The sequence below is a fragment of the Strix uralensis genome, chromosome 5, assembly GCF_047716275.1.
Source record: "Strix uralensis isolate ZFMK-TIS-50842 chromosome 5, bStrUra1, whole genome shotgun sequence".
Lineage (NCBI taxonomy): Eukaryota > Metazoa > Chordata > Aves > Strigiformes > Strigidae > Strix > Strix uralensis.
In genome coordinates, this window is record NC_133976.1 from 75,944,554 (window position 1) to 76,088,732 (window position 144,179).

The following is a 144,179-nucleotide window of genomic DNA, read 5'->3' on the forward strand; positions in this document are numbered from 1 at the left end:
AAAGGAAGCCAAAACAGATTGTAGCCTATATTTTTGTTAAGTGCTTCATGTTTTTAACAACTAACTTGAAATGCCAAAGACTGTATTCTCAGTGCTAACTCCTCTACACAACAGCCACACACACATTAAACATTCAGCAGTTCAGCCAGAGCAGCCTTGTGTTTGGAGCACAAGTGCTGTATACCTATGTTTGAAGGAACTGTTTTGAAAAGTGGTGTTTAAGTGATTCATTAAAGCAATAATCCTGACACCTGAGCTTATTCTTTAGTCCCTGAGGTCCAGTTGAGAACATAACATCCCTATTCAGGAAAGCAAAGATCTGTTAACCTTGAAACCAACAGTTTTGTGCTGAACATTGAGCACTCACTCAGGTGTTTTTATGAGCTGATATTCTGATTACACCAGTGGGAATCATCACAGAGCATCCCCAGGTGTTAAAAAAATTATCAATAAACACAGACCCTAGGTTTGTCTTCCATATGGAAATAGGAATGAAAAAACCTCTCCCTCATGGTTTACGAAAGTAGCCTTTTTACTTGGTGTCCTGGTTTAACCAGGATAGGGTTAAGTTTCCCCAGCAGTGGGGGGGAGCTCTAGCCGGGTTATTCAGATACCATGCGGACGTCACATCCTGGCAGGTCACATTTTCCTGGCGCGGAGCGCGGTGCACTCGTGGTTTTGTACATCGTGCTTCAAACTGCTGTATTTGGTAGCTATTTTGCTCTGTTCACTGCTATCACTATTACTGTTATTGTTGTTGTTGGTTGTGTTGCTATTGCACTGTTGTATTAAACCTTTCCTTATTTCAGTCTTGGGGCTTTGTATTTCACTCCCTTTGTGGGGGAGGGGCAGCGGCCGCGTGGTCTCAGACCCCGGCAGGGGCTAAACCATCACACTTGGGTCATTTGCTGTGCACAAATTCAGGTTTAATAGTAGCTATAATATTTCAAAAGATAATGCAGTGGGCTTGGCAGTTCAGGTAGTCAGGTATGGTTGTTCCCTGAAGAGACAAATCAGGAGCAGAATATTAGCAGTCTCAGTATTTTATGAAGTTTGCACCAGGGAGTGACTTTTTCTAAAGGGTCTAAAAGACTTTGACGTGAATATTCCAATTCATAATGAAATGCGACTAGATTTACTTCAACTTGTTTGTCATTAATGTTAAAAAAGGTCTATGTATCTACTCTGGAGGAAAGAACATACTTTCTTCTTTGCAGACAGCTTATATAAAGTTCCACTGCATCATCTGTTGGCTCTACAAGTGATGCAAGAAGGAATTGCTCTTAGCAAAGGCTATTCAATTGTTGAAACATGTGAGGTACAGTGAGGAAGAGTACAAATTATAGTTATATGGTATTGGTGGTAGAAAAGATGGTTTTATGAAAAGACACTGGTTTGATCTAGCAGAAATTCACACTGATAGCTTGGAAGGTGAAAGAACATATGAAAAGAAGATTTTTAGCTATTTCTCATTCTAAAGGTATCAGGACCAATCCTGCAATCAGGAATCAGACACCAGTGGATCCAGATCTCTGTTTCTGTGTAAGATTACCACATGTTGTGATCTATAGTCTTGCTGGATCACCAAACAGTAATAAAAGTGTGCCTGCAAGACACATTTCTAAAATGCTACAGAGCTCATTTGGTTTGCTGGCTGAGCTTGACCACACATGATTCATTGTTCTTAATAATCATTGCAGAAATGTAGAACTTCATCTGAGACCTTTCTCTTTCTAATTTAAAGGCTTATTAGAAAGGCTGCTTATACTTGATTTAATACCAGCTTGAGCTACAAAACTATTGTCATGTCTCCTCAAGAGAGTCTGTTTCTTTCCATGCAAAGCAATTCAGCCAATGAGCTACTGCACAGGAATGTGAAAACAGGTAATTTTATGATGTACAATATTTAAATACTGCCAGAGTGTCCATACATTCTATGTCTGCTGAGTCAAACTGAAAATTTTGTTGTTGTTTTTATTAATATTATCATTCTTAAATATATCTTATTGCAGGAATTAGCCTAAAATAATAGAAGGAAGCAAAGAATAGTTTCTTACTGTCATGTTTCACAGGTATATTTCACCCTTTCTAGGTAGAAATAACATCGTTTTCAACAAAGGACATAAGTAAATTCTCCAGGATTCTTAGGAATATACTTAAGTTCTTTCTGTGATGATAATAAAGATAAGGAAGGAAAAAACCAGCAGGATTTTTAAATTTTACAGAAAAATATTATTGACTATAGTTCAAAACCGTACAGGGAAAAAATATTTAAGAGTAGAAAAGTGAGTTATGGGATATGTGACAGTAACTGTTACTAATCTTATCTTGATTGCAAACTGAAATTTGAGAAGCTGTAGGTATACAGCTGGTATAAGTCAGTACAACCTCACTGCAACTGCTAGAAGTAAGAAGGAGAGGAAGTCTAAGCAACTCCATTTGATGGACTTCTTTCAAAGAATAGCAGATAAGAGAGTAATGATATAATAAAGGAGGTCAGACTTAGAATTTAGCACTTGACCATTAGTAATAAAAGGGTTTACAAATCAGTTCTAGAAAAAGGACTCCGGTATCAGTTCAGGAAGAGTGCAGTGAATTGAAAAGGGGCTTTGTACTGGACTAGAATCAATAGAAAAAGTGAAGGAAGTTGAACACATTTATCAAGTTTGGTGGCTGAACAACAGAATAGTGAATGAAGATCAGTGTTGATAAACATAAAACAGTAGATGCTGAAGAAGAAAATAGTGTATACTGATGTATTTTGCTGAAGTTTTTCAGTTAAACATACTAGTCACATAGGTATAATTCCAGACAGATTAGCAAAGATGTGTTCAGAGTTTGGCTAAGTAAAGAAGGCAAAAGGATCTTAATCAGTGAGGTTTACACTGATTTATTAAATAATATTAGGCAATCATATTAGAACATTATACAGACCATCTATCTAAGCAGTGTGGTTTCATCTAGAATAGTACCTGCTATAAAATCACCCTGTCTCAGGAAAGATACTGTAGAGGGGGATCAGAAAGGGAAAAAGAATTGCCATGAAGCATGAAAAAACAGATCCTTGGCTGAACAGAGGGTGAAGAAAAAAAAAATGGAATCCTTACCCTTAGAAAGCAGGGACATAGGAAAGAATATGGAAAAAGTAAAGATCCAATTAATCATTTCAATATAGGAATTTGCTTTTCCAACATGGGAAATTGCTGTTCTTGACACTTCAGGTAAAAAAACCACCATGGTGGGGGCCATCAGTTGAGGTAAAAGGAAACAACTTTAAAACTCATAAAAGAAAATACATTTTTCACAAACTTAAATAAACTGTAGAACACAGAATTACCCTGTACTTCTCAAAGTCAAGGGTGACCTTGAGCATAGACAAGGTTCAAAGAATGGGGCATTTCTATACATAGCAGCAATATCCTAAGTTATAGTAGCTGATGCTAAGACAAACAGTAGAAGAGACAACAGAAAACATGCAGGACAGTTTATGCAGCTGTAATTCTCTGGAATTAGGAGGAGACTTCTTGAAGGAGCAGGTTATCTCATGTTTAGGGGAGAAACTGTTTTGCTCTTTCTATGGAAATACCTGATTCTGGCCATTGTTGGAGAAAGGCTGATAAATTTGCCAGTCTACAGATTGGGAATTCTTTACTTTCCTTTTGTTGTGAGTCTAAGACACACAAAAAACTTCAAAAGAAATTCCAGCTGTGAAGGAGAGAAAGTGAAATATGTAGAGACAACGAATATGGAACTCAGTATAAAGAGTGAGGTAAACAAATAAAAGATGTATTTCTAAGGGCATATCTACAGAGGACGGTGAAGTGTAATGCAAAAACTACCAAGCTGGCACACCACTCCGTACATTACAATGACTTGGGAGATACCAGCTCAGGTACTGAAAACAGAGCAGTCACCACAACATGGAGCTTCATCTGAGCCAGTAAGCCCTGCTCCATAGACAAGCTAATTAGAAAATATTGTGCCTAATTGCAGAAGCGCCTCTGTCTCTGTTGGCTCAGGACTCCTGGCACTGTGCAGTGCAAAACCTCAGTGAGTGTGTCACTTACGTCACTACCAGTGGGTGAAAGGAAAAGGACAAAACAGTGTGATAATGTTCCTGACAATTGGGTGATGTTTGCCTGTCGTGGTTTGAGCCCAGAGAGCAGCTGGGCACTATGCAGCTGCTGGATCACTGCTTCCCCCTCAGGAATGGGAAGGGAAAAAAACCAAAGATCTCAGGAGTTGAGATAAGGACAGGGAGTGATGACTTATCCATTATGGTCATGGGCAAAAGACAGACTCATTAGGAGAAGAAAAGGAACATCAGTTTAATTGTCACCACCAACAACTCTTAATTTAATAATCAGAGCAGGCCAGTGAGAAGTATAACCACATCTTAAAAACACATTCCCCGATCCCTCCCTTCTTCCTAGGCTCAGCTTTGCTCCCAGTTTCTCTACCTACTCCCCACCCAGCAGTGCAGGGGGGCAGGGGATGGAGGTTGCAGTCAGTTCATCACCTGTTGTCTCTGCCCCTCCTTCCTCCTCAGGGGGAGGACTCCTCACACTCTTCCCCTTTCCAGCGTGGGGTCTCTGTCACAGGAGACAATCCTCCATGAACTTTCTCTGACAGGAGTCCTTCCCATGGGCTGCAGTTCCTCCCAAACTGCACCAGCATGGTTCCCTCCCACACGCTGCAATCCTTCCAGCAACATACTACACCAGTGGGGGCTTCCCACAGAGTCCCGCCTTCTTCAGGAACAGCCACCTGCTCCAGCCTGGGGTCCTCCACAGGCTGCAGGTGGGCATCTGCTCGACCATGGACTGTGGGGGGGCTCTCTGCTCTGGTCCACCTCCCCCCTCCTCCTCTTTTCTCCACTGACTTCAGTGTTTGCATAGTTGTCTCCTTCACAACTCGTCCTCACAACTCTAACTCCTCCTCCCAGGGTCTCCTTCTTAAATATGCTATCACAGAGGCACAGCCACCATCACTAATTGGCTTGGTGTTGGCCAGAAGTGGGTCCGACTTGGAGCTGGATGAGCTTCAAGAAGCTTCTCATGGGGTGAAGCTTCTCTGTAACCCCTCCTTCATTCCCACCCCCCCACCCCCCGCCACACACACAAACCCAACAGACTGCCCCAGCACATATGACAAATGGAACTACTTCCACTCCCATTCAAAACAGCAACTCACTGGGCACTAAGGTGAAGGTGTTATCCAGCTTAGTTAATGGAAGTTTATTGTTAATGTTTCATTTTAAATGAACTTCTTGTTGTTGTTACTATTATTGTTTGAATTCTCATCCCAGTTGAGTGTATGTGTGACCACCATGAAGTTAAACCATTTAAACAAGCAATGTTCTTCTGTAAACAACACTGCTCCATTAAGTGACAATAGGCACAAAATACAACACTTGCAGAAGCAGAAATCCAGAGAAAAGAAGTATCCCATAGAAGAATGCTTCATGGGATCCTAGGAGGTGTGGGTTCCAACGCTCTCTCCCCCAAAGAAACTGCATTCATTTTCCTGTTTGTATTTTCTACAGTTCTCTAGATGGATCTGATCTATCTGCAGAAATAGCTTGCTAAAAAAAGTGTTAAGGAACTCCTATTTTAACAATTCTCTTTCTAGATTTATGGGCTTTGGATGGACTTCAAACAACCATTCACTCCATATGTGCGTTTGGGTGAGTAGTGTCGGTACAAGAAAGACTGTACAAGCCCTGTGGCAGAATCAGAAGTACAAAGGGGAAGTGCCTACAGAGTTACGCTGCAGGAGAGCTTGGTTCCTGGGCTTAAAGTGCTTAAAGAGCAGACAGAGACCTTGACTTCATGCCCGGTGAATTCTTGAGTCTGTTTGTAAAGTAATATTTGGGGGAAAATATTTCCCACAGAACTGTGACCCTCTAAATCTCTTCACCAAACCAACAGTCCTCGGCACTCCTCTGAAGTCACTGGAGTTTTGCACATAAAGATGCCAAGGGTCTAGCTGCCCTGTAAAAAATTTGCATTTGAAATACCTCTTGGTCTTTCCCCAGTTAATTAAAATAAAAAGAAGTGCATGGCTTGCCTGACACCTGCCTTCCTATGTCCACGCACCATCCCTGTGTGTAATGTGAGTGAAGTGGGCAGGTTTCCAGTGACTGAGGCTCTCTGCAGAAAAATTCCACTGACACTTTTGCAATAACACAACTATTTACTTAGAGCCTGTACTGGAAGGAGCTATTCATAGTCTCGAGTGTTTCAGGTTACTGTGTTCTTCAGTGTATGTTAGAGCTTCTCCGACACTTTTAAAGGATATGATGAAATCTTCCTCATTTCTAGCCACTGACTCCAGCTGATGGGTACATGCAATGCACAGAAGCAGCCTTCTCTGGCTTGCTGCAGGGAGTCATCTTCCAAGGAGTGCAGCACTAGAAACAACAGATGTGACCTCAAAGGACATCACACCAGATGTGCAGCTGATTCTTGGCTTGCATTTGCCTAAACAGCTGTAAATACACACACAAGTAACAGCCGTATGTGCAAAGGTGTGCATACGCACGCATGGACACATGGACACGCTGACACGTGAACACACAGACACACAGACATGCAGACACACTAACACACTGACACACAGACACACGGACACATGGACACACTGACATGCTGACATGAGGACACGTGGACACATGGACACACAGACGCGCTGACACATGGACACGCAGACATGCAGGCGCAAGGACATGCGGACACACTGACATGCTGACACGTGGACACACGGACACGCAGACATGCGGACACACGGACACACTGACACACTGACACGCTGACACACGGACACGCAGACATGCTGACACGTGGACACGCGGACACATGGACACGCGGACAGGCGGACACACGGACACGTGGACACATGGACACACAGACGCACTGACACATGGACACGCGGACATGCAGACACAAGGACATGCGGACACACTGACACACTGACACATGGACACGCGGACACATGGACACGCGGACACATGGACACGCTGACACGCAGACATGCGGACATGCTGACACGTGGACACGCGGACACACGGACACACGAACACGCTGACACACGGACACGCTGACACACGGACACGCGGACACACGGAACACGCTGACACGCGGATATGCTGACACACGGACACGCGGACACGCTGACACGCGGACACACGGACACGCCGACCCACCCCGGCGGCGGGCCGGCCGCTCTCCAGGGTGCTGCAGGTGGCAGCTCCGCGTTCCTCCCGCGGCTCCCGCTGCTCTGCCCGTTGCAGGATTTTCCTATTTTCTCCCGATCAGAGACGCTTCAGGCTGTAAACTCCAGAGTTTCAGGTCAAGGAGGGTCTGTGCTTCTATGGTCAACGTCAAGTAAAACTTTTATGTGGTAAATAACCCACTCCACACACAGGCACACAATTTAGAAAGGTTTTCATTTAACTCTTGGCCTTTTAAGAGCCTTGTGCCACAGCTATAAAACATACCCTGTTATAAACACAATCGTACGACTGCTTGCCCCCTTGTTAATGTTTTAAGTCCCATATCACATAAATTGAGGCCGTATACTTCGTCTTGTTTGCTTTCTCCTGAAAGTCACTTTTCTGTCTGTACTCAGAAATACGTCTGACAGCCTTGAACACACACTATTCCTTCATTTTCAGTAGCTGTCTTTCCAAGCCTGGACAAAGGTGACACCGGTTCTCAGCAAATATATTTTTCAGATTGTTCTGAAATTGTTTTCAGATCTGCCCACCTATATACTTACTCACTCACCTGGGACACTGCAACATTTGCAAAGAGCAATTACTCATACAAAAAAAAAAAAAAAAAGAAAAAGTGCAGATCTGCAATTTATAGGGCTTTACTGATAGGCAAACTACTTGCATGCTTACATTAAAAAGTGCCTCCTCAGCTTTGCTGTGCCTAGCGGGATGCTCTTCCAGATACTGTGTTTATCCTTAATAAAACAGTAGGTTTGATTTTCCAGTTCGCCACCTAGCTGCTCTGCAAGATAGGGGATCAGTTTGGCTTTGAAATTAGACTCTGAGCACCGTCTAAACCTGCTGGGAATTTCCATTTCATCAGTGCAGTCTGTTTTGAATAATTCCTAGTATGTCGGCCTTTGAGAAACAAAGGAGCCAGGAAAACACTGTCGTTGTGCAGGGGAAATGTGAAAGAAAAGCTTGGTGATTTTCTGTTAGTAAGGCAATCTTTGATGTTGCTGGCGGTGAAAGCAACACACTTCCTTGCTAGCTGTGATGGAGGACTTAAAAGTTTCAACTGGGAAGAAGAAACCGAGATGCTCTTAGCTCCCTAGCACTAGCGAGATCCAAGCTGCGATGTGTCAATATTTCAGTGCCTTCCCCTGGCAGATCTAACTGTGCTTTATAATGCTCCTATGGGCGCACTGCTCTGGACACAGCTAAGTGATTACATGCCCTTTTCTGTTAAAGGTTTGACCATCAGCTTATTTAACTCATTTAATTTCCGCTAGTAAGTGCCTATTAGAGATGTATTTGCATGGGGTCTGGCTCGTCGTTGCCTCGGTTTGGATTTCTTCCTTCCTTTCTTCTTGCTCCCTGCGGTCCGCACCGTCAGGATGATTTGCTGTTCCGTTGTCCCATTCTCGCCAGCATTTTCCCGTCATCTGTCAAACGCCTGCCTCCCCCGTGCGCAGAACCATTAAAATCAGCTGTCCGTTGCAATGCTGGAGGTAAACGAGCGTGGAAGCCCCGGAGAGGGCTAAATAGCACCAGAGCAGCATGTCAGGGGGTGGCGAGCACACAGCCCGCAGGCGGGGTGCTGCGGGCGGGGGTCGGAACCCCGGGGCCTGTGCTGGTACCTGCTGGGAGCGGGGTGTCCAGCTCGACTCCCCCTCCCGCTTTGCACCTTGGTTAATGGCCTTGCGCTGCTTGGGTCGAGCGCCCGTTTGCAGGCGTCTCTTCTTCCACAGAGAGATTAGGGGCTTCTCCCTGCTCTTCTCAGTCCCGTTGGCCTAAAACTGGTGACAAAGACTCCAAGGGAAGAGGTGCTCCGAATAAACGTTGGTCTCGGAGTTACTTCTTTCCCCCGGGAGGGGTCCGGACCTCAGAAAGGAAATCATGAGTTCCGGTCTACAGAGCTCTCCATCTCCTGGGCTTGCTCTCAGTCCCTCGAGAAAGCCGTCTGCTGGCCGGCAAGCCGGTCGCCTAAGCCATGGCAAACGAGTTCAGAGGTAGCCGAGCCATCGGGACCCCCTCCGCCGGGCATCCTCACGTCTAAGGGCGCACCCTCCCTTCTTCCTCTCCGCTGGGAAATGTGGCAAGTCGAAAACAACAAGCGAGAGGAGCGGGGCTGCTCTCCTTAGCCATCCTTACCCGTCTGGGGATAGAAAGGGGGTAGCGGGAGGGAAGATCTCGTCTGTCCTGGCTCCGGGTAGACATGAGTGCCTCTGGGAGTGCGAAGAAAGCCAGAAGTTTCGCCCGAGGTCTTCCCTTTGATTTATCATACCCCCCCCCTCTAATCCCAACCATGTTGCCAAGAGGGTGAAGCAAGCATGAAGGGGCGCTGATGGGGGGGGGGGGGGGAGGGGGTTGGTGTGCGGGGGATGGGGTGTAGGTGCCGTAGGACCGCGGGGACCACCCGACCAGGACACTTTGTCCCCGGTCCCTCGCCCCTGAGGGGACCTTGAGTCTCTGCAGATACTTCTGTGGCCCCCGGGTGCTGAATGGGAGAGGGACCGCACCCCCCTGAGTAGAACATGAAAGATCACCTTGGAAGTGGTCGCCGGGGACACCTCTCCTCCCTCTCCACCCCTCGCCACCCAAACTATAAAACACTCGGGACAGGGCGCTCGTCCTGCCGGAGCGCACCCCAACGAGGCAGCTCCACGCCCTGGGGAAGGAACCATTCGGGAGACGTGTAGGTAAAGGCAGGGACACGGCCCGCAGCAAAGTCTCGCTAGAGATCACTCGGCATCACTGGATACGGATGTGACTTCTTTTGGAAATCTCTTCACTGAAAGTTGCTGTCTTTGCCTCCCCTCCCCGGGATCGTCTCTCGGTCCCTCCGCGGGAGGGGAAGATCACGGTTAACAAATACTACAAATACTCGCTTCCTCATGCGCTTTTTTTTTTTTTTTTTTTTTTTTTTTTTTCCTGAGAACGAAGGGCTGAGCGCTTTGTTCTGTGGTTTTACGATGGCTTTCTCTCTACAGCTGTTTAGCACACTGTAAATGACTCGGCTCCCCCGCCCTCCCTCCTCTCTCATGAGCAGGGGGCCGGATGAAGGGGACGCATTTTAAATGTTTTAAGCTCAGGAGAGGCATTTTTTTTTCCCTCAGAATGTGTGTCTAGCACGTAGTGCCCTAAAAGAGAGGAGCCGGTAATAACAGGTGCTCTGTCAAACTTAAAAGGCGCTGCTTACCACGGAGTCACCGGGTGCCATCAAGATGTATCTGCTGAGATTGATTAAGAGCAGGGCTCCGCGGGCTCAGGAAGGCAGAGCTGCTCACACGCGTTTCGGGGGTGGGGGGGGGAAGATATCTCCGCTCTCCCCGGGTGGGCTGCAGACAAGGCGAGGTGGAGGTGGGGGTCACACGGCACGGTTTTCAGCATCGACCTTTATTTCCATGGGAGATCACGGGTGGAGGGGGCGGGGAGAGGGGGAATGCGTAAGAGAGGAGAGGAGATGCTCGCCGGCTCTGGTGAGGTTTACACGGCGGAGGATGCCCCTCCAGCGGCCCGAGCTCTGCTCGGCGCTGAGCAGCGTGGCATTGGGGAGCCCCCTGCAGCTGGTTAGAGCCGCGCCGAGCCCCAACCCCAGCCCGGAGGTACCTCCTCCCCTTCCCTCCAGCCGTGGGAAGCAGCGAGCCGCTGGGAGCGGGCCCTGCCCCGACACCCCTGCCCCGCGCCTGCGACGGAGGGAGGAAAGAAGGGACAGTCCCGAAGACTGGCCAGGGTCTCCCGGGACAGGGCCTCCACCCCCTCCCTGCTCCTCGCTTTGGGGAGGGCTGACAGTGCTCGCCGTGATTGAACGCAAATTAAATCTTCGGAGATCAGCGCGCACAATCAAACACCCGCGACGTCGCTGGAAGGGAAAAAGAATAACAATAATAAAGGGAAAAGGAGGCGGGCATTACCCCTTTTGAGGCTGCTGATCATCTTGATTAATGAATGTCAAAACATGTTAAGCGCCGACGTCTCGGAGCCAGCCCGTGGGAAGTGCGGGGGGTGGCCGGGGCTGGGACTGGGGCTCCGTCTCGCAAATGACGGGGTACCCAGGCTATGGGGGTGGCTGTCCCCCGCCCCGGCGTGGCTGCGCAGCGCGTCCCCCCACAGGGCCACAGCCACCTCATGACTTGCTTCCAACACCCCGCTGCCAAATTGCATCTGGGCCGCCCGGACAGCTGTCCCCTAACTCTGCTGTGACGTCCAGGCACAATTTCCTGTGAGGGCTAGACGTCAGGTCCCAGCCGCCTTGATGCTCCTGAAGAGCTACAAGTGATCCAACCCTTAAACCCTGTGAAAGTGCTTTCAGGTAGAGAAACACAGACTTGTATAACACTGAAACATGAGTACCTCCAAAATTCAGAGCTCCCCGCCTCCAAATTATCCCTGCTACCCAAGGCACGGGAAATACCCACCCTAGGGCCGAGCAGAGTATTTCCAGTGTCTTGCTACCTTGAAGGCACCTCATCCTCTTGGGGGTAAATCCACCTCCAAGATCCTTCCAGGAGCAATAGCTAAATGTATGCGAGTAGTGTAAGCAGCTCCTCTGCCTGGGGCAAGCCCAGGCTAAGAAATACTTTCTGCAAAGTGAAGGGGCTTTTGGAGTGGAGAGGAGGGGAGTGGTTGGGCTGTGGCTCCGTCGGCCCTTCAAGAAGAGACATGGGGCAGGGGAGGTAGGGCAGGCAGCAGCCAGAAGTCGGGGTCACATTCATAAAGTGCACCTCTCTCTCCTCTCCACTTATCACTTCTCCTCTATTATTCTTCGGTCAATAGATGAGATGTGTTCCCCTCTCCTGCTTCCCACCCTGACAGCCCCTATCCCAAGGGGAAAGCATGACTCCAGATCACAAATCAATTCCGGTCCAGGAGAGAGACAAACAAAGACAAAGCAAACTTAAAGATGCTTATATCTAGATTTCCATCAAACTGGCAAGTTCCTTTAACCAAAGTGAATGATTCTGAGCCTAGTGACCATTAATTAAAGGGCAATGCTTTACACCCAAGGAGAATTAACTCTTGTTCACAAAATGTATGTGTTTCCCCTAATTCGTTTGTCACTGTTCTGGGGAAGCAGCTTTCCATTAATATTTCAGCACAGTAATCAGTTAAAAAAGCTACTCTGGATTTAGTGTAACAACATTTTTTCATAGTGCACGGAGACTCTGATGACTGCAATAATCTAAAAGCAAGATCTCTTTCTCCCTTCTGTACATCTCTTTAGACTTACAGCTATCATGGAACTGCGGAAAAAAAAAAAAAAAAAAAAAAAGTAAGCAGAAATAAAGAGAAGAACGTTGAGGGGAAAGATGGGGAAGAGGTAACTGAAAAAAAAAATCGTTTCTGATGTACAAATTATAGATAAAGACTTCTGATGAGGAAGAGGGGAGTGTCTGATGAGGAAGAGGGGAGAGTGTGTTGAGAGATAACAAGAACCAGTAATTTCTATTCAGCAAAGCCACCAAATCAGAGAGCAGTGCTGATCTTATTGGAGGAGAGCCTTCAACAGCAACTAATCCTGTCATATTGAAAGAAAATTGTAAATGTTCTCTGCAGAAATTGCCTGCCCATTGCAGCTAATCGAGCCCACTTGGCGCTCACACACCCCCACGCACCACACCCCCCCACACACCCCCGCAGGCGGGCAGCAAAGCGGACCCACAGCCGCAGCACCCCGGCAAGGACACTCACCCGAGATGCTCACCTAGGCGCCCCGCTTCCCTCCCTCACCATCACCCCCACGAGAGTGGCAGCTTGCCCTCATTTCCTCAGAAGCGCCGGGGGTAGTATGAATTATTACCAGCTCACTTGCCAGTCCCAGCTTCTGCTATTTTTAATTTCTCCAGTTTTGCCTAAACCCGTCAAGCCAGGTTTGATAGCACTATTGCTCTAAACATTTTATTTATTTTTTCTTAAGACCAACTTGGCTGACCTGAGGCAGAGGCTCCCAAGGGCCAGAGCTACGAGGGTGTGCGTGTATATGTGTGTGCCTGTGCGTGTGGGAGGGAGAGAGCGAGCGGGGGAGAGACAAAAACTCCATCAGCCCGGACAATGCCACCTCTCCTTTAAAGCTTCCAAACTGTAATTCTTTCCCCCCATTACCACGGTACCAAGTAATCTGTCTTTCCCCCACCCCAACCCCCCTCCCTCCTCTTGGAAGATATGGAAGAGAAAGATAAAGCGGCTGCCGCTGGGTTCTGACTGCGCGCCGCCCGCATGCCGCTGCCGCCAGCGCCGGGGCGACTCCGCAGCCGCCGCTCGCAACGGGATGGGATGCAACTTCTGGTAACTGGATCACAGGTAGGAAAGCTTTTTACTGACGTTTACTCTCTCTCTCTCTCTCTTTTTTTTAATATCCTTTTTCCTTCGTTCTATTTTTTTGTCTTCCTTCCCCCCCCCCCTTTTTCTTTCTCGTCCTCTACCCTCCGCCCCTTCTTCGCCGCACCTAGGATTTCATCCGCTGCTGTCATAGGAAAGCTCCCGCCAAGAAAATAATGTCCAAGAAACGAGCTTATGTTTTGCTTCCTGGTAGCAGGAGCAGAACAAAACATAGGGAAACTTTTGCTGAAAGGGTCCATAGCGGTGCGGGTCACTGGGGGAAAGACAACGAGAGGAGAGAAAGCAAAGCGATTGCCCCCATCACAGAGCCTTCCCCTGTTGAGTTACAGTTGCGATATTAATCCCAGAATCGAGTCTAGCATGGTATAGCGGGGAAGGAGAGACGCAGTAGCCTGGTTTAGAGAAATCCTCGCATTTTCCAAGCCCTGTCCACGGGTTTTTTATATAAATGCTGCATTCCGACACAGGGACATCTCCCGGACTACCTTCCCAAATCCCACTGTGACATGTTTGTTGACGACTCCTGTAAAATGTCACCGGGAGCCGAGAGCGGTGCCGTCCCCGGGTAGCGGAGCCTGCCCGCGGGGCGCGTTGGCTGGCGGGCGGGAGGGCAGAGACGGGGCGGGGGGTATCCCTGCCCTGCCGGGACCATGCAGGGATGCGAGGTTTAAGGGGAGGAGGCTTCCGCTGTGTCAGTGCGATCCCTCGCCCCCCAGCATCCCTCCTGGGGAGCGTGCGCCTGCCCGGGGTCAGTGCCCGTCCCCGCTGCCTCAGGTCTCAGGTCCTGCCTCGGGGAGGGGGAGCGCGGCCGCGGGGCGCCGCCGGAGGCGGGAAGGGATGGGGCTTCCCCGGCTCATTTCCGACCCTGCTTCCCTGGCTCCGTGCCCCTGGGGTCCTGTCCCCGGTGCGGTCAGGGGACCGAGTGCTGTGGGGGAGGATGCTCCAGGGCTGGGTCCGGCTCGCCCCGCTCCCCCGGCCCGACTGAGCCCAGGCAGGGCTGAGCCGGTCCCGGCCGTGCCTCCTGGATCCTTTTCCTTTCGCTCCTGCCGCCGGCACAGGGTGCTTGTGGCCAGAAGGAGCGAGCTGATGCCTGGAGGGGAAGCTCAGATCAAGCTGTGGAAGAAAAACTGCCTCTCAGAAACATCTCTGGGGCACCGAGGTCCTGGTGCCCCCCCCTCCCCCGCCCCGAGTCCAGCCATTTCGGAGGCTCTGGAGGGGCAAAGTGCTTTCCGGGACGCTGCTTCTGGGGCAAAAGTCGAGCCCGGCCACCCCTCCTGCTAGGGCCACTCTTCGCTTCGCGCCGTCTCAGCGGTCTGTACCCCCCGCCGTCCTCGCCGGGGACCCCGCGGCTGCCCAAGCGCCGGGCTGATGGCCCGCCGGGGGAGCAGACAGGCTGGAAGCGGCAAAGCCGGCTTCTCCCCTCCGCTCGTCCCTCCGCAAGGCAGCCGGGCCGGAGGGCCCTGCCCCAGCCGGCGAGGGGCTCCCGGAGGGCGGCTTTGCCTCCACAGCGCGGCCCGCCGCCAGCTCCGAGGGGAGGCTGCCAGGGCTTGTAACTCATTCCCACGGGCCTAGGGGTGAGCCTTTACCTCTTCGCTGGGCAAAGGACAAGGGACGCTTCCCCCCTCCCCCTTAGGACCGTTTTTTCCTAATATTTTCACATGCTAAAGTCCCTTTAGGGCAAGGAAATGTAGGGTTTTGGGTAGGTTTTTTATTTTGTGGGGGTGGTTTTTTTTTTTTGCGACTGGAAAAGGACACTGGGGAGGGGGTGATTCTTGTTACAAATCTAGCCAGAATAATGTATCTCCCCATTTTATGTTTCAACCAGTGTGTTTGCACACATTGCCTTGTCCCTATCCCTTAAGGAGGATCTTCCCTTTGCAGAAAGGAAGACAGCAAGGGGGGGAAAAGAAAAAAAAGAAGGGCTAACCTCTGCTTGACAGCCTGCTCTTGCAGTTTCAGGGGAAAAAAAAAATCCTAACAAAAATAAGAGTGACAATGAGGAAGGTAAATATGGGAGATCAGAAGCATACATGCTGTCTGCTTTTATGGTATTGCATCGCCTGCAATCGCGGCCCCTGTCTAAATACACACCAGCCTTGATCATATGGTTTATGACACCAGCCGCTCTCGGTGACTCATCTATAAACCGCGTTAAGCTACACAAGTATACTCCCTCTCTCCTTTAGGCTCTTTTTGATTATAACTTTGGTCTAACTTCCCCTCTGCAGCACCCCTGGACTGCAAAAGCAGCCGTTTGCTTTTGCATCAGGAGAGCAAGAAGTGCAGAGGGCTTGCTGACTTGGCGAGCATGTGCCCCACTGAGCTGCCCTCTCTGCTCCTGTCCGCAGCACTCCATGATTTCTGCATTGCAGTCCACTTGGAAAAGGAGTTCAGTACATGGGGAGGGGGGTCCAGGATGTGCCCACATTGCTTTGGGCGGAGGGCAAAATAATAAAAAAGAGAGGTCATGTTCTTCTCCTATCCAAAACCAAGATTTTCAGTAATATCCTCCACCCAAAAGGTTGTAACTGTGCCTCTGGGCAGAGCTTGGGGAGATCTGGACCATGCGTGATCAGGAGTGTCCTGAGGAGGTGGAAGGGGCAGCAGCTGTGCAGTGCTGTGCCACCGCCCAGGAGGGAGACCAAGACACAGAAAGGGGGAAAGCGAACAAAAGCATATTTTTTTGCCTGTGTGTTCAGTCCCCTGCCCCACTGTCATTTTGGTTGTCACCTCTAGGTTGACTCCCTGTGAGCATTTCATGGCTCTCAGTCACTCTAAGTGCTTGGACATTTTAGTCCATTGGGTGTCTGATTCAATAGTCTTTTGAGGATATCTATATGAAATTCCCCACTGTTGTTGCTACAGTCCCAGGCGGTTACTCTGCCTCACTTCACTCCTTGTAACCCACTCACCCGCTCATCCAGACTTTCTCTTCTCCATTAATATCATGACCTACATGCAAAAGACTTATTTTCTGGTCCCGTTTCCATAGCAATGCAGCATGGGGAGCACAGACAAACCAGTAATAATGAAGCAGATTCCCTTTCTGTGAAATCAAGACCTCTTTGAAAGTTGAGTTCAATTTTAAGGGAAAGTAGGGATCCGCGGAGAGTTGGGTTTCCAGCCCAAAGCCCAGATCCCCGCGCCCTCTAGTGCCAGAGGCAGGCGAGGGAGAGCGTCCCCGGACACAGGGGATGTGAGACTTGATAGCGAATTACAGGCAAGGGAGAGAAACAACTGGTATGAGATAAGGACATTCCTCCCAGTGTCTGTTTCCAACCAGCTCTTCCCTCTTCTAAATCCCAATTTGCAAAAAAAGGCAGGTGAGGTTCAGCTGATGGGGTTCGGTCACCCAGAGGTTAACACTGCAGATCCTATGGGGTGGGTTAAACCATGGAGGAATAGGTAGGAAGAAATTAGAGCTGGGAAGCCCAGTCTGTGTCTTGCCATTTATTCACAAATTTTGGATGTCTCTGGCTTTGAGCTTCTTGGCTTGCAGCAACTTGCAGCTAATTCTCAGAGATTTGAAGGCACAGAAGAGGATTACTCACTTGTGAAAATGCTGCCCTGACCTTCTACGGGCTCTTTGGGTGGGTGGACAACAGTAATCAGGCTAAGGAAAGCCGAAGGGGCTTAGATCCAGCTCGTATGAATGACAGGGATAACTTTTTCACAAATGCTTGTAGCCTTAAATCTTAAAAAGCTTAAATTGTATGGTAGCATCTCAAGTCCTGTTAAATCTGAGCCTGGATTCCTGTCTCTAAGAACCAGGCTGCACAAAGGGCCAAGCAATGAGAACTGCTGTAACTAGATGAGACCATTAGCACACTCCCCACACACCACCCTACCCATCTTTTTTCAGTTCCTATATTTTGGCAAAGACAGCTTTCAATTTTGCCAGGGTCTCCACAGCTTTTCCTGGGTCGGTTCTGCCCAAAAGACGCAGAGTTACCTACTTGCTTGTTCTCATCCCACCAGCTGAGCACCAACTGCCTGTGCCTAGCAGATTGCATTCCCTAGCCCTCCATACCAAGCTGAGTAGAGATTTCTTGCTGACTTATCCCACTGCCCTCCTACATCTCCCTGATACAAGTGGGCAGAATTAAAAGATGAGGCCACACCTGGAGTTGTTTTAAATGGCTGCATTCCTTTCCCATGGGCCCTGAGCTTGTTTCTATGTAAAAATGCTTTAGGCTGTGGAGCTGCCTGTTATTTTGGACCATCTCTGCTACCTTTAAAGCTGTATCCTTACCTGTATCTAACACTGCCTATTCCCTGTAGAGAGAGATACATATCAGCAGGTGTTCCAAAGAGACATCTCTCATATTACATGATTTTAAGTCCCAAGAGGATGGGACAGGGGAAAAGTGAGTGTTATCTCATTTCCATCAAGCACTTCCTAAAGAATGGTTACCATTGAGACTAAGATACGCAATGGGATTTCAGTAGTCCATATGTTTCATGTATTCGTTTTTAAGAATATGGTAAGGATAAAATGAAACAGACTATCATTTAGGGCCAGATGCTTTGCTGAAAGCCTTCTGCATGTTTTCTTTTTGACGAGATGATCCCCTGATTCCTGTTTTTCCAGTATCTCTTTCGACTTCATAGGCTAGGTTCTGATCTTAATTATATTCTTTCAAACCAGGGGTGATTCCACTGACTTTAATTACTTCTAGTTTATTCTAGTGCAATTGAGCTCAGAATTTGACTTTCACAGAAACATAGTAACTGTTGTAATTAGAATATGCCAGTGTTTTGACAACTGTTCATGGAACATCTCTGTTTTGTCAGCCTCTGCCAAAAGGGAAATGCAATGTGATAATGGGCATTGGGAATAGTATGGGGCACCTCTGACAGTGATGACAATAAAGATCTCTATGAGTAGCTGCAACACAAATAGGTGAGAAATTCTGTAAACCAACATCTCCCAGGGTTTTCCTCAAGCTTTTAGAAAAGCTCTGTGGGCAGGTGTGGTTTTTTTAGATTTTTGTACTCTTTGAAAAAGAGGTGGAACAAGACAAAAAATATCTTCATAGATCTTTCTTCTGAATCATTGTGAAAATTAGTGTTGGAAACCAAGGAGATGAAAAAACCCTAGTTATTCAAAAGAATTCTCTTGCTTAGTAATTTCTCTGAGACAGGATTTTCAGGTAGTCCAAGTATGTAAAGCTCTTTTGATTTTGGTGGAGACAGGATGATCTGCAAACTCTGAGGATCAGACCCTTCATTTTTATAATCCATTCCAGCATGTGAGAAATAAAAATTAGCAAAATCTGCCCATGGGAAACAATATGTTTCTGGTACAGCCCATAGCATTTTCATAGATTCCTGAGAAATTATCTCTTGGCTTTGTAATGAATTACTGATGTCTATTTTAAACTCGTCTATCTCACATTTCGTCAATTAGAAGGCAGAGTGGTCATATATTGAAAATGATTCACAAATTTGTTCATGAATAATGGCAACAAGCTCATTCCACTATGATTTCTGAGTTCCTTTAGTGCAAGCTGGTGACCAATGTGTTATTTTATTCATTAAAACATTCATACATCTGAAAAGTTTCATGAACGTTAGCGTGAATAATTAACAGAAATTGTGTTATTTGTTATCATTACTCATTATTTTCCTATTCAAAAAGGCATCAGTCATCCAGATAAAGAACATTAGAACATAATAATTGCAACATTGGATCAGGCAGGTGTTTTGTCTTGTCCACTTACCACATGCTTCAGAGGCAGGTGGAGGGAATGCTGCCCTAGATACATGCACTACCCTCAAGTAAAATGTTTTAATACGCACCAGCTTGTGTTTGCTTGCTGCACAGAGACCATTTCCAAGTGAAATTAGATACCTGCCTTCCTCACCCAATGGAAACCTCTAGCATTTCTAGGCAAACTTCAGATATACTCGCTGGCCAGATAAGCAGCTATTCTGTTTTTGCCTCCCAATAAATTCACTACCTTAGTGATAGCATGTAGCAGTGAGTTCAGCAGGTTAATTACATATTTTCTTGGGAAAACCACACTCTAAGCAACCTTTGATCTATTTAAATTGGTTGTCTCTCAATGTTATTGCTACGTCTCTGATATATGACATGAAAAGGCCAAAAGGAGCATCCAGTTCATTGTATAGGTGACATTCATTTATTCAACCATGAACCCTCTTGTTCTTTTCTTCTCTCAGTTAGACAGTCCCCAGGGTTCCCAGTCACTTTGCATGTCTTAAAAACTACTAATTCTTCTATCTCCTTTTTTGGTGATGGATTGACCGATGTGGACAGTGTTCTCCAGATGAGGACTATTGGCTTATACAATAAAACTGTTTATGTTTTAACACATTTTACTCCTATGCACTAAGGAAATTTTGTTTTGTTTTTTGGGGGGTTGTGGGGTTTTTTTTGACCGCTGCTGTAACTGAGCAGAATTTACAACTGAGTTGTCCACAGTGATGCCAAATATCCTTCCTTGAGTGGTCACAGCTGGTTTAGAATCCAGGAAGATTTCTAGGTATTTCACTCCATCTGTGATTGTCCTGAATCGGCCGACACTTATTTTCATTTGTGATCCAAGTGCTAGGTTCACCCAACTTAATTAGCATACTCTGAAATACTTTGATCCTTATTCCCTTTGTCTAACAGAAATAATTTCAGTAAAGAAGTTCTATGTAGTATAGAATCTTGGACAACACAACTGTTACTCTTTTACAGTGAAAAATGATCATTCACATGTAGTTCTTGCTTTCTCTCTCAAACATTTTCCAACTTGTAACAATAAGCTACTTATTCTACAATGACAAATTCTTCCAAGGAAATTTGTCAAAGAATTTAAGAAGATAAATAAATACCTATATATGTACACTTATCACACTGTTTTCCTTGGTCTATTAGCTTGATGATTCAAAGAATATGTAGAAGACACAACATTTCTTTGAAATAAACTTTTTTTTTCTCTCCTGTATGTAATTCTAATTTTTGTTATTTTCAATCAATTTACCTGTAAGTGAAATAAGACTTTACAGTATATAATACCTAGGATCAATCCAGTGCATGTCCTAAAGATAGGTATGCTAGCTGCTATCCTCCAGTCCTTCTGTAGCATATCTGACTTCAGCGACAGCTTGCGTATTTTTGCTATCAGCACAACCACTTCATTTTCAAATGCTTTCCAAACCCTTGCATATATAAACATGAGGTCCTTGTGACATGCTGCTATTTAGTTTATCAGTTTGTTCCAGTGTTTCCCCTTTCAGCATTTCACATTCTGACAGCTCATGTCTTTTCTTGTCTTGAAAAAAAATAGGTCTAGCATGGACATTGGCACAGAATCATTTGTGGGGAAGATTTCCCCAAATGAATCATTCAGAACATCTGCAAAGTCCTTCTGCTCATTAAATATTCCCGTTACCCCCTGGATGTGTAGCAGATCCCATTGGTTCCCTCCTAAACTGGGTGAATTTAGACCTTTGAGAAATGTCCTGCCGTTCCCCCCTCTGCCTCCCCCTGCCAAGCTCTTGTCAGTTAACACATCCCTGGCCCTCTTCATTTACGGCTGACATTTTGTTTGTGTTTTATTATAATTTCAATCTCTTAGCCAGGGGCTTCACCAGAGCTGAAGTGTCATTGCCTGAAAGCTGGTTGCTGGGCTCAAACAACCTCTTGGACCTTAACATTTCACAATACCTTTTTTTTTCCTATCTTGCCTTTCAGTTTGCTTTCTGCTTGACTTCACTGAATCAGAAACTGTCTGTTAATATACCTGTTGTTTTGAATCTATGGATTTTACTTTGATTTTCTTTCATTCTTCCCTTTTCTTTTTTTCCCCCTATTTTCTTTCTACCTCCAGTACTTTTTAAGCACTCCACTAATTACTATGAGTTTTAATCTTACGCTCTTAATGTAGTAATAAGTTCATTACTATAAAGCGGCTTGACTGTATCATTTGTTAACTACTTAGACTAAGTTAAGGATACATACTGTTCTCCAGTTATTCTAGAAATTACCTAGAAATTGGGGGTTTTGTACCAGTTGACCTACCAATGTACAGGTTGGTGAAGTCACCAATGATTACCATTTTATTAGACTTAGATCCCTCTTTGATCTCTCTCCATATAATCCATTGAATATCCCAGACATTTCCTGAACTAAGTGTGTTAATGCTTTGTGCAAGCCTCAGGATTTAATTAAAGAAGGATATTTTTATGCTTTGCACACTGAACAGAGACAAAGAAGAACACAGATAAGCTCCTGACCATGCCACCAACCTTCTGCCTGATCTTTGACACATTTCTATGGTCTGACACAAAGCCTGCTGTGGTCGGAGACATACTGTTACCTTTGGGTAGGCTTTGGCTCAGCATCCTGAGGTGGGGAAAGTAACTCTTCCTGCTAATGACAATGTTGTGAGGATTCACTCACCACAGTTTGTCAGGTATTGAGGTTCAGCTGTGGTGCTGCCACCTGAAAACAGGAGCAGACTGACTCCATCCACAGGGACTTTCTTTGTACTGGGGTGTAGTAAAATTGAGCCTTTAGGAGCTGATTATCAGGAAAGTTTCTGTTCAGAACAGAGGATAAGCTAAAATGTTCAGCATCCCTCGAACAAAAAAGTACTGAAGATCCTAACTGCTCCAGATCTTGGTGAGGAGTAAAAGAAAAAAATGGCTAACAAGGCCAGTTTTACATGGAAGAAAGTAGATCTCATAATCTGGTCTTATTTGAAAAAATGAAAGAAGAGAAAAATAAACTGAAGGCAATGTTTAACAACTGGATCTAGGTCTGGGGCTTTACTCCATTCTGTGTGTTTTCAGCTTAGTCCATGTTAAGTAGGGTAAAATTGCCAAAGTAGGGTTTATAATACCATGACCTTACTCAGATCATATATTGCATCAGAGTTGTTCAAAAAAATGATAAGGTCCTCTTGCTCCCCTCTGTCCCAACACTATTTTCTCATGTGAAACAGAGTTAGTGAACTCTGAGAGCAGGGTACACGGGTGGAGCAATGTCCATGTGTGGACAGAGAGGGTACACTTTTCTCCTCCATTACCTAGGGTCCTTGAGGACTTGCATTATCATTACTGTGGTAGATTAAGTGTAGTGCTTCGCACTTCAACTGATGCTAAGGCCAGATGATATATTAAAAAAGGTTGTCTCTGAGACTCACTTTCCTATGTGTCCAGCAGCATTCTGCCATGGTGGGAAATTCAGTTTACTCCATTTTATACGTCATATTGCATGCCAAGAAATGAATATATATATATATGTGGAGAATGAAGACAGATGAGGGCTAGTGGTTGGAACCTTGGGGAGGGGCTTGGTAGGGAACAAGCATATGGACAATTTGCTCCTAACTGAACTTTAGAACGGTTGCTCAACATGGACGTTGGAGGAAGACTGTTTTTTAGGGGAAGGGGACTGGCAGGGAGATGTCTTCTCTGCTGTTGCTTTTCCATGCTTAGGCTAAGCTGCAAACTGATCTCCTGATCCGTTACTGGCATCTTTCACCCACACTAATTTCACTTTTCTAGCAGTGTATTCTCAGCTGATGAAAGCTATCAGAACATGAGTGACATGAAAGGAGAGGCTATCACCAAACAAGGTGCTATATTTAACCTGGCAATGTCATGCCTTCTCAGGTTTGACCTTGAGCCCTATCAGTGAGGATATAAACAGGGCATCTTGGTTGTAAAGTTTCTTACTTTAGCTGAACATAGAAGACTCTTGAAAAAGAAAAGCAGAGAAGGAGGAAGGTAATACATTACAAGTTACCCTTGTGCTTTTGACATGTGTGATAGCCAGCACACTTCGCTGCCACTGAAGGAAAGAATACATGAAGAGCTCACTGTTAAATTCTCATTAAAAATGTCTGTTTGATGTCTGCAAGTCATTTTCACAATCTTATCCACTGGGAGTAAATGTAGGGATCTTTACTGAAAGGTTTTGACATCAGAAGCAGTTCCCTGTGAGGAATATCCCACTGTTATTAATCATTTTGCAATATGATTCAGTAAAAGGAAAAAAAATAACAGAAGTATACAATTGGAAAGAAACAAGGAGGGAAAAAGAAAGAAGATGAAGAAAACCATTTGGTCTGTTTTGTCTAAAGAAAGCTTGTAGCTATCTCTTTTCCTTTTTTTTTTTTTTTTTTTTTTTTGCTAAGAGTGAGACGGTGTATCTCCTGCTTTGAAGCACATGGGAATGCAAAATATCTCATTTAAAAAACCCCAGATAACTCAAGTATTGCCATTCTTTCGAATGACAAATATGACAATTAATATTCCACATTATTATTTTTAATGCATCTTAAAAATCAAAGAGGGGTGAGGAAATGACACATAACTAAAAAGATGAGGAGCAATTTTCTTGTTAGTTCTTTCAGAAAATAGTGACAAGGGCTGAATTCCTAGTTTCATCACAGATTGCGGATACGGCCTCAGACAAGCTCAGCAGTTAGAAGCTGTACCTCAGCTTCTAACATGGAAATTGTATAAAATAGCATTTGCATTCTCACATGCTTTGTCTGCCCTTCCTCTTTAGATTTTAAAGTGTTTGGCAGCACTTCTATAACAGCCTGCACAGAGGAACCTTACCTAAATTTGGGCATCCATAGAAAGAAATGAACGATAGAGTTATCTTTCAAATATGCAGTTGCTTTTTACTCCATGTGAAAATTAGCTTATGACATCAACCTGATCTTTCTCTTCTTTAGAGAGTAAGAGCCTTTCTATTCACCCCTCGGTGTTGCTCGTACAGGCAGCTATACATGGGATACCTCAGCAGCATCTCTCTGGAGCAGTCCGTGATAGAACTCCTTAAACCCTGAGAACAGTTCTGCCCATGCTAGTGCTGCAATGATACAGAGGAACTGGGAAAGGTACACAGGAAGGTGACAAAGATGGTGAGAATTACCTGCCTTTCAGAGACAGTTCAATAGACTAGGACACCTTATCCCAGAAATGATATGACTTATGAGGAATACACATAGGTCTAAGCAGCCTTGAAGAGATGGAGAAGGCGGACAGGGGCTATTTCATTTTTTTCCACAACATCAGACCCAGAGCTCTCTGGTGGATATTAACAGTCACAAATTTAAAAAATCACTGCGTGGTTGAGCTATGGCACCTAGTGGCCTATGATGTTTTGCTGATTCCAAAGGTATAAATGAGTAAAAATGATCAAACTAGACAGAATACTGCAAGAAAAACACTACCAAAAGCTTTGTGATGCAAATAAAGTCACAGGGAGCTCCCTACACCACTAATTGCTTCAACCTCAGTATGCTGGGGTGGTATCACTGTATGCCCATTCCCTTTTCTTGCTTATTGCTACCAGCTGCTTTTGTGAGAGGACAGTGGGCGAGCTGGCTTAGGGAGAGTTGCTCTTGTACTCAGAGCCTCACTTGGAGTCATCAGCGTAGCCGTCTTCTTTGGACAATGCTCAGCCTGTTTTACTTTTGCTGCTCACCAGAAATTTGTTGTCCTTCTTGGTTAGGTGCTTATCAAAACAATCACAAGACACTCTGGAAAGCTGTTAATTAACCCCTGACTCCCCAGAAAGACCTCCTACAAAGAAATTCAAAGATTCTTTGTTTTATTTGTTCATTGTAACAGCTGGAGAATTTTAATATACACATGGTTTCCAGTCAGATCTCGATGCCAGACACAGAGTGTGCTTTCCTGCCCCATTGTAACTCTGATATAACAGCCTGAGATAACCTCCTTGCAGATGCACTTCTCTTTCAGCTTAATGCTTTTGTGTTCTCTTTATAGGTGTTCCCTTTACAGGGCAACAGTGAGTTGAGAAAGGGAAAATGTGGTCACAGCTCTGCCTTTAGTCTCTCTTCTCATTCAGTCTTCTACTTCCAACAAGTAAACTGGAACAAACAGCCTATACACCCCAAAAGTGAGGAAGGCTGTGACAGGCATTGAGAGAGACCTTTGTATCCCTGTAAATGTAACAGCAGAAAGCCTCCCTCAGCAGTTGCATATATACAATTTCTTACCTCATTAGAGCAGACCTGCCCCTCCCAAGTGCCAAAAGAGAGATGATTCCTTCTTATTGCTTTTCACTTGAAAGCTCCAAAATCACAGCCTTCTCAAAGCTCTATATCATTTCATGTGCTGTATCAGGATTTAGACAATAGCTTTATAACTAGTGAGTCCTAGGAAAGAAAAAAAAAAAAAACGAACTTTACAGAATAGAAAGCTAAAGCTGAACTTATGATGAAAGAGATACTCCATGAAGATGATGTCTGTTTTGTCGATGTCTTTTATGTCTGTAAGTGGTGGGACATGTGTTCACTGGAAAGCTTTCTAGGTCAGTTTTCCTGTTATGACCATGGTCCCGTGGGAATCACACCATCATTCTTTCACCTATGCAGGATTGCTCTGTACTGCAACAACATATCAATTTAAAGGCATGAACTTAAAGGTGAATTGCAAAGCTTTGAAATGAGCAGAAGCCAAGCTTTCTGTTTATTAAGAAACCCACACAACAGTAGTGTTAAAATTACATTTTCAAGCTCATGATAGCTGAAGCCCCCACATTTTTCTGCTGAATAACTGTAAAAATGATTTCTGGATGCTTTGCTTGCTTAAAAATCAAGCTGTTAGTGTGTGTTCTGACTATGGCTTTAGAAATCCAAGTTTAGGTACAATATTTTTAACTCTAAGCCAAAATCTTTAAAAGCAAAGCAAAATAAATCTCAAGGAAAATGTGGGCTTCATTCTAGATGGAACCTAATTTCTTTCTTTGCTACCCACAAGGCTGTAAAAAGCTGCAGCTCTGCTTGGGCTACCCTTCAAAGCTATTTTATATACATACAGATGACTGCAAAATACTGAAGACTAAGGACAGCCAAGCCCATACCACACAAATTAGCAGTGCATTTTTTTCTGGTTTGTGGATTTTAGAAACCAGTGGGCAACTTTGCAAGTAGATCCTATAACATTATGGCAGACCCCAGTGAGTTGGAGTTTTTCTCTTGACAAATATTTCAATGACATTCTCCAAGTTATTCTGAAAAGATAAGGGAAGGAAGCTAGATTTGGAGACACATATCCTTGCTTTGTCAGCAAAAAGGGAAGACACTGTACCCAGCTGTTTAGCACTGTCTTTCACCTGTAAGTTATCAGTTCTCCTGATCTATCTCCAGATCTGATTTTTTTTTTACTTTTCCCAACCTATTTCAGTCTTTTGGTGATTTCCTCAATATATTTGATGACACATATGTAAACCAAATAAACAACATAAACCAATACATGATATGTTATGTATGTTATTGTAATAGAAATTCCCTCCCACTATGGCTGGTCTGTACAAGCAATGTTGAGACAGGTTCACATGCATGAAGATTTATTAGTGGAGTCCATAGCTGATGGTCTACGTTGACTTTAACTGAAAAATTGGGGAAAAAATAAGCCGGGAAAAAAATAAGCCAGGGGAAATAAAACAAAGACAAGAGACAGAAGGGAAAAGGAAAGCTCTGCTCGTGACACTCAGCTGGGTAGAGAGGCAACCATGGTTTCCAGAGCTCTCCTGGTCATCCTGTGCTGTGCAGCATCTGGTTCCCCCACTAATACTCTTTCCACAGTAACTGTACAGTTTACACCAGGATGTGCTCAAACCCTCAGCTAGCTGTCACTGCTTACCATTAGTGTTGATTGGCGCACACATTGATCGGGGCAGGGGCTGCATAGCCAGTTGCTTGTGTGCACATGAAATTTATTACATGCCTTGCATAAACTTTCATTATAGCTATAATCAGAATTTAGCTAAAGTGGGGAAAAAAGGCTGATTCTTGTACTAGTGGCAATCACTGCCCATGAGAACCCAGCACAGAAAGACTAGTGGGGTGTGCGGGTGCAAGGCTATAAGGCTAGTAGCATGAGAATAACAGTGCGGGAACAGTGAGGGGAACACACTTCCCCAGGGTTCAGAAAACATTGTCCCAGCAGCCTAGATGGGAGGTTAGACAGCTGTGAGGGAAAGGCAGGATGCAAAGTTGCAGAGAGAAGGCCCTTAGCCACACAAACCAGCAACAACAGTATTTTCCTACTATGGGAAACCGTGACAAGGTGACATAGTGGCAACCTAGAAGCCAAATGTGGCTCTGTTCAGGGAGAGGTATTGGCTCTGGCTGCTTTGGACAAAAGGTGCAGTTCCTGAAGACTCACTCCCGCTGGAGGTTGTCTGAATTGCCTTTTCTTGTGTGATCTGGGGCACAGGCTGGCTGGCCACTTCCTCTCTCAGAGGGAATCTTCCTGCTGGTGACTTGAATGAGAACAAATCCCTTCCCCTCGCTCCCTTTCCCCCCCTCTGACTGTTTAAGTAAGAGTTGAACCATCAAGTTTCCCCACGGCAGGTCAGCAGAAAGACCAGCGGAGGATGTGTTGATTATGTGCTGAGGATGATAGCACAAGAAATACCTACAGCACAACAGCAAAGGAGAAATGCATCCTCTACATTTCATTTTCTGGTACACTTTAGGTGCTATGTTGAGTTGAACTCAACTGGGAGGAGCAGAGACTTCTGATTGAAAGTCTTAGCAGGTGAAAAACTCTCAGTTTAACTTGTATTCCAGGTAGGGTGGATGGAGCAAAGAAGGAGGTCTTCAGCCCTTTACTTCAAGGCATGAGGAGGCTGTGATTGAGCTTGTTTCCTAACCCTCTGCCAGTGTTGTTAATGCAACACAGCAGTAAGAACAAGGATTAAAACCCAGAGTGTTCTCCTATTCATTTTTGTTTGGGGTTTTCTGGGTGTGGGGGTTTTTTTGTTATTGATTTATTTCACAAGAAGAGCTCCATACCAAGTTTTCATTTGTTGCACATTATTGCTTCATAAATGAAGGAAGAAAACTGAAAACACAAGCCAGGAAGGGAGAAATTTTTTGCAGCTAAGCACATAAAGAAGAGATAATAACTAAATAAAGAAGAATCATTTACTTATTTTGAAGGTCTATTAAGACCTCTTTGATAGGGTTCACACTAATTTATTTCTTTTTCTTGCACTGGCAAGCACCCCATCTCTTCAGCCTACTGTGCTCTGCCATGAAGCCAGTTCCTGCACTGCAGCATTAAGAAGTAATTATTACCCTTTACTGTGTAATGATTAGTTATTGCACAGGCCACATAGAAGACTTCTGCAGTCGTCATGCCAACTCTCTCCTCTATCCTGATTTAACCCACTCTACTCTGCTGCAACAATCGGCCACGGGTGTGTGTGTGTAGGGGCACTCAGGCTGTGAACATCCCATTCTGATTTCACTGCATCCTGGACCCTAAAAGAGCACATGGTCTCAGCTAGTGTGTACAGGCACAGGGATTTTAAAGACTGTTATCTCTTGGTCAGTCTGAGCTTCCCTGCCATGATCTGAAAGGATTAATTTGTACCCTGAGTACCAGACCTCTTGCTGCTCTACAGTGAACCCCTATGGGTGCTTAAAGTGCAGGCTCAGAAGAAGCCTAATCCAGTCCTTGTCAGCTGGCAGCACGTTTCCTCTGATACCAGGGCTTGGCAAGCTGGGGCTTGATGGGTGTTTAGAAGAGATGCATGAAAGGAGGGGGAGAGGTGCTAAAATGAGGCAACATTTCACAAAGAACCCAGATGCACTTATTTTCTCCTGTAGTAGTCAAGGTGTCTTTCCAGTTACCTTTCAGTGCTGCTGTTGCTGCTAGGATCTTAACCTGGCTGTTGATCCTTTTTGGGGGAGAATTGCAAAGCTAGAAAGTGGGAACATCACTGCCTTTGCTTTAAAGTGACGGGTACATCCCAGTGGGGAGAAGGGCTGCATGTTGTCTGCTCTCCCACTGTTCCTTGAACTCTGATGTGAATTGCACAGCAAGGAAAATGAGAGCTGGTCTTTGCTTAGATAAGCATTCTCTCTCCAAGTAAATTTACAAAATAATGACATAGCTGTTTGCATTCCTATAGGAAATAATGTACATGTCATCCCAGCTTTAGGTTCAGTCCTGCAGTCCTGCATACTGAAGGGTGCAGGACCAGACCCTTCATAGCTAGCTCAGCTCATGAATAGCTGGGTTTTGATACAATACGTATATTTAATACATTTTTTTTTCTTTTGCTGCTTGCTGCAATTAGTACCTACAGCCCCTCAAGGGGAAAAGAAAAAAAAATCTGCAAAAATACTTCATGTTCTCCACAGAGCAGATCATGTCATGCAGTTGCTCTTACTGTTATTTATACACAGATGATTATGTTAACTGCCACACAGTGAGGAATGAAGAGCTTAACTGGAGAAATAATTTGAAAATCAAAAGAATTCTTTTCTTGGTGTTTCTTCAAAGAATAGATTTTGCCAATGTTGCTCCACATTTACTTTTTTTTTTTTTTAAAAAATAATCAATTCTGTAATTAAATATCTAACTGAAGGGAGCAATATTTTCCTGAAAACAAGTAAAATATTTATTATTTTATGGAAAGCAGCACTCTGGTAACCAGAGCTGATGGGATACAGTGAGGAAAGGATGGGGAGAGGAGAGAGGAAATTTCCTCTCTTCTGTCTACATCCAGTAGACTGAACACAGAGGACTCTTCCATTCAGTTCCTTTCTTTCTTATTATTCTCTTTTCCATACACCTCTCCCTTCCACCACGCAATTCTCATCATTCTTCAAAAAGAGATAATCTGTTGTTTAAGTCTTTGAGTTATATGATCACCTAAAAAGCCTCAGTCACACGTAGAAGTACTGTTTTGCTTGGTGTCACACATCCATTGTAGAAGTATCGTAGTTTGTAATCCGTCTCTTTTGTGCGAGTTGTCTGCATATTATCTCCGGCCTCTCAGTCTAAGGAAGAGAGGACAGGGCACAAAAAGTTGTCAAGTTATAGGTAAAGAATATATAAAGAGTATATGTGGGACAAAACCTCACAGTTGTCTTACATTCCAGCCAGCTGTCCTGCTCACTCAGCCTTGCTCATGTGGTTGTTATAAGCTTGTGCCATTCTCCAGGGTAATGGTGAAGAAATTTGTTTGCAAGCAAGTAATCTGATCAGGCTGGTGTGCTGGAGCATAATGCCACACAAACGGTTATTATGGGGACATAATTAGTAGGCTTCTATGCAGGGAAATGGCTGTGAATGATCGATTGCCATTAACCTGAAAGATGTGAGAAAAAATTTCAGCTTTCCAATAACCTCAAAGACAGTTGTGTGAAGATGGGCTTTTCTGAAAACAGACATTCCCTCAGTCCTGAGTGACTGGACGCTGGTCTCATCAGACAGCTGATGCTTTCTTTTGCTTTCAGATCACTGAAGATAAAATGACCTATGCTGAACAATCTGTTAATTGTCATTAATTTGTCCACTGGATATTTTCCCCCTATATTTTGAATTGTTCATCTGCAAGTGTGCTGGCTAAGCTTAGCAGTCTGATTAATAGTTTCAATGATCGTGTCAAGGCCAAGAGATTCTTCTAAGTTTTTCATGTTCAGCATTGAGAATTTGGTATTTTTTGCATGTGACTGTTCGCTTAACTCATATGACATAGCTACCTACTTCTTATTTAATGTCCTGACACTTATAAGCAGAAACTGAATGTGCTCTAGATAGTGGGGCAGACAGATAAGCTGGCCAACAGTTTTTCCCTTTTGCTTTAAGAAGGGCTCAGGAGCAGCATAGCTGTGGGGACATATACCAAACCAGAAAGATGTTGAAGAAAAGACAAAACCAGAGGGATGGGCTGTTCAGCAGGGGCTGTATTTATTGTCCTTTTCCCTGCATCAGACAATTATTGTGAATCTCTGGTGGCTGACTCCATATTTCAACTTGTTCTTGATGAGAGCTTGCAGAAGGATCTTTTGGTTCAATACCTCTGAACATAATGCTAGTTTAAGGCTAGAGGAGGCATTATTTTGCATTGTCCACTTGTCTTTTTAAGGGGAAAGGTAAGTGCCTTTAAAGAGGCATGAAGGCCAAGTGCAGGTCCATGCTGTGGCTATCTTTGGGACAATGGTGGGCAGCACTAGAAACTACCTTTGGGGATGTTTTCATTGATTACACCAAGAATGCCACCACACAGAATAGAAACTGTGCTCCTCCACCCTGGTAGCAGCACGGGGTTCAGTCCACTCCAAAAGTACAATCCTGGCTGCCTGCACATGTCCCAAGGGAAAATGTGTGATCCCAAGACAGGTCTGGCTTCCCTGGGAAGTTAATTTTTGTCTCATGGTTTCCTTCACTTCAGCATCTTGCTGCTCCATCATCCCCTTTCTTGAATGCTTTGGACCTGCAAAGCAGACAAAGGGATTCCAGTCTTATGACATTTCTGCTGGTTTAGTACTGCCTTTTTTATACCACCTGCTGTCTCTTCTGATAAGTGTAGGACAGATGCTACTGCTCTTTTATTCACTTTGAGTAGTACATCACCTTTGAAGAAATGCCCCAGAAATGTTTGCTGTATCAACTGCTATATACTGTGAGTAATGGTCCCCAGGTCATAACGGAATGAAATGGTGTCCAGTCTGAGCAAAGACTGCAAAATCTTTCATGATCTCTCTCACCCACATTTCTTAACATCTCTTCTCCCACACATACAACCTGTTCACACTTGCTGAAAATACAGGACAACTCATTTGAAAATGTTTTCAAGGGATATTTTACTCAGTGACTTGCATGCTGTTAGGTGTCAGACTATGGGTAGAACCTGAACCAAGGAATGTAATGCATTTTTTAAGAAGCATTGGTCAGTCACATGGAAATAAGCATCACCTCCAGGTATACTAATTGTTATGCCTTTTATGATCAAAATTACTAGTGGTATCAGTTCTTATGTGCCTAGTTTTACATTGATTACCAAGCCAGAGTTCAAAGAGGTATCCTTCCACTTAAGAAAATAGTGGTGATTGCTGAACAAAGTGCATGATTTTCCCTTGAAGCATGAAATATAATTACTACATGTCAGCATGTATAATTACTGTACTCTTGGGTACGGGCTTTGGTGATCTCTGCTTACATGGAGATTCTTATGCTTCAGAAATGTCTCAGACTCATAGAAGAATGACCAAAAAGAGTGTGGGATACACACAGAGAACGAGGGACCTCTGAATAGACAGAGAAGTGTCTCAGCTAGCATGGTTAAAGCAATTCTATTTGAGATGTCACTTCTAAAGAGTCTGCCCTTCCTATGGTACACTTTGTTAGAAAAGCAGAGTTTAAAAAAATCCATTTCTCTGCATCAGAGTAAACAAAGGCAGAAGGAAGAATAAACGGCTTCTGTGTAGTCTCATGTTGATGCCAAGGGGACCAGAACCCAGATGTCCCAACTCTGAATTCAACACCATGCTCTTATTATTGGACCATCATTTTACATGGAGCTTTTTTCGTATTTGTTCACGTCAGTCAGGACTGAAGGAAAAATGTTATGTATAATTACAGAACAAGACAGACTAAAACGTCACCCATCAGAATCACTTAATCTCTGGTATTATTCTCTGTTCTTACTCACCCTCCTGTCAGTGCTGCCTCTCCCTCCACCTCGAATCCTTAACTCCTCCTTCTTCTGACAGGATGTACAATAGCCAGAACAGTATAAATCAAAGCCTAGAATCAGGAAAATTAGAATAGATTGGAAGTGCCAGTTCCTCAAGAAGGAAAAGAAAGAAACAAGACCGCGGGAGATCAGAAGAGTGATTGCAGCTTGATTACGAGGTCCGTTGTACCGTTGGAACAGGTTATTGCCTGTCACAAGCTGTTTTTATTTTCCAGCTCCTGACTGATGCCGAGCTTGATCTGAAATAAATACCATCTATCCACTTTATAAATCTCCTCACTGTACTCACATATAATGTTTATGGGTCTTCATATTTTTCAAGTAAAATATAATTTTATTCTTGTGGTATCTTTATTGTAAAGCAGTAGGAGAGAGATGGGGGCTACATTGGAGCTCTTAATGTCCATGCTGAGGTTGGACTGAGAGGAAATGAACTCAGCCACATCAAAAGGCAGGATAAACTGTGGTGAGACCTCCATGCAGTGCACTCTCAATGTAAACTGCTTCCTTAATCTGCGTCAAGTTCAGACATTAACAACAAATCATATGAGGGGCCAAAATACTCCAGTACTGAATTTTTAAAGATATCTTTCATGAATTTGCTTATCAGTTAAAAAACCCCACAAATTTCTCCCCAGCAATTCCATAATACAAAGTTTTTGATAAGAGAAGGGTTTCAACAGCGTGTCATTGGGAGTTTCAGATTTCAAGAGAGCAGTAAAAAAATACCTGGAGCAGAAAGATGTAAAGATGGTTGCTGCCTGAATGCTGGCTCTTTCTCTCCTAAGAACCTTCATTGAGAGTAGATCTTCATATTGACTTATGTTCTAGGCAAAGAAAAGGAAAAAAAAAATCTTTAGGATAAAGATTTTTTAAATTTTAAAACCTATGTGTAAAACAATAACTGATCTTTATATTAGCAACAGCTATAATTTTTAGACCTGCTATTTACACAGCCAGCACAGTATACCTGGGCATGTTATTTAGAAGTTGCATTTGCTGGTAACTGTAGCAACATTTACAATATAGCTCAGGAATTACTGGGAAGGCTTATTCTCCCTATGCTATGTAAATAGCAAAGTGCTTCGGGTTATACTTTTTGAGTAGCTGCAGTCTTTAAAGCAGCCTCAGTGTCCTTAGCCTGAGGTAGAGTGGGTGTTTTTCTCTTGTTGACAGAGTTTTGAAACTGTCACTCTCACAAGCAGTTCCTCGGCTGTAGGTAGGAGATTTGTGTGAGTAACGGTGGTTTGTTTAAGTGAGGACTGCAGAATTGGACTCCTTAACTGGGAATGAGGAGCTCTCTTTGCATGAACAGCTACTGTCTCCAAACAGTGAGGGAGTGATCCAGCTCAGATTTCCTGCCTGTGTGTTGTAACTCCTCAGAGGAGGGCTGCTAATGACATGACACAGGGATTATTATTTTTAGAAAATGCAGAATGTAAAGTGTACATGTACAAGCATGAGAAAATCTACTAGTATTCAGTTTTGGCTCACTGTAAAAGCTAGTAATGAACAAACTGTTTAGGTTAGTTATGCATCAGTGTCACTGCACTTCGCTGCTGAAGTTTTGTCCCCCAGTCCCATTAATCATAATGTTTTTTAGTACATAGTTAGTCTTGGAAGACAAAATGTTCACGCCATGTTTTACAATAGGTAGTTTGTGACCAAAATGATCTTATTTTGGTACTTTAATGAAGTGACACAGTGTTGCTTTAGATTAACATGTCATTGACTCAGTAATTGTCCTGAATGGACCAGTCTAAACTGAAAGATTATGGCTGCAACGGGAGTCAAAAAAATTTGTCAGGTCTGTTTCATGTACCTATTTCTCACCTGAGATGTGTTTTCACTGTCTACATGGAATTGAAGAGGAAGATTTCAGCTATGCTTACCTCTACTGAATGTCCAGATTTAGGACTAAGTGTTACCATTTTAGGTAACTTTTTGTCCCTTTCTCTTTATACTCTAATTAATTTTTAAGACTCTGACCCAACACCACAGTTGCAAGGAGCTTCCCATTTCAGACACTTTTTTTCAGTCTACCTCTTTCATTTTCAGTCATTATAATGTTTCTTTATGCATTAAACTCCTTATTAGTATACATATTATAGAATTACTACTGTTTCTACTGGACGTATTCTAGAGCAGAGGGGCTTTATCTTTTTTCAGATATAGTAATTTCTTATGTATAAGCACTAGAAAACACCTAATAAGAGAGGAAGATAAAAAATAAACAGCTCAAACTGCCAATCATTGCCATTTATTTGTATTTTTAAAAATGAATGCAAAAAAAATACAGAAACTCAAGAAAGTTATTACTCTAATATACTTATTAAAGAATTATCAGTAAAATATTTGAATTTCTAGTAGCTAAAAATTCTAGTAGAAAATATCTGCCTCAATTTAAAAAAAAATTCTTCATTAGAAGTTCAAAACAGTGCATTTTTCAATTTTTGAAGAGCTTATTGAACTATTTGGTTTTAATTTCTTTTGTTTTTAAACAAAATTTTTTAAATTGCTGAACTTTTTTGCTTAATATTGTTTTGAGAGATGACAGTGCCAACTCAGCAGTGTGCAAGGTATATGTGGAGAAACCCAATACAGTGCCAGAGCGAATTAGTGGAGGCAAAGAAGACGAGGATAAGAACATCTATGCTTTATGAGATAATGGTAATTTTATGAAAATATATTTGTTGCTACTGTGATTTAGCCCATGAAATTATAAGACTGTGACCCAAAAGCTTGTTATTTTTTTTGAGTAAAATAGTGTCACGGTTAACCCCAGTGGGAAACTAAGCACCACACAGCCACTCGCTCACTTCCCCCCAGCAGGATGGGGGAGAGAATCAGAAAAAGTGAGAAAACTCATGGGTTGAGATAAAGACAGTTTAATAGGTAAAGCAAAAGCTGCACGCACAAGCAAAGCCAAACAAGGAATTCATTCACCACTTCCCATCGGCAGGCAGGTGTTCAGCCATCTCCAGGAAAGCAGGGCTCCATCGCTCAGACGGTTACCTGGGAAGACAGATGCCGTCACTCTGAATGTCCCCCTCTTCCTTCTTCTTCCCCCAGCTTTATAGGCTGCGCATGACGTCATATGGTCTGGAATATCTCTGTCGTCAGTTGGGGTAGCTGTCCCAGCTGTGTTCCCTCCCAACTCCTTGTGCACCCCCAGCCTGCTTGCTGGTGGGGTGGTGTGAGAAACAGACAAGGCCTTGAGCTGTGTAAGTGCTGTTCAACAGTAACGAAAACATCTCTGCATTTTTTACACTGTATTCAGCATAAATCCAAAATATAGCCCCATACTAGCTACTGTAAAGAAAATTAACTCTGTCCCAGCCAAAACCAGCACAAGTACCTATTTTATTTGACTGGATCCATTTATATTTGAAATATCTTGCAATTTCCTATACAATAGGTAATTTTTTCTATTTTTCTTTATGAATAGGCTACTATGAAAATTTCTTGCAACAGACTCCATTAATTTTCTACAAATACACTTTCTGAACCTGAAAACACTTTTGCATGTTTAACTGAACAGAAATATTGGTTTTGTGCCTTCTGTAAGACTGTCTATGTGTTTGGGTAAAGTGGGTATGTACGAGTTTGTTGTAAATAACCATTGCTCTAACTTTTCCTGTTGAAAGTCTTGTAGGGTGCCTTTCTATAAATACCATAAGTACTTGTGTAGGATGAAGTATTGTCACAGTTTGTGGCTGCCTAACTATATCAGGGCTTTGACTACCAGGCAATTGCATCGCAGGTTAATTTTCTTCAAATTGTCACCTGGTTCAGTTTCTTTCACCAGATGGACACTTGTAGTAGGAGGCAGTGTTTTGGGGTTGTTATTTTCTTTCAATAGGTTTTCCCTTTCCACACGAGCACTAGCATGTATAGACACCTGCTTATATGCTACTAAATTTAAACAACATGCTCAAGCAACATTCTGCAATGGGGTTCCTGCAGGTGATGTATTTTGGACAGAGATATCACTGAATACAGGAGAAAACAGAGCAGTCTGACAAACCATCACTTGCACTAAAGCTGGTAGGAGCATGTGGGTAGGCAGCCGTTTGGCAGACTGTGGGATACGCCCACTTTGGTGCAGGCATGAACGTACAAGAAGCACTTGAGGTGTGGAGGGATCTGAGAGTGCTGCAAAGTGGGATTTTGACCAAGTTAGGGGAGAAATGGGACTAAATAAAAAGGAATTGAGGGCTTACACCAATACGAGCAGGAACACATGCCATTGCAAAAGATAGAGAGGACAGACCATAGAGCTGGAGAGAATAATGCTGAGACAACACTTTTTTGCCTAGACAAAAGCCAAAGGCATCCCCATGGAGTGGGGAGGATAAAATCCTATTAATGACATTGCTGTTTTACAGTTTCTACTATCTCACTGGCTCTGGAATAGCAGGTGGGAGCAAGATGGAAGGGAGAGAGCCTGAAACAATCAACTCTGCTTCTTCAGGAAATAACTCAGTCTCAAAATCTATTTTCTGTTTGGAGCTGAAAGAAAATCATTGTAGGATCTGGAGGAGGTCACCCATACATATATATAAAAAATTATACCTCTGCAGAAGTTATCTAGCTTATATTATTTTTTAAATATGATTCCAAACCTGTTAATTATGCCTCTTCATTCTGAGCTAAAATGAGTAACTGACACCTTTCTTATTTTTATTGTATGCAAAAATGTATGTGAAAAGAAATAAAAACATCAAAATGCTTCCCAATATCTGTCCATAGAGAATGTAATTTAAAGGTGAAGGAATGGGTTAAGAAGACACAGTTTGAGATAGCTACTATATCACTCCAACAAAACACAGGCAAACCACTTGAGTGGGAAATGAATGATGTTAGCAAAACATGCTCATTTTTTTAGATAACTAGATTAGGGATGGAATCATCCCAGTGCTTGGGGGCCAAACTCTGATTTACCTCTTAAACTCTGTTTAGCTGTCAGTCGTTCCTTCTTCAGCTGTCTTCCTCCCTACCCCATTTTTCTTTAAACTAGCCTACATTTTGGGGTTCACAAGGAGGTCATATAAGTTACCTAATTTACTAGCATTTGTCTTTTTTTTTCCTCTTTTTAATTTTTTTTGGTTACATTTCTGTTTTATGTTTCTTTTCCATTCTGCTTTTTCATTTCTCAGGAGGTTTCTTTTACACTCACACACAGGGATTTTTCCACCTTTTCCCTGCCTCTGCTTTCTCTTCTCCACTTTCCTACCTCACATCTTATTCCCTATAGATGTACGTTCACCTGTAGTGATTTTGCATAGTGAATGAGATGGCACAATTCTTTCCTCCAATCCTTTGTAAGCAATCAGTGTCACAGAGGGAATCCTAAACCCAACTGAAGTAGCTAGGATTTGGTTCACAAATTTGGAACTTGGTTTTTATTTTACTTTTAATGTACACTCTTGAAAGTACAATACAAACTCAATTTTCTTTTTTTGGCTCTCCTTTTTTCTACCTATATTGAGGGTTTCAGTATTCCAGCTCCTGTCACACAGGGTGACTGAAACAGACCTATCACAGGATAATTTATATCTTGGTTTCCAGTAAAGCTGCACCAGCTCGGTACCTTACACCATGCCCTTCCATCATACCCACAGGTAGATGCTGGCAAAGAGAGTCCAGCCTCAAACCCGTTCACATTACTAATCTCTGCAGCGCTTGGAGCAGGCTCCCTCCAGCATTTGTACAGCAGAAGTCATGCTGCTGTGGCAGTTTCTGTCAGAGTACTTGCATTTGTATTTCTTTTAGAAATATCTGGATACAAGAAGAGGGTAAAAGCAATCTGTCTCCGTCACACTGTCAGCTACCAGTAACAGCAATAATTTCAGTGGCATCTGATGCCAGGTGAACAACCTTTTCCTGCCTTCTCCCACCACCCTTACACATGCAGAGAACAACCTACAAGTAGTGGCCACAACTGCAATAATATAATGAACATTAAATTAGACAGAATAGCAATTGCAAACCAAAGGGACTTCAAAGTTCTCCTACATTAAGCACTTCATAATGAGCCCTGAAGAGCAGCCAGTGCTTGGAATAGAAGTGGGAGCATACGTGTGTCAGCTCCATTCGTGCCATATTACCTTAGCAGAGCTTTTGAGTCCAGGGTATTTCCAAGCTCTCTGGGCTGCCCAGATGTATTATACCCACCTAATGCTGCCTCTGCGAGTGTCTCTATGTTAGCCTGATTAGATCAATGCTCTGACTGTTCAGAATGTGCTGCAGCAGAGCTGGCAGAGGGTGATTTCTCCTCAGCCACAGTCCCCTGGGGTCAAGAGAAGCATCCTTCAGATGTAGATGGGAAAGAAATTCTTCTCAAAGCTCAGGCTGCTCTGGAAATAAAAGAGAACACAGTTTTAGTCTTTATGTTTTTATCCTTTGTAATCTTCATGTTCTCTACAGCAAAAGATATTTTTTCTGTGTGTTTATAAGTAGATTTAAAAGCAAAACAAACAAAAAAACCACACAAGGAAACCCTAGCTCCTTGTTCTTTCTTTCTCCTTTTCTCTTCTCATTTTTCTTCTGCGTATGTGGATGGATTTTCTTCAAGTTTTACTGAAGATGCTCCTGGAAGGCTTAGGAGAAGTAAAAAGATTAATCTTAAAGCCCTGCTTGCTGTTCACTTAGTGGTGTTCTTCAGAAGGAGAATTTTCCTTGTTAATGTTAATGTTTGAATAAAAATCTTTTTGTCATCCATGATTGCTTGCAGCTAGCATCCTTTTATCCATGAATAGTGGGAACAAGTCTTCCAGTTTACCCTGAAACTATTTAGGAAGTAGTTTGGTCTTTTGATTGCAGAAGGAAAACAGTTCACAAGATAACTGGGGTCCGTGGACAATATATATACCTACATAGATTTACAGAAAGCCCTCTACTGAGGAGAATAGCTTTGTGGTATGTTGCAAAATTACCTGACAGCTGGTAAATAGTGCTTCTGTGTGATATGTTATCCTGCTGTTTAATAAAACAAAAAGTCTAGAAAATTACTTAAAGTCTGGGAGAGCAAAAAGCCCCACTAGAGCAAAAATAATTGAAATACCTTTAAAGAGTCTCTTGCTCCAGAATATTACCATGAGGTAGCTTGCTGTCGATTACCTGCTTTCTGATAAGATGCAAAATATTTCATGGTACTGCTTAACTGCGATGCAGTTTTGGGAATTAACATGACAGTGGCAGAAGCAATGAACATCTGCTTTGGCTTTTATGTTGGTGCACACTGAGATGAGTTGCATTCTGAATTTCTCGGTGATATCCTGTACTCTACCAAGCTGTTCTACCCAGTTACCTCTGATATGAACAGCAGTCTGTTCCAAAAATATGATATTTTTCTTGGGAGCTTCAGTAGTCAGAGAGGAAATCAGGTTTCCCTCCATTTAACTGGGAAAAATCAGTTCTTCTAAAACTATGTTTCAACTGTTAGGAAGAAGAATCATCATTTTCTGAAAGCAAAAAGTAATAAATAGCTCATCTTCCAGGTTTTTGTTCCATTGTTGGTGTTTTTTTTTCTTTTTGTCCTGCAACACATCACAGCCCTTTAATGTAATTTTGTTTTCTCCATTTTATTCAGTTTATCCTTTAACTATGACATTTCTCTGCCTGCCTGTCTTTTAGCTTTTAGACAAAATGATTACAAAAGGAAAGGAAAACCAAAAGAAAACATACCAAACCAAAGTTGGTTTTCCAATTAAGTCTCCAAACAAGACCATCTTTAAATGAGAACATCCTGCTGGAGATATATCTGTTTTGAAAGAGCCACTTTCCCTTTAGATAAATGTCTAATTTTCTGTTTAGTTTGGTCCGTAACATTAATGAGAAAAAAGATCATCATGTTCTACATATCCATTTTTAATTTAACGTATTCTGTAGTAAGCAGCATATGATTTTTACTGGGTAGGACGGCTGCCCCTTGGATTGTTCTTTCTGCTTTAATAAGTGTTCTTTGCCACCTGTCATGAATGATGCATAGCAGACTTATAGAAATTAGGAGCTTTCAGACACTGGTAAAGCAGCACGCCTCCCTGAAAATTAACCTAATTTCCTGAGCTTGGCATTACAGCAGAATCACAAGGCTGTGACACAAGAGAGGGATAGGTGCTGTCTTACCTTCCTCTCACTCTAACTAATTTATTTCTGGCATGACTGTTTGCCCAGTTAAACAAGCAAGCAAACAAACAAACAAAAGCAAAAGTAGCATAATAAACAAAATTCCAAAGCCATTAATCAAAATCCTACTGTTAAAGCCACTTGCTCTTCAGGCAAGATCATGTCTTTCTATACAAGATGGTGTTGAATACTTAATAGATCAGAACCTTTGTGAAAAACCTGGTTGTTCTGAGACCACCGTTATGTGCCTGTGAAAAATTGTCCTCTACATGTGAGGATTGATGTCCCATCTAAAACACAGTTATGAAACACACTATTTCTATAACTGTATTATGAAAAAGGACTACTTCTGCCAGGCCAAAGTTTTTGATAGTGTAATGTATAGAGTGCAGTTTTTTAAAATACGATGTGGCTATCTCAATTTTGAAGTTCAGACTTTTAGTGCACAAAATGGCTTGTGCTGTGCTTGAGATTTTTTGGTACATAGTTCATTCATTCTCTGGCATTAAGCGAATGACTAGCACAGTGCAGAGTGAGCTGGCAAGGAGTTAAAAATCTTAATGTGAAAGATAATCTCTCTTGAAAATGCCAGAGACACCAGGGTGTTCCTTGTCCCACTTGATTAAGATTAAATATCCCGTGTCTCTCACAGCAGAAGCTAAACTCATCAAAGAGACAAGTTTTTGTAGCTGACCCCCAGCAGATTATTTGTTTCCAATATGCAATGATACAGCTGGTAGGAATTTTTTTCAAAGAGTTTTCTGATTTAAGTCCCTAAAGGAAATGACCACCCATGGGCCAGAGTAGGATTGTCTCTGTGCAAACAGGTAGCAGATAAATTCCTCTAGGGGCTGAAGCCTCTGATTTTCCTGTGGATAACTATCAGGCTGCTAATGTTTTAGAATACTGCCCTATGTAAAACTCTTCAGGATCCAATTCTCTTCTCTCCTTTTATGGATACATCTGATGACCAGTTGTTTCACAATGATGATGTTTTTAATTACACAGCCCAGTGTGGATTAAATTATTTGAGACCTCTCTTTTCTCTTGGTTTCTGCCACAGTGTTGCCAGATAGCAGCTTGATTTTATAGACAATTAAAACAATTGTAGTAAACCATTCATCATTTCCATGTTGGTTATAACTTTTTGATGGAAGAGGGCATGTGACAGTATTTGGGGACAGGCAGTTTGCATGGTCAGTTGCTAAGATATCGGATAATGTCAAAATCATGAGTGAAATGATGGATTGTGCTGTCCCTTAAAAAGATTTTAGCTGCATGTTGGTCTTTGTTTGTCTTCAGAAAAATGCTGGCCCTTAGAAGAATAATTTCATTTTTGACACACTGCAAAAACTATATGACTCAGCAGAGTGAAATGCCCTCTAGATACAATATCCATCAGCAACTATTCATTAGTTCAGTAGTACACAGTACACAGTTCACATCAAATAAATTCTGCCTGACTTTGCCTATTAGGTAGAAATCTCAGGTCACAAGCAGCTGTCATGGGTGAGATCTTGTTTCCACAGAGGTCAAAGTTGATCTTCTTTTGCTTCTGGTCATCACAAAACTTCAGCTTATGCCTTTGTGAACAGGAAGTATTAGACAACATTTTACTCCAAATTAAAATGAACCAGCAGAAACACACTCCCAGAGCTCTTCTAAGAGATAAGGGACTTTTTTAATCTTGTGAGAGGGCTGTATCTTTATAAAACAAGTATCTGTCCTGATCAAGTTCTCCATAGAAATTAGTGGAAATTTTTTACTGGAGTTCACTCAGCCAAGGTTCCACCCTGGTAAAAATTTTAAACAAATGCTAATCAATTTCTGTGACATGTCCCTTTGACTAGTAACATTAGATAGTCAGGAAAAGCCTTGACTTGTCAGATCTTTCATTTTATATGTGTAACTTCTACCCAGGAACTTTCACCTCTGTGGTGATTATAAAAATGACTATCTAACCAGAGCTTTCATCTTGTCTGTGTTGCATTCCCTCATGTTACTAGCAGTAACTACAAGAAAGCCTTCATTAGCATTTTAGGGAGGCCTATGAGACTGATTTTATGAGATTTTGGGAATCTCTTACTTTCATAGCCTTCAGCTGGAGCTGTTAGAGCTCAACACTTCCAAAAATCATGTTAGATTCTCCATTATGTTTAGTCAGATGCTACTGGAAACGGTTTACATTTTCATGTTATCTGTCACCTTAAGGGAGTAATAAAATATCTACCAATTGATTGGACTTCAGTACACAAAACTCCCAACTGCATCATATTCAGTACACCTCTGGGTTGAAACATCAGCTGGTTCAGAGTATTTAGCAGAATTACACGTTATCAAAGCATAGGAAATAGAGTATGGTATCCCACTGCAATGCTAGGTAGAATTTTAAATATTGGAATTTAATTACCCAAGTCATATTAGAGTAGCAGTTCTCGATCTCCTTTAATCCAGCTCATAATCATTTGAGAGAAGAGACTTCCGAGTCAAACACAATTGCTGGTAATTAACTGCTGGTGATACCAGTGGTCTCTGGAGGCAGTTTTATCCAGCCCTTGTAATATTAAAAGAGAAAGACCCAAAACCAGAACCATTTAAAGGAACAAGTGAAGAATAAAAGAAAATCTACTTTGAGGAATGTCTTTCACATAACTTCAAATCAATCACTGAAAGACTTTGCAATAACATACAGCTGAGGCCTAGTATTTTGCAGACAATAATATTTTGTAACATCATAATGGTAAATCTGAACTCTGTACTCCAGACCAAAAGCCACTAACAGAATTCATGGGTTTTGGAAGGAATAGACTATCTTAAAACTCTTCTTCGCCTTCTGAGGAGAAAGGAAATCACAGCGATTAGGTTATCTTTTGAGATCTGCAAAGGAGCTTTGTCCCCTTCTCCATAGCAGCAAATTCTGGGTAATAGTGGAGATGGACAGTGAACATTTGGCCAGCAGTTACTATGTATAATTAGGTATACTAAAGAAATCTTGGAGCAGATCCCCAGCCAGGATGTTTGACACAAACAGAAACAAATCTAAATATTTTCTGTATCCCATTCCCATGAAAGAACATTGCAAGCTCTTTATTGGCACATCTATCAGTCTGCTCTGTTGTTGACAGTCAGGAAGTTCTTAAGAAACTTGCTCTGGTGGTGCACTGAAATTTACTGTTATAGTGATAATATCATAAGGGAGAGTAACTGAATGCAATATCAATTACCTTTTCACAGTACTACAGTATCTTGCTGCCAGTCATCACTGTAGCATTTTTGAAGCATAGGTTTACAGTCCTACAAGAGCAGTGAAAGAGGCAGGAGAGGTAAGTGAAAATGAGCATTGGAAGGTAGGACTACAAATTTAATCTTACTCTGTTTTTCACCTGCCCTAGTATCTGATGGCAGCTCCATATCCCCATTCTTTAAAATTTTCTCATGCCAATTGTTTTAGTAAAACTTTGTTCAGATTCATACCTGTTGGAAATGAAACAGAGAACAATAAATCTACAGTGCCATTACACAATAAAGTGATCAAAGGGCTGCTGATGCCTTGTAGGAAACTTTCAGGAATTCAGTGGATCTGTCAGATAATGTGTCTTTTATTTATTTTTTTCCTTACAGTTAGATTTTGACACACTTTTTCATTCTGAGAAGAGATATTCTTCCCATCAGACTCACATGTTTCTGTGGGTTTACTCAGCAGCAGTCCATATATTCCAATTGGGCTACTTGAAGAATAATGTCTTAGTAAGCAAGAATCCCATACATTTCCATACAGCAACTCAGGAAGTAATGTACTACTCGCTATATAAACTGAGTATAAGTCATCAACATAATTTGAATTACTGTGCATATGTTTGCTTGAAATGACTGTTGGCAAGTGCATGAAAGCAAGGAATAAGAGATCATTTGTTCTTTCTGCTTATATTCATTATTTGCCCCTGCCGTGACATCATTAGCATCTCTGCTGCAACTAAAGTTAATGGCACAAACAGTCTTGTAATTTCAAATGAAGAGGAAGTGGCAAGAGCAGATACACACCCCTAAAAACCCTCCATTTTAGCTCATATCTTTTGACTCTGGGACAATATTCATTGAAATATATTGCAGAAGAAAATAAACACCAAACACATCTGTTGTAGAAACCAGAAATTTCTTCAAATCAAAAGACACCCATGTGAGACATCTTTATAGGGATGCACTGCAAGATGTAGCAATAATTTCTTTGCTTTAAGTAGTACTTTCTTGATACAGTGTACTTTTCCAAACTGAATTGTCACTGACATTTCTTTATATATTTTTAGAAATACGTATCATATGTATCAATACTAAATGTTAGATTCTGTTTTCTTGTAATGATAACGTAACATCCTTTTCTACAGTTCTACAAAAAGAGAGGATTAGAAAGTAATTTTTACTATGCTTTTGAACAGTAGCCTAAATGGGTGCAAGGTTTCCTCTTAAGATTTTCCTGAGCTATCCAGGCTTTTACAGAGTGAGCTGACTGTGTGTGCTTCTGTCCTGTGACAGGTTGGTGGGGCATGCATGAAGAATCTAGTCTCTACATCTCCTCTACCCACCAGAAAATGTTGTCATGTGTTGCTATTATATAGCAATAGTGAATAATTACTGCTTTCTTCTCCCCCCAAATTAAAAAAAGATTATTCAGGTCACAGAAAATTGAATGACCAGCCTACCTGCCAATCTACAGGTATCGGGGCTTTCTAGTGCCTGATTTTCTATGTGTAGTCAACTTGTTTGTGTACATCTGCACAATTTATCCTAAGCCTACTCCTCAAGGTTTGCCTCTCTACTAATGTATCCATAACCTCAGAAGATATCTGTGAGTCATGAAGTCTCCAGCAATTATCACTGGGGATGTTTTTTTTCCTTTTTCTGCATTATCTTTCACTCATTAAAAAAAAAAAAAAAAAAAAAAAAAAAAGATAAAAAAGATAAGCACAGCTTAAACGGATTGCCTTTGCACAGGCACTGAAAAATTAAGAAACGTAGGCTGCAAATCAGTAGGAGAGATGAGTTCCAAAATAGATGCCTATTTGTTCAAAATGTTCTGCTATCACTCCCCGGTGGAGTAAGCTAAGGACTCTTGCCAAGAGTGTATCACCACACAATCTAATCAACACATTGGTCAGCTGTTTGCATAAAATAGTAATGTGGCATTTAGTCTTTCTGTGGACCTCAGCATACCCAACTGTAAAATGCATAGCATGTTGTAAAATTCATATAATACCTTGCAGGGGTTTTGTAAAGCTAAGCTAATTAATGTCAAACAGCTGAAATTTGCTCTTTAAGTGAAATTAATTTATCTTAACCTTCACAGGAAGAAGATTTCTTAATACTTTTCATAAAGCTCCTATAGCTGTCATGCTGACCATTTATTATTTATACATCAAAACCAAACCATAGGAGACAAAAGGGTAAGTCAGAAAGCTTGAAAATAATAGCCATAGGTTGTAAGAGAGGTCTCATTAGGGACACAAAAGTGAAGTGCAGAGTCAGTGGAATCAAAGAGCAGTTTATGACATTGTATTTGCATATTTGGCAATGGTAGGAAATCATATTGGAAAATCATCATCACTCTGCTGTAACATCTAATCTTCCTTGGACATAAGCATGTGATTGTTAATGTTGGGTTGATGGTTGGACTGGATGATCTTCAAGGTCTTTTCCAACCTATACAATTCTGTGATTCTGTGATTTGGGGTTGGAAGGACTCTTGTTTAGCAGGTGGAAAGACTATCCAGCATCTGGCAATCTTTCAGAAATACTTAGAAACCTCCTTCTTTTATAAAACTTTATTGGCCAGTCAAGAATACCTTTCATAACAATTTTTCACTTCCTTCACCATCCCTGCAAAACAGAGCAGTCACCCAGCAGACTTATTCAGAGATGGCTAGGATGTGAAAGGTATCAGAGATTTTGTAATTTCTGCTGGGGGTCTCTGCCTTGATACTCTAACTGATACAGAAGCTACTGAGTATGGAGGGTGTAGAATGGTTGCCACTTATCAAATGCTGAAATGAAAGGCATGCATCACCTCTTGTCCATCTGTATTAAACTGTGCTATGGTGGAAAAGGGGTAGTGAAAGAAATAAATGAACTTGCCTGTCATAGAAGAAATGGTAAAGGATTCAGCAATTCCTGGATTGTTCAACTCACTGAGGATGAAGAGGAGTTCCCCCACCCACTGGAGGCAGTGCTGTCTTCATAAGTTCATGGTTCGACACCATGGATCTCCAGGTGGGTCAAGATTATAGAGATACACCAACCTGGAGGACTCCATGCTGTTGAGCTGTTCATAAGCAGCGGAAGCCAATAAGCTCTTCTCAGCTACCAGGTTATTTTCCTTGTCTGCCTCTGGAGCTCTTCTGGCTGAATTGTTTGTGCTCGCTTTGGAGGAAATTACCCATGGAGAAAACCAAAAACCTTCCACAACCGACAAGAAGGAGCAAACCATCTCTCTGCTGGGAACTAAAACACAATCAATACTGATATACAGCTAAGGAGATTTCCAGGTTGTTACCAAGTGTGTGCATGTATGTGTACGTGTGTGTACTTGTTTCTGCAGTGGATTGTCTTACACCTTTCTGTGAATGCTGTAAATTTCCATTCATTGTCAAAGGGAGAGGCTGAATAGGCAAACGATGTCCTCTGTGAAGCAGTTAAAATACTAAATGGATAGCTATGTAAACCAATCAGGCATGTTCTGAAAGGGTATGCCTACACTATCAAAAATGTATAGGTATGAGCCCATTCTCAAACTCATACCTGCCTTCCATCCACAGTGATTACCTGCAGGGGTCTTAACAGCTCTGGATTAGGTTATTTTATGATTTTTTCTGAGAGAGGGGAGCCTGAGCCCATTCCCAGCCTCTGCATGAATCCAAACTCTTGTTTAAATGAAATAGATAGACCAGGTTGTGGTGGGGCAGAGCATGTTACATTCCCACAGCATCAGCAGATATGTGAAGTACAGCTTTTTCCATGTATAATGTGGACATTTGAGCTATAAATATCAGGGTGGATGGAAAGCTTTGAGGTCATGGGGATTGGCATTCTTACATCCACTTCTGAGCCATCTTTTCACCTCGAAGTGTAGACATACCTATAGAGGATCATGTCTTCTGCATGACAGTAAGTATTTGTATGCATTGGTGCAATTCAACATTGAGTCCTCTGTTGTTCTCTTGGGGAAGGGGTCATACGGAAGAGGGGAATTACACAGAGCAGAAGACAGCTGCTCAGGTCAATGACCTTGGTGTTGTTGGGGTCACTTACTTGTTGCACCTGAGAGCACTAAGGCACTTCAAGGATGTTGATAATGAACCACTGAAAATCAGTTTTGCTCTGAGGAACTGTCAGTGGTAAGCCTTAGGCCATTGCTTACTGGACTTATTTACATTTTGTATTTACTCTACAGAATTTCTATTTGAGGGTTGAACAGGAGGTAGGAAGGGAATAGATGTGAGCAAGAAATGTATAAAGCAGGATGTATCCTTCTGCATGCTGTGCTGAACTGTAATTTAAATATATTTGGGCTGCCACTGATGAGCAATTTAAAAGTGGTGCAATTTTCATAGACCTCTTTTGCTTTCCATAAGACTTTTCTCTTTAGGGGGAAAAAAAAAAAAAAAAAAAGAGAAGAAAAGAGAGCAAGAGAGAGAAAGAATTCTTTGGGGAATAAAATGACTTCTGGAGATGAACAATGGATCTGTATTATACGGTATTAATTGTGACGTAGCTGTGAGTTACATGGAATTACAAGCTCTCTTGCTCTCTGTTTCACTAGGGTCATTCCACATGTTATGAACTGATGTGGGACCCACAGCTGAGTGACCATTTGTTTTATTCTTTTACCCGAGCCCTTAAAGCTGTTGGTAATGATTGGGAAGACGGGGAGCTGATAACCAGGGAGAGTGGACGAAGTGTATTACTCACTTTCAAGTGCCCTATTAGCATACTGCTGAGCTGACACCAGGGTAACAGCCCTCTCCAAAGCAATCTGCAGTAATGCCACTTGCCAGCAGCAGACGGAGAGCAAGAAAGCACCTCGGGTGTCATTTTTTTGCTGGTGACTTAATGTCATAAAAGAAACTTTTTGGATTCCAAAGTGGCCAGGAGTCACCAGATCATTGCTACTAAGCAAAATATTTTTAATCAGAAACAAATGAATGCTCCCCTTACTCAAAAGAGCTTTGTGGTATAGTGTGTTAAATTCTGTCTGTGTGAGTGGGTCATGCTCAAGCAGATCCCTGATGTTTTTGAAAATAATGTTCACCCAGTAATGTATCTTTCGTTCTCCTCAAAAAACTCCTGGAGCAGAGTAGGACCTTGCTGAGGCAGAGGGGCTCAGATCTGTCTGTAACCATCTGTCTAGACATGCCTGGAGAGAGTAGGGTGTAATCACTGTCCCTGTTTTTCCCTTGCCTTCTGAAGAAGAAAATATATTCTTACTCCCTCAGGTTCCTTTAAGAAACTCTGCATTAACTTTTATGAGTTTAGGGCTCTTTTCCCCTTATTTATGGCTTTTATTTTTAGACTGTGATTGGTGCTGAATTACAATACACCATGACAGCTGCTTATTCACATGTTATAGCTGTAGCTTTAACTCCAGTTGCTCTCTATCTCATTGCAAGTCTCTTAAAAATGCAAATATACTTTAAAAAGTAGATTACATTTTGAACCAAAGGGGAAAAAATGACCATTTTCGTTGTTTATGAAATTTCATGGCATATGAATATTTGTTAGCAGGCTAAGTAGTTCCAGCTGGTGTGTTTAGTTTGCAAAGTGTAAGGCATACTACAAACTGGCTAATCAAGTTGCCCTTTTCAACATGCTGATTTTATAAGGCTTATAAATCTATCCTTTTATTCTGGTATGGATAAACAGCGTAGCAACTTTTTGAAAATTGTCCATATAAAACTGGGTACAACAAACCACAAAACCAATCCATCAGACTAATCCAGTTTAATATGGCAAGGGGGATGCTTCTGAAGCTGTTCAGCATAGTGCACCTTAATACAGGTTAGAATTTGCTTTTTCCCTTCCCTCCTTTCATCATACACACATGGAAAGAAAAAGGAGTAGAGACAAGTGAAGGAAATCTCATCTTCTAGCCTGTAAGCTAATAGAGTATAGGTTTGAAGTTATGCCACCATCACCACAAGTAAGGGTTGCTGTCTTTCCTCTCTAGAAGCACAAGACACTTCATATATAGGACACTAGACAGCAACACAGAAACATTTATACAGTGTTAAGGTTTCATCTAGCATTAGACATCTCCTTTGTGATTTCTTTCTACAAACATCAGATACGGACTCAGCCTTGCCTCAGCCCCAGGAATCTGCCCAGATCAGTCTTGCTGGACGTTGTCCCTCACCAAGCATCTTTTAAAATAAAACATTCTGGTTGTTCTCAATTCCTTCCAGATGTTGGAATGTTTTGATAGAGCAGAATGAGGCCTGGAGACTTACTTTCTTTCAAAATCTTAGATGCTATCATTACCTGATTCAGAGAACTGGGATTTTAAGGAAGAAAAACCAAAAAGAACAAACATATGACTCATGTTAAAATTACAGGATCTGGCAGTACTAGATTTTGCATCTGATTTATAGAGATTTTTTTTCCGTACTGGATTATTATTGTCATTTTTAGAATAAAAACCCACTACCAAACAACCAAAACCATAAATAAAGATGAGTTCTCAGTAATGGCTTCTTCCTCCAGCTGGAGCTTCTGAGATTAAAATTCTGTTTGTTGTTCAATATCACTTTATTGGATAAGGAAATTAACACTCTTTTGAAGGACTTCAGTAAGATGAAAGCCAGTTTTAAATAGGAATAGAACCTATTCACAAGTTGGATTATTGCTCTCCCTTTCTTTCTGTAGTTGCATGAAGGATGAAGCCATCTCATTGCTTTGTTTTCTACCCAGAGAGTAGAAACTGTGACCATCATGCATGTTCCTTCCTACTCCTTATTACAGCATCTGTGACACAGGTTGCTTATTTGAGGGTTAGGTGGCAGGAGAGGTCCTGCACTAAATTCCCAGCCTGAACTAATATCAGGCCACTCATGCTTATATTACTTGCTGCCTTCTTCAAGATGTACAGGAGGAGGTTTCTCGCTCCTCTGCATTGAAGGTCTTCATTATAGGCACTCCTCAGCATGTACTTTTTCTGGGCTGTGGTGGAGCAATACCATTACTAATGCCATGAAGGAACAGTCTACACAGCTAATGTAGTCTCAGTCTAAAGTGTGAAAAAGGCATTTCTTGATCCATATTATGTATGTGTCCTTGAAGATTTCTGCTTCATTTACTGACCAAACCAAGATTTTCTGTTGTTAGAAATGTAGAGTTATTACAATCTGAAAGAACTGTGTTCTGATGTGTGCATTATCAGCAAAATTATCAGTTATGACTTAGTCACTGTGCTTTTATTATAGGAGGTTTTAGACATGAGGCTAGTTTTACAGGGCTTGTAGACACTTAGGTTGTCTTTTTACTTGTGCACTGAACAAATATGACATAGAAATCTACATAAACCAGCAAATATGGACTAGAACTCTACTTGATACTTTTACAGTGTGGCTTTTGTGGTTACTACTGATCTTTGGAATGAGGGTAAAAAAAAATCCTATTATTACATTTGTTTCCAGAACTTCCCTCCCTCTCATTTCCATCAGCTGTGAGTTCTGTCTCATACACATAATGGAGAGAAGGAAATAATACCTTTAGCTTGAAAGCTTTCTAATCACAGGCTAAAGGATTGACATTTTATCTAAAAATAGCCAAAGAAATCTAAGTGTTTTAAGAGCCCTTGCTAATGTCAAAGAAAATGAATAATAACTTTACTATTTAGTGAGTACCAAGACTTTCATATAACACAGCTGTGATGGTGACTCCTTTTTGTAGTGGGAAGCTCTACAAGTGAAATCTATTCAGTCCAGTGGGGTACCCCGATTTAGTACTGGAGGCAAAATTCCTCCCACTTAGGTTTCAAAGTCTACTCACAAGTTGGGCTTCTAGTCTACAAGGGCTGGCTAGCGTTTCTCTATAGTAAAGAAAAATGGTGCCACTAGAGGAGGATTCAAAGTTCCCAAGAAAATTCCCCTTGTACTAGATGCTGAACCAACAGTCAGTTCCAGATCAGCTCCAGGGAGCTTAATTTCCTAGACATTATAGTTCCACAAAGAAATTATTTTCAGAAATAAACGAATAACCAATGTCGCACTGAGATACTGCTGTCAATGATCTTAGCCCCCCTTTCTAACTTAATGTTCTCTGTGACTCTGAGATGTTTAATATGAAAACTGATCTTCTGGAGAGAAAAGAAGTATTGTTTGGGATTTTTTTACTTCTTTTTCTAACTCATTTTATAAAACTAAGACTTGCTGCAGTTTCATTTGCACTGTTTATCAACTACAATTATATTTACCTAATATTAAACTTTCTGAAAATGTCAAAGGATTTATTTTCCCAACAAAGAAATCAGATTTCTTTGAAAAATTACTACATGACATATGAGGATTTTATTTTGGTCAGATATTAATTTTAAAATAAATCCATCCAAGCAAGATTTTAGGCAATGAAGTTTGCATTTCTAAATTTTTTTCTGATGCCAGGCAAAAAACCAGTGAGTGAGTCATTTTCTCCCTTTGAAATATACAGATCTCAAAAAAATGTCATTGAATTGGGCCAGTAGTTTGTGTGGTTCCATTTTTATCTATTCCTTCTCTTGAAACAGCTAAAACTTGCCTCAATGCTGATTTCAAACTGCCTTTTCTCCATGCGGTTTTAGTTTATCCCAAAATTAAATTGCTGTAATATAAAATATTGAAGAATTACTAAAGCCTACAAAATGTCTTCTTCTGCATAACCCACAATAGGTGAGTTCCATGTTAAAAAGCCAGAAAGAATTAAATTTATAGTGCGGTTAAGTTCCATGCACTATCTTAATATATGTATACTAGCGATTTCTGGAGTTTACACTTTTTCTCCTGCTGTGAAGGATTGCTTTGAACTCCTAATTCTCCTGATAGCCTTTCCAAAATGGACATATATTTGAATGTAATGCCCAGCTGAATATCTTTTTAGATGTTCTGTCAGCAAAGAACTGAATCTTAAAAAATAAAAGTACTGGAGGAGTTTTGTTTTACTCTGAGGTCACTCACTTTTGTTACCATGCCCTGTGGCATTTTACAAATATTGGAACTGACATTTCTTTTCAGATTCCAAAGATCTATGCAGGAAGTTTTACATTATTTCTGTTGCTCTTTGACCCATTTAATTCTCTATTTGGTCTTGGCAAAAGTATTAAGGGAGCCCAGTAAAAGCACAAAGTGACTTGATTTAGAAAACATAAATAGATAAATGTTTGTATTTTTAGATTGTATGCAAAGATAAACAACTGTAAGTAGAAATTACATTAAGTCTAAAGGCATTATATCTTTAGCCAGTCCTAATGTCAGTCTCAGCAACTGTTATGTGGCACAGCTCCATTACAGTCAATAGAAGGACAATTTGCTGTAGCCAGAAACTATCATAATATTTCCAGTAGCTTGGAAACTACTGGAAGAATTCTTCTTCCAATGACTGCAAGTTATATAAGTTACCTTTTAGGAGGTGCATGCAAGTAGCTTCGTCAAATTATGTCAATATGGATAACAAACTTGATCATACCCACACCAGAAATATTTTTTTGTTCTGTTCTCCTCACTTTTACAGCCATCACCACCACCACCACCACATCTGTAGGTCTTCTACCACTGGTTGTACCAGTTTATACTTCCTGAGCTCATTCCAGGATTTTCTAGGAAGAGAGGTGCATGCAGATGGTGTTACATACTACACTGAAATTGTGAAGGAGATCTCTTTGTTTCTTCCCATACGTTCATGTGTTGTATGAGAGAATCCCCTTTTTCATATAGAAGAATTACTGGTTTTTATATAGTTTATCCCACCCTGATATAGAATAGTTTTGTTGTTCTGTGCATTCATAGACATTCATTGTACTAAAATCGTATGTGAGCACAATAAGGTAAGGTTGAAAATCACAGTGAGTAAAAATGGAAAAGAGCTGTATGGTGTATGCCATAGAGGTGTATGCCTCTTCCCTTTCAGGGTTTTCCTGCAAGAATTTTAATGGTGTCATGATTAGACCTGTTAAAAATTGTACCAGTAGATGCTAGAAGGGGACTCATGGTGCTTTAACTCTTCCTCTCTGGAAGCAGTATCAAGGATATCTTGATTATCCTTGATAGATGTTTGTATAACCTGATATTAAACGCCTCCTTGGATAGAGATGCTACAAAACTCTTCTGGTACACTGATCCAGTGTTTAACTCTCCTTGTCTTTAGAACCTTTTCCTAATTAGGAACCAAAATATCTTTTGTTGCAGGTCAAAGTAATTATTCCTTGTGCTATTCCTTGTGAGTGCAGAGAACAGTTTCTCACCCTTTGAAACAGCCTTCTGAAATTCAAGGTTCTCTAGAATAAAAAAATATAATTCTCCAAACTTTCCCTCTATTGCATGATTTCTTAAGCTCTGATGAATATAATTCTACTGCCCTGGACTCCTGATAATACATCTGTGCATTTCTGAAAGTGGTGTGCTAAATAGAGTGTAGTATTCCAGCTGAGTACTCATTATTGTAAGGTACTAGAATAATTATTTTCCTCAACTTGCAGATTTACACATTCCATAATCAAATTGTCTTTTCATAGCAACATTGTGTACTGGGTCTTAGCAACATCCAGATCTTCTCCACAGGCATTTTATTCTCCATTTTGTGTTTGTCCATCTAATTTTCACTTCCTTTATGTAACACTTTTTTCTTGCCTTTATTAAATTTTGTTTTATGATTTATTATTTTTTTTCCAATGTACTGGATCATTTGAAATTCTGATCCTTATGCTAGGTGCTTATCATTCTTACCCACATACTAACACTAACAAAGTTTGTGAATGATCAGTTCTCACTAACTTATCCAGGGGTTTTGGAGGGACAGATTTTCATCTTTGTGGAGCCCTCTGTAGTTTGTCTCCACCTGGCCCACTGAAAGAAATACGCTAGTCCATGTTGTGGTTTCATCACAGTGATGTGGGAGAGCAACTGCTGCTTTTTGCTTGGTAAATGACCTTTCCAAGGAAAGTGTTAAATCGCACTGTTCCTTGGTATCTATACTGCAGTGCAATACATTATCTCATTAATGTTCCCTATTGCTCAGACCTCTCTTAGTATATTATTTTTCTCATTTTCATTGCATATTTGTATTCTGACTATTTTTCTTCAAACTTGACAAATGATATAGCTTTTCTTCTGCTCTGGTTCCAAATCTCCTGAGAACCCAACACATGAAAATATCCCCTTGAAGGAAGTGTTTAAAAAGATGTTTAATGCTAATCCTGAGTTTTAAGTCAAAATTACAGCATCAGCTTTCACAGCTAAGGGGAAAATAACTCCTCCCCTTCTCTCATTCTGTCATAAAGTGCACTCACAAGGACATATGACAAAAAGATATGTCATTGTGCAATGTCTTCCATCAATATGTTGGCCACTGCCAGCTCTAAATATATATTCCTAAAATTTTACATGTCATTTTAAAGAATTTTCCTGAATAAGTCACTGGTTTAAGTTTTTTCCCACATCAGAACTCAAGCCAACTTGTATTATTTTTCCATCTGCTCTATTATTTCCTATAATGTATTCACATTGTTTCATTTCTAAGCTGTTTATGTTCTTGTATTAATGAATATGTTAAATAAAATCAAATCAAACAGCTCTCCCAGTAGCTACATTAGACGATATCACTCCCCAGATCAGACATATCACAGAACTGTTATCTTTTTTTTTCAGTCTTTTGTTTTCCTTAGTTCATGGACAGTAGTGTTCCTATTTAAGTCAGATGGGGTTTCTGGGGAGAGCAACATTTCATGGAAATCTACATTAGATACTTTAACATAATATGCCTTCATTTTGGAAAACTATTTGATATTCTGTCTCCTAGAGCATTATGTGCAAAATTAATATGCAGATAGGGTTTATGATATGAATGCAAATTTTAAAAATCTATCTATTACTCATTTATCTTTTAGTACCTATAGATATTGAACTGAGGGTTCTGGTACTCACTAAACACACTATGATCTTTCAGTGAAACTACGTGGTGTTGATGCACATAATTCAGAGCTGGGTTATAGCTTCTCAATTAAGACCAAAACTTGCTATCTCTAGTGTAGGGGGCAGGACCAGGTAGAGAAAAAAGGAATAACTAGGAGAGGGACCCAGAAGATGAGAGCCTTGGGGAAGTGGTCAGCAACTACTGCTTGTGTCAGGAGCCATCATTGCAGCAGTGTCTGCTTTTAGGTGCCTTCTACTCTTTTCCCCCATCAGCAGCAACTGGGGATTTCCAGAGCTATGGCTTTGGCAAAGCCAGCAACAAGACCTGAGTTGCGTTACTGGTCTGGTTATCTGACACTGCACAGGGTGGGTGGTTCTGCCCACCATGAAACCTGTTGCTAAGAGTACTGCAACCAAACACTTGTTAGGTCTTTACTGAACTTGTTAAAACAATACCACTCCAGTACAAACAGGATCCATTCCAGAGTCCAGCACATGAAACATCCAACTTCTCATACAGATGATCTAAACACAGGGCACTGGTGGCACTGCTGTGATGCGCTCTAGCAGGCTGGGAATATGCAGTCAATCTCATTTCATTGCAAGCACCAGATGCTACCCCTCAGCTCAGGCTATGGAGGTGATAAGGCAGTGTACCAGGTCTATTTATAATTGTAACCTTTAGAGAGTTTATTTTCAGGACTAAGTTCAACAACATGATAACACCACGGGGCTGCATCTCGGTGTGGTAGTGGTGTAACAGTGTCGCAGTGGCATGGTATAATGTGGTGTTCTCATGTCATATACTGGCTCATATCACTTACAGATAGAAAGCACAATACCACTAAGTGCTCTGGGGGCAGGATGCAGTCTCCTCTTAGACAATATCTGATATTAATATGGTACTGCACTCAATTGTACTTTAAAAGCATTAGGATGAGTGAGACCATCCTGAAGCACAGTCAGAAAGCAAGCTTTTAATGGTATTTCATTCTTCCATCAATATCCTCAATCAGGATCTACCATATACCTTTCCTAAGGTAGAATTTATGGTGATCTGGTGAAAGTAGAGATAGGTGGCAGAGCTCTGTTATTTAATGACATGCCTGCAACATCAATTTTTGTCTTTAATTTTTGTTACCTTGAAAAAAAAGGCAAAGGAAAAAAATCATCAGTCTTCCTCTATCAACAGGCTCAAGCCTTTCTTCCTACACATGAATAGAACAAGGATCTTCACTAATTTTAGGCTGCTTCCAGCTATCGCGTGGCCAGAAACCAACTGAAAGTTCTGAAGCTTTAAACATGGGATAATTCACCAACAACAACCACTGGAAAAATCCTCCAGGACAAACCTGTGCTGTGTCTGTAAAAGCTTCAGAATATCTCATTTTCCTTTTTTTCCTGGTTTTCATTTTTTCTCTCCCCATTTTCATGCCTTTTATCCTCCTCTATTTTCTCCCCTTTCCCTGGTATTCCTTCCTCTCTCCCTCTTTTCACTCCTCTATTGTCATACGCTTCCCATTGCCTTCACTCTTTAATGTGAAAGTTTCAGTCCTGTGATAGGGATGGAGCAAATCCTAAATTCCCATCTACCCTCACTGGTCAGTCTCTGGGTTTTAGAATCTCAGTACTCCTTTCCAAATCTACATGCTTTTGTGTACACCATACTACTAGTTCAAATAAAAGGGACAAAGCAGAGTCTGGTGGCCTATAGAATTGTTTTCCTTTCGTTCTTCTTCTGTGATGTTTTTATTTCTTTCTTAAAACCATATCATTTTTAAACTTATATCTGGACTCTAACCTGTAAGATGAATGGTGATAAAGCTGTTTTCACCAGTCAAACCTTTAAGCTAAATGACAGTTAAAGAAAAAAAGGAGAAAAGGCACCTTTTTAGACTAACATATTGTTTAAATAAAATAACTGCAGGAAAATAGTTACATACCTGCATGAGTAACATTTCCAAATGAGCCCTGTTCCATATGTGATGGAGAAATGTAGGAACCAAAATGTCTTTTGGAACTCAATGAAAATTGCAGATACCCTACTGCTCTTTTAAATTTGCAGCCTTCTGAAATAGCTAGGCATGCTTCAATTTTTCCTCTTTTCTACTGCTCAACTGAAGGTGAAAAGATTATAGTCACTCCAGGTACTCTCTTACTGGGAGTCACCGGGCCAGTGCAATATGCCATGCTGTTTAGTGACTCTAGGAGGGGCCCATCATAGTCCTGCTGCCAGAGCTTTCAAAGTAACTTTGCACAGAACAAGTCCAAATTCCCCTACAACAAAAACTTGGTTCCACATTTGCAAACATAGCTAAAATACAGTGCTTATTCCCATCACTCTCCTTTCTTTCAGACATTACAGAATGAAAGGATAGGAGAAGAACCTGGAACATATTTTATTTTCAGCTGTGTCCTCAGACTTCCAGATCCCAAACATATTCTTTATTGAATTTTAATATTGAAAAAAGTAATGCAGCTAAATGAGACATTTGCTTGGTGGTGGAGCAGAAATAATTGCTGGCATTTCAGCTTAAATAAACACCGAATTCTTTACTTCAACATGTGTGGACCTTCTGGAAGGACTTCTTTCTCAAGCATGCCACATTTTTGTTCTTAAGAGGGGTAATTCCAAGTTTAGTTAACATTTCCCTGCCTCTCCTTCCAGTCCTGTGGAATTTCATGAAATGAAAAGGATTGCCTTTTTTTTCTTCTGACTTTCAAATATTTACTTATTTATCCACTCTTATTAGGTTTGAATAGACAAAAGATATTAAAACTCCTATCTAAAATAGCAGCATCACTTCTAGTGCTGCACTTTGATAACCTCCCTCATCTTGGACACACCTCAGAAATTGCAATTACCTCTGTTTATGACTAGGGATTATGAGCCAAGATTTCTACTCATAAAACCAATGGATTTCTCCAGTTGCATAGTGGAATTTTGCCAACAGGAGATTTGGCAGAGAGTCAGGCTACTACAGCTAGAGAGAAATCATAATGGAATTTAACAGAATTTCCTTGTATTTGTTGTTAGAGAAGTGGGGAGGAGAAAAATGACTAACTATAAGATCTGTTTTAATTTCACTCACAATCTCCCAGCTAGAAACCTAAATTTATTTTTTTATGAGAAAGGGGCCATTCAAATTCCACAACTGACTCTTCCTAGTGACCTTTTCCCTTGAATTTCATGTAGCCTTGAAACGTTGGCATTGGTGGTGCAGAGAGTTTGCAAGATGCTTGTTACTGCTAAGACATTTTGTCCCCTGTGCTTCCATAGTAGGTTGCAGCCTCATACACTTCCTTCTTAAGCCAGAACCAGCAATCAGGTTGTCACTTACATCACGCTTACCTTCCTCTGGCAAGAAGAAAGAAGCAATGTTTTCTCTGAAAAATTTCTACAGCAGTGTTGCCAAATATAAATTAGCCAGCACAGACATTTTTCAATTGTTTAAACAAATTAGACTTCTAGTGTTAGGTCAGGTCATACAGAGAAAGTATAGGGAAAACAATGTAATTAGATCTTTAATCACAGAGTTTTCCTGAGAAAGCGGTCTGTGACCAGAAACACTAAGCTCAGCTATGATGCAGTACCACTATTGTCTCACCTGAGGCCTAGAGTGCAGGGCTTTGGACAGAAGTGGCCTTCAGCCTCACGCATGCAGGCTGGAAAGTTTCACACTCTGGATGAAGGTCCTCTGCATAATTGAGCTGGAATGAAAATGTCAAAATTATGCTAGAAATTGAAAGCAGAAACCCACTTTGAAGTATGTCAACCCTGTCACCCACCATGATTTTAGGAACAAACTGATAACTGAGAGGACTGTACAAAAGTAAAGTCTGTGGGACCAGCCCTCCACTACTAGAAGTGTTTTAAATGGTGTCCAGATGTGGTTGAATCTGTATATTATATAGTCAAGGACTGTTAAATGTCCCCAGTTTCATCCATCCTTTATCACCCTCTGTAGCAAAAAGCTGAATGAGCAAATCATTCCCAAGTGCTTCCATGCTTTCAGTACATAGCTTCTCCCTGGTTGAGCACCGCATGTGTGTTTAAGACATGACAGTTGAAAATTATTTCTATTGGAAAAAGCCTCCACAGGGAACATTGTTTTCCTCAGGGAACATGATGTTTTCTCACAGTTCTCTGTTACCCATATATTGTCTGGAAGGGGTCTTCAAATACTCAGGCCTAACGTGATAAATAGACACTATCATTTGCATTATCAAAATCCTAAATTCTGCATCTTGGTGAAGATTTTAAAAGTAACAGAAGCAGAGGGGTTTTCAATTTATGTTAAATTCAGTGGGGCATTTTCCTCCAAAGTTTTGCTTTGCATGGTCAAAATTTTTTTTCAAATACCTTTTAAAACAAAAATGTATGTTTTACCCTTTTAAACAGGGAATTTACACTACAGTCCTGTAAAATCTTATATACCCCTAAAACATTAAAATAGCTCCTAACTGAAAATGACTTCAAAATACTTTCTGAATGTTTAAGACAATTCTGTCATAGCAATATCCAAGGTCTTTGTCCCTTCTTATATTCTTGTGTTCTTTGGTTTCTCATGTCCAATGAATATTTTGAAGGCAGCCATTTATTGCAAGATAACAGTTCTTCTAATATGAATATCAATTATGCAGAAATATAAATCATAAAAATCATTTTTCTGAAGACAAGATAACCTGAAAAATACAGCTTAACTAGTTACAGACAATTAATTCCAAATGCTGGGGACTTTGTAAAGCAGAACTGAATTGACAGTTGTTGTAAACCATGGAATTAACATGGATGCCTCCATGAAATGGGCTGTGTGAAACTTCTGTTTCTCTAACACTGCCAAGAATCCAAATAATATATTTGCCCTTTTTGACCAGATGCAGTATTTGGCATTGTACTGAATTTTTTAATTCAAGGAACTTTTGCCACTTTTGATCATATTTTCACTGACAAATATGAAAGCAGCCATAAATAGCGATGTCAAATTGGCTTCGAGAAATCCAATAGTCTGGCAGAGTAGCTCAGTCTTTTGCATCTTTCCTGATCAGTGTAATAGTACAGAAACACTTTTGACATAAAACATCTTTTAGTTAGGTCCTACAAAGTCTCTTACATGTTACGATATGCCCTAGGGTGCTTTAAAATGCAAACTTCATGTAGAAGATGATGTGCTGTTCTCCTTACACTTTATTAGCTTCATAGTTTCGTTAGTAGCATGTGGCAATTTAAATTTTTTTTTGTATTGAATATATGATGCAGAGAATCTGATCTTTCATTCTTCCTCCCTGATTACACTCTACAGTTTCTCTATTTTTTAAAGAGCAGATAGATGTCTATGCAGGGAGTGTTTGCTATGGACAAGCCATGCAGATGATTAACCTTGGCATAGTCCCATGTCTCTCAGAATAAAATTTTCACCGAGCAGCTTTCAGGTAAATCATCCAGCCCACTTCATTTAAAAATACCTCTTTAACATGCTCTGCAATTATATCATTTGTGCTGTTGAGCCTGGCCATTTTCCTTCTTCGTTATTCATTTCTCCCCAAGGAATGGCAGTTTAACAGACATTTCCAGTGATGGAGGTAGTTAAATGAGGCAGTGAGTTATCTCACTGACCACAGGGTTTCTCTCTCATGGCAACTATTGCAGTCTGGTTTCATTTTCTTTTCCAGAAGAATTAATCTTCCAACGTAGGCCACCTGGGAAGACTGGTAGAACAGATCCCTTCCCTGTAAATATGAAGCAGAAAGTTGGACAGAGAGGTCCATGGTTTGTGTCCCATTCTATGGTTCCTCTGGTGTACCCATCCAGCTTCCAGAAAGCCCAGCAGCAACAGTGCTCAACAGCTGGCAGAAGGCACCAGAGGGATGCTTTGGCCATCAGCCATCCATGGCTGCCCCACTGGGCTTTGATTTTGCAGTTTCCAAATCCCTGCCAACAGGTTGCAGAGAATGACACAATTCCAAACCTCAATTTTTACATGAAGTACCTGCACATTTTGATGAGCACATTCTTTCCCCTTTCTGTAATGGGAGCTGTTGCCATGAGGCAGAACACAAAACTATATTTACCTCACCCCATTAAAGCTCAGATCCAGTTCCTGGCAACCGTGGGTCACTGACAGGGCTGTGGTAGCTTTCATCCTTGTGCTCAACTGGTCTTATTTTCATGTGGGAAAGAGGTTTTCCTTCCCATTCTCCTCTTCTCCTTCCTCTCCTTTGCTTTTTTAAATGGTGTGGTCATTTAAAAAGTGGGTTTCTTATACAGCATGGACATTCTTGCAGTTGTGATACTGTCAAACCACTGTCACCTGACTCTAGGTTACCCCTTAATTGCTGTCTCATTTTTGCAATAAGCAGATTTAAAATCTTTTGAAACCTGCTGATAGACAAAGACCACCTCCTATTTATAGCAAGAAAAGAAACTATCTTCTTGGAAAAGAAGGAGTGCTGACAGGAGTAGTGTTAGCATCATTTCCTATGCAAACTGCAGTGAGGGGTTCTGGTAGGATGGTGAAATAGTGTTAGGGTTCTCATACCTGTACACATTTGAAAAGGAATATTATCTTGAGGTTCATTACGTGTTTTATCTGTGACTCCACAGAGTCACATAATAGCCCCATAATGTCAGCAGCTAGGATCATAAAGGGAAAATAGTTAATATACTTAGCAGACTTCCTGAATCAAAGGCATCCTGGTCTGATAATAGCTATTTTGGCACGGTTTCACTTCTGTAGGAATGTTTGAAAAGTCCTAGTTTTGTTTCAGTGCAGAATAAAAACCAGTTTAAGGCCGTCAAAGTTGCCCTCAAACAGAATGGTTTCCTTCTGAGAAGTGGGAAATAACATGCCAGACACAGATCCTGTGTGCAATAACTGGATGTAAGTGAACTGATATTCAGAAAATGTCATCCTCTTTAGGGTGAGTTTCCGTATGTTTAAGCACATGATACTATGGCAGGATCAAGTGCATATGGAAGTGGAATAGTCAAAATATAACTGTTTTAGTGAGGTATTTCAGATAGCTATAAAGAATGCATTTAACAGTGCATAAAGTGACCTTGATAACAATGACTAGAAGTAGAGGGAAAAGGAGAAGTCAGGAGGAAATTTAAAAGAGTTTACATAGAGAAGAGACAAAGTCTTTTAAATATAAGTAGACACAAACAAACCAAAAGATTAATAGGAAGAGTATGTAGCAGAAATTAAAATCTGTGTACCTGTGATCTAAACTGAAAGGAAGTTGCATAGAGGAGTATCAGGACACAAATAAAGTAGTGGTTAAGAAATCTCTAAACATGTCATAGAATTCTCCTTGTAACATCTGGTTCCTTCGTATCTGTGTTTGATTGACAAAATGTCATCATGCATTTTTTTATTTTGCACAAAAATGTTTTGGAGAACAACAAGGTACTCCCATAACCAGGAACAAAGATATAAGAAAAATAAGGAGGAAAGGTAATTTCATGAACAGGAGAGCTAGAAACATCCTCAAAACTGGATTCCAAACCATACTCTGTCATTGGCTTCCTAGGTTTTCCTTTGGAAAAGAGTTCAGAGCAAGTTTTCTTATTTTTATTTTAATTCACACTACCTGTGAAAAAGATTGGTGTCCTTCCTACTTATACTTGAAAGGAATTTCTCAGTGCAAATTAATTGTAATGGGAGTTTGCTTCTGTCACCTTTCTCCTGATGAAGCACAGACAACAAATCTGTTTTACACCAGACTTCCAGCCATGGAAAGTCCTTTTAGGGGACACCAAGCTTAAGAGCTGTTCTAAGATACTATTTGTCTGTGACTGGCCATGTAAATTAATGTGCTGCGATGATGTTCCTGATGTCTTCCCCCACTCTGCTGCAGAGATTTCTCAGTGAGGAAGAAAATGTACCTCTCTATGACTTTATCCCTTAATTACTTGCCTGTAATAAGTAAGTTTCATTACAGACAATAATATTTCTTTTCTTCCATGCTATCTGTCTAGCTGATAAACTCATTGAGAGGGAAGTGTTTCCTTCTTCAAATATTCAAGGGCAAGATGCCTGGACACTGGTATAATTGAATTAAAGACACAATGAAGTTATACTGATTTACCTGAGCTGGTGTTTTTACCTTGAAAATTTTAAAGGAACACATCCTGTTCCTGCTAGATCTATAATTCCAAAGTGAGGAAGAAATCTGTTCTGCCTTGAAACAGATATAAGAAGTACTGCCATCAGTTCAGACAAGCAGCGTGTTGAAAATGCTACACTCTCCAGGCCTTTGATGCATTTAATATTATCTTCTGCAGTCGCCCTACACCTCCTCACCTTGTTGCTTTCCATTAGATTCTGAGAAGCTAATAACACTGTCAAGACAATCATTCAGTTACTAGACAGTGTCCATTTCTATGCCTTTCCCCTATCCTGTTCTACTTTCGGAGCAAGTGTACTGTCTATATACATTGGAGACTCAGATTAATCTCTTTATTAGAATCATTGTTTGGCCATGAACTGTGTTACCTGAAAGTAATTGAAACTTGGAGAAAGTCGTGGTTGTGAATACAGGAGAATGCTAATGAACTGCAGCTCCTTCTCAATCCATAAGCTCCTAGAAAAGTTATTCTTGTTGAGGGAAAAGCTCACATTCAGATTAGGTTTGGGCTGAAGTTAAGATTGGTGTTTGATTAGTGGAAATAAACGGTTTATCTAAAATGAGAAATGACCTTAATATTAACCTCAAGCTCAAACTAAATCCATTTTCAATTATGAAAAGATTTGGTTCATGTGTGCATTTGTCCTTTTGTTATTTATCCATACATGAAAATACCAACAGAGCAAAATAAAGACTGTTCTCATCAATTTAGTTCAAAAACCAGAAGAAATAGGAATTCTCAGAAATATCAAGGAAAGAAGTGATCAAAATTTCAAGGAATGAGGCCAGCAACATTTCAAATTCTGGTAAACAAAGTGGAGATCTATTCAGTAAACAGATTTCTATTGTATTTTGGTTCATTGTGACAAAATAAGTGATTTTCATGAGATTTTCAGTGGGATTTGTTTACTAAGGTTCAGAGAAAGTCAGTTTATCTGCAGGCAGAATTTTGAACTCTTGGATGCTTATCTAAATTCAGTTAAGCACTTGGAGGGTCATCTACTGCAAATTCAACCCCAAACCTTAAAAAAAAGAGAAGTTGATTAAATGTTCAAACAGGTCACCTGCTCTACGTGACTCTACTTGAGTAGAAGGGTAGACAAGACAACCTCCAGAGGTCCCTTCCAACCTCAACCATTCTGTGATTTTATGATTTATATTTTTAATGTTAGTATCCTAAGATCATCCTGGTTTTTAGAAAAAGTACAATATGTTCTCTTTTTTATTCAGGTATCAGCACTGAAAATTAAAAGAGACTATAAGCCAGCTATCTGGCACCTTCACTGGTGATGCATTAATGTGTCTCATGATTTTGAAGGATAAGCTGCTATGGGCATCTGTGTGCTTGTAATTTTATGTGAAAAGCCTCAAATTTTCATTGTCAAAACATTTATGGAGTGTCGAGGTACCTGCTCAATGTTGAAGCTGCCGGACAGCAGAATTGTAGAGCAGCCTCGGAGTTGCTGAAGCTGCTTGTCACAGCTTTTCTTTGAATGAAACTCCATGAAGGACAGCAGCATCTCCAGTGCCACGCTTCTCCCAAAAGCCTTTACAGGTGGTGTAGCTATGCAAGGAGTGTGTAGGCTGGCACCCCAGCCTCTGGTAGCATTTGGCAATCACTGGTAATTCAGAAGGACTTCAGAGACCAAAGCCTTGGTGGCAGGGGGATATGGGTCTTAGCAAAACACACTTCTATCTCCTCTTTTTTTAGCATGTTTCAATAATTTTAGGCTACAGCCCTAAGATTTCTGTGTCCAGAAACCTCTCATCCTGGCTACACATCAAAATTACCTTTCAAACATGGGCAAAATCCAACTACTCATTTAGGTTGACTGTGTGTTCATAGAGTTTGAGTCCAGCTATATTCACCAGTAGAGCTGATGAAATGTCCAAGGTACAGCAGAGATAAATGCCTGAAGACTTGAACTCATGCTATCTCTCAGTATAGGCCTAAATATGCCATGCCTGCATTCTGAGCAGGGAGGTACAGCCACAGTTTAATCTCTTCAACTACTCCTACCACATATCACAGAATCATAGAATCATAGAATGGTTTGGGCTGGAAGGGACCTTCAAGATTATCTAGCTCCAACTCCCCTGCCATGGGCAGGGACGCCTTCCACTAGACCAGGTTGCTCAAAGCCCTGTCCAACCTGTCTTTGAACACTTCCAGGGAGGGGAAAACCACAACTTCTCTGGGCAACCTGTTCCAGTGTCTCACCACCCTCACAGTGAAGAATCTCTTCCTTAGATCTAATCTAAATCTACCCTCTTTCAGTTTAAAACTGTTACCCCTCATCCTATCACTACTCTCCTTGATAAAGAGTCCCTTCCCATCTTTCCTGTAGGCCCCCTTTAAGTACTGGAAGGCTGCTATAGGGTCTCCCTGGAGCCTTGTCTTCTCTGGACTGAACAAACCCAACTCTCTCAGCTTGCCTTCACAGGGGAGATGCTTCAGCCCTCCGATCATCTTCGTGGCCCTCCATGTCTCAAAAGCCAAAATTCAGTAGACAAAACATATCTTAGATGTGCCTAAGCAGGCATGAAACAAGGTACAGTGGGTGTTAATGACAGGTGCAATATAAAAATCTTCACTGTTGTGATATAGGCAAATGGAGCACAGAATTTCGATACTAAGTGCTCTTCTCCCTGAGTATCAATTAGAATAGTGTGTCCTATCCCACTGTCATGCCTTCTCCTAGTGATAGCATAGAGATAGCCCCTGCAAGCATTGATGGATGTACTCATTCATATCTCATTTCCATTCAAAAGTGTCTGAATTCCCTTGTATGATAGTACCAGTTGCAACTGTGCACCTTTCCACTGTAAGAGAGATGTTGACATTGGCTAACAGAAACAAAGACAAATAAGCAGAAAGATATCAACAGTCAAAACATTAGCAGCAACTGTGCAAGAACCCATCATTGCAATGCATTTGCAGAGAAAAAGTGACTTCCATAGGATAATTTAGATGACATCTACCTGAAATGTGCAGTTAAACATTTTTTGGAGTTTGTGTCTGTGGATTCTATTATAACTGATGGACTTGACTGTTCCTACTAAGTTATTGTTTTAAGAGTTCCTTGAAACTGTCATATATGAAAAACATGCCTCTCACCCTAAACCAGAGGAAAAGGAGGGGGAAAGGATTATGGGCTCAGCTCAATCAAGTGGACACATGGAAGAATCACAAATATTTATATTTTGTAATGAGACTGTCCTAACTTTAACTTCAGTATATTTTTTCCTGACAAAGTATTCAAACTAGAAAACCATGTAGATAATTATGTGCAGAGTCAAATACACAAACACGCACACTATATACATGTATAGATACATATATATTTACCCATAGACATACCTGAAGGGCAGGTGTGAGTGAACTGAGTTATGAGGTACAAAGTCTGGCTCACCACTGTTTTATTTCAGTGTTATGCTGCTGTAGTATAATTTATTTTCATGTAGGCATGCCAATAGAAAAGTGGATTAATATACAAAGCATCTATATGCTACCTGTTGCAGATATAGGGGAAGGCCACACTGGTAGTAGTGTTCACTTCTGGAGTCTGAATATCTTTATATTGGTCCTAGGTTTTCCCTAGGAATTCAGCATCATGATTCCCATGAGAGTACTCATGGCACTGACAGGTACTCATGACAGATGTCAGAGCAGCAGTTAGTGTTAGGATGTAGGAGTCACTGTACCTAATGCTGTGATACTGTAGTTACAGGCTGTAGACCATGAGTGCAGCAGACATTTATTTCCAGTATGGTCTCTGACAAAAGACAGTTCAGGTGACAAAGTGTGTTGGTCAGAAAAAGAGATCTGCAACTTGAGGCAGGAAACACTTCTTTGGGGGCTACAGGAGTTTCCCCTTCTCTCAATATCCCCTACCATTTACATGGCTGAAAACTCTGGACCTTAATGGTAAAGAATTTTAATAGTCACTGGAAAGAAACTACAGCAATAGAGTTAAGAGAATAGAATTGCTGCCAGGAAAATGAAAATAAGTTTTAAAAAGAGAATCACTGGGAGTGAAAAAACAGCTTTGGAGGGAACTATGTTGCATTGACCAGCCCTCCCTTGCGGGATTTTAGCAATTCAATTAGAAGTCTTTACAGGTTTAGCAGCTCGTTGTTGAAAGTACACCATCACCCTACATGCCTGCTGTTGACACATAATATCTGGCTCTGTATAATCAAGATTTCTCTGTGGATCAGAGGGCAAGTGAGCCTTAGGAGGCTCTCACATCTGCTGAAGAGCACTCGAGGTTTTAAAAGTGGAGCAAGGATAACCCATGGAGAGAAACAGTGAACATCAACATCTAGTCCTGGAATGGGAGAAGAGAAGGAAAACAAGTGTGCATGAGAATTAGAACTAAAGGGACTTGCTCTCAAAGGAGAAGCTGTTTTCTCAGGACATACTGTTGAGTTTCTGGGCTGAAAAAGTCTCAGTGTAGCTTTTTTAGCCTTTGAAATATGCTGCATGGAGCTGCAGGGAGGTGGGTAAGAAGGTAAGGGGGGAGGCTGGGCTTTGGGAATGAAGTGGTTGTCTAATCCAACAGATGGTCAACTTGCAATGTTTTTCCTCACACATATTCCCATAGAGGAGAAATCAGCTTGAGTTTGAACCATAATAAAATTGTTATGAATTCAACTCTGATTTGGGGGGGAGAGAGTCAATCCTGGTCTCTTAAGTATTTGGACTTTTTATCTATGCTGATAAAAATGACATTACTCAAGTGGCAAAGTGTTCAGAGATATGTTTGTTTTTCACATAGAGACAGCAAGAGGCACCAGGATTTGAACTGTGAGAGTATATGAGTTTTTCATTTGTAAGCTATGGCAGACCTCTCCATTTCTATTTACTATTACTTTAATTTTGAGTGTAACAGTTAAACGTCCCAGAAAATAAAAATGGAACTTTATATTTCACCCAGTTTTCCCTAGGAAGTCTAATTTGTTTGAAAAAGGCTCTATATTTGCAAAAACAGGGTATGAGAGATGATGAGTAGGAATCAGGCTTTGAATATGTTGTGAAACATAAAGTCAGAAGCATGTTGCGTGGGTAGAGTTTTCCAGAGAACTGCTTACACTGCTGTTGCTAAAAATCCTCTAACCTATTATGGGTTAGCATAACCTTCACCAGTTCCCTTAGCTTGGTTGCAAAATGTGTAAATTTAAACCCATCTACCCCATGCAGTTACAGAAGAGCTTTAAGAATTGATATTTGTGAAAGGTCTTTGTACACAAGTGATCTTCCAAACTGTAATATATAGCAATATTCTACACAGTGATCAGTAAGAGCAACTAAAACCAAACCACAAAAGTACAGTTGTACTCACTCTTTCCAATTACACAAACAATGAAGGGAGATAGAAACAAGTCAGACGAACACTTCTAATATGGAGTTCGGTAGCCCAAGAGGATGGAAACAGAAGGCCAATATTAATTTAGAAAATGAAATGGCTTGATGTTATTTCACTGTGCAGTTTGGTAACATCTGAAAGTACAGTAGGTACAACCTGCACCTGGAGGGAAAAAAAAATCAAAATCCTATTTACAGTTTACTCTGTGGCCAAATTCTTCAGTCACATCTGATCTGGTTTCCCTGATCTGACTTCATCATAGTTCATCACTAAAGAATGAAAAATCCCTTTCCACTGTCTCAGATGGCTCTGCTGAAGGGCAGCACTGTGGGGTATCCTCGTGCCTCATCTTGTGCCATTCATTCCCACTATTAACAATCAGCATAAACCTGCCACTTCCAGGACGAGTGAGAAGTTGCCTGTCAGCATGAAACACTTCAGAGTTTTCTACAGGGCAAATTTAGGGAGAGCAAAAATACATTTGAGGGAGGTAAAAAAAAGCTTAATTAAAATACTACATTTCTGTCATATACAAAAGGTCGGTGTAATTAAACCAAAACCTGTGAATACATACATATATAGTCTCTGCTGACATCAGGCGCCAACTTGTGAAGAAAACATCTATTGTTTGTTGGCAGAGAAGAGCACATATGGCAATGTCTTCCAAAACCCCACTTTCCATTTCATGTAGGCACAATACCCAAAAGAAACATTTGTGCCTAAATTATCTGGCTATTCTTAATGACTTCTGTGATCAATGCAGAGAGGTAAGCTCCTCCACAGAGAGACTCTGAGGAAGTGCCTAAATTATGTGCTCAAAGCCACCTTGCAGAGGCTCCTATTTCCTTTGGCTCTAGAGAAGACAGCAGAGACGAGCCAGCAAATCCACGTGACTGAAACTGGATCTGATGTATTTCCCTCCTCCTCATTCATGTCTCTCTGCTCATATATTACCATAGTTTCCCAGGGAACATCTCTACTCCAAGGTTAACTCAGGTTACCAAAGATGGAGACTTGCAATTAAAAGCAATAAAATCTCTGTGTCTTATTGAGTTACAGCTCATCAACTGATTAGAGGTAACTTGTTAAGCCTCAGTAACTCAATTGCTTCCAGTCATGTGCATGTACCCTTAGAGGCAACTTGATTCCTCTGGAGCTGGCCTCCCTTGGGCAAACGTGGTCGCGCTGCAAACATTGAAACTGCAGAAGGAGACTGGCTAGTGACACACTCCGTGCAGCGAGTGGCTGAATTCCCCCTTGTTGGTTTGAAAATAAACATTACACAACCTTTAGCCTGGGCCTGTAACAAACCAGATAATTTAGCTCTGTTGCAGTATGGCAGACTCTACACCCACTCTTAGCAAGCCTCCATGCCCACATAAGCAAGACATCAGACACTTCAGTTCATCCAACCAGCACAGATGCAAAACACAGCAAAGGCATCTAAATCATTGCTAAATTCAAGTTAGAGACTGCTCTGTATGTGCAGGAGTTCAGCCAGGAACAATGCTGGAGTTATACCTTATGCTAACACTTCACTGAGTACAAACCCTCCTCAGAGAAGGATTAAATTGCAATGACATACAACCTCTTAACACTCGAAAGTGGACACCTGCAGGATTTTTAATGCACTTTAATTCACACCATTAACTGATTCATTTTGCCTTTGTTGCAGGTCCCCAGGTAGCCAAGCCTGCAGTGAAGGTTAGCGCACCATGAGCTATCTGCCTGTGGTGACAGAGATGAAGCCCCCTTAAAATCTAAAAGGTGGCATGTGTTTTGCCACAGAACTCTCTCATCTAAATAAGCCAAGGTAAATCAAATAAGCCAAGGTAAATGGAACATTTAATTTCATCAACTTTTTCTTTTCATGGTTATTGTTAAAAAAGATATTCCAGTTCCACAGATATTTATCTGCAATGAAAACCAAGATTTTGGTTCCTATTAGCTGGGTATTAGGCTCTATTTCCACATCAGAACAAGATTTTCTCCTCCTTTATTTCCCCCAGTATTAAATTAACAACAACAGCAAATAAAGACAGCACTACTATAATTTATCAAAGGTATTTTTATGAAAATGAAAACTAGACACAGTTAAGAAAATGTGTTAACCAGGAAGTCAGCATTAATTCCTGGCCCAAGATTATGAAATGAAAACAAGTGAATTTCTGAGTTCATGCAGGAAAATGTGGTGTCTTTCTAAAACACACATGTCTTCAAAATGCCCTTTCCCTGGCACTCTACAGGATGAGTGCGTGCATGGATGTTCTCTGTATCTTCAGTGAACCAAGTGAGAGTCCTCTCAAAGATGTTCCTTCCATTTTTTTCTACTAGAAAATAGAGAGTAAGTAAGAAGAGAGAAATCTAAAAACTTTTGACTGAATCTTTTCCTTAAAAATCTAGAATATCAAAGAAAGAAAAATAAAATAAAAAACCCAGGGTGTTTTTCCTATAATAGCAGTTATAGAATATTTCAAGTAGAACATTTCAAACAAAACTTTTTTTAATCTAAAAAAACACCCAACACTGATATTTCCAGTTATCAGACTAGATAGGATTCCAAAGGAGTCCTGAAGAATTACATTACATATCAAGGTGGCAAATACAGACACACTCAGGACTGTCTGTGTACAGTGATAGACTTTGAAATCAAAGTAACATTTCTAGGGAAAGAAAATAACAACTAAGGACCTCTAGTTAATCAGAAACAAAGCACTGAAAAGGAAGGAACTAAAGAAAATAGAATGTGAAGTGTCTCATTCACAGTGTTTTCAGCCTTCTTGTCTTTGGTTTCAGTTGTCTTGTCCTTAAGAAAGACAGAAATGGGAAGGTCCAAAGGCACTGAGGGAACATGTCAGTATAAGAAGGAATTGAAGAGGGTAGGAGAGTCTACTCTGAAAAGTTTTGTATCAATCATGATTGAGTTATAAAAACAAATGAATTGCATAGAGAAGGCCAAATAGAGATGTCTGTTTACCTTGAGTTCTATAATACAGGATGCATTAACAGGGAGCATATGTACAACAGGGGAAAAGAAATACAGCTTCATGCAACATTTAATTAAATTGGAGCTTCTCATTGCAGGGAAATTTTATTGACACTAAAAGCTTGGCAAGATTTAAAAAAAGATTGTGTTTGTATGAATTATATGGAGCATCCATTCCTATGTCTTGGACACTGGTTGACTACAGAAGACACATTATTGCTGAACGAGGTAGGTGGCTGGAAACCTGGGGCTTGATCCCATTATCAGTAAAGTATGTGTAGAGCTTTTAGGATGGGAAGAATTTCAAGCCCCTGTCCTGCTATGACCCCACTATTATAAATGTCAAGAATATTTTATTATTGGCTTTAAATGGTAACAGAATAAAGCAAATTCTATGCACTTTTTGGAAATCCCTTCTTTAATGCTTGCTCTGAGACATTCAATGGCAACCAAGGTGGCAGACAAACTATTGACCTTTTCCAGCATGCACCAAAGGCCAGTTAAATGCTTCTCATCTTTATTCCTTCAATACAATCCACCTCAGCAGTATGAGGACTCCGCAGTCTATAACACTAACTGACAAGAAAGAAAATAGAAATTTATATGGTTTACCCCAGGTTTTTATTGCTGATTCTCTGGCACATCTCCTACCATGACATACTGGTAGAAGATAAGCCACCAGTAACAAATCAGCAGTCACACATAAAAGCAATACTAGGTTTGCACTGGAGACAAAATAATTTTAACAACCCATGTCAAATTCTGTTTTATACAACATAAAAATAATAATACCCACAGGAATTGAGCAGTATAATGATCAACAGCTCTATTTTGCCCTATTTCATCTTACACAGTTTCACAAAGCCCCACTCCCCAAACTGTTGAAACACAGTGGAGAAAATTCCTCTGACTTTAGTAAGCTTGGATTCCACTCCAGAAGTAAATTTAATTTATGACATAACCTTTTTTTTTAATCAGAAAGCCAGTTTTCTATGTTCCTTATCAATCCCAGGTGTCATTCATTTGTATTTCTAGACAATTTTACTTTATAAATATAGTTTGGGGAAGCTAGGGAGAAATGCCTGGAGAACATATACTAGCTTGGAGAACATCTACCAACGGAAAGGTTCTGCAGTGAGTTAACCCTGATGATATGTGTCCAGTGGTACTGCATAGTATTGTCGCATATTAAATTTACATAAAGTAAAGAGTTAATGAAACATGAGATTTGTCCTATTTTCTTTTCCATAACACGGTTTTCTAGGAAGTTTCTTCTTTTCCAAGCTTGGTCCCAAGCAAGGAACTGCTCTCCTAAAGGTCTGTGGTGTCGTGCCACCTTCATTCTTATACTTGTTTTTATCTTGTTTCTCTTCCTACTAGCTTCTGGAAGTCCAGTCTTTAGACCCAAGTGTAGTTTTTAATAGTAAATAAATATAGACTTGGATAAATTCCCCAAATGAAAGTGGTGAAGGAAGAGTGCTTTTATCTCCTGTGATATACTTCTGACAAAGTATAATTAAAATATTTTCATGCTGGCTTGCCTGCTCTGTCTGCCTTTCATGAATGATGAAGTCTATCAAGCTATTTGTCTACACATTGTGCAAGGAAGGATTAAGCCACTGAAGTGTTCAATATCAGTAAATGATCTGGAACTCCATAAAAACATCAATTATTACGCAGTTAAAGATGTCTTAGTGCTCTCTCAGGAAGCTGGAGTTTTGTCTTTGTTCCTCTGGTGATGGAGTGTGGGGATGAGTGTCTCCAGAGACACAGAGAGCATGTACAACTAAAATGTTAGCTATGGGACTGTGCAGAAGAGAGGGGATTTTCTCAGTTATTTATTCAGATATACTAGAAGAAAAATGGAACCTAAGTCAGTGAATAAAAAGGTGCACTATTTATATCTCTGAAAAGATGGGCTCCTCTGCCTAAGCCCCTCCATTTTGGGCTGACAACATAATGAGACCATGTCCTGAAGTCACATAATCTTTGAGATTTTTTGATGGAGCAACCAAGAAGTATTGTAATTAATTTGAATGTAGTGGTGTCTGGCTGAGTGGTAGGTAGCCTGGAAACCTATTGACAGTGGGATGAAGCCCTGCTCAAAGCCATATTGTCACTTTTTTTTTAGCTAGTAAGACTCTGCTAGCTTCAATGTAGCTCTGCCATTTTACTGCCAAAGAGGATCTGAAACACCAAGCAGACATATGCCTCACTAACTTCTCTTCACAGGCTCTGATGTCTCAGCATCATGGCTCTCAAACCTGGTAGCACAGGGATGGCACTTCGTATACAACTGGGGAGATACCACAAGCTTCACTTTTAAGGCTCTCCACCATTTCCAAAGTCTTTTCCCTAAGTAAAAAAGAGTTTGAACTAAAGCAAATAATGTATTTTGTGGGAATTGCATATAAGCCTCAAACATACAAAAAATAATGCTTGTGATCTTAAATTACACAACAAAATAACAGAGGACATCTTAAAAATAATTCTAACTAATTAAAAGCGTTACTCAGTTAATGAATTATTCATGATTCATATTGCTCAAGTTGCCAAACATTACCTCAAGTTATAGATTGGACACATCCTTTCACCACTATTAACAATTGAAATTATGTCAGTGTAAGTACCTTCAGCTACAAAAGCCAATGTGTTATCCCCTCCAAGCCTTCCTGCCTCATCCTCAGAGTAGGACTAAGCTAAGGTCCTTAGAGTACACAACGGTGCAGAGAAGGAGCATATTTTTTCAAGAAAACATCTTTGGGAGATCCAATGTTCTAACGAAGGCTGAAAGCCTTTTCTCCAAAGTAGACATTGGCAGTGTCTGATATCTCAATAGGTCAACTAAATAAGCCTTGGTAGAGACAGAAGACATGAAAGACATTTTTATCTGAAATATTCAGAGATAAAAATCTTAACTCAGTGTAGCCATTATACAGCTTGGAAACAGTTGCTTAGAGTACTTTGTGGTAAATGTTGGAATACAGCTTTTCTTTCCCTTGTAGTTAAATTGCTTACTTACTTATTTACTCACTTACTTGTTGGACAACAGGGAGCATTTAAGCTCACTTTTGAGGTAACGAAAACCATAATTGAACCATGGTATGAAAAAAGGAATGTAAATTACATTTGGATCTTTTCTAGCAGGGAATTTTTCATGACTCAACAGGAAAACAAAGAGTGGGAAATCTTCTACAGTAAAGAGCGTAAAGGTTCTGCCTGCTGTAGTTCCAGGATTAGAAGATGTAAATATTGTGGAGTCATAGAAGTATCTGCTTTAGGATTTGAGATTAGTTAGATGTTTTGATTTGGAATTCTGAAATATATTAACCAGAAAGGTTTATTGACCTTTCTAGAGCTGGGCGTGGTTTAGTTTCAAGTGCTAAAAATCAAATCACTCTTTCTTCATGTCAAAAGATTGAAGAGGACAAAGTCACTTTGCTGCTTATTGAAATAGATACTGAACTGCCATCACTGCAGTCACTGACCTTTTGCCTCTGTTTGACTCAGGGTGAGAAATTGAGCAACTGCTTTCATAGAAATTTCCACTATTATCTTCTACAGTAATGTGCTTGAATTTTTCTCATTTTTTTGTTCCCCCTCCCCTCACAAAACACACAAATATACCCTTTTCCCTCCCCAGTGAATGTTACCGCACTAGTGGTGTACCAGCAAATTTACACTGCTCAGTTTACCAGTAGGTTTTCCTGTGTCTACCCTCAACTATGTTACCACTGCACACTACTTAGACTGCTTAGACTATACCATAGCTTTTATTCCCCACCCTGAATCCCTCTGCTATTGCTCTGGCATCTCAAATAAACGATGCATAGCTGTCTGACATGCCAAGGCAATGCATTTGAGGAACGTCCAGTTGCAGTTGTCTACTCCATAGCAACAAAACAAAAATTCAGGAGAAAAAATTATGGGGAAACCCTTGCAGTTTTATGACATAGTTTATCTGCCATGAGCTAGGTCTCTCCACCCCCAAGAGAGCACGAGTGAATGCAGATTTGACTTGTAACCCAGCACAAGATGAATGGGCAACATTAGGGAAATGACACTTGCAGCTGAACATAATAAAAAGCATCTCACAAGGGAGGCTGGCTGGTCAGCTTTATTGCCATATTGTTTACTCCACTTGTTTCGAGGTATTTATAACATACTTGATTGACTGTCATTTTTCTCCAGACAAGGTTGCACAATAAGTTGTGGAGGGGAGATAAGACAAAGATGAGAGACTGAAACACTCCCTAAGATTAAACTGGGTAACAGAGAATAAATGGCACAGTTCACTCTTTGGCATGATAGGGATTTATGTTCCATATCCCCAGGCATTCAGCTGAGGTGTTTGGGTTAGGAGCCTAAGAGAGAGCAGGGAGAGACTTCAAGAGGCTAATTCAGAGCTCTGAAGAGCCAAATCACTGTGAAGGAACCTCTCTGTCTTCACTCCTTGCAGAGCTGAAGATGAGGCTGCTTACTTAGGTACCAGAACTAAATATCAACTGCTATAGGCATGAAAACTCTCTCTCTTCCACCCTTCTTTTGTTCTACAGTAAACCAGTAACCATTGCTAGCAGCCAGGTATTAAGCTGCATGCTGGCACAGCAAAGCCCTTGCACCTTTGTCATGATATCATTCCACCTGCATGTCTTTTATTCCTATCCATGGACAAGGACTTTTTCCTATTTTATCCCCTCTTTGACTTTCACATTTTCTCACTCTTTATTTCTTTACTTCCTACAACTTGGTTGCATAATCCTGGAGTGGAGAATCCTGAGTAGGCTCATGAAATTTCAGAAAAGGGAACTGCTCATTTCTCACCCTTCACAAGGCTGAAAATGTCAGTAAAGTCTGTTATCATCACCATTACAGTCAGTGCATAAGTGACTTTTTAAAGCATGAAGGTAGCAGGCTCAGTTGTGCTTGCCAACAGAGATGAAATCTCCTCTAAGCTGACATATATCACACATATCACTTGCAATATCTCACCCTGTTCCTCTCTATTTACAAATAGATTTGAAAGTAATTTTAATTGCAATTTGTAAAATCCTGTATACAGTTCTGATAAACAAACAAGTCAATAGAACTAGGTGAAATGACCAGATCAGGCCAGAGTTCAGAAACCTTAGACATTTGTCAGCTGCTCTTCAAAGGTCAACCCCCCTACTAGACATTATTCCATTATCAATCTGTTTCCAGTTTTATCCTGGAAACGTCTCATGTGCCAATGCATGCCTGTAACAGTAATAGTGAACATGGCTTATCACTCCTTGGATTTTTCTGAAGACAGGCATTACCCCAATGCTGAAAAAATATGACTCCTGTTTGTAGGCACGTGGTGAACACAGCATATTACAATTTCCTGGGACAATCCAGAATGGTTTCTTTCCTGTTAACCCTGAAGTCCACCACACTGAAAATATTTGGACTGGAATGACTGAAGATCTCTGTTGTGGTGGCTTGTGTTCCTTGGAACTTTGCTAAAGAGAATTACCCTGCCCTTTCTTGTGCACAATGAATCGTCATCAATATTGCCATGAAAACAGAAACTGTTGTCACTGAGGACTCAGGCATGCATCTTTTCCTTTTCCTCACTGACTTTCTAATGCAGCTCTGTTCCTTCTAAAGGTGGTCCCAATAACCAAACAGGGCAATCTGTGTAACAGTCACATGAGGCTGCTAAAGAAGTACCTGGACGAAGGCAGCTCAGCTGCTTCTTTTCAGGTAAATCTTGGTTCACATTCTTGGGTGCTCTATTGTCAAGAAGGAATATGAATACTAAATGACAGCTATTCAGCACACGATTTTGTCCACTAACACAGAAGTGGGTTCAAAAAACCAGAGAAGTGTTTATTTGTGAAGTGAATGAACCAGTGTTACTATTAACTGGAATATTCTTTGGAGAAAGTTGCTGAGGTTCCTATTGAATATTATCAGATATGCCAGGAAATTGAAAACAACAATTAAAATTATACTACTATGGGCACCCATACTTTGACATTTTTAAAGGATTCAAATTAGTGACAGCAATGTACAATTTCTCACAAGGAATGTGATAACTGTAGCTTTCTTTAAAGCTGTGAGCTTCTCCATTGAAGGTATACTTTAAAGTGGTATTTCAAGTATTTATAATGTTTGTTAAGTAATGGAATAATCTCATAAAGGAGATTTTAGACCATGAGTTTAGCAAGTTTTCTGGGCAACTATTAATTATTTTTAGTTTATGTAACATGTAGTGATGATCATCTGGAGCAATTCTTGAGACTCTGAAAATATTACAAAAAAGTGAATAAGCATAGAAAGAATAGGATCTGTGGTAGACATAGACTGTTCAGGGTAAAGAACACTTCAGTGAGGCAACCTGCTTCAAATTCTTCTGAAATATCACATAGTAGAGAACGTAAATGTTAGACAATGAAATCGTTGAGGAATCTCAGCTAGTAGATTCCCAGCAGAGTCTGGCAGACTGCTGAGTAACAGAAGAAGAGCAGGGCATGGTAGAGCCCCTGCTCACACAATACCTAAAAGGCCAGAAGAGGTGGAAGGAGGAAATAACCAAGTGGTTTTCTACTAGGCATCTGTCCACTGATGTGCCAAAGATCTAAGGGAGTGAGTCAGTGATCGGAGAACACCACTTGCACTGCTGAATGCTGCTGCCATGTGCTTGCAGATAACTGAGGGTTTACACGTGTTACAGGGTTTATAGATTCCTTCAGATATCTGGTGCCTCTGTTTACTTGTTTCAGTAACAGGTAGAAAGAGTGTTTGAATAGGGCTGACATGATCTGAGAGCTCAACAAATTGGGGACACAAGTATCATTTTGCAAAAAACTACCTTAGCTCACTGGGGCACCACTAATGGTGAAGGACTGGAACTGGAGACAGAGCATGGAGCAGTTACAAGTGACAGACTGGAGCACTTGCTGCTAGAGGCTTTCTCTGGACTTGGAGAGCTCTTCAGAAAGTTTATACAAATGTTTGCAGAAGGAACAGCCAAATGTAGAAAACTTGCTCAAACCAAAGAACACTAACCATTTGAGAAGACATTTCTTAAACATCTTCTAAGCACCGCAGCCCCTCAGATCTCAGAACTGGCACTTTCATTTCCTGAATGTCTAAAAAATTGGAAGTAAAGATTAACAGGAAAATAAAATATCAGGCAGAATGTGTTTCAGAAATTTGTTTCAGAAGAAAATATATTTTCATTGAGTAAAAAAAGACCATGAAATAAAAATGCCACTTTGAAAGCAGCCCTGTGGAGTCATCAAAACCCAAATAACTTATCTTTGCTAATCTTCAGGGAGGATGGCAAACGACAAAAGAGAGAGCTGGTGCACAGCTTAGTAGATACAACTGTTGGAACACACTGTGGTGTGCATCAAACAATCTTTAGGGAAGCAAATGTGTTTGGAATATTTTCAGCAGTTTTAATTCAAATGGCATCAGAGGACCAGTTAGGGAAATGGATGAATTAATGAGTCAGAATGTATAGACATTCATGGGAGTTTTTCTCTAAGTGGAATCACTGATAGATATTTTAAAGCAAAAGAGAGATGGTTATGATGACACAGTCTAGCTGGTATCCATGCTAAAAACTACCTACTCAGTGCTGTCAAAATATAATTGGTCAAGAAAAGTAGAAATTATTTGAGATGTTTCTGATCGTCTCCTTCTGTGTTATGCATTATGCTTTCCAATATCTTTTCTAAAGGACAGTAAATGTTAATGAGTAATGATGAAAATTTAGGTTTTGCAAGCATCATACTAGGTATAGAGCTAGGGTTTTGTTGCATGAATACCAGGTGCTCTCCCAACACCAATTCCTACACTCTTAAATTCTGATCTCCTAGGGTTACTCTATATTTTAATTAACCTTGCAATCTTGATAATACTAACACAAGGTAAGAGTTTGGGACTTTTTTTTTTTTTTTTTTTTGAAGGGAGGGAATTAAGAATTTGTTCATCTGTGCAACTATCATCTACCACCCTTCCTACAATCAGAAATATCAGCATACCCTGCCTGTTGTACAAACTAGCCGTAAGCCAATAACAGTTTAAAAATCTAGTTTATATCTGTGTCTCCCTCTGAATGTTGTTTCCTACTTCTTTCTCTTTGTATCACAAAGTACACAGCTTTCAGTTCTGGTTTACTGTACATCTTCTTGGCCTGTTTTTTTCTTCTTTAATTTCTTTGTATTCTACTATATTCTTATTTTTGTTCTGCTACTGTCTAACATATCCCTTATCATTTATTTCATCTTCATCCGAAAATTATTGCTCTTTCTCTCTTTACTATACCCGTGCTTCCCTTTTCTGAACAGTTCAAACTCCTTGCACAGTTTCACATCTGGCAGTGAACCATCCCAAATTCTCTCTGCCATATGGAGGCACAATCATTCCTCACATTCCTTCCATCATATTACTGGCTCCATCTTTCACGCCACTCTCTGAATACCAACTGCTGTTTGACACATGCACTATCCATAGCAGCAGAATTTTGTCAGGAAGGCAATGCAGAAATACTTTACCAAAGCATGGATAAGAAATAGATTCCAGTATACACCAGACCACAACTGAATATGATTTTTGAGCAAATAATTCAGTGATAAAAGTACTTAGGCAAAACATGAAAGATGAGCACATGATGCTGTAGGAAAGAACGTCACCAGTGTAAATTGTAGAAATTCACTTTTTCCACAGTAGCTGCCCTGGGAAAGACATGATAATTTTCTCAAAAAAAATGAGATCTGACAAATCTGAGACCCTGTACTAAAGAGCAACAGTGACTTTTAGAGGTGTTAAGCCTGTAAGTCCCCTCTGGGACAGGGGGACTCTATGACATGATTCACTTACATTCTGGCTGAGGAGACCCCAACTTTCAGGGTTGCTTTCCACCTTTGCAAGGATGTAGCCTTTCTGGAAACAATGATTTTTACATTTCTTTAGGACTGGAATAGTGACAGATTATAGTGTCTTAACTGTAACATTCAAATTTGCAATATTTGTGCAATATCTACCCGTTGTCTCAGTACTGTTTTTTTTTCCTCTTCATATGAACATCTCAGGCAATTTAAAAACTCTTTAGTGAAATATAAGATTAAGCTAAAAGCATGTTAACAATTTTGACAGGGGGTGAAAGTGCAGTGGAAAGTCTTTAAGAAGAAACTGTGTTTTAAAACACCTGTATATCATACAGAATTACCTGTGAATACACAATAAGAGAAAAAATATTTAAATCCTTGTTTTCATTAGAGCCATCTTCTGGAGCACTCATGAAAACTGTATTGGAAAGGCCTGCATGAAGTAATGAGGTAAAGCATCTTCTGGATGAGTCATGAGCTGACCTCCTAAAACAGTGCCTGAGATGTGCTGTCATCAGGGAGAAAAATCTTCTCTGGGTTTGTGAGCCTTTGTCATTACAATAATATTCAAATAGCTATTCAAAATGAAACCCTGATAATTAGCTAGCCTACTTCTGCAGATACACAGAAGTAATCTTTTCTCACTACTCAGAAAAATCTGAATGCTAATATTGGGTGCTAGACCCACAGTTTAAAGATGAATTAAAACACTAACCAGAAACTAACAACACATTTATGTGATGAAAGTCCTCACTTAAAATGCGACTAGAGAAAGGAAGATATTTTTAAGTCTGGGTTTTTTTCCTCCCCATAGAATCTTCCTTCTGATATTCTCCAGTACTTTTTGACTGGATGAAAATGTCCCAGAATACTTCCATCTTGTGCTTTTACAGATACTATACTTTATACAGATCCTGTGGGGCAGACTGAATTGAAATTCTGCTCACAAGCAGTCCTGTTGACAGCACTGGGATTATTTTCAGGCTAAGGACAATGTATTATTGAGTTATTCATGTACCTCAAGATGTATATAGTCATTTAATGGGGCTTACAAAAATGCCTAAGCAGGCTAGACACCTAACACATAGAAAAGCTAAGAGGTGCTAGAATCTGGCTCTAGGACATGATGGAAGTTCATCTTTAAAATTAGGACTTGCTAGGGCTTCATCTTTTAGTAGATTGATCAAACAATTTGTGTTACTGGCTTAATTTCATCCTGACAAGGGAGGAAAGAGACACCACCCCCCAATGACCCTCTCTGCAGGAGGCTGAATTCCCCTTGCAGTGATTCACTGGGAATTAAATTGTTGCAGAGTTACAAAGCTGCATATTGACTGAGTATACAGCAGCGTTAAAGAAGCTACAGTGAATATCAGCAACTTTACAGTCCATTTATCAAAGTGCCAGTGGCTCCCATTTCAAGGCAGGTGAGGCTGTAATATATAAGGATTGAAGAGATTATGTTTCCAGAGTAGTTTAATATATAAAGAAGGTGATGGTGGTTGGAGGTAGCGGGGTTCTTGTTTTTTCTTGCTGTTTTTAAGGAAAATACTGCAAACCTGTCAGGTTCTTGCCAGTTCTTGTTTTCTAGTGAAAACAAGAAAGTACTGTTTCACTTCAGTACTGTTTCACTGAACATAGCAATATGGAATAAGGCCTCACTTACCTTCAGCATATAAAGATGAAAGAGAAGGGGAATGATAAGCATGAATCAGTTATTATTTAGAAGTCTTTCTTGGATCAGTTTTGCCAGGATCACACCAACTTCTTGATATAATTTCAAGTCTTTGATTCAGGTTTTAGCTCAGCTCCATTGCACTAAATGAATCCTTTTATCTTTCCTTACTCTTTTCTGAGACCCTGCTTTCTCCTTTTTTTTTTCCTCTGAGCGTTGTTCTAGCCCTCCCTTAGCAAAAGCTCTGTGTGTGTAGATGGAAATGCCTGCCATAAGTGATGTGACCAAAAATCCCACCACTTCCCAGCAAACATAGGTTCTGTGTAACAATGGGGAAACACAGATCTAAAACCAAACTCAGTCTTTTCCCATTTCACTGGATGTCCTGCCTGAAAACAAACAAGTAACTGAAAAGGGGAAAAAACTCCAGCTCCCTCCTGTACCTTGAACTGTGGCATGCCATGTAGTTATTTACTAACACTGCTGTCTTGAAGACCTATTGTGTCTGACATTGCTCAAATGTGAGTGAGACACCACCCATGCTGTAAATCTTTCAGCTCTGATTTGCAAAATAAACTTGGAGCAGAAGAAAGAGATAAAACGGACAGATGGAAAATGAGAAACACTTTGCCATAACCAATAGTATTTGGGTGCCTGAGATACCTTTGAGGTTGGGGTGATGTGTTGCGCCCACATTTTTCAGGGACAGACACTGATTCCAGACAAGTTCAATCTAAATCATTGTTTTTATGGCAAAACCCTTGTTCCTTCAAAGCTATGTGTCACAGTGTGCAATATAATCATCACTTTTAATGTAATGGTTCTGCCCTGACACATCCTCCCAGTTCTTTCACACTCAAGCATTTTGAAAAGTATATTTCTGATACTATTAGGACAGCCAAAAAATGAGAAAGCTGATCTGACTGTTAGAGATGGACTAATTATGGAGGTAACTGTTCACTGAACATGAGTATCATTTTTGGACTATTCTTCAAATGGATTGAACTGGTATGCTCTTATCCTCTTCAATGATGGATGAAAATCAGGACCACCATGTTAACAGCTGAAATGATAATACAATAAGCCTGGCTACTTTCCTGCAAGTCTTTGTGGTCAAACTGTATGTGGTTAAGCTTCTTGATGCTTCTGTGCTGAGCCTTTACACTGAAAAATGAACCTAAACGGAGTCATCATTGCAGACTGCATTCATGTCAAGGTTATTATACTCAGAGAGGAAACAGCTGCTCCTTCAAGGTTTGCATGCTTGGGATCAGAGACAGACAGCACTGTTGCTGGCAAAAACAATTTGGAGGGGAGGGAAAAGATGCACATCAAATAATAGAGATAGAAAGGCTTACCTCTGTGTGATTCTGTTCACTAGTATTATGTAGGACTGCTAGGGCGTGTTAAAACAGTAATTTCTCTAGCTTATGCATAAGCTAGCACTTGTTTAGAGGACAGTACAGAGCTTGGGATCTTCTTATTTGCTTCATTACAACAGGTATGTGAACTTGTGATAGGGCAAGGAAAGAAATAAGGGTTAAGGGCAAACATGGAGCCTGATTCACCTGTGCTTAAAGGCCTTTTATGTTGATATGAGCTGAGGTATATACCTGAGTAGTCACTCTTGTGGTTAAGTTTCTCCAGTGTATAGCTTTGCTCCCATCATAGATGTCCTGCCCACATTGTGTCTTGCACCAGGAAAACTGTGGAAGTGGGGTAGAACTGGAAAAGTCTGATCTGTGTTCCTTAAGCTGCTCTCTGTGGGCCTTTCCATCCATCCTTGGGGTCCCTTTCTTTTAGACGGGCTGCAAAGGGTACCTGATGGTCAACAACAGGTCAGAGCTGTGGAAATCAGGGCAGGGAGGGATCTCTTTCTGATTCTCTGGGGCAATCTCTTAGCTTCAGCTCCTGGGAAGCAGCAGACATCCCACACTGTAGGGTACAGGCTGGTGACTCCCCTGGGCAAACCCTGGGGCAGTTAATTCTAGGGCAGACCAGATGCTGCAGGAGGAGCCTTGACTTGTACGTGTCACCTCTGAGTAAGAAGCCAAGGATTATGCCGATTCTTTTTTCTCTCCAGTGTGCTTTTGCCAGACTCCCAGACTGCTTTCTGCACAATCATGTGGGTTGCTTTCATAATATAAGACTCAATATTAAACAAAGGTATATGTGTTCCTGTTTCCCTGGTCCATAGTACCTGTGAACTTCAGGGCATATGCTAGAATCACATAACCTCAGAAGCACAGAACAGCTCATGTGGAAGGAGCCTCAGGAGGTCTCTACTCCAACTTTCTGCTCCAAGCAGGGTCAGTGTCAAGAGCAGAAGAGGTTGCTCAGGGTTTTAACCATTGTGTCTTGAAAAAGTCCAAGGATGGAACCTGTACACAATCTCTGGGCAACCTGGTCCACTGATTGCTGTCCTCAAGGTGAAAGAATTTTTTCCTTAAATCACATCAAAACCTTATCTCTGTTTTCTGTCATCCTCCCACCACACACCACTATAAAAAGACTGGCTCCATCTTCTCAGTAGCTTCCCTGCAGGTAATGGCAGGCTGCTGTCAGGTAACCTCAAAGCCATCTCTCCTTCAGGCTGAACAAGCCCATTTCCCTCAACCTTCTGTCACAGACTGCGTACCTCAGATTATCAAACAGTATATCCTCTATCACTGATCTTGGACCTATGGTTTGCTCTCAGACTACTTTCCAAGATGCTTCAGTCACCAGTCAAAAGTATTTTCTTATTAGAAATCTCTGCTAGATTACAGATATTTCTGATCTGCTGGACACAGGTCTCCCTGGACATACCTTTTATCTCATGGCTAATGTGAAATGAGGAGCTATCCAAAGCCACTGCCCATTGGATGACAGCCATCACCACCACAGTGGTAACACTTAGGAGAATCAGGGCAGAAAGCAATGTGAGTTTGAAGGAAAAAACATCACATTTCTCCCAATGGTGATTCTTATCCCTTCTTTCTTGCAGGCAAAGCCCAGTTGCCCCTGGGAATACTACATGGCTTCTGCCACTCTGTATGGGTTCAGTAACTGAACTGAAAGAACCAATCTTCCATCTAACCGTTCTCTTAGAAATTTCCTGTAGTCTCCATTGATTTTTTTTTTGAGAGGGAAACATATATATAGCATTGCCTTTTGCCTTTCCTTGTACAAAGAGAGGACTTTAATTAGTGCCCTTTGTGTTGAACCATTAGATTTGGCCACCTGTGGTATCTTGAAGTTATTCACATTTTTAAGTGTTTTTAAATGTTGGGTCTAAGGCACCCAGAGATTTTCCAGCAGAGGGAAAATATTCAGTTGCCTGAAAGCTCTTCCATTACCCTACACCACAGGAGTGGCATAAAGGAGCTAAAGAAAAGTCTGAATCTAGTACTAATGTTTCTGCTACAGGGAACATAGTTTTTCGTTTTTAGGAGGTGGGAGGGTGAATGTGGGAAATTCAATTTGTTTTGCTGATATTTATTTATTCCTTTGACTTATTCACTCAGTGACAAAAGCTGAGTAAAAATGGTGAAGATTTAGATCTTTCTAATTTTTTTATTCAGAGAAACACTTGGCCATGGTAGTCATAATTTCTTTCTCCTCTTTCTGTTGGTAGTGTGATGACCTCCTCTTTGCCAGGACCTCCCCCATGCCATGCCATGCCATGCCATGCCATGCCATCCCATCCCTTCCCATCCCTTCCCATCCCATCCCGTCCCAGTAGCTCTTCTCCTTGCAGCTATTTCCACAGTTTTAATTTATAGTTTATAAAGGAATGTCTGTTATCCACATCTCCTCCACAGAATAGGTAAATGGCAAAAATGGGATTTTATTCCTTAGTTGTTCTGCTGCTTATCATGTGTTCGTAATACTATTACTATGCTCTCTGTTATGATGCTTTTGCTAGACTGTTATTTACAAAGCACTTTTATCAGTGAGAGATTCCATGTTACTTGATGAACTTAAAATGGTTATATACATAGATCCATTTGGCCATAAACCAAATGTGTTGGGCAAACTGCAGCAGGTGTTTAAAAGTGGGGAAGCACTGTCCAGTAAACACACCGGGGGAAAAAGTCTGCAACGCAGACTGCATCTACAACTCTGGGATGATCAGAAGCCCATTAGCCTCCAACTATGAACCCAATGTTATACTTTGCAGATTTGTTTTGCAATAAATTATGTGTGCCAACTGCCTGGCAACAGTCACAGCCCCAGGTAGCTTTGCATGACCCTGTGCTAAGGGGAGAAAAGGGAAGTGGTGTCCTTCAGAAGGAGGAAACACTTGGTTGGGCACTCTGAATGTTACAAAGGGGTACTGGAGACAGACTTTTCTCTTTAAGTGATGGAGAGCAAGCATGATCCCAGGACAGTTTACAGCAGGGAACAGAAGAATATAATTCTGGATTCAATAAAACAATCAACTGGGACTAGTCCCCAGACACCAATCCTGGTTTTTTTCCTTTTGCAGAAAAGTCCTGAACCTACCAAAAGCAACAGCAGTTTTGCCATTGGCATACACAGGGCTTTTGACCTATTGATTTTTTTTTTTTTCAGAGCAATTTACCAGGGGATTTCAGACTCTGAAATTGGAGTTTGGATGAGTAATGTAGCCTATACAGTAGACCCCTGCTCTCAGTGCTCTCTGAGTCAGACTTCCACTGCCAATGCTGATGGGTGGAAATTCACAACTCACTTCATGAAATTTCTGTAATATCCTCCAAGTGGTTGCTGTTTTCATGAGCAGCCTGGTATTTAATTCATTCTTAAGAATATAAACTTGCAAAAAAAATAGCATGTTTGCAGAGCAGATGAAGTGAATCTAACACAAGCAAATATTATCTGTGCATTTTTGTCATGAATAGATAGCTCTGTTAGTTACAGAGGGAGCTCAGATTAATTCTGTGAATCTCAAAACCAAACAGTATAGAGGAAGAGACATCAGAGACACTGCACATTCAAAGGGTATGCACTTTCTGACAGAAACACCGGTTATTGTTGATTAGCCCATATAATTTGATTATATTGGATTTACTGTCCTTTGTCTAATATTCACAGTTCTGTCCAAAACCCTTGTGTACACCACGATAAGAAGACAGATAAATAGGGAAATTGCACTACAGATCAACTGTATCAAGAAATATATCAGTAAAGAACAAAAAGGTTAGGAAATAACAAAACTACAATAGAACATAAATATGCATTTCATACATATACACACAGAGAGAGATTATGCTTTGCAGGTATTATGGGATTTTGATTTTCAATCTGTTGCAGAACAGATTCCTTTTAAGGAAGCAGGAAAAATAATTGCTTGAATAGTGATCAGTCCTAACCACCTTTTGTATCTTCTGGAATAGCTACTGTCACTATTGGTGATATAACAACCCCTTGAATAAAAATAGAACAAAAGGAGATAACCAAGGCAACACAATGGAAATAAAACATCAGGGTCCAGGTTGTAAGAGAGAGGAAGGAAGGAAGGAAGGAAGGAAGGAAGGAAGGAAGGAAGGAAGGAAGGAAGGAAGGAAGGAAGGAAGGAAGGAAGGAAGGAAGGAAGGAAGGAAGGAAGGAAGGAAGGAAGGAAGGAAGGAAGGAAGGAAGGAAGGAAGGAAGGAAAACTCTCAAATCCCTTCCTTAAAAGGAAGGAAACAATACTGAATTGGAATGGTGTCAGTTGAGCTGAGTAGGATCAGACACAATGCAAAAGAGAACCTTCCTGCTGTGTGGAGGAGCAGATGCCAGAGATATCTGACACTGGGATGCATTTGCTTTTTGTTCACAGACTTCCTACGTGTGTCCTGTGAAAGAAAAAGGCACACAGGTATCTTCTGAATATTCTCAAAGTAGAAAGAGATGGGCTATGCTTCTTAGCTAGCTGTGCTGATTGGGCTATACTGCAAGTTCCTTTAAGGTACCTGTTTAAAATTACCTCTTCTGTCCAACTAATATGTTTGCCACAGTGAAAATAGGAAGTGGGAAATCCTGGAGAGTATCTGTTGCCAAATATTTAGTAATAGTCTAAGTGAAACTGTACAAATAACAAAGTCTAATCTGCCAAAAGTACTCAATGGAGAAGTAATGCATTTTTAAAGAAATTGGTTAGTGAGGTCCTTCCCCAAGGCTCCCAGCTGCAGAGTATACAGGGGAAAATACATGATGTGAGGCACTTCCCCAGCTGCAGTGTCAAGGGCTGAGCTGGTGATGGGAGGCTGTGCCTGGGCTAGAGGGGGCGGGCAATGGATGTCACTTCAACATGATTTTTGCAGAAATCAAGGAGAGAGCTTCTGGAGCACAGAGGCCCCTTCAGGATGCCTGCCAGGGACAGACTTTTTTAGTGCTCAGACCTGTCAAGAGAAACAGACAGGACTCCTGTAAAAAAAGAAATTTCATTAGCAAGTGGTTGTCCTGTGTCACCAGTTTCTCACTGGAAATAGTCCCATCAGTCAGAACAGTGTTTAACCACTGAGGCTGGTGAGGCAAAATCATGTGGGCTGATTCTCTCATAGCTGCCAAAAGCATTTAGAAAAAAAACCTCCCAAGAATTCAAAATACTTCTTAAACCTCAACACTGGTTTTAGCCTGGGAAGGGAGGGACAAACATACCTTATTCATAGCAAGCTCTTATTCAAAATGTTCTTTTGAGGCTGGAAAGAGCTTTCATTTACCTTTTGTCCCAGGAGACTTTCCAAGGTCCCTTTCCTGGGCTCGAAGGTGATGAAAGAGAGGAAGCTACAAACTGTGTGTCTTGACTGTCTGGGAACAAGAAATGCCTCATTCCTATGAGCAGTCTTGAATTCATAGGTTTAAGTCATATATGAGCATTCTAACAGCCAATTGTTTATCTAAAGTGAAACACTAAACTCCTTGGCATTTCCCATCACTTATACTACTACCTTTGTCAGTTTGCTTGTCTCAAAACTACTTTATGAAATTTCCTTTCAGAAAGAAAAATCTCAAACACCTTTTGTCACCTCCTGTATAGAGCCTTGAAAAACCAAAACTTTTCTACATAAGCTTTATTTTTATATGGACCATAATAAACACAGGTAGATCGAACTTTCTGACCACAGAAGCAAAATATGCATTATAAGATTGCAAAAGAGAAACTACGAAACCTAGGAGCTTTTCCTCTTTTTACTACATTGTCTTTATTCTCAGCCAAGTACGAGTATACTCTTTGCATCAGAATAAAGGAGATCACTATTTACTTGTTCTCAAACATCACCCAGTTTCCCAGTATTGAAAGAACAGAGGTATCACAAGCTATGTGCAACAATGACAAATTTGCTAAAATGACTGAAACTCAAATTTCTATTTGTGTTTGAAGTCCATGTGTATTTACATGGGAGTTTAAGGCATATTGGCTCTGCTTAGTTCAAGGTAAATTGCATCAGTTTCTCACTATCTGGAGCACTAAACCAGTCCATTGATGAAAAGCAACAAACACCCTTCACCTGTGAAGACTACAAGGCAGCAAGAAGAGATTCTCACAAGAAAAGCGTAAGAGTTCGGTTATCTTCATCTCTCTGCCAAATCAGTAGTTGAAAATAACTATGAACTGTGTTACTATGTTCAGTTATAAACAGATTGTGCAGAAGTATGCGGTATGAAATAACGAAATCACAAAACCTAGAAGGAGTGGCTAGAAAAAACATTTGTCCTATTACCAGATATAACTGTGTTATTTGGGAATGCCATCTTTTGGATGTTTGATCTTCTTTGCACAGGTGATGCAATTCAAATATGCTATCTTTGATCTAAATGGATTATGCATTTGCAATACCTACCTTGGAGATAACGAAAGAAAAAAATAATATACTTCTATGTAAGATGTAAGTAAGGAATTGTCCTGTACTTTTCCACATCCTTTATACTTCTTTTGTCTCTTGCCTGTTTCCAGCCTGTGTGGATAACTGAGACATCCCTTGTGTCAGGTCTTAGATGCATAAGCAAGATTGTTGATGGAAATGAAGCAGCAATGGTACCACTCTTCACTTCCTGTCTCAGCAGAGTTCCCAGGCCCTCATGGAGACTCTTATTCCTATACGCAGGAGTATGAGAAACAGGAAGATACCCAGATATTTTTTGACCTAATTGTGCTGTCATTATCTGTTGACTACCTAGCTGACAATAGCGGTCAACATCGATCATATTAGCTGATATTATGAGACAGGGTGTTGGATACTTTTAGACACTCTGTTGATAAGTATTTCCTTGCCATCTATTCATACAGGGCCCATCCTGATCACTTAGTTAAACCAATATCATTTTCAACTTTCTGTTGTACTTGACAGTCACAATAGCAACTGTTTTCAAAAACAGCACACCCCCACAGTATCCCCCATAAAAAGAAAATAAAATTTGTTGTCTGCTTTTCCAAACATTTTAGAAATTAATATGAAAGTATAGATAATGTACTGACATAGTTTGTATCTTATGTAGAATCCATACTAAGTTACCACCTGAGATTTATTTTCTATTTGTCTAAACGTTAATAATATAGAACCTTTTCTGGAATAAGTCTCTACTCAGGACAATGCCACCCATTCCTAATTAGTTACTGAGATTTTTACTACCTGGGTTACTAAAAGGCTCTTCATTTAGATGCAAAACCATAGTCTATTAAGATTGAAATATTTCTAATATATGGTGGGGTAAAGGGGAAAGCACACTATCCCTTGAATTACATGGTCTGAGATAGGCAAACCTCAAATAAATGATGCTCTCAGTGGGATGGTGGGTTAGGTGGCATTTGCTTAGGATGACCAGTATCATTATGAGTGGATACAAAATTATTATAGATCTCTGTAAAGAGAGATGACTGACATTTTTAAATGCTCATTTGTGAAGTAGTAAATGTAAAGAAGCAGATAATTACATTTAAAGGTCATTTTCTAACCATAACATTAGAAAGATTAAGAGGTTAAACATTAACCTGACTATAAATCACTCCATTATGCCTTTCTACAAACAATAGTGTCTGCATTTTAACTATTCAGTGTCTTTCAGTGCATCAAACATTCAATGTGATTGCACTGCATATCAGAGACTAAAACAAAAATATCCAAATTAGCTCATTAAAAATGTAAAAAACCCCCTCTAATGCTACTTTACATATAGTTTATACCCACCCCACCCCTCCAAAAGATACACCTCAGAAACTTCATGAAAGCCATTCAGGACTTCACATATGTGGAGGACATTGATGTTATGGATAACATGTTTAAATCCTTGAAATGGACTGAATTTAGAACTGAACCTCATTTACGCTTAGAAACAAGAGAAAATGTCATCTTAATGATGTTGCCTATGCCACCAACATTTAGAGAATTTTCTTATTTACTATATGACTGGATATGAAGCAGGGAGCAGTATATGTTTTTACATATGCTACTACCGAAAGTCCTGATATGAAAAAACCTGAGAGTCACTATCTTGGCCATCATTCCAGCTCGACCAAAGGAGCCTGCTTAGAGATGGATAGTCATTTGCCTGCTCCTCGACAAGCCCACTCTAAGATGACGGCATCTGGATTGGGATCACGCAGCTGTTTTCTCCCTCACTGACAATTTCTTTTTGTGGTCTTTGTAAAGTAAGAAGGAAGAAATAACCCACTGAGAAGCAGTTATACCAAAGTATCTTAAGCCTGTTATATCATGAGCAGAAAAAAAAAAAAAGGACAAGCACACAATCTTTCTCTTTTTTTTTTTTTTCTTTTTTTCCTCCAAACATTTCCTTTCAGATCTCTCTTTGAAGTCACAGGCTTATAGTGTGAGTGACTGAGAGCAAGGAGCTGTGAAATGCGCCTTTGAGCCATAGACTTCTCAAAGAGTATCACAAGACAAATATGACTGGGGTACACAACATCTGCAAATCAGCATAGCATTACTGAGGTTTTGTTCAGCCTCAAACTCTGGGAGCTTCAGAGAACCAAAAACTTCAGCAAGGGAAAATAATTTCTCCCATCCTGATTCTACTTTCCTACTTAGGAGGTCTCACTGCTACTGTATGCAGTGTCTGCATTGGTGTAATTTGCTTATGAAGAAATAATTAAACACACACATACATTGTCTATATAATGGTTTATTATATGTGAATAAATTAGGTATAGTTACCAACTTCTGTTCCACTCAGCCCTGTTATTGCTCTGCTAGTACTGGATACTTTCACATTGCTAAAATATACAGCCACCCCTCTGCTGTTGTAAGGTCGTCCCTACAAACTATCCTCACAATACACCACTCTTCATATTTACTAAAAATAATTCGTGTTTGGATGAATCTGATTCGCTTCATAATCAAACACACAGATCAGCAGAACGCCTCAGTCCTGACTTGTTGTGTCTCCTGATTCTCCACTCACGGGTGTTCTGCATTTCTCATCTAAAACAATTTTCATTACTTCTCTTACATAAAAGATAGTCTGACCCACTGATAATTCTCAAACAGGGAGCAAAACTGGTTATCATGATCTTGGAGCAGTCAGTACTGATATAACAGTTTCTTACAAACTTCAGGGAAAAGCTGATGAACTTTAGGATTATTTCTGTAAGTTGTCTGGTAGAGCCTCTGGTCAGCCTCACCCATTATTCATCTCGAGTGGGAGAGCAGCACCGTAGTGTGTCATTACAGCATCGCTTCCTGCTAGACCTGCTAGGAGGTTTATATGAGACAGCATGAATCTTTTTTTCCTTTCTGCAGTTTAAAGCGCTTAGACAAATGGGAGCTGAGCATTGCCAGTGAAGGGAGTAACTGTTAGACCAGAAGATGAGAAAAACAACACAGTGTAACCTAAGGAAAATAATAGTCAGAAGACTGATCTGAACAGCAGAGAGGTGGAGAACAAGATGAGAAGGACCAGAGAGGCTGAAGGCTAACCAGGTGTTGCACCAGGCAGCAAGGAAAAATGAAAAGAGAATGAACAAGAAGAGTGATGTGGGTCTGTCCCAGATCCTGTTTCTCTCTAAAGCAGAGCCACTGCAAAGATCTGAGGGAGGAGTGTCGCTGTTAAGGAGAGGAGATGCAGAGGCAGCATTTAGTAATACAACCAGGAGAGGGGGAAAAAAGATACCAAGACAACTCAAGTCCCTGAGACATGACTTCACAGAGAGCTGTGGCTGTTCCACTGTGCTGAACTGTGCCTCTGCCAGTTCAGCTGAGACATCAGGGACATGGTGCGCTGGGGGAACCAGGCTCCCGTGGTCCCCAGTTTTCGGTCACAGTTTCCCTTACTGCTTACTTTATGTAATATCTTTCTGTTGAATTTTTGAACATTTTACCTTCCTCAGGGATCACAGGCAGAAATATAGAAACCCTCCCTATGAGAAATGTCAGCTTTACCTGGAGATAAACATCTTAATCCTGATTGATTGCCTGAATCTCATACCTTTTGGAGGCAGATCCATCATGGAATTGGTCACTAATGGTCCCAGACCCAAGCTGCTTTGCTGCAGAACTGAGCAAGAAAAGAATGACAGGGCAAGGGGGAAATAAGTTCATGACCACAACATAGATAACAGCACAGGAAACAACAAAAGCAATTTACAGGGGAAAATAAATAATCTCTATAGGAAAACTGAATACACTGGAATTCCTAATTAGGGAAAAAAAGGATAACTTTTTGAAAAAATAATTTCTATCCTCTTCTCCAAAGAGGTTATGGAGGCCAAGTCTCAGTGAATGGCAGCAGGATTTAAGAAATTAAATATTTGAATAACCCTTGGAGGTGAGATTTCAGATCTTCAAGTCACTTCAGTTCTTCAACAATACTGGTCAATGCACAAGACGTGAAGGAATGCTAGCCGATCTCTCTGTGGGCTGGCATGGGATAATACAGACAGGTACTGAAACTAGGGTCAGGGAGAAATTTCTTCTGAAAACAGGCAATAAGGGGTGACAATTCAAAGAGCCGAAGGGAATGCTCTTGCAGAACTCTTCATTTCTCTTGCATTCACCCTTTCTTGCTTTCTCCTCATTAACTTCTTTTCTTTTTCATTCACACCTCAGTGTTGTCCCCATTTCCTCCCTCTTACTTTCACCCCATTTATTATTTTCTCTTTTCTCTTGCCCGGCACCTCCTGATGTGTCTTTCGTTAGGCATGTACTGATGTCCAACAAATAGGTTTGTGCTGCGTGAAGGCACGTTGCAATGCAGCAATTGTTGCTGAGTGATTCTGCTGCTGTTGCATGGCACAGTGGGAGGGATTTAATCTCAGACATGACACCCCAGGGACTCAGCAGTTTTATGGGAGAGATTGTTCCCTAGATAGTATTCCTATCTAGGTAGTATTTCACTTCCCATAAGTTTGCTCTACCATCTAGTCCTATTAAAGAGTTGTTAAGTAAAGATGGAATTAGATTGAGAGAACTGGACCATGTAAGTGACACTGCAGAAGATGAGTGTAAAGTAAAACCTCAGGAAACAAAATATATTAGTTAGTAGATTTTTTTTCTCCTCGGACATGTTTGCTGTGGAAAGGTGGTCTGAGACAAGGAAGCAGAAACAGCAAACTTGCAGACAATAACAGGAAAGGAAGTGAGAGAGTAATCTACAGCATAATTATGGAATTTCAGGATATTAATAAAAACAGGTTTGAGATCCTCAAGACCAGAAATGGGAGAGCAACTGACTTCATGCAAGTGAAGTCATTCTAGCAATAGTCTTGGTGAAGCTGACATGGTGCTTCTGCCGTGACATAAAAGAGGTTCCCATGCAGTAAATATAATGGTGCAGTCTCTAGAAGTCTGAATTTCAAAATCTACCTATTCGTGTCATTTTAATAGTTTTGGTTTCAAATAATCACAATTAGCACTTCTGAAACCTTGCATTTCAAATGTTCCCACTATTTTCTTTTTGCAAACATTCAAGAGAGGTCAAAGTTTGATGTCTCTTTTAAAATCAAAATGAGAAGAGAGATTAAGAGTATTTGCTTATGCATTTTAGTCTCCTTGGCCCAGTGATGTTGAATATATTTTTAACAGAAGGTACATGGTCAGAGACAAGTCCCCCAGTTCCCTGTTTTTAAGTTAACCTTGTTAAACATGACATTATTGTTTAACATAGGATAGGGCTTCTCTTAATGCCATGGTGAATTATTCATATGCAAAGCTAAGGTATTTTACCTTGTTAAGTGTAACTGCAGCATGTTGAGACCAATACCTGGAGCCATGTGTCATAGCCAGAATTAGACACGGATTTCTTAAAACTGTAGTGGAGTAAAAATGCAATTACTCTGCAACTACAATCTATGTAATTAAAGTAGGTAGCAGTCATTTAGTGAAACATAACACAGTCAGAGACTTAGAGAGTCTATAATAATGTAGTAACTTGAACATAAATGCTGCAGAAAAACTGCTAAATAAATATTTCATTCCTTTGGCCAGGAACATGTAATCTTTGAGGTTCTTTGTCCACAAAATGGGAGATGATCATGCAGGCTCACAGTAAACATTCATAGCTCTGACCAACATGTTTATGATTAGCTATAGCAAACACTTCATTTCAGATATTCAAACATTTTACAAATATCTCTTTAAGTATTGTTAGCATCTCTCCATCTTTCACAAACTTCTCTCAGACTGCAGAATGGACTTGGAAATATGGATTCTGATTTGGGAATTTAGGTACCACTCCTTTCTGGTAAGGTGAAGAACTAATCAGTTCTTTCATTAATTCATTATCACTGCCTTAAATACGGTCTGCAGAAATACAGGCAAAAAAAAAAAAAAAAAAAAAAAATTTAGTTGCCCTCTCAGAAACAAGTTTGAACTTGAGTTCAATATATGTTTAAATTCTTGCAAAGAATTTGAGCCAACTCCCTTTATATCTGTGCTTATAATCTACATTTTAGGTAAGCTGTTAAGTATAATGGAAGATGTGTAAAAATCCCCAAGATTAATGGACACAGAAGCAGAACAGACTTTTCTCAAGCTCTTGAGAACTTCATGTAAGAGTGATCATGATAGACTTAACAAGAATTTTAAAAGCATTTGCTGAGCAAAGAAACTGGGTACTTTCCAAAGCAGGTTCAAGGATCATCTAGAGGTATCACAAGTGAGTCTGCTAGATCATAAGTGAGTGAATAAGGAAATCACTGATAAACACAAGGTACTAACACCATTTCCAGCTAAGGGAAAAGGAAAGATTTTCTTTAACTTCAGTAAGAGTCCCTCTGGGCCCTCAGTATGTTAATATTCCTGTCAGAGACACTACCGAAGGCTGCAAAATCTCTGAGGAAGAGTGAGAGTCTCCACGGGTTTATTCAGAGTCCCAAAAGGACCTCCATGACTTGGAGAGATTTGCAGAGATTCACTGAAATATCACAACACCTTTTCTGGATTCACTGGCAGGTGGAGGGTGTTAATCAACAATTCTCTGAGATACCGCCCTGTACTGTATTGTAGTTCTCTGTTATTTCATTACCAATATTCCTTAAGCCTTTAGCAGGAAAAAAAAAAAAAAAAAAAAGTAATTTAAAACAGGAAAAACTAGAAATAATGTGGGTTTAGTTTTTTGTCTATTTGATATTTTTTTAAGAACTACCCATATGTGTTTTAAATAAGAGATGCATTTCTGTTATTCATTAGCTCTAGGTATTCAGAACAAATTGTAAGCTGGTTTCAGTCAGCCTTCTGAATCCTCTTCTCTTTTGCTAGCTTTGCCACTTGTCACCCAGGGACTTTGAGTAGCTCTCATAAGGTTTTTCTATTTAATAGCACAGGCATGATAGCTGATACGAGGATAATGAAGTACTGTGTCTTCAATTCATGCTGGGCTGCAGAGGGAGTACTTACCTATCATGGTACTATTCCTTCAGAGAATATATCCTGGAATCTACTGATTTTCAATTCAATCTTAACCAGAAGCTTAAATAACCCTTCTGCTAAGGGAACCTTTCTCATGGCTGAAGATAGGTATAATTTTAGAGTTCTGGTATGAGCATTTCATCTAAAGTGCTTGAAGAAGATATTTATAGTCAGATAAAACTTGTCTTGTTGGGATTGACTGGTGTGAGGAGCTTCAGTCAACTTCCAGAAACAGCGGTAGAGCACAAGGAGGAAAAAAGAAGAGGCTTACTGAAATCTCACTTTGATGTCCCTTTTCTAGCTAGCCTATAACCTCTGCAAGTATGATTTCAGCATAGGTCCACTGATGAAATAAATGTGTGTGTGGCATGAGCTAGTCCCTAGTTTTATTGCCTTTTGATGACACCAGCCACTCTTCTGACCCATTTACAACCTACTCTGAAACAACACTTTGAGCTGGATCATATCCAAAGTGATGACTAGATCATACTGGTTGCAGTGGATAAGCTCAGGCCTGAGCATGTGTCTCTGTGCAGTGGATACCCCAGTCTAGTTTTATGTCAGTATTCAGACTGTTTGCTACAAGTATATCTAACTGGAATGGTTTCAGCATTTCATTAAATTATATCTCTTCTCTTTAATTATAGTAAAATGGAAATTGCAATAAAATGTGGGGTTCCTCCACCTCAGAGATAAGTAAGCACCTACATTTTCAACACATTGAAACCATCCTAGTGCTGGAAATGACTGCTTTACGTGGTAGTTGCCTTTCTGTGCCTCTAGATGGAGATCCTATCCATTTAACTCAACCCTCTAGAGAGAACATGGGATGCTTCAAGAGCTCCATTTTCATACTCCATAGACCAAAAATTACTTTGTTCTCTGATTTCTGGGTTATAAAATTCTTTTGATCTTAGTAACTAGATTTTCAGACCCCCCTACTTCACAGCTTACCAGAAAAAAGGGGAAAAAAAAAGCTATTCTGTTCTAGCTTTCCACAGCAAAGGAGTCCTGAACTATATATTTTACCTGAAATGTAGTGGTGAAACCCCCTGTCTTTTCAGTTGCCATTCTGCAAATTCCCTCCAGCGTGTAAGCACCTCTGACAAGCTGAGGTGCACAGTATTGCAGGTGGGACTCAGAAGGAATGATACGGACCATTGTGTTACCCAAAAAGTAGATTTGTGTCCGGCATGCAATGAACCAATCTTCACACACTCAGGCGAGATATTGTAATTTATTCAGGCCTGGGTGCTCAGTGGACATTTCCACAGATCAAGTACCAACAGCAGGTTTTAATGCTCCTTTTATACACAAAGATCAGAAGTTAGTACTTTTCCATAGCACGCCTATTAGATACTGATTGGTTAGTGATTAACATACAATTATAATACAGTTTACTTAATGTTTCCAATACTATACATGCTCAGGGGAAGGGTCTTAACCTGGGCAGGGATCTTTTTGACCTGTGGGTGTGTTTTTTAGCATTATAATGAAGGCAATTCAATTTAAGGACACCCAAAAGTTGGTTTCATTGCCAAGTTAACTGATTGATTGATCACTCTGTCAAGTTGTCAAATAACTCATTCTCAACACAATTCTATACATTGTCTTTATGGTCCAGGACATTCTAGTCATTTTCTAGACATGGAGAACAAAGCTTATTCTTTAAAAATTTCAGTGTCTCACCTGACCAATCGTATAATTATCCCCAGGTGTGCAGTAGCTATAGCTACTAACACAATCATTAACCATGAAATTTAGCAAGTATGAAGTAGACTATATCAATTGTATTCCGTCACTTTTACCATATGGGCAACCATATCATATGGTTCCACCAGAGTGCAGTGGAAAGGCTTGCCAAACTTCACCAAGAGACAGCTATTTGCTCACTGGTCTGGGACAAAGGGTTCTTTATATGCAGTCCTAGCAAGAATAAGGAGACACCTGAGTCAAAGTATCTCCTCCAGTCCAGGCAGTAAAAATCCCTTTTTGTGGATCAAAACCAGTTAGATAAAACCATGCCTATCAAGCATATTTTTCAGGTTTGCCCAATGCATTAAGATGCAGAATTTAGCTTGTAATGATGTCAGCTGCTCAAAGACTGAATGCAAATTCTCTCTTGATTACACAGGTCCTGAAAAACAGATATATCTGCAGCCAAAACTACACTTACAGAAAGACAATAAATTAAGTGCTCTACTACCAGTGGGTGACTATCAGCACAACAATAGTAATAGTAACAACAATACCAATATAGTAGAAATACATAATTATCCAGACCTTTGAGGAGAAACTACTTCTTTTTTGTATTTTCCTGAAATGATAGAGATTATTGTTTGTTGTGTTTTTTTCTATATTGCCTATATGTTTCCTTGCGTGATTTTGAATAGAACCCAGCTGGGCTTGTGACACTATATTTACCAGCTGTAGACTATAAGAACAGCAGTGAGCAAGATGTAGTTAATAGTTGTACAAATGTTCAGAGACTAACAATAGCACTGAGGCAGCAACGCTGATACCAGCACTGCCACCTACTCATGTACAAGTACCCTGTTGCTTTTCTGGGAGTATTTTTTCGTTATTTTATCTCAATTGTTTTAGTGGCACAGTGTTAGTTCATTTTTCTTAATGCTCTACCACTCTGATCTACTTGGTGTTTCAAGATATGTGCAGAAATTGTTTATTTTTCCCTTGAGTACCCTTCACAATGAGATGGGGAAAACTAGATCCAGACAGGCCCACAGAATATCTTTTTTTGTAGGACATGTGCTGACTGAGAAAAACAAAAATGCATGAAAATAAGAAGAATGGACCACACCGAAGCAGTAACACTTTGCAAAGGTGTTTCTAGTTTCAAATGGATTGCAGAAGGTAACCCATGTGGTGAAGATTTTAGCCTTCTGGTACTTGGGGATTTTCTGAAAAGTATTTTTTACCAAAAGACCAAACTAGATCTATAATCTCTCCTAAAGTCTGCAATAAATTCTGACTAATGTGCCTAGTACATTTGTCACGGGTTTAGGGATTTTGTTTCTCTCTTTTTTTCACACCGTGGCTTTAAATGATGCCAGGAAGGAATTTAGAAGCAAAACCAGTGCTGTTCAGGATCAAAATAAATTCAGGAAAATAAAATAAATCTATTATTGCTACAGCAAAAATCAAATCCATTTTACATAGGTTTGGACTGGAGAGGAACTGGATCAAAGAGGAGAAGTTAAAAAAGTATATTTTACTTTTGTTTGAGAGTCGCATGTTGAAAAGTGCTCAGAGTAGCAATGCACATATGTTCCTGGGTAATCCCATTTAAATCACAAATATAACTTTCAGGTACAGATTGTTTGCTTCCTCTTTTATGTCTCAACTTTTATAGGGTTTCAGAGGATTCAAAGAAGCCATTAAATCCTTACCATATTTAACTTGGCAATATGCAGAATACAAAGAAAGGATTTGTCTAACAAACTTTGACAGGCATGGCATATCAGCCAATTTTTTCGATATACACAATATTTCCATAGTCTGTTTTGTGACAAATGTTGGAGATATATTCTAAATTTAAAATTACGGCGATTGCTACAAGATTCATCTTCACCAAAGGGATAGGATCCTGTCAGAGCAAGTGGAAAACACACAGTCAGCAGAACGTAATACCTAAGTACCTCCTGTCTGAGGATCATGAGCCTAAGAGTGACATGCAGTCCCTGTCCCTTCTCCTTGCTCTCCCATTTTTGCAGGCCTCCTCCTCAGGGTCTGCAATGGAATAGGGTGAGTACCCTGCATGGCATCATTTTGCTCCCTCACACTCACTGCGATTCGCTTTTACAGTGAACCAGCTTACTGACTTCACCCATCAGACCTCTGTTTCACTGTTCCAAGTGACTCCTAGGGAGGTAAATGAAGGAAAGCTAAGCAGACCATGGCGGTCAGCATGCTCTGTGAAGGTTTAGTCCAGCCTGTGCCAGCCTGGACTACATTTCTCCTTGCGAGTGGCAGTGGGGATCCAAGTCAACCCACCCATGCCCTGCTTCTGCCTGTTTACTACTCACTGCAAAAAGACCTGGCATCACACCAGGGCAAAAGTGCATGTACTTTGTAACCCACCAAATCCCCCAGTTCTGCCCCAAAACCTTGTCTAGTCAAAAGAAGGGAAGGGAATGATTTTCAGCACTATGAATTCTTTAGAGGGGAGAAACTACTTCACTGGAAATGTTTCCCAACTATATATCAAATATCAAACAATGAATTATTTTATATGTGGATTTCTTGGCTCTGGACATTTTCCATGCAGTGATTATGGTGTTTGCATTTCACAGAGTCATATATATTTTGAAATATATTTCAGAAACTGAACTTGGCTGGTTTTCAGGTCACAAGAGAAATTTCTTGCCTTTCTGGGTATTCTCTGTTTAGCAAGAATGCACTTAGCATAGAGGATAAATGATGATAGCCCACGGGAGTCAGTGCCATATTGTGCAACTCACACAAACACCCATGGGCTTGCAGAGGAGAGCTCTGTTCCTTCAAGAATAAGATCTGGTACTTCTCATAATGGGAGGTCATATTACCTTAAAATGCCTCTGCCCTGGAGGTCTGCCTGAGGAATAACATCTGTTCCCATAACAACTGCCTTTCCAACAGGAGAGATGGGCTCCATGGCATGACAAAACAAAGACAAAATCCACAGGCAGTTCTGTACTGAGGGAGCAAGCGGCCACAATAAGAAACAGAAACCTCACTATGGACCTGATTCAGACCCTACCAGAGCCAATAGGAAAGAGTCCAGCATATTTCAGGGGATCTTGGGTTAGGGAGCATGCATACCCTGTCTCTGCTCATATAATGGTAGTACTATCAGCAGCGATGATATATGTCAGTTGAAATCAAATGTTTCTTCAGCCCTAGACTTTCTCATTAACACACACATGGTTCACTTTACAATCATATTGATGCAAGCAAAAGAAGATTTTACTGGAGCAAGTGATAGCAGGTATTTCTCTATACCTAAGAAAGCTGTGTCAATGTAATTTGCAGTCAAGAACTACCAATATTCTCATGGCAGGAAAGTTTTGTGCAAAGAGAGATCACTGGGAAAGGGACTTCTCTGCTTTGCTTCCATTTGAAAGAACACAGTGAAATCCTATTCCTAACAAATAAAATTAGTTCTTAGCTTTCATTCATCTCCTTGTATCCTAGATAATAAAATCAGGGGAATTTATACTGAATTACCAATATTTCCACTGTAACTGGGTAAAAAATTCAGCAGAAAAGACTTAAGAATAAATTTAGCTGGGAGATGGTAATTTGGATTCACAACAAGTTTCAAGGTTTCAAAATTAATTTTAGTTCTTCAGTGGAATGAAAACAAAACCTCTGAACATTTTGTCAAAATGAAATTGTAGAGAAACACTCGTTTTTTTTATCATAAAGTACATTTTTTTCAGCTCTGATTCTCTCTCATTCTCTTTCCTTTTTGCTCCCTCTCTCACTCTCTGTCACCAGAGGTAGCTGCAGAGCCCTGGATCACAAACTCTTTTCAGCTGAAATTTTTCTGAAATTCATACATCTCTGTGAGTTATTTTGTCTTTTCATCAAAAATGCATTCTGTTAAGAATGCTCATAAACAACTCTGCTTGAGAGAAGTTCTTAGCTTGTCCCAAAAAATTGATATCTTACACATCTAACTGGATCACCAGCTGTTCAGCTGTGAGGCTTTGGGTGAAAAGCACACAGTGAATTGCTGAATTGACAGTCCTATATATTAAAGATGTCTGTCCTGTCTATTTTTTGCACAGAGCATAAATTCTGTTATATTCTACTCAGCCTATTCTTACTGTACAAAGCATATATTAATTAAAGTATTCCTCCTCACAGTTTTGTTCTCTTGAACCTGATCCCAAGGATTTTAGGGATGTACCTGTGAATCCATAGTAGGAAAAAAATGTCTGTCTAGTCTTATGTTCCTCTTTTTATCCATGTGTTCACTTCAACATGTAATTGGCAAACAAATCTTAGCTGTTTCTAAAAGCAAAGGCAAATGCATGAGCCCCACCTTCTGCCAGTTATATTTCTTTAAGTATAAATTACAAGATTACAAAGTTGCCTCAGACAGAAAACCTTTACTCTGGTATAGCATTTTGACTTTTCCACAGAGACAGACTTGCTTATTTTTCTTAGAGGTCAGAAGAGTTTTTGCTGTTGTGCTGACATTTTGCATCATCTTCCTTTTGCATCTGAAAGAAAATATGCAGTGCTGAAATGACAGTGAAAATGCATTGCTCCATTTAAGTGACATGGATTGTATATGTCTGTGCATCAGCAGGGTAGTCACAGGGGTCAGATGAGGATTTGTTAATCCCTGATGTATAAAGGAGCCAAACATAACTGAATTTTTTGTCGTCCTTTGATTGCACCACCACTTTTAGAATCTCTGTCTTAAAGAAGTGATGCCTTATGGGTGGGGAAAAACGGAGAATATTCCAATTAGAAACAACCTAACTTCTCTGTCACATCTGGCCTTCATGCCTCAATAATCCCTTGAGCACAGCTCATAAATAATGAGCACTCAGAGACTGACTGTACAATTCTAGTGCATTCTATCGACTTCCAGGGGATGCACAAAAGGATAGTACATATCCTGAAGGCAAAAGCACGTGTGGTTTTCTTGGTCTTCTAACAAATGCATATTGCTAGTAGTTTAATTGCTACTTATTGAGTACTGCCGGTAGGCTATACAGGGCACAGAAAGAATTGCTGTGTATAAACAGAACTGATTTTTATCTGTTTCTTTCTTTATCATTACCCTGATATCCATTTCAGACCTTTTGTCATAGCTTTATGTGATACAGAATAAAAATACTGTGATTTGAAAAAAGTGAGAAGATATAAGTAAGCAAACATCAACAGAAAAATTCATCATGTTAAAAAAAAAAAAAGGCAACCAAACAAAAACCAACCCTTTTTCCAGGTACAAATAGTCAAAAAGATGTAAAAAATAACTTTAAAGGAAAAAATAAAAATAAAAATTGTATGCATCTAACTAGATAGACAGATGTTCAGCTGAGGTGCGTTTACGAATTCTATTTACTTCAACCGACCTATCCTTTTTTTGTTTATTGGCAGACTAATAACTTTAGTTTGATGTAGTGCCAAAATCTTTGTGTTGACAAAAAAATAACTGCAGTGTAAGAAAATGAGAGGGAGACATGACACAAACTTGTTCCATAAATCTCACAGAAGCATACCCAGGTGGAACATGAAGGAAAGATGGAAACATAAGTCACCTTCATGTGATCTGGCTGCTGGTAAATAACATTTTCACCTCAGATTACAAGAATGGCATACCCTCAGGACCAGACTTATTTATTTGGAATAGGGTTTGAAATGAGCAAAGTGAACTAATTTATTAGTAGGAAAGAAATCAATATGCAGATCTAGTTCCAAAATTTTCAAGTCAATATTAGTTTTATAAGAGAACAATGAGAAAAATAAATCTGAGAACTTAAAAATCTAGATCTGGATTTAAATGTTGTGTCTTTGTCACTTGTTTAGAAGTATTCTATTGGTTTGTTATTCCTTAAGGGGTATTATATGTTGTAAGATGTTTTCATCAGCCAAAGATGACCGGTTCTTCTGAACACACCTTCTACCTTTAAACTCTTTCCAAGTAGGTTTTCTGGGATCCATTTCCTAAAGGCAAAGGGACTAATTTCATTATGGTATCTGTTTTGTTTTCTTTCCTCTACAGGCTTAAGTGATAACTGGGTATCTTGCTAGCAGAACAGAAATGAATAATTCAACGTACATAAACTCTTCCACTGAAAATGTGATGGCTTTGGAGAGCCCCTATAAAACTGTTGAGGTGGTCTTCATCGTCCTGGTAGCAGGTTCTCTCAGTCTAGTCACCATAATTGGGAATATCCTAGTCATGGTGTCAATCAAAGTCAACAGGCATCTACAGACAGTCAACAACTATTTCTTGTTCAGCTTGGCCTGTGCTGACTTGATCATCGGCATCTTTTCAATGAACCTATACACCCTCTACACTGTGATAGGTTACTGGCCCTTAGGGCCTGTGGTGTGCGACCTCTGGCTGGCTCTTGACTACGTGGTCAGCAATGCCTCTGTAATGAACCTCCTCATTATCAGCTTTGACAGATACTTTTGTGTCACCAAGCCTCTGACGTATCCTGTGAAGCGGACCACTAAGATGGCAGGCATGATGATTGCAGCTGCATGGGTGCTGTCCTTCATCCTGTGGGCTCCTGCAATTCTCTTCTGGCAGTTCATTGTGGGAGGAAGGACTGTCCCGGATGGGGATTGCTACATCCAGTTTTTTTCTAACGCTGCCGTTACTTTTGGCACTGCCATTGCAGCCTTCTATTTGCCTGTTATCATCATGACTGTCCTTTACTGGCAAATCTCTCGAGCTAGTAAGAGTCGGATAAAGAAAGGGAAAAAGGAAGCTGCCCAAAACCAAGATGCTGTTTCTCCCAGCCTTGTCCAAGGTAAAATAGTAAAACCAAACAATAACAACATCCCAACCAGTGGGGATGAGTTGGAACACAGCAAAATTCAGAATGGAAAAACCACGGGGGAGACTGTGACAGAGAACTGTGTTCAAGGGGAGGAGAAGGAGAGCTCCAATGACTCCACCTCTGTTAGTGTGGTCACTTCCAACGTGAAAGAGGACAAAGCTGCCAAAGATGCCAGCCAGGCTTCTGCCTCCCAAGACCATCTCAAAGTGGAGAACTCCAAGCTGACATGCATCAGGATAGTCACCAAGTCCCAAAAGGGTGACTGCTGTGCCCCCAACACTACCGTGGAGATTGTAGGTGCCAACGGGGAGGAGAAGCAGAACAGCGTAGCCCGGAAAATTGTCAAGATGACAAAACAGCCGGCTAAAAAGAAACCACCTCCTTCTAGAGAGAAAAAAGTGACAAGGACTATTTTGGCCATCCTCCTGGCCTTCATTATCACCTGGACCCCATACAACGTGATGGTGCTCATCAACAGCTTCTGCACATCCTGCATACCCGGCACTGTATGGACCATAGGTTATTGGCTCTGTTATATCAACAGCACCATCAACCCTGCTTGTTATGCCCTCTGCAATGCTACTTTCAAGAAGACCTTTAAGCACCTTCTTATGTGTCATTACAAGAATATAGGAGCTACAAGGTAAAAACAATAATAAAAATAATAATGCAAAAGGTGAAGAAATTCCTAATTAAATTTAAAAAAAAAAATGCCATAGCACTTTATGCTCTTTTATGGAATGTGCAATCCAGGATGTTAGTGGAAATACTGACATGGAGCATCAGCTCCACCCCTGAGAACTACATTTAAAAACATTTTTTTAATTATGGAAAATAAATCTTGAGGACATGAGGATGTTTGAGGAATTTTTCAAGTATGTGGACTGGAGGCACAGTTCCTTTCTTTCTGAGAGTATTCTGAAGAAGGGCTCTAGAGTCTACGATTTTTGGTCCTTCTGTGTAAAACACCTGTGGGTTTTTTTGTTGGTTTGGTTTTTTTCTGTCTCTGTTTAGTATGTCTTCATCTAGAAGAAAAAAAAAAAAAAAGGAATTTTAACAATAACTGTTTGGAAGATCATTACATAATCTGAATTAATCATGGTAGAAGGTTTCTAAAGCTCAAAGCTGTCTAAAGCTTTTTGTCACTGTCATGTAAGAACCTTAATGTTAGGTAAAAAAATGTTGAAAGTTATTTTATGTTGTTTATAACACTACCATTTCCAAAACTGCATCAGTTCCGAAAGTGTACTTATGCTCAACACATAATCATTGCTAACCTGTGTATCATTTGAAGTCTGCCTCTTGTCCCCTTCTAGGGGCTTTTGTTCGTGATTCCTTCATCATGTAAAGATAAAAATGAAAAAAGTCAATCTTTTCCAGTTTGCTACATCCCAAGACTATTTCAGCATCCATGTAAACCAAGGCTCTTGAGACAATTTTGTTCACTTTGTTTGTTGTATAACATCCACACATGGACTTGTCTTTTACCTCCATCAGCCTTTTCTTCCTTTTTGTACCTTATTTGTCCAGGGCACAAAGGTTGAATATCAAATGAAGTTGTAAATTCAAAGGTCTCATTCAGTCAGCTCCCATGGTAGCCAAAGGGCCTCAGCTGAAGAATAGAAACAAGGTTATTGCTAGGAAAACAGAGGTTACATCCTTTTAAAGTTGGATGTACAGATGAAGAGGTATGCTGAGGCTCCACGGAATGAATAGTTAATATTAGATGACTGTGTTCTTGACCAGTCAAAAGATGATTCACACTCAATTATTGAGGAAAAGAATAAGATGGACTGACATACCTACATGGATGCCTAAGCCCTTAGTGTGAAACCATGGTCCTTCCTAGGTGTATCCTGGACAAGATGTTTCTTTTGTGGAAAAGATATTAGCTACATCGCCTTTTGTACCAGCTGGGAGCAATATTTTCACTGTAAGCCAAGGGATAACATTAATAAAAAGGCAGAGAGGAAAACAGTGATTACACAAAACCAGACACTGTAATAGTCTGGATGGGGAGCTGGCAGGGGTATAGTTCAAATATTATCTGCTACTCCACACCAACTCAAATCCAGATTATTTCTGCTTGGCAGATACTATTTCAATATTTGATATTTATTGTAGCACAACTGAGCACTGTGTGCATAGGACAAAGTGAAAACAGCAAATGTTTGTGAGTTATGCATATTCTGGTTACCTCCTTCTTAGTAACTCTAACTTCCAGGCACTAGTGAAGGTACATCTACAGATTTTGTTACCCAAAAAAGTAGTTTGCTGCATAGACAGTGTCCTGAGAGACTGTCTTCTGGAGTGAAAACCACCTACCAAATAGGACACAAAATCATTCTGTTATTTCATGCTACCACATTACAGTCTTCCAAAATGCATTTAAAAATAGCAGCCTTCACAATTACGGGGAAATTATCTCACAGACCTAAGCTTTACATTTGACAAACTTATTGGAACACAGTGTCAAAGCACTTTGACAATATGAGAATTTTCATGTTTCAAAGTACAAATTCCTAGAAGAAAGTGAAAATTAGGAGATTAAAGTTCAGTAAATTAAGACCACATTAAACTCAGGATTAACGTGTCTTAATATGCATTCATTGATTCTATACCCCTAGTGATTTCATTCTAATATATCTAAGTATCTCCATGCAGCCAAGGATCTGATTTTGCAACCCTCACTTGCCTTGAGTCATATTTACTATCACTATTTACATCTTCCTTCTTGTAAGGAAGAATTACTCAATGATAAGACTTGCAAAACTGAGTGCTGCTTGTCTTTCAAAACTACATTCACTAGCCTTATCTTGACAAGGTAAGGGAAAGACTTACATGATCATTTCTAGATCATTCATTCTCTTACAGTGTTAAAAAATCCAGATAGAAACCAAAGATAAAATGAAATCTATTCATTTTCTAAATTCTCTAGAAAAGTTTCATAAAAGAAACACCCCTGCTTCTTTCTTTCAACAAGTGCTGTGGGTATCAATAGTATAGGTACTCAAACTGGGAAATAATGGCTTGGAAATATGATCTTTTAACTCCAGTTTTCCAGCAGATGTGCAAATCCAGAAAATAAAAAATAAAAAAACCCCAAACAAACAGGAAAACCTTCAGTTTGAAGCTTTGCAGCACTTTTCCATAGCAGCACCCACGCTTTTGATCCTAAAGGCCAAGATGCTTTGGTGTGTGATATAACATATTACAAAGGGTTGCAGGACACAATCCTGCATGTTTCCACCTTGTACCAATTCACTGAAAAAATATTTCCGTGATACATCTACATTCACAGTCAATTAAACAGTGTAAAAATAGATGACACAATGCACCTATGCGTGTACACACAGGCATGTAAACACACACCCCAACATAGTTTATATACTTGAAAAATAGTCATCTAACATTCAGCGTGCTGCATGGGATTGTGTCCATGTTGTGCTCATTGGCAGCTGGTGGGAGGTGCAGAACCAGAACTTACTCGTGACACTGTCTACCCCCTCCCAGAGGCAGAGAGGAGACAGAGCCTGCCCTGCAATACTGGGAATCTCTTGAGTCTTCAGTTGGTTGTGGTTCAGTAAGACAAAAAGTGCGATAATCTTTCAGAGTCGCAAAATAATTTGTTCTTTGGAACATCTTTTGAGCTCTCATGTCTTTCCTTTGTGTTCCAAACCACGTTCACCAGGTTTCACTTCCCTTCTGAGTGATAGTTCTGCGAGAGGTAGATGTCGATCTTGAAGAGCAGCTCTTCCTGGGTACCTCCTCCAGCTTTCCCAGCTGTCACCTGTGCCCCATCGCCCCCAAGGCCCGAGGTGGTCCTGCTGCTGGCGTTGCCACATCTTCACCTTGGGCTTGGCCAGAGGATCCCAGTGGCATGTCCACACCATGTGCTGCGCTGGCCACTTTCATTTCACATAGAAATTGCGCAAACTGTGCAGGTGACTCATGAGGAAAAAACAAACAAACAAACAACAAAAAACTGCAGCTAGCACTTCTTGTCCTCTCTTTTTCTTCCTCTTAATTATTTCCAGAAACAGGCTAAAACTAAAAAGGCGCAACCAACCCTTGACAGTAACCCTGCTGCCCACAGCGAGTGACTCGTACTGTCACAGGCCAGCCCTACCTTCACTCTCCAGGGAGAGATCAACAGCCTGAATATTTGTCAATCAGGTGGCACATTTTCTGGGGAAAAGAAAAGAAAAGAAAAGAAAAGAAAAGAAAAGAAAAGAAAAGAAAAGAAAAGAAAAGAAAAGAAAAGAAAAGAAAAGAAAAGAAAAGAAAAGAAAAGAAAAGAAAAGAAAAGAAAAGAAAAGAAAAGAAAAGAAAAGAAAAGAAAAGAAAAGAAAAGAAAAGAAAAGAAAAGAAAAGAAAAGAAAAGAAAAGAAAAGAAAAGAAAAGAAAAGAAAAGAGAAAAGAAAAGAGAAAAGAAAGAAAGAAAGAAAGAAAGAAAGAAAGAAAGAAAGAAAGAAAGAAAGAAAGAAAGAAAGAAAGAAAGAAAGAAAGAAAGAAAGAAAGAAAGAAAGAAAGAAAGAAAGAAAGAAAGAAAGAAAGAAAGAAAGAAAGAAAGAAAGAAAGAAAGAAAGAAAGAAAGAAGCTCAAGTAATGTTGAGAAATCTGTTTTCCAGTGAGGACAAAACCTAAGAAAAATTTCTGTCAGACTCTTTCTGTTTGGAATTTTCATTTGATTTACCAGGAATCATGAGGATCTGTTCAGAGACAGGAAAGTGAACATCACCTGATGAAAAATTGTCCAAAGATAACAAACACGTTTATATGGGTCAGATTGCTTATCCCTGCTTTTCCTTCCTTCCTTCCTTCCTTCCTTCCTTCCTTCCTTCCTTCCTTCCTTCCTTCCTTCCTTCCTTCCTTCCTTCCTTCCTTCCTTCCTTCCTTCCTTCCTTCCTTCCTTCCTTCCTTCCTTCCTTCCTTCCTTCCTTCCTTCCTTCCTTCCTTCCTTCCTTCCTTCCCTCACAAATGCTCATGGGGATAAGAGTGCTCAAATGGACCCCAGGGATCAGTTGTTTGGCATCTGCAAAGCATGAAAGGGACAAAAGCAAGTGTTAAATCTACCAGCCCTCTGTTTTATGTTTTTCTGGTGGAGGAAAATATATTCACAAGAGGAGGCATCCTTAGCAAGTGTGGCTGTGGTGACAAAAGCCCACACACCAGTGAGGAAATCATTGGGGTGGCCCAGCTGCTCCTGGCTGGCCCAACTGAAACAGGGGCAGGAGGGGATGGGCATTTTTTTGTTTGTTTCATCCCCTGATGGATTTGCATGTGTCCATGTGTCTGCTTTGCAGTGGGGTTTGCTTGTAAACTCACTGTCCCCTTCCCCAGTTTTGTCTTATTTCAATCCCTGTTCTTCGTTCCTATGGATGCGATGGCTGCCCCAGTGGTGCCTGGGGATACACCTCCTGGTTTCTCCTGTGGTGCCGAGGTGTCACACTTTGAATTTTTTACCTCAACTGGCAGCACCTTTCCTTAGCACTTCTGTTACCCAAAACTGATCCTGGTACTGGCCTTGCAGAACCAAAGGTTCTGCGTCATGGTGCAAAGCTAGTGTGATGCAGCTTCAGGGGCAGGAAGAGTGCTGCTGGTATTTGTTCTCCTTCCCTCCCCTTACAATAATTCCTAAAAATATTTCTTTTTTGAAAAATCAGGGTCCTTCTTGTGTGAAGCTGAAGTCTTAGGAAAGAAACAGCAGGAAGTCAAACTCTGCTTCTGGGGCTGTGCTGGGCGTTTGTCTGGCGTCTAATAGCTTTTGATATTTTTAAAGATCTCCTCTTTGATGGCTCTGTACTCTCAGCTGAGAGCAGTGCAAGTGGTAGAAATTGAGAAGCTAAAAAGAAGCTTTTTTTCACCCCTGGGTCTACAGATTGTTCACATAACATGTCTAGAGACACTTGGTAGGGGTGTGATTTCTATACAGTATCACTTTTATTGTTCTTGTATAGCATGAAAAGCTCTAGACTTTTAAGAAATTATTTATTTTTTTAATTTATAGAAAATCTTTCCCTGAAGGAATCTGAGAGATGGTCCTTAATTTGCTGTGGCTTCTTTTCTCATTTCTCTGTCTATCCTTCTTCTTTTGTCACAGCCTTAACAAAAAGCTTTCCTCCTTCCTCACTTTAACAAGTATGTTGCCTGTGTTTCAGCTACAGGTGTGCAGTTTCTCTTGCCTTTTAGGCACTGTGAATGCTGGTATTCAAACTCTTTAACCCCACCAAAATACTGCCTTCCCTAGCATGGAAATCCCCCTCCACCAAAGCCCAAATTACTGTGTGAAGTGAGGAGTTCCATAAATCCTTTCTGCATGGCTTTTAAATTGGAAGTAAAAAAAACCCTCACGTGAAACAAAGCCAAAATAATTCTCTTCTTCCCCAGTTTTGTCATCACCATATTAGAAACAACGATGGATAAAGACAAAGAGTGAATATTCTTGCAATAGAATATCATGCAGCAACATGCATGGATTAATTTTATGCCCTGTGAAATAATAAGGCAGTCCTCCCTTCCCTTGAAACCTTTTTCATTCCTCTGCTTACTAACAGAGTATTCACTGAGAAGCCAAGCCTAAGAATGTAATTATAGCAAGGCTGAGTTGGACATGAATCATTTACCACAACCAATGCAATTATTTCTCCTATATTTTTACTTCTTTCCTTTCGCTGTGGCCTCTTTTGGCACATTGTGGAAGTAGTGGGTTACATGAACATATCCGTTCTTCCAGGCCTCATATTTCAGGATACTGGGTAGATTTGTTATACGCATTTCATTCCCATATTAACCAAATAAAGGGAAACAAATTTTGATGTCTTTTTGCCTTCCAAAGCTCTGCATAACCTGAAAAGTGCCATTAGGTAACTACTCTTTTTCATTGTTTTATAGTGAGTTGTTGGTTTGGTTAGGTTTGGGTTTTTTGACCATACTTGCCAAGAAGCACACACAAACTGTATTCTTTGAGATGTCCCAAAGTGCTCTGACTCTCTGGGAGAAGCGTCTGTGGGTGGTATGTGAGGCTGTACAATCACAGTGGCCTTTGGAAGGAAGGATTTCACTGGGTGTTTAACGTTTGGACTGACTGACTTGGCTGCACTGAAGAAAGCACAGGGGGACAAGCTTGGTGTGCCCTAACTTGCAAAGGGACAGACAGGTCACGCTTGTATTGCTTTTCTGCTCCCCCCTGCTCATGTAGGCTGTGGGGAGTGGGGGGGGATTTCTGCCCCCACTGGAGGTTCTGTCTCTAGACCTCTAGACCTCTACCCCAAAGACAGACCTTCTCTGAAGCACATGGTGGTAGTAGTGGCAGTAACAATAATAAAAACACTGGTGAGAGTGTCATGGTTGCCAATAAACAGATCTTCTTATATCTTATCCCTTAATTCTGGTGCCACTTTGCAGAGGTGGTTGGTAACTTAGAGCCTAGCAGTTTGTAAATACCTTTAGATAGTGTGTTTTAACATGACCAACACCGTATCTTGACTGTGTAAAAAATAATACATTATGTGTAATACTATCCAGATAAGGCTATAATGTAAATATATCTACAATGAATGTCCAATTACTCTTCAAGCTCTATGTATGAGGAAGAACCTCTTCTTGAGACGTTTTTAATTTAAGAGTATGGAAAACCTGTTATTCATTTATATAAAAAAACAGCTGCATTCTTTTCTTCAAAATAAAATGCAACTGCAAGAAAGAAAAGAATGCATTACATGTATGTGATATCCAAAATCATATGGTAAAACTGGGAACTGAGGATCTTACAAGTTGGGGACTGGTCAAATTCTTGATGCGGTACATTTGATCTCATATAAATTAAGATAAGCACAAGTTTATGGTTAGCTGTGTAAAGCTGACCCACTTGATTATATATACATTATAGATATATATTTATATATGCTGTATAGATATATACATATTATACACAACATTCATACAGTGAAGGCAAAGTTTGATAAAGTCATATTAACTGGGAATTTGGATGTAATGTTGTTCTCCATTTGGAAGAAAAATGTCTGTGTTATTCAGCAACATTTAAGTATGTTATGCAGGATAAGGAAGCAGGTGTTTCACCAGAGCAGCTCATGAAGGACTGAGACGATGAGGGTTTGAAATATCTTGAATACACAACTAAAATTACATGCAATATATGTGTATGTACTTCTGCTGAGTTGTATTCCTAGTTAAAGCATTGCATTAAACAGCAAATTATAACAATAATAAAAATGTTTTTGTATGTGATATCTCTGTTTATTTTTTTCTTTTTACTAAGTGCACTACCCCGTGAAATGTGTAACTGGGATAATAAGTGGAGAAAAATAGTTTCCTTACAGTAACCACAGGGCTGTGAGACTGTCTGCAGTAATCAAGAGAAAAATTCTGACTTTCTTTTCCCCATCCTTCTTGGCAAGTGTGAAGTTCAAGAGAGGTCTGGAGTACCACTTTACTCGTTCTTGTCCATGTCTGTTCCTCCAGTTCACCTTCTCCAGCGACTCTGCTTCTGTCAGAAGATTTGACCTTTAACTGCAAGGTCCCTTCAGCAACATGGCAAGGGCCTCCAATAAGACATTCCTCCATATATTTCTGTCATCCCAGTGTTAAAAGGGAATAGGTAAGACTCTTTTGTAGCCATCCCGTTATATCAAAGCAAAATAAATTTTTAGTTAATTATGGGGGGAGACGGCACCACTAACAACCAAATGTATGTTGAGCCCCCTTTGCCTTATGAATGCAAACCTAGCTGCATGGTATACCTAGAAAACATATGGGAGTAGGAATAAAGAACATAGGTTGCATATCTTCAGCTCCTCAGGGACTGAGGATGCTGCCTCATCCCCACTTCAGGAGCAGACAGGGCTCAGATACAGCAGAGGAAGCCAGTGGTAGTGACTGGGGACTATCCCTGCCCAGGTAAATCTAGCTTTTGGTCTAGCAATTTGACAAGTGATTGAAGACTGGGTCTCTTGGGCATAGTGGGTGCCATCAGCTCTGTCAGGATCAGGATACTTCAGCCCAGCTGCTCCAGAATGGAAAGAAGTAATTGTAGTAAGGTGGTGTATATTGACCTCATCTTTCTAAATTAATTCTGTGTTAATATTTGAGGATTTTCACTGTTTCCACCTTTTCAGGACTTTACACCTATCTTTATTCTCTCTGTCTAAGGCTTCCCACCACTGCCATTTGCTCTGCTGTTTCTTCAGTCCAAGCTCACCTTCAGCCATTTCACCACCTCTCTGTCCATAAGCTTTCCCCAATGAAAGCCAGAAAAGACACTATTTCATCTGCTTTTTTCTCAAAACAATAAGATAAATTTATGTGTTTGAATACATTCCTTTGCTTGCCCTCTATTTAAGTCCCTTGCACTCTGCAAAACATATACTCTACTGATAGGCTGTAAGGTAGGAAAATACTATTACATCTCTTTCACAGGTAGATCCTGACAGTCAAAGACACTTGTCAAGATCACAATATAGACACAAATACATACCTGAACTCTGTTTTCCTAAGTCACAGTCTACTTATTTCTGATTTATCTCTTCCCTTCAAAGAACAGATTACTGCTTTCAGACCCCACTATGCTAACCGTCACATCACAGACTATATGCATAACTCAAATTGTCAGTATACTGCTACATTTCAAATAACTCTCTCACACACACACTATACCATCCTATAATTGCCAACATACAGCTTAAGGGTGGGCCTCAAGATACCAACCGTGACAGTTTTAACAGATGAAAGAGGTTTCTGCAAATATGAGGGTTAACTTGCAAATGGGTGGAGTTGCCAATCTTGTCTGAAACAGAGCATGGCAGGTCAAGACTTAATCCCTTACTCTATATGTTTTGGAAAGCAAAGTCAAAAAACCACCCTTTTTCCAGCATGTACATTTTTTTATTTGTACATGTGTTTAAGTTCACTTAACATTACAGAAAGCTTACAACTAAGGGTACCTGTAAATTCAGATCACTGAAGCTAAATTTTTGTTTGTCTTCCCAGAGGAGTTTTAAGCACGTTTCACTGACCACACATATTTTGAACACTTTGTTGCCATAGCTGATTGCACACAGGGAAAAAGGGACATGGCTGGTGCCATGCACTCATCTCCCTGCCTAAGCCATTCACTTGAATTCATAGTTTCATCACTAGACTTGCTTTCTTCAAAAGAGTAGAATAAAAATTGCCACCTCAACCTCCACGTACAGCCAGTAATATTTACAGTTAATGTATATCTAACAATATTCATCCTCTCCCATCTGGAGAGACATCTTCAGACAATGTCCCCCAGACCAGAAGTGTCTTTAAGTGCTTCCCTCTGAGGGCTTTTATTAGCAAAAAAATTGTAAAGTGTAACTACCTACTTCTCCTCGAGTTCTGGAAACACCCTGGGAAAATCAATGCAGAGAAATGCTGTTATTTTGTAAATCCATTAACTCTGTTTCTGGCCTTTTGCCAACCATTGTATGCACCTCTAGACATGGGAACCTACTTAACAGCACGAGGAAATTGACTTTGCCACCTTCTTCTCAACAGAGCTTGCCAACTTCATTTCTGCCAACACACAGAACCAGGGAGAATAACAAAACCAGCAAAAATGATAACAAAGAAACGGAGGGACAAAAATACCCCTTTCCTTCTGCCTTCAATCATTGTTTTGTCTTCCCCCGCTTCCTCCTGCCCTCCCTTGCTCCTTCCTCCCTCCCCCTGTCCCTTTCTGCTTCTCCTGTCTCTGAAGTGTCTCAGCTAGCTCTCCAGGTTTCACTCTCTCATTAACAGCTTGCTAAAGGTGCCGAATAAATCACTATGAAAGCAAAGACTTCAGCTTAAAAATGCGAAGCAATGTAGGAGGGAAGGAGGCAAGAAGGAATGTCTCAAAAAGCTCCTGAGTTAATTCATTTAAGTTTAGAGACCAAAGGCTTTCCTTGACTTGCAACATAATCACTATGATTTTGCCTGCAGTTGAAAAACGCTCAGGAGCAGGGCTGAATAGGGGTGATTAGATCCATATGGCACAGAAGTAATATTCCTAAATGGAAGCATTACTGGTGGCAGCTGCACCAAATAATTTTCTAGGAGTATGGGCACAATGGATCTGTGACATGGTAAAATTCTTCCTGCTAAAACTCCAGCCTAAACAAGAATAGGGAGCAAGGTCAAAACAGTTAAATCCCTCCAGCACAGAAGATATTGCTCAGCTCCCCTTACAGATGGGAAGACTAAGAAGTGCCAGTGGCCCAAAGGAGCAAGAACTTTCCTCTGTAAAAGTCACACACTTTGGCACAAATTAAGATACTCCTGGGTCATCTGGTCATGTCATTTTGTGTAACAAGGGATAAGCTACTGCCAACAACTGAATGTGTCACAGCAGGAGGGTTAGGCTTCAACTTTCCTGCCAGTAGCCAACAGATATGGATGAGAGCAGAATTCAGTGTATACATGCTTAGATGTTAAAATAATGGATGTTCCATAGAAAATATAAATAAGACATTTCAAATATGTACATCAAATCCCAGATTTTGTTATGCTGTCTTCCTAAAATAAAAAACAATGAAACCAAAAGTTTTCAATAGTTTTAATTGGTATGTTTTCTATTACACATATGGAAAAAAACCCCATAATTTTATACAAGGGAGAGGGAATGTCTTCTGTTTGGTGGGTTTCACCTCATGCTGAGAAGACATGAGCTAGACAGTTACAAAATAATGGGGTTGGTTGGGAACTTTCCAATGAAATTTTTTTCCACTATAAAATGCTGATTTGTTAAATTCTTTTTTTTTTTTTTTTTTTTGGTGGAGGGGTCAATTTCAATGGATTGACTGGTTTTGAAATGTTCTAAGAAAATCAAACTTGTCTTAAGGGACTATCATAATACTTTTTTTAAAAAGTTCATTTTTTGCTTCAAATGCCTTTTATTCAGAAAGCTTAAATACCAAAACAATCAATATGAAAAATAAAAAGGATTTTCAAACAATGTATACTGGCTTATCCAGTTTTACCTGGGTGGAAGGAAAGAGGGCATAAAACTCATCAGAGATTGACTGTCCACCAAGAGTTTGGGGGAGAACAGGAAAAATTCTCTCCCATTCAACTGCCCATTACAAGTTTCACTCATGCAGTGGACACAAGAGCCCTGATCTGCTATCACTGGGCGTACAACAGTGCCTATGGACAGTGGTCTGGGAGTCATTTACTAGCAAAAATACCTCGGGCATGTGCTTGCAACAGATCTGTCTCCACATTGATCTAAAGTCCTCTCCAAACCTTGTTTTCCCACATTGTCAGCTTGTCTGAGGGGATATTTTGGGTGACCAAGCACAGGGTGTTGGGGAGGGCTATGTGTTAAGTGAGTGCACTGGAATCAGTCCTGCTTAGGCAATCCCTGGAGAAACTGCATAGAACAGAGCTACAGATAGATATTGGTGAGAAAGCCAGCTGAGCGCTGTTACTCAGACACCTCATTGTAAATTTGCACGGGGCAGGGAAAGGCTGTATGACTTATGCACAGCCTTGACCAGAGGACATCAGAGAGATGCACCATACTAAAACAAGCATAAGCAGATTTCCATATCACTTAACAGGGAACAGAAATTACCATGGTTTTTGTTCTGGGCATGCTTGTGTCATACTCCAAAGCAGACAATCAGCATGATTATGTTTTTTATGAACACTTATATAAGTGTTACTCTAATACTTTGGACCCTGCAAATGGGAACTATTTATAAAAGGAAGGAATATATCTTTTAAAAGATAAATGCTAAAATATGTGTTAATCCCTGGGCAGACACAGTTCAGAATAGAAAGGGTTGAAAAGTGAAAGTTGATGGTGTTTGCAAAGAACTATGAAGCCACAGCAAGAAATGAAGATGAGGCATGTCACACTTCATCTGTAAAAAGTAGGGCACCCTCTTAGGGGCAATGTAGAAATACAATTTTCTCTAGAACAGGATCCTTATTTAAATGGGTTGAAGGCCTCTTTGGATACAGTTGTTTCTGCCTATATTGATGATAGGGAGAGCCAGGGGGACTAGCTTAGACCTTTTGAACAGCTACAGTTAAATGAGATTCTTCCCAGTTTAGGTGTGCACAGCCCCAGGGTTTCAGTCTTCGTTAGATTTTATAGATGCAGCTGTACCAATAATTGTAGTAACTGGTATTATGCTGGGAAAAAAAATACTGCTTAATGATATAATTAGTTGCTTGTGTTCACAGTCCGAGTCACAATCTCCGATTTACTCCTTCTGACATGAATTGTGCAAAGGATGAGATCAAAAGTAGACATGGGAGGAAAGTAGAGAAATCCATTATGCGAAGTTGCAGACTGCATGGAGGAAGAAAACAAAATTAATTGGTTCTTATGCCTTTGTTCTACATCCAGAAGTGTCTTTAATCTACATCCCTCTGGGAGAACATTTGGTCCATATAACAGCTACTGCTGATGGTGTGATGTCCAGTTTTGCATGTTCATGAAGGCAGCAGAGCCACCTTTTAGATAAGTTTCCCAAGGCATAGGAGAATAGTCTTTCGCTGCTCTAACTGCAGTGGTCATGGCTGGCGTGGAGCTGCCCTCCTCATCCCCTACAAAGGCTCTTCATGTAAAGTGAACAAATAAATATGGCAATGAACTCCAGCTTGGTGCAGCACAAGCTGGAAAGAGCAGAGCAGCACTGCTCTGCTAACACTGTCTGACATCTCCATCACGTTAGCTCCTCTCCATCACTCCCTATTAGCATACATCTTACTGAAGGTGCTAGGAAAGTCACTTTGCAGTAACATTACCACATATGAATACTAACCTGAAATGAGAGAAGTGTTATAAAGGAAGCTGCTAATCTGATTGCAAAGGCCTAATGTGACAAAGACTCAAAGGGCAAGGAAGGGACAGGCAGCAGTTTCCATGCACTTTTTCCATTTCCATCCTCCCTTCCCTCTCCTACTTTGCTTTTTGTGCAGAAAGGACAAAAAAATAACAGATCTAGATTCAATTCCATACAAGCCACTGCTCCTGCTGTTATGCTGGACACTTAGGTTGTGACTGTGATGGATAAGCAATGAATATACTGAATAAAAAAGAAAAAAATCCACCTTTGGTTGTTCATTTGTCAGGAGAAGCCCTGAGACTCTGGTTTAAATTAATTTCAGTTGCACAGCCTACTACTGTATTGCCTTTTGCCTACTGTTTAAAGTTACCTCCTCCAAGGGGCTTATTTTCCATTAGGTTACGGGCCTAATCATGAAACGGTAATTCCTCAGGGGCCCAGATAGTGCTGATTATCTTCTAATGAGATAAAGTACCTCTCATCTCTAGGTCATAGCCTTGAAAACATCTCTAGCTCCACAGTGGCTAAAAGTGATCACAATCTGTTGATGACAAAATACATTAATGGTGGTGGCTACTGCTGCCCCAAAGCAAAGCACATAAAGGAAGAACCTAGATGAAAATGTAGAACTTACTTAGGTAGGGAAGGTTATTATTTGTATTTTTAATTTCTGCTGGTTTTCATCAGGTCAACAGCTCATCTGAAACAAATTCAAAACTAAGCTTCAGCTCAGAGAAAATACAAGCCTAGTAACAATTTGTGAATACAACTTAACCATATATTGGTCAGGAAACTATATTAGGGTGAAACTGGGGTTTTTCCGCAGTATCATACCTGTAGTGACATAAGCATCAGAAAAGCAATTCAAAACCAGAAATGAAAAATTCAGTAAAAATAAAAATCCATTTAACACAATTCCATTGTTTATTCATTGCTTTTTGTATATATTTCTATATGGTGTTATGACAAATCAGTGGAAGTCATGCACTATATAGCATACAATTTTGAAAACAGTTATTTTTCAGGATTTCTCATTTCATAAGAAGTTGTAGAAACAAGTTTTTGTTCCAAGTCCAAACATAACATAACAAAATAAGATTTTCCTAGTTTTCCATGAATTGGAAAACTATATTTCAATGTCTCTATTATTTGCATGTCTTCTTCATATGCATATACATGGACATATGTACAACTGAAAATATTTTTCAGTCTCATTAAAAAAGCTGAAGACCAGGATGTTGGCATGCTGGACATTATACAAAAGCAGGCACAGAAGCTGAACTGTAACTACTGTCTTCCTAGTACAAATATTTATTTCAAGATCTATATTAAAATTTGTATTCAACATAATTGTGCAGTGAGTATGGTTTGAGCAGACCAAAAAAGAAATCTATTTTGAACATCAGGAAAACACTGAAGTGCTCTTTCCCAATCTAGAACACAGATATTTGCTGCCCCCTTTTTATTCTGTTCCTCAGCTGGGAGGAGGTGGCTCAGCACTGACACACAGCCTGTCCTTCATGCCTGGTGCAAATGTGCTTCTCCAGACACCTGGGAGCGATGGACCCCTGCAAGGGTTTATGCCAGCTGAGCAAGGGCAAGAAGGACCCTTGTAAGGCAAAAAGGGAGCTCTCCTCTCTCTGCACAGTCTGGATGCCAAATTCCCCTCATCCCTCTGTTTCAGGAGCACAGCTGATCAGCACAATACAGCTGTCCACCCACGTGGTTATTAATGGATAATAAACAGCTCAAGCACCCACAAACAGCATTTTTCTTAGTAAGCACCAGCCTGAAATCAATTAAATAACAAGAAGGGCTCTAAGAAGTGCCATCAATTACAAAAGTTATTACACATCTCAGGATGTTTCACTGAAAACTCCCACACAAAGCAATCAGATGTCACATGCTGCTGTGTCTTAATCAGGAGTTTTCAGAAGGGTCAGTGGCCCTCACGGGCACTGGCTGGGGTGGAGGGGGAGTCCTGCGTGGAGCCATCAGCTCCCCAGGTCCCACCTTGTTTAGCAGCCTGGATTGACTACTGTGTGGTCTTCAAGAGTGAGAAAACTAGAACATCCTGAAAGGAGCATGGAGAGAAAAGCACAGAAAAAAATTATCTACAGCTGGCTTCCAGTAAGGAACGAACCCTGTTTGCTGTCCAAAAAGCCCCAAAATGTTGTGCTCCTTCCAGGGGAGATATGAGGAATCTTGCGGTATCCCATTTTCAGCGCTTCATTTAACAACTTACAGCTGGTGTATGTGAAAAAGGTAAGAGTACAAAAACACAGAGCAAATTCACCTGATTTTAAGGTCAGTGCTAAAAAGAGCTAGATACATATAACATTTATGTTCAGAAAAAAGCAAGACAAGGTTTCTTTTACTTGTTGTTTTTCTTAGAAATAAACTAGTTATTTTAAGTAGTCCCAGCTATGTTCTGTAGCATAAAGCAACTTCCGTCTTGGCTTTATCACATTTCTTATACTGAGACTGTAATGGGCAAAGCAGAAAGGACAGATGATTGATTTCAGGTCACTAGTCCACAGCAAGGGGAAAAAGTGGGCAAGCATCTTCAGCAGAAGTCAGCAATACCGAACAGGTCTCATTTCCCGTGTGCCCACACTTCTCACATAAGAAACAAATAGTTCAGGAGTTTCAGCAAGAATACTAATACAAGAAGAAAACAAAACATACCCAACATACTCATTCTTTGTGTCATAAGGACAGAGAAGCAGCCACACAAAATGACAGAGAAAAATATTGTATTTAAAGGAGCTAAGAAGAACTTACATGGTAGCTGAGCAAGGACATCGAGTATGCAAGTGTTGGACATAGTCTCCCTGTGTAGTAACAGGACTGCAGGTAGAAGACTAACTAGAGGAGTTGCAAAATGTCCCTAGTGCCTAAATACTTGCAGCTGCATTGCTAGAGCTGCCTCTGCCTGCTGAGTGCTGACCAGGGAGGCTCTCAGTTCATCCCCAAGCTCTGCTGGGATCAAAAACTCATAAACAAATATTCCTCTGCCTCTCTGGCCTGAGGCAATACGTGTTCTCGGAGCAGACCTGCCAGCTGGGCTCTGCTGCTCACGCTGCCAACAGGGCAGTGCAACTCCCCTTTAGTAGTCTTCCCCCATGGCCACGGCACTTGGGCAGAGCTTGCCAGTCTGGGCTTCCATGCCCCTGGAGCGATGCAGGACAGTGTCTCCCAGCCACGCTCCACACTGGCAGTGAGACCAGGGTGTCAGCCATGTCTCCTCATATCTCCTGGCTGAACTTTCCCTACTTTTCACGAACTACTCAAATTAGTCTGGAGCAAAAGAATGACTCCTTACCCACTTGATACGTAGTGTTAGGATACTCAGCTGGGGCAGCAGATACCTGTGGAAGCCTAGATACTAGCTGGGCCAACTACCAGCACTGACTTTTCCTCTTTTTTGTCAGTGTTCCAACCACAAGGTTATGTGGTCATTCTGTTTAACCTGATAAGCAGAAGAGTTTTAGCTGGTTCCGTTGCTCTTGAAGATTCAAGAGGAAGATGTCTGTTTGAATTTTCTTAGACATGACATGGATGTGAACCAAGGTTTTTTAAAGCTAGGCAAGTATTCCTGGGCAACTAAAGTATTGCTTTAAGTCTGAGAAACAGGCAGCAAGCTGAGGCAAAGTTGCATCTAGGAATACAAAGGAAAAGAAAGCATTCAATTTTATTAAGCCCTCTTTTTTAACTCACTGCCTCTGGTTAACCAAAAAGAGCACCTTCTTCCCAGCAAGCCAGCTTTTAGGCCTTCCTCTCCAAGGCACCCAGCTCCTTACAAAGGGAGATTTTCAGGGCCTTGTCATTGAAGGAAAGCGTACCAAAAGGTCTGGCATTGCAGTGCCCAGCTCCTTATGTGGCTCTGAGTTTATTAATGAGGTAGATGGATGTTTCGAAGGTCTGCATCTGAACACATCCCATAAGGTCCATTCCTATCCATGACATATACAGGGAGAAATTCAATCCCAACAGAATAACTGCAGCAGGAGACTAGAAAAAAGTTACACTTTCTTTCAGTGCTCCAAGAAGGCAGTATATTCCTCATGACACATTCATCATTACAAATGTGTTTGAAGCTGAAGATCACAGAATCACAGAATCATCTAGGTTGGAAAGGACCTTGAATATCATCTTGTCCAACCATTAACCTAACACTGACAGTTCACAGCTACACCATATCCCTCAGTGCTATGTCGACCTGACTCTTAAACACCTCCAGGGATGGGGACTCCACCACTGCCCTGGGCAGCCCATTCCAACACCTAACAACCCCTTCTGGAAAGAAATGCTTCCTAATATCTAGTCTAAACCTTCCCTGGAGCAACTTGAGGCCATTCCCTCTTGTCCTATCGCTTGTTACTTGGTTAAAGAGACTCATCCCCAGCTCTCTGCAACCTCCTTTCAGGTAGTTGTAGAGGGCGATGAGGTCTCCCCTCAGCCTCCTCTTCTCCACACTAAACAACCCAACAAGTTCCCTCAGCCACTCCTCATAAGACGTGTGCTCCAGACCCTGCACCAGCTTCGTTGCCCTTCTCTGGACACGCTCGAGTAATTCAATGTCCTTTTTGTAGCGAGTGGCGCAAAACTGAACCCAGTAATCGAGGTGTGGCCTCACCAGGGCCGAGTACAGGGGTAAGATCACTTCCCTGTCCCTGCTGGCCATGCTATTGCTGATACAAGCCAGGATACCATTGGCCTTCTTGGCCACCTGGGCACACTGCTGGCTCCTGTTCAGCCGGCTGTCAATCAACACCCCCAGGTCCCTCTCTGACTGGCAGCTCTCCAGCCACTCCTCCGCAAGCCTGTAGCGCTGCTGGGGGTTGTTGTGGCCAAAGTGCAGAACCTGGCATTTGGCCTTATTGAAACTCCTACAGTTGGCCTTAGCCCATCGCTCCAGCCTGTCCAGATCTCTCCTCTTTGCACAGCCTCCCTACCCTTGAGCAGATCAACACTCCCACCCAACTTGGTGTCATCTGCAAACTTACTGAGGGTGCACTCGATCCCCTCATCTAGATCATCAATAAAGATGTTAAACAGGAGTGACCCCAAAACCGAGCCCTGGGGGACACCACTCGTGACCGGCTGCCAACCGGATTTAACTCCGTTCACCACAACTCTTTGGGCCCGGCCATCCAGCCAGTTTTTTACCCAGCAAAGCATGTGATCATCGAAGCCTCAAGCAGCCAGTTTTGCCAGGAGAATGGTGTGGGAAACAGTGAAGATGTGGGAAGATGATTGTTGCCTGCTGTTTAATCAGAGGGAAATGCATTGCAATGATAAATAATTCCTGTGGAGGAGTTTCACAGGCATCTCTCTCAGCTGGGGACTCCAGGCTGCCATGCAGGATGCTTCACCACCTGCCCAATGCTTCAGGCTCCTCAAATCAGGATCCAAAGGGGTTTCTTGTCTCCAGCCCTAGAAGAGGGATGTTTCTTATGAAGCTCTGTAACCTGATATGCCTGCCGACCACAAACACGAAGTAGCCTAATAACAATTACACAGAGAAACAGGACTGGTAGCTGAGATGATGAATCAACTCAGGTTTCATCGGTCAGCACTATTTTTTTAGTTAAAATTAAGCTCTTGATCTCACCCAAGCCTACCCAGCACTGCCACCGTTCCTCTTTCCTCTCCTCCCATCCCTCAGCTTTCACCTCAGGGAAAGACCTGATTGCACCCCTTTGCCTTGTGCTGAGGGGCACAGGCTTCTAGAGTCATGGAGATGCCAGTGGTGGTACTCTCACTGTGCAAGAGACTGCATTCGAACATGAACTTCCTTCCTTGTAGGCAGCAATAGCCCTCAAAAACTAAGCTTCAGGGGTTATGAGACCCCTGTTCATCTTTAGGACTCTCTGAAATGGGATGCGAAAACAAATGGAGGTGGATTCTGAACCTTGAAATAACAGCATGAAATTTTTTTTAAAATAATGAGATTAGGTGATTACTACAGTCTTCCAGCAGAGATGATTTTTAGATGGCACTATTTATTTTAGAAATAAAACAACAGTTCAGGCAGAAACTCAGATAATCCAAAGCATTTTCTGAACCTTCTTTGAAACATAATCCATTTGCAAGCTTCTCATTTTACACTAAATGAGGGAATGCTCAAAAGAAATGTATTTTTAACAGTGCATTGGATTCACCACACAGTAACAAAGCATGAGGGATGCCATTCCAGAATGCACACCACCTCTCCATGTTCCTGGGAGCTTTCCTTATTATGACATGCTTAGTAGAAAACAAAGAGGACATTGTGAAAACACATCATCATACGTTTATGGTTAAAATCTCATAACCTTTGTCTTTCATCTCCAGGGAAAGTTGCATGGGTACATCTCTGCGTACCCTTTGGAACTGTCCTATAAAATCTCAGTGAAAAGAGAGTGAAATTGGGCAGAATAACCTATTTCCTGTGCAGAAATCATCACTCATACTGGTGAGATTCGGCATTAGTGTTCTCTTGTAGCCAGTTATAACCCTATTCAGCAGTAAAGTGGTTGATACTAATTTGCCTTTGTCAGCTGTTTATCTGCCTTTATTGTGGCAATTTGCTACTCTTTATTTAGCATAACTAGTGAACATCCATATAAGCAAGCATCTACAATTTTCTTCTATTATCTCTAAAAGTAAGACTGCTACTTAGCAAATCTTCAAGGGAGAAATCCCAGGGCCTGCATGCCCTTCAGTACAGGGAAAAGTACTAGAGAGTGAATTCAGAGTCTTTTAAAATCCTGTCATTTGAGCTCAGGTGACAAGGTAGAGACTCATTCAGTGCTGGAACAAAAACCACAGATTTGAGTCAAGCAAAGCTATTTATCTAAAATTTCTCAAAAATTATACCTGAGAAAGAATAAAGACAAAGTTTTAGAATGAATAGTTGAAATATTTTCAGGAAAACATCAGAAGGAAGCAATATTTTTGAAAAATCTCCTAAATCATATTTTAGTAAGTGGAAAAATTAAGAAAAGGAATGGAAAAACAAGTTTTGTTTCATTTAAATAGATTTTGACAGGACGTCTAGTGAGAAATCATACTGTTTGACCTAATATTTTTTAATATTATCATTCACAGTAAATTATGACACAGAAAAAGCAATTGCAAAACTTTATCTAGAAAAGACCAATATGATCACCTAGTCTGACCTTCTGCATAAAACAGACCATAGGATACAATCAAGTGACTCGTATATCAAGTTCAGAAATTCCACTTGAATTATAGAAAAACTTTCTGTTGAATCTTGAGACAGTTTTAAAATAATCCTGGTTTAATGACAGTTGCTGGCAGATATAATCCAGTTCTCTAAAAGGTGCTTCAGTGATTGATTATCCTTATCTTAAACATTTGCCATTGATTTCTGTTCTGAATTTGAGTAGCTTCAGTTCCCAGCCATGAGAGCCTTTTTGCAGTTTTTTATGCCTTCAGAAGGTTAAAATGTTGTCTCCTAGTAAATCTGCTTCTCTTATAGGCACTTATCTACTGTGAACAGGCACCATTTACCTTTAAAGATAAACTAAAAAGACAGAATGTTCTGAGGTTTTGTAGTAAAGAAGATTTTCCAGGACTCCAGTATTTCTTGTAGCTCTTTTCTAGACATTTCAGTTTGTCAATATACATTTTAAAATACGAAATAGAGCTGATTGCAAATACTGTTTTATTTGAAATATCTTTTCTCAATGAAAGCCAAAGCTTTCATTGGATGCATGGAAACATATTGATTTACAGATTTCTGAACTGCCTCAGAATTAGACAACACTGAAAGTATTTTCCAGGAATGTGGCTGACACATGTTCAAATGCCAGTTCAAAGCAGGGATCTTGAATCTTTAATTCCTGTAATCTGAGGGATTGACCTAATCACTGAGATAGCAGTACTCCACATTGATTGTCTCCAGTTGGAGTTATTGCAGTTTTTGTAACTCACTGAAGCTCAGTAGACTCAAACTGCGAAAGCAGTAGTTCATAATGTGCTGCAAAAGACTTCTCCTGGCACCACTCCTGGAATGAAAAACTTGTGTTCAAATCCCTCATCCAAACCCAGCAAAACAGACACCTGTAAAGCTTGACCCATGGCCTAGTGGGAAGCACCACCATCCTGGCTGTCCTTCTGAGGGACTGTCCAAAAGGGCAATAGTCCAGGCCCTGCTGCTGCACTCCTGTGGGATAGGAGCTCTGTGATGGCAGGGAAAGGGGGTGGCTGTGGCTTGGGACTGTCAAGGAGGCTCCAATGCACCAGGTGCCAAGATGTACCCAGGCTTCAAGGCATCCCGTAGGACACTCAATCCAGCCACTTGAATTTAAATCCACAATGGCCCAGGGGAGCGGTACCACTACTTGTCACAGGCTAGCTTGACTTCCTTTATGCTCTAGCTTTCATACAACAAAAATCAAACCATTTTGGTTTGCAGGGCTAAAAACAATGACTATGCCTTGAAACACCCTGCAAAACAGAATTCCTGCTTTTTAGATAATCTTGTTTTAAGTACAAAAGCTGTACATAGTCTCACTACATATGGTGGTAACAGCACCTCTGCTTCTGATTGATGTTTATTTATACAAACAAGGACTGCATAGACTCTTGTCTTGCTACTACATCATCCTTAGAGCTCATGTTGCAATGATTAACCACTGTGATCCTTCAGTCATTTATCTCAATCATGTTTTTTAAAATACAGACTTCATCTTATATAAATATGGCCTACAATTTCCATTCTTAGATGAATAAGCTTGCATTTAGTTGTATTAAAAAAGATGTTTGTTGTTCAGCTGAGCCCCCTATGCTGTCATCAATATACAGCTTTGGAAAGTTTCTGTAGATCTCACCCTTCCAGCTGGAGACAGGATTTCCATAGCAGATGTGGCTGAGGGAACTTAGCAAAGGAAAAGGGATCAGGACAAAGACAATGAAAACAGGAAAGCTAGGGAGATTTGCCCTTACTCGCATACAGAAAGGCAACTCCAAAAACTGCAGTGAAAAGATTTCTAGCAGCTATCTTTCCATCCAGGAAAACCAGGCCTCTGAGAAATGTGGAACATCCCACGCCTCCCAGAGTCCTCTCGCACTCTGTAAATTGTCATTAATACTGTTCATCCCCCCTTCTGCTTCAGCCCCTCATACAGGCAATCAGTTTCGAAAGCTAGTCATGCCCTTCTCCCTCTCTCTGTGACAAGAAATAAAAAGCAGTTGAGACGGGAGATTTTATATGTCTGTGTGGGGGTCTGTCTGTGTTTTCCCAAAATACAGATATAATTACTGGGCCTCAGGCAAAGAGAAAAAGAGACAGAGGAAGAATGTGTGCCTAAAGGCACCCAGCTTCACAACTTAACTAGGTCCTGCACAACTCTTCCAGGTAAAGGTACTTACTGTTCAACTGAAATGTTGTGTGACCAAGAACACATGGGAGCCAGGCTCTTATTTTTCTGAAGCACAGGGTGGCATTTAATGTTTGGTGTGGGGGGTTTTTTAATGACTATCCAATTTGTACTGTGTATTTTAGTACTTGTTCCAGCCTCCTAATACAAAGAAACTTTCCCAGAAGAATGGTAGGAACTAGTAAAATGATTGTCTCTGTCCCAGGCAACATGGGTGTACAAAGAAGTCTTTTCTGTTTGGCCTGTGCTTTATGAAATTCTATTCCCAACTCCCTCTATAAAAAGTGTAGCTTTTCAAAGATGTGCATGAGCACTCTTGTAGGACCCCGCCTCATACATGCAAGTCTGCCTGTGGAATTTGTCTTTTTAATATACTCACATATACTAGATTATTTGTAATTCATCAGCTTGAATAGACTCCTCTCATCAGTGTCTGTTTTTCCTATTTATCTCTGGATGAACACAAGGGATTTATTCACTCCAGCGTTTTTCCCAAGACAATTAAATCTGTCTTCTCAAGAGAGCAATCCCTGAAGCCTTTAGTATGCTGTTGAGGCTTCCAAACTACCCCTCCAACTCAGAATACAATAACTTTCTGTCTTTTTTTGATTTGTAGTCACCCAAATTTTTTTTCTTGGAAATGCAGCCTCCTACAAAGCTCATTTTTGCCAATTAGCAATAAGCTTTCTTTTCTCCCCTACCTTTCATTCATCTTCCCAAAGCCAATGGACTTTCAGGGCCCACAGAGCACAGCCTGAAGGAGCAGGGTATATCCCTGCATGGAAAAACATAGTGTGGGTAAACAAGATGATGTGTTCAATATATACAAGTGTTGTGACTACAGGTTAATCCAGGCTCTCACAGTCTCTACTTGTAAAACAGTGCCCCTTCTCACTGAAATACATTCCTGGTTAGTTATACAGTCCAAATTTCAAAGTGTTGATCTTTGGGAATTTTTTTTTAAATCCCACAATTAAAAATTTTCTATCCAAAACTGCCCAACACGCTCATCTTTTAACTACAATGAAAGCCCAATCCATTGGGTTTTAAAGTTTCTAAATACAAGCCAATAAAATTCCAAGGGAAAACAGGCAGCTTTTATGAAAACAATGTTTAAGAGAGAGAGCTAACATACCCATAAAATTAAATTTCAACAGGAATATTCTCATTAACTGTAATTGCATGTTTTAAAAGGTATAATATGTTCTTGGTTTCACAAACCACTGCATGTGCAAAAACAAACACAGAGAGCTGTACCTTCACTGAGGCAGTGGTCAAAGGGAGGGCCTTCAATATGATGTTGTAAAAGACACCTAGATAGCTAGTGTCATACAAAAGTAGTTCCCTATCACCCATTTCCCAAACCTCCCTCTGAGCCTCCACCAATGAGGTGGCACAGGCTGCAGCTGCTGTTGCACAGCTGCACAGGCACAACACCATTTCACGCTAGGAAAACAATCAGTGTCACAGCAGATTAATATAAACTCCTTTTCTTTTCCAGAGTGGGGATCTCTTGATTACCATAAGCTGCAACCTCATTAAAATATCACAAGGAAAAGCATATTTCTGACATTTCAAGTGCTTTTGGTTTTTTAATTCACTCATCCTTACCAGGAGCAGTTATCAAGAGTGTGGGAGGACAACCCCTGTTAACCAGAACAGCCTTCAAGGGCAAACAGCTCTGATCCAGGCTCTTGAGGAAGGGGGAGAGACAATCCCCAAATGAAGTAAATCTTCAAAGGGTAGATGAACACTATTCTGGGTGAAAGCAAAGTGTGTGTCTCCCTCAAGTTTAACATCACTTTTTTCCTCTATTTTAAGCTTGGAAACCAGATAAGAATGTGAACAAAGATTTTTTTCTTTTTTACTGAGGTACTGCTTTTGTCCTCCATTGGGCAACACTTTACAAACAAACCCCAAAAGTGGTGTTGATGATGCTGCAGAAAATGAACAGTGTGTGAATTAGGGTGAATAAAAAATATGGGTATAATACTGGTAACCCTGTGAAAGGTGAGATGGCAACAGACCAGTGGAAACAGTCACACAGAGATACTAGCTTACCAGTTTGTAGTTGTTATGATGTCTGTGGAGAACGGCACTGGAAGAGCATTTGATTAATCTCCAACTGAGGTGAACAAAAGAACTCCTGTTTACTTCAGACAGCTTATTTCAAGCTTTCACAGAAAACAGGTGGCAGCTTAGGGAGAAATGTGATGGATTTTTAGCAGGAATATGCGTACAGGTCTCCCTCCATTTAAAGCAACTCTTGGCTGCTGTTTCTAAGCATCATATAAATTATTGGGCAGACTGAGCTAAGGAGGGGAATGGAATCCAGCATGGCATAGTTCATTTCCTCCAGCAATGCTCTCCTGATCACTAGAATGTGTGGGACTAGATTAATATCAAACAGGAATTGCATTTTGAGAAGCTTTACTGCTTGTTTTCTTTCTGCACTGGATTAAAGGCCAGACCTCTTTGAGATATCTGGTAAAATCAGACCGATTGTGCTCAGAGATCAGCACAGGATGGAGAGCTCCCAAGTTCAGGTCCCTGCTGCTCTGGAATTTTCTTTGTCCCAAGCACAAGTCCCCCACAGCAAGCTATAAGGTCAGTCTCCAGGGGGTTATCCATTTGGCAATGCTGCACATTCCTTGCACATGCAACAAATAAGTTTTGAGTAGAAGAGAACATGAAAAAGACAGGTTCTGTTGCTCTCACATGTTGACATTAGCTGAGAATCAAGAGAGTTCAAGCAACCCACCCCAAGCAACAATAGGGATAAAAAGAATTTTTTGTTTGAAACTGGAATACAATGACTAAATAAGTAAATAGTATTTCATACATATCCTGTCACACAGAGATATAAAGGGTATGCAGCCAACAATTACACATGTAAAGGAAAATGAAAAGTGCATATGATATGAAGGATTACACAAGTCAAATGAAAAGGTTATTTCAAAATAAATTAACTTAGTAAGGCGGGAAATCTTACCCAAGTTACCTAAATTCATTAGCTAAACTCACTGAGGTATTTTTAAATTATCAATAGATGAGAACCTCTACATGAGCACAGGCTTAATAGGAGAGCACCTTCTCCGTGGTCTTTCTTTCATTTTAAATATTGACATAACATTATCTCATTATATACCTTATATAAGGTGATCAAATATCACTATACTGCTTTATCTTAATCTAAGTAAATTATAAAATAAGTTTATCAGCTGCTTAGTGATCAGACCAAGCTCTTCTGATCTGTGTCTCTAAAGTTTCGCAGTTGTCTAACATCCTAATACACTAACTTAAGTTAAACTGGCATAAGCTGCCTCTATTGTTATTCATTTATGTAAAATTACTATCCCATTTTTATCTTATTCCATCCCTAATGGTATCTATATGCTATTTCCTACACTGTCTTATGCAAAATCTCACACTTAGACCTATCAAAAGACATAGGATTGAATGATAGCTCTACTAATGCACATGTGCACTTTGACCAGAAGTCCATTAAGTCTGATGTGCCATCTTGGCAAATCTGCAGTATCCTCTCTAAAAAAAAGTCATCTCTGTTATGGAAGGAATGTCTTGACTAACATTTATTCCTATAAATTTGCAAATTATTAAAATAACCTTCCCTTTTCTGCTCTAATGAGGCTTTGAACTTTTAAGTAAAAGAAAACCCCAAAAAGAAATAGCACAAACTTTTTAAAGAAAATTACTAACTTAATGAATGCTTCTAATCTAGCAGCTAGGACATTGCACTTTGAATTAGTGAGCACAAAGTCTCCAAGAACATGTCCCCTCTAGGATCCCTTGGGGCTCTTATTGTCCTAAGTACACAACCAAAGAACAAAACCAGGTGCCTCCAAGACATCTAAAAATCATTTCAGGGACAACCTGTGATTTTGCTCTTCATGCAGAGTGCACCTCTGCATTAATTGTGGATGGAAATTTATGTATATTTGAATCCCAAATAGCTGACAAGCTTTGACTGGCTTTTCTTTGGTCCCTTCCATTAAGCAGTCATGAAAATTTTAGAAGCTCAGATTTGCATAAGTCAGCTCTTTATTGATTAATGAACTGATAGTGAACCACCACAGTACATATGTTACCCCTCTGAAGAGAACATGCCCTTACATCGTCATGGGCTAGTTCCCCAGTTAATTCAGTGCAAAGGCAGAGAAAAGGAATCACTCACCTCTGTTTTACACTCAACTTGCACTTAAGTCTCTATTAGGTAGATGTAATTACTGCCATGTCTAAACAGGGTCCTTTTTGCATCCCTTTTGAACTTCTGTAAACAAATAATGTTTCAAGACAAAACATTAAACCCAAAGAGACAGATTTTACTGGCATGGGGAGCATGGGACTATTAATCCCAGGGTCATGGGTTGTGCCCGATGCTGGGCACCAAAAAGAACTGTGGCAGCTCAGCCCCACACATCTGCTTGGTCCCCCAGTGGGATGGAGGAGAAAATCAGAAGGGTAAAAGTGAGAAACCTCATGGATTGAGATAAAGACAATTTAATAGGTAAAACAAAAGTTGCATGCACAAGCAGAGCAGAATAAGGAATACATTCACTACTTCCCATCAGCAGGCATCATATGGTATGGAGTATCCCTTTGGTCCATTGGGGTCACCTGTCCCAGCTGTGTCCCCTCCCAACTTCTTGTACACCCCCACTCTGTTCATTGGCAGGGCAGCATGAGAACCAGAAAAGCCCTTGATACTGTCCCTATATTCTCAACACTGTTTTCATCACAAACCCAAAACTTATCATGGTACAAGCTATTATGAAGAAAATTAACTATCTCTGTATCTTTTCAAGCCTACTAACTTAATTGGAACATAGAGGAATAGAAACATGGATTCAAAGGTTCAATTTTATGTTCTGGATCCCAGACACAGTGTCTGATTCTGCCTCACCTTGTGTTTTCTCTGTACACTTGTTGAGAGGGAAATTGAGAAACTGAGATTATAAACATGAACTATTTTCCATTGGAATTGCACAGATGTCTTAGGAAAACATTGTGAGCAGATGGATGTCTGAAGCCACACACCATGCAGGTACGAGCTGCTCAAACTACCCTCCACAATTCCTTCCTCTCGGCCCTCTCCATTTTCAGCTGCCCCAGTACAAGTCAGAGACCACTGGAGGGGCTGGGCTGGCTCCTTATGCTTCAGATCTACTCTGTCAACACTAAGGCTGATGTAATTGATAATTCCTGTGCAGGTTTTAACGAGGAAGATTGAAACTACCACCACCACCTCCTCCCTACCTTTCTTTTTTCCTTTACTGATGATACCAGGGAAAAAATGAATATTGTTCTTTACATGTGGAGAGTAACTAATTAAACACAGTCACTTCCCTCTATGTATGCCCATAGTCTTCTTTTACAAGGTGTCACACACACAAAAATATTAGTCCTAGACAACAGAAGAGAGCAAAATAAAGTTTAGCAAAATAAATGCACTTATACTCATGGGTCTCAAAGAACTGGTCATAGCTTATTACAGGATCCAGCAAAATCTAATGAAACTGCAGGAGGGTTTTAGAAAATAATTACCATGGTGTTACTCTGTGGATAGGTCTCAAAAGTATGGGGCTAACAGAGAAGCACTCAAAAAGAAAAGATCTCTTTTAAATTTAGTGCACTATATGTCATGAAGCTAGTAGGGGTATTTTATTCCCACCAAATGCAGGAAGGATGGGAAACTAATTTTTCCTGATAAACAACCCTGGTCCTCAAGCAAGTGAGATAATTACAGCTACACTTATCTTGGGGATGGCATGTGTCACAGGGGAAAAGAAAGAGATCCAAAAGTCCCAGCTTGTTCCCACCTCTCTTCTACATTCCTGAGATCATAAATTACAGGAACCTACTGGGAAAGGGCTTGCTAAGCCCTTCCTCACTTCCCCTCTCTCTTTAGGGAATTTCCAAGTCCATATAATGCAATAACCCCCTTTGCAATCCTTTGTCAAGGTTAATAAGTTGCCCCTAATACTGATGTGATAAATGTATGAGGCTAACACTTGGCTAATTGTTCTTCCCTGTGTGGATATTAAGTTCTGAAACTGAGACAGTAACAATCTTTTGTACATTTATGGTTACAGTGAAACAGAAAAACCTTTGTTTCATCTTATGTGCACCTGGGGGTATGTGCACATGTGCCAACATATATTGTGAATGTATGTACATATGTGGAAAGGCTCATGCCTGTGTAAGTGTGTGAGTGTGCATCTTTTTTTGTGGCTTACTTTTCCAGGAGAATATCTGGTGGCATCTGATAGTTTATGTATGTTTACTTGTTGCATACTAAACTTTTCAGTCATACACAGTCCTTCAAAGACTCCCATGGCCCTGTCTGGGCTTGTTTTTGCAAGCCAACAGTTGCTGCCCATAGGAACGCTGCAAGGGGAAGAGAGAGATTGTTTCCAGTGTCAGTTTATCTGCAATAAAACCACTTTCACTGCCTTGCCAGAGAAATAAATCTAGAACTTGTAGCTATTCTACAGGTTATTCTGAAATAGGTCAGTGACACGTTGACAAATTAACTGAATTCATTCTTGCCTACTGCTAGAGCTGCAGGGAACTTCAACTTCCCTGAGATGCAGGAAATAATAAGGTGGAATTATTTGAATATTATTAGGTAAAAACATACAGTGTGCCTGATATTCATTTCCACCTTCATCGTCTCATTGTATCACCTCTGAATTATGCCAATTTCCCGTCAATTTAAAGAATATTCACAATGTGGAAACTAGAGATCAGAAGGTACCACTGCCTCAGGGTACAACGAGGATGACATTTGAGAAGCATCTTTGACTTGTTACCATCTTTCACAATCCAGTGTTGCAGTACAGCTGTTTCAAGTAGTAGATTTCCAAAGATAGAGACAGAAGGACATCTTTTAAGATTTTGTGACACATCCTTCAGTAACTCTGCTAAGTGCACTTTCACTGGAATGATATGCCAAAATGCCTTGTAAAAGATCACAATCGGTGAGTACAGTTATGCCAAGGCTAATTAAGAGAATTTATAAAATTAGAAATTTGTAGTCAATGGAGAGATTAATTTAAACTAGAAGAGTTCTAAAAAAAGCTAGACTGATATAGCTGATGGATAAGTAGTTTTTGCTCTCTTTCTCTTACAGTTTCTTGCTCTTTCTTTCTCCTTCTGTCCCTTAGTTAAAGTCTAGTTCAAATCACTGAAAAAGATGTTTGTTCAGCAGAATCCTCAAAATAGTCTCTTAAATTTCATGGTAATTCAAATTCTTCACCTTTTGAGGGGGAGGAAAAAGTTGTAGGTGGGTGAGAAAAAAGAATATATGTGGCCACTAATTTACTGATGCAGCACATCAGAGATGGAAATATTCACAGTGAATTTTTGCTTTTCTCCATCATATTGAAAATTTTAAAAACAAAGAAAACAAAAAGCCAGCAATAATTTCTAGCAAAAGCAAATTTTCCAGCTCTCTGAGAAAGGCCATCTGGAGAGGCAAAAATAATGTAATATGAATTTGTGTCCTGCCTTCTTTTCACTAAAGGAGACATTACATAAAACAGCATCATCACTGGTTTAGTCACAGCATTTTTCATTTTGAGATTTCAGAACATTGACAGTATTTATTTTTCCACTGGGCTCATCCTCAAGCTCTTTCTGAATATACATAAATAAATTCCTGCCATATATATTCACTTTTAACAGCAACAGTTTAATTTCTTTAGTCATAAGAGCCTATAAATTAACACTAACAAAGAAGTTATGCTTTCATTGCGATCATTCCTCAAATAAAAATACTCCAAGCATTCAAGAGAACTGGCCCAGGCAAAACTTTGGGGTACAGGGAAAGCAGAAGGATTTCAGGAATCTGAGCTCTCAAATATGAAACCCCAAATTTTAGACCATCCTGCATGCACTTTGTAGTAATTTAAAAGCAAGATACTTCTCTGCAGTCTGCATAAGCATTCATATATCAGCAAAAGGGCTGTCTTTGCTCACAGCCAGAGCAAAGAAAAGCTGGTTGCAGGGTAATGGCCCTTCTCCTCAAACTGCAACAGGTGAGGGAGCAGGACTAACGTTCCGGATTTTGCACCATTTCAGATTTTGTTGCTGGCGTCAGGAAGAGAATTTGAAGCTATTTAACACTGCATTTCCCTTCCTAGCCCTTGCTCTGCTTGCAGCCTAGCTCTTGCTTCCCTCAACAGTTGCTTTATCTGGAGAACAGAGGAATGAAGCACTTCCCCAAAGCTGAAACAGCAGCAAAAGTATTCCCTCATTCCTTAAATACGATGTGTATGCTGCTGTTGTCTGTGCTTGTGATTTGCTCAAATGGGAGTTGTCAAGGCTTCCAGCACAGTGGGCATCAAAGAGGCATCCATCACCCAATATACCTAACAGGCTGGGATAGCCCTTGCCTACAACTTTGTGGCTGTCTCATCCACTTTTCTGGTTTGCAGCTAAACAGCTGTGAGGAAATGAAGGCAAACCTTTTCCCACTTCTTCCCCACAAATTGGCAATTATAATTTCTTTTTAGTGCACAGTTACTGAGAAAAAAAAAAAAAAAAAAAGAGTTAAAGACAGTAATCAATGACAAATTTTTGAACAAAAGTTTTGAACAAAAGACTGATTCTTCAGTAAACAATGCCTCACAGATACACCCATAAATAATCTCAGGGTAGCACTGTGACAGTCTAGTCCAGCCAACAGCACAACACAGGTCATGCGACTTTCAGGAGTGAATTATTTCTGTTTGGACAAGTGTGTCTTCTATGGAAGAATGACCAGTTTTAATGTCACAGTTTTCAAGAATGAAGAATCCATCACAATTCAGTAGAAATTCTTCCAGGCTTAACTACATCCATGGTTTAAAATGTGCTTCACATTTTAAGGAATTGTCTCTCAGGAATATCATTTGAAATGTTCAAGTTACTAGATGGCTTGAAGTTCAGAAAAAAATCCAAGTCATCTTTCTGAAGGATAAAACTTATTGCTTTCCTAGAATACATTTTACTTATTTTTTTTAAATGTTTGAAAAATACATCTCTCAAGCTGACACATTTGCCTGACCTTCAATCTGTTTGAAGTGTGATGTAGAAGCATATAGGGCCTTTGCTTCTCCTTTAGTCTTTGCACCACTTGGAACTGATAATGACATATGTATGCTGGCTAACACTCCACTGAAGGAACCTGGAGTGATGGGAATGTTTACCTCACTGGACAGGCTTCCTGTAAAATCTTATTCTTCTTTCAATAAGGTACCTACCCTTGTTTGACCCTGCATTTGATGTCAAGATAATATGTTGCTAAGGATGTCACAAGCTCAGCATAATTTTCCTTCACTAGAAGCTCAGATGCAGTGAAAGGAAAAGATAGGTTGAGAGAAGGCAAGATCCAATTTAACTGCAAATATCTATAAAATTAGTGAGAGAGAAATTGGTTTATGACTTATGAACAAAAAAGAGCTAAGATTTCAACTTCTGGTGTGGCCCTTGATCCTACTGTCTGGCACAGACATACACTTTTTCATTCCTTATATATGTGATAAGTTAATGTAATAACACAACCCTATCCATCTATTTTAGAAGGAACTAGCATATTTACTTATCTAACATTCACATACTCTGTAACAAGTATACTAAATTTAATCAATGGCAATACTTTTGTTGAATTTTCTATTCACTGAAAAATGTGAATCAACAACTGCTACTTTTTTTCAGATAAAATTTTAAGAAAGACATTATTTTCATATTTTCCCATTTCATTGGCATAACTTTCTAAGGAGAAAATCCCACTTTTTTTTCCATTGCAAGTTGTTTTTTCTTCCCGTTTAAGGCTTTAAGTTCCTTTAATGGGAAGTTTTGGCATGCTTCTTCAACTACAAAAATCTTTTTCTTTTTTTTTAATATGAAAACCATGCAGAAAATAAAGTTTTTGTAAATATTTTAGATACAAATGAAGTAGCTTCAGCTGTGGCAATAGCGTTAGCTTCTGCAAGACAATTGCATTAAATAGATTTATCCTTCTCAGCACCTTCTTACACTAAAAAACTGACCTATGCCAGTGATCCAAACCCCAGGGTATTGACAACATGTAACTTCAAAAAGATAAGAGAACTTATTTGTTGGTTGTTGCTGGGCTCTGGTTCAGCAGAGGATCCTGTGAGAAAGTGTCTCCAACTCAAGTGTAACTGAGTGCTGAGATTTTTGCCTGGGGCGGGCAGGAGGTCAGTGTCATGCAAGATCCAGAGCAATTCAATTCCTTTGAGCAAAATGACAGCTGATGCTGCTTTAAAACTTTGGCCCTGTCAGCACAAAGCCCACAGACAAGATGCAGTCACTGCACTCTTCTTTACAGAAGAGGAAAAATGGTTATCTCCAATGCAAAGTACTAGTAATTTTTTGGAGACCCTTCAGACAGGAGATAGGAATTTTTTGCAAGTAGAGTGAATTCGGTGTAAATCAAACTGATGCTTTTCCTCTGTCACCTCCCACTGTCATTGACAGATGTTATTAATGGCAATTAAATCAACCATCACAGATGCTGTATTGCTTTAAACCCTCAGAGCTAAAATGCTACACCATGTATTTATAACATTTTTATATCACTGGCACCATTTCCTTCACTCTTAATGACACAGCACAGGGCATTTTTCCACATGCCCACAAGTCAGACCAGAAGCTGACAGGTGTCACTGTCATCCTTTACATAAACTGAGTGTAAAATGTTAGCAAATGGTAGAGTGGTGACTACAAATGACTACAAAGAGCCTTAGATCAGACCAAAACTTATGCATGAGAAGGCCTCACCAGGGATCATGTTAAAGGCATGATTCTAAGAGAAAATACAGCATACTCTCAAGATAGTTTCCAAATGGACCTTATTAAGATCTTAAGATGCTAACTGTGCTGAAGCCCAGTGTTGCCCAAATCATGCCTCATTTTCTGAACTGTCCTCTTATACTCTTCCATAGTTTTTAAGTAAACTGTCAAAGCTCGTTGTATAGTTGAATGTCATGAGAAGATTACTCTTACATAAAGGAATCCTCCAAAGGATAAAATAGTTACAGTAGAACTCAAGACTGGACTAAAGTTTTATTTCACCTCCTAAGAAACTGCTTCTTTCATAATTTTTTCTCAGTAAATATAACTGTCTCTTTTTCTTCCTTAAATTAGATATTTTCTTTGCATCATACCTCTTGCTACTGTGAAAGTTAATCTCTGTCCTTCTTTCCTGCATTCCTTCATTCATTTCTTCAAACCAATCCAATCAGTTAATTTCTGAGCGGTTACTCTCCCAGGCACGATCATTTCCTAACATACAGTTCTTACATTTTTTTAAGCTTCAATTAATTGGACTTTCTTATTCTGGTGCACATGTGAAAATAGATTCTGACATCTTTACTGCATAACTCCTTCACTGACACTGGCTCCTCTTAGAGTTACTCATTACTGTGTGAGTAAGAGTACCACAGGTGCAATTTATTGCTGGTAGAAATGGGAATATATAGATCGTTGGATAAAACTTTTTTTGAATTAGGGTGGAGTGACAGAGAGACCAGACTGGAAAGAGGGGAGAGACCATTTTGCACAGGCAAATGTTGCCTTAAGAAAGGTGTGCCATTACAGCAATTCTGCAGATAGCAGAGAGGCACAAGGAAGGTGAGCCCTCTGGAGGAGTATCTGCTTCACTACTGTTGTCTTTGGAGATGGTGCTCGTCAGGCGAAAGTTGGTCTGGACTATTTCCTTGAAAATTCCAATTTGTCCCTGCAAAGTCATGTTGAGGTGGGGATTACTTTCCTGTTCCAGCTGGTGGTACACCACAGTCATCAGACCAGCAATTCAGACTTCTGACATTTACAAGTTACCATAAAGAGGAAGAATATACAACAAACTTCATTATAGCCTTGGAGTCTCCTTCTGAAATGCTGATACCTCAGGGATCAAGGACCCCACCAGGATATGGCCTCATGGTTTCAAAACAACAGGATTTTCAGTTTGGAAAGCCCCTATTTGTCTACACAGTACCTCAAAGGATTGCTGCATGTATTTATTCTGCCCCAGCAGTGATGCAAACTTTTCTGTGTTTGCCAAGCCTCTAATGTCAATGATGGCTTCCATTAGCTATGGGAAAGTTGCTATCACTAATCCTACTAATAACAGCAACTTGCCAAGTCTCAGTTACTTAATGGACTTGCAAAATGCATACAGCTAGTGATTTCCTTCATTCGTTGTCAAAGCTGAGGTCAAAAATAATCTCAAGAGACCCCAAACTTGGCCTTTTCAAAATTTTATGCTTGTCAAATTTTAGTGCAAAAGATGAATTATCAATGCAAGCACTGAGAGAGCAACAGTTTGACGTGTGCAATGCCTCAGATTGATTCAGATATATGGATGTCTGTGTGTCAGCAGAATCAGAAGCAGGATGATCCGTCAGTGGTGCTCATAACAGATGCATCTAGCTCACATCTAAAACGGACCCATTACCATTAGCATATCCCTGAATTCATTCTTCACTTTCTGTGTGCAAGAGCAATCAGGCAAACAGCAAAGTAATGCCATACGTAATGCCTCCTACTCCTCTACAATTAGCTTTCCTTTTAAAAGCCTGCTACAGGCTATATTCACTGTGGGAAAGAATTGTGAATTGTGAAGGAAACCTATTTCCCCTCAGGGAAGGAGTGGGCCATAATTTTATTCCTTAACGTTATAAATTATGCTTTTCTTTGCTTTAAAGATTAGAAAATGCAGTGAAGATTAATAACATAACTGTTATTAATTTTGACCCACCAAAATATAAGTTTCCACAATAAGGAGGGAGTATTCTCAGTGGGAGACTATTCTGCTGGTGAAGAGAAATGACTTAGGAAATAGCTATGCCTGAGTCAACTGACAGAAAGAAATTAGAGCTTCTCCGCAGCACTTAGAAAACAAGCAATAGTATAATTGACTCATACTTTTTGAAATAAACCAGTCAGACAATGCACAGAAAGCATAACCATGATACTTTGTGTCAAACTGGAGTCACAAATCCTGCAGAACAAAATGGTAGCAAAGAAATATAGCAAGATTGAGAGCAGTAAGAAGGCCCTGACATCAGTAGCAGATTACATGGCTAGACTGGCAGACCACTTGTAAATAATGCAACTCTACTTAATACAGCATATGAAAATATTTCACTTTATGAACCTACCCTCAGATGTTACATATTCTATTTACTCTATGCATGTACAAGCATGAGAGAAGGGACAAAGATAACTTATGAACAGGCTGCACACAGAGTCCATGTGATACAAGAAACACACCTGCAGTGAAGACAATATAATTTCCAAAAAGAGTTAGACACTGGATCTAAAAAAAAGCTTAGGTCCTAGAGCACTGAGCACTGAGCATCATAGATACCTATAGGGAGAGGCTGTTAGGTGCTGAGGATCTTTGTACAGTTCACAGACAGTCTGGAACCCACAAGGCATATTTTGAGTGTATATTCATAGAGCTAGCCAAATAGGGAATGCAAATTAAGGGGTTATGCCATCAAGGTTTTGTTGGCAGGTCAGTGGCATCTGCCCTGGAAAGTCCAGAGGTGAGTACAGGCTTTAACCTGGAAAAGGTGGTGGTCAAACCAGAATCCCTTTCCTTACTATAACCACTTTCTGCCCATGCTCAATCAGAAAGAAAAAAAAAAAAGGAAAAAAAAAAAAAAAAGTATGACTCGGTTTACAGCCACTGCAGTATCATCTCAGTGTATCCTTTGTGGTTTGTGGCATTTAATTATGTTTCTAGGGCTTTGATGGTCATTTTTTGTCAACAATAATAGAATTAAATTAATTTTTATAGTTCTAGTGACTGATCTGTTCTTCTTGTATTTTAGGTTTCCTGCAAAATTTTCGAGCAAAAGTAAAAATGCATTTTTTGTCACTAGTTGAAATAAGTGACATTAAATACTATCTGAAACTAGAGATCAGTGATTTTCAATTAACATTAAATAGGAAACTTTAATATCAATTGTTACTAAATTGGCACATTAGCATTAAATTAATGCTAAATAGCATAGACAAACTTTTCCATTAAGCAAGCCAATATTAAGTCTATTCAATCTTTTACAGTATGCACTATTCAGTTTCAGGTTTCCTCAGCTGAAAGATGCTTCCTGATAAATGGGCATTTATCCCATTTATGGCCTTTTAGCTACCAGCTCCATCTGATCTCCACTATAAATATTCACTGGATAAGACATTCTTGTAAATTTTGCTGTGTGTTA

General features: G+C 40.4%; 1 protein-coding gene and 1 long non-coding RNA gene across 13 annotated transcripts; one reads left to right on the plus strand and one right to left on the minus strand.

Annotated features, from left to right (window-relative positions):
* The first annotated feature begins 12,620 nt into the window (after positions 1-12,620).
* CHRM2 (cholinergic receptor muscarinic 2) lies at positions 12,621-114,950 on the plus strand. 10 transcript variants are annotated; one of them, XM_074871769.1, is made up of 7 exons: positions 12,652-13,089; positions 13,380-13,519; positions 71,510-71,647; positions 72,919-73,048; positions 82,076-82,225; positions 105,911-107,343; positions 110,392-114,950. In XM_074871769.1, the coding sequence occupies exons 6-7, from the start codon at positions 105,950-105,952 to the stop codon at positions 110,411-110,413; spliced, it is 1,416 nt and encodes a 471-aa protein (XP_074727870.1). In that variant the 5' UTR covers positions 12,652-13,089; positions 13,380-13,519; positions 71,510-71,647; positions 72,919-73,048; positions 82,076-82,225; positions 105,911-105,949; the 3' UTR covers positions 110,414-114,950. The 10 variants fall into 10 exon arrangements, with proteins under 10 accessions (XP_074727878.1, XP_074727870.1, XP_074727869.1 ...); XM_074871768.1 differs by having other exon boundaries at positions 12,652-13,519; XM_074871770.1 differs by having other exon boundaries at positions 12,652-13,519; positions 82,076-82,221.
* Positions 25,129-36,108, minus strand: LOC141943817 (uncharacterized). 3 transcript variants are annotated; one of them, XR_012629067.1, is made up of 6 exons: positions 35,980-36,108; positions 33,792-33,889; positions 33,018-33,112; positions 30,233-30,360; positions 25,558-25,716; positions 25,129-25,442 (listed from the first exon to the last, which is right to left on the minus strand). It is a non-coding gene; the product is annotated as an uncharacterized LOC141943817 (long non-coding RNA). The 3 variants fall into 3 exon arrangements; XR_012629066.1 differs by lacking the exon at positions 30,233-30,360; XR_012629068.1 differs by lacking the exon at positions 30,233-30,360 and having other exon boundaries at positions 25,129-25,467.
* Positions 114,951-144,179: the final 29,229 nt, after the last annotated feature.

Coding starts and splice junctions, on each gene's coding strand:
- CHRM2 (XM_074871768.1), top strand. CDS start 105,950: ATGAATAATTCAACGTACATAAACTCTTCCACTGAAAATGTGATGGCT. Junction 107,344..110,391: donor AAGAATATAGGAGCTACAAG/GTAAAAACAATA, acceptor CACGTTCACCAG/GTTTCACTTCCCTTCTGAGT.